This window comes from Oxyura jamaicensis, chromosome 12 (genome assembly GCF_011077185.1).
Source record: "Oxyura jamaicensis isolate SHBP4307 breed ruddy duck chromosome 12, BPBGC_Ojam_1.0, whole genome shotgun sequence".
Taxonomy (NCBI): Eukaryota; Metazoa; Chordata; class Aves; order Anseriformes; family Anatidae; genus Oxyura; species Oxyura jamaicensis.
In genome coordinates, this window is record NC_048904.1 from 3,365,430 (window position 1) to 3,509,608 (window position 144,179).

Below are 144,179 nucleotides of genomic sequence, written 5' to 3' on the forward strand. Positions count from 1 at the left end.
ATCTTCTCAATGCAGTTTTGTCATACTGCCATATGCTGATTGCAATTTCAGAGTTACTACTATATGCAGGATACAGCATTTTTGCATTCAGGATGTGGTAGGCAAGTAAGGTAGGGATTATTTATTTTTTCCTAAGCATCATTTAAAGGTGAGTACCATCGAAAGGTGAGTACCATGCTTGCAATGATTTGGAAGCTGAATAAAACCAACCTCCTATTCGTACTGCTGTGGTAAGCATAGAGCCAAGCAGTAAGAATTCGTCCTTCATACAGCTTACCAAGATGTCACATCCCTTTTTAATTAATTCTATTAACCTTCAGGGAAACAAAAAGTTACTTTGGCAAAATTGTACAGAAGGAAAGGAAAAGTAGATGAGTGCTGGATGGGAAATCCAAGAGATCACCAAAAGTATCATGATCAATGGAAAACCAAAACATGGTCACACCTATTTAAAGTTTAAGATAAAGGTGAGTACATACCAAAAAAAACTTAGGGCCTGCCTCTAGCTGTGGAAGACACAAGCACTGCTAAGTTCAAGGCAAGATTGGGGTAGAACATCACTTGGGATTAGGCCCTTTATTACTGTTTCTGATATGCTTTGCACTTCATAATCAACCAGGGAGTGTAAGAAAGATCATTCCCCGTTGGGTAAAGATAGCACGTGAACTTTCTTCTTCTGCAGAGAAAAGCAGTTTCTAGAATGGAATGTTTCCAATTATTCAACAACTGGCACAGCACACAGTACCGAGACCCTAGACCCAACAGCTTTCTGAACTCAGCAAGCTCCTACAGCTCCTGGCAGAACAGCATATCCAAAATTATTAACTTACTACATCTGGATTTGGTCAGTGTGCTCCCCACGCTATGTTGCGTGTAGGACAAAGTTATATAGTACAGTATGAAAGGTACAAGACATTTGTGTCGCTTCACAGACCACAAAAAAAAGCATGCAGCCAGCACTGAAAAGAACTGCGTACCTCATATGCACAACAGAGAACAGTGATACTGGTGAACAACTTCCTCGGACAGCAGGACAAGGTCAGGGGCAGTTTCAGAACCATTAGGCTTCTCAAGCTGTGAAGACCAGCAAGGAGTAGAAAGAACCAGGGTGCCCAGACAAGTATTATTTACCAAACATACATATTCCCCGCTGCAAACAATAAGCTGACTACCAACTCATGTTCTTAAACTCCGTATTTTATCATGATTATGGCTGACGACAGCATTTATCACAATTTTCCTTTCAAGTCTGGAACTTCAGAATCCAGGATGTTCAAAAACTCAAAAAAAAAAATCTACTGACCTTCAGGTTAAAATAAATTTCTATTATCATGTCATAATGTAATGCTAAGATGTAATCAGTATGAGACTGCTAACAATGCCTAGTGCCTCAAATGCCAGCTCTGCACTGTACCTGGGTTGTAAAAGAAGAGTCAAAAGCTTGGAAGTCAACATACCAACTGTCAAGTCAGATGTATGACAGCATCAACTCTTCAGGTTTTATTAAATACATTTCACTGGTAGACAACTAAGCAGAAACTCATTTCTACATTAACTCTAAGCTATTAGATAAGCTTATTTTTTTCTTCAATAATTTGAGTAAGAATCATTGTCTTATTATGACAGAGGACCTACCAGTCTTTCTTCAAGAGATGTTTTTTGTTAGAAGTTCGGGCATTAGTTCTGAAACACTCCTCCCTTTTATGGGAAGATTTTATAGTTACAACTGCAGTTAAAAAACTACCCCAACACAAAAACAAAACCAAAAAACCCTCCCATTCCTCAACAAAATCTGACTATACAGCATTACCCTAAGTGCCTCATAGCTCTGTGTGTTCCACAAAATTTTTTACCGAAGCTAAAAATTACAATGGTTGTCGATACCTGCAAATGTTTCCATGACAAAATGTTCAGTGCATCTTTGCCTAATGATAACACTACATTAGTTAGGAATCATACAATATCTGAAGTTTAAATTCAACTTAGAAACAGTTTCATCAATTCTTTTTGAGGAACTGTTGACATTTGTCTTGGCATAGCTTCTTAACCTGTGGGAATTCATCTTCTGCTTCTGACAAAAATCCAGTATTACACTAAGTTAAAAATTAAAAAGTATGAATGAGTTGTGTTTGCCAAACGAAACGCAGCCACGACGGTTTTTCAGTTATTTAATGATCATAAGTTTTACATGAGTCTTTGAAAGCTAATAGGTTCTTCTGCAAATATTTAGTTTATAAATCAATAATTTCAGAAGAAAGGCCTAAAAAACTGTTTCAGTCTTAACAGAATCTTAGTTTACAGTTCAACACCTGTAATAAAATAATTACATAGGAGTTATAATATAGGCAATAGAATATAAAGTTGCTTTCTAATTCCAAATTAGCACCTTTTGATGACTTGTTAAAATGTGTTTGGATACAAAACCTCCAAGTTCACTTTTCTGAGGTGAACACATTAACTCAGAAGTCCTGCACTGCTGAGGAACACTGAACTATCCACCCTTAAGACTCACTGCAGTTTTGGCTACGTTTCAATTATGAAAAAAATATACCTTCCTGTCTTTCTAATAGTGTTCCATTCAAAATTTTTGAGAGCAAAAATACGTGCAAAGCGAAGAAAGTCAATCAGCAATATTCAACATGATTTTAATCTCCAATAAGGAATAATAAACATATAAACACAAACACAATGTATTTTGGAAAAGATCATATGGTACTATTACAGGGGTTTAGTTCATAAAAACGTTGCTTATAATTTTATAAAAATGATATGAAAGAATAGCAACATCCTTCAGTAACACAGACAGTATAGAAAAAATAAATCTCAGCATTAGTTGTATGTTGACCACCCATATAGTAAGAAATTTAAAAGTGCCTTTTAATAACAGTGTTGCAACTCAAGATTAGTGCAATATGCCAATTCTGTTTTAAAGCAGATATTTATAGCAAGTGTGCAAGTTCCTACCATTAACAAACCCCATAAATCTAAAAATAACAACTGAGGTAAGTATTCTGATTAGAATTAAACATTCCTTAAATAACTTATATACCAATTCCACTACAAGGAAAATATTGGTGTCCCTTCACAGAAATACAACATTAAACTTGTACTACAAATCAGTGAATACTCAGAAGTTAAAAAAAGCTCTTGCAAAATATACACTGTAGCACATTTAAGACCCAATGCCACAAACAGTACTTAATGCAAAGTATACCAACTTAAATAAAACAATCTTTAGAGTTAATGTACCAAATTTGCTTCTGAATACATTATTTTGCTCTCAAATTACAGTACCTCCTAGAGGCTCTCCTATATAGTTATTAAATTAGCTTAATGTAGAAATTTCACAGTATTTTTATTTCTAAATACAAACAACTTGGTTACTGCAACTGCAGCTACGCAGCTATGGCTACCACTAATCAACTAAAAAACACTAGTTGGGAAAAAAAATCAAAATTTACTCAATTTTTTACACAGGACAAGCACGTGTGATCACATACATGATGTGATAACAAAAGGTATTCTATGTTTCTACATGATGTTTTCTGCTAGAATTCTCAGAACTCTAATATTTGTTTTAATTTTATAGTAGTGTTTTTTTTTTTATCTGATTTACGATGCATAGCAACTACTGCTTTTTATATGCAGGCCTCATTTTAGGAGAGGCAAAAACCAGACTTAACGCTGAGCCCTTACCACTCATTTGCATAAGAAGCCAACGATATTTCACATTCTACTTCTTGATCTGTTTAAAAGTACTATCAAGTCACTACCATCAATAAGAATAAAACAATAATTAATGAGCTTCCATTGTAATAGGCTGTGGCTTAAAAGCCAAGCAACTGAACCGTTTTCCATAGTATTGCACGCTAGTGTTAAATCGACAGTTGAAGACTGTACAGAACACACACACAAAAGCAAGAAATGCAGTATTTAAGAAAAACGCCAATAGGTTTAGTCCAGATTACTCCCACCGCTGTCAGAACCGTATCACGTGAAATAGGTCTGGGACAGTCTTTGGATAACAACTGCATAGTTCTTTCAATATAATAGACTACCTATAACAATAAGAAGCAATTAAAGCTTTCTACAGTAATATTATAAACTGAAATAAGGTCCCCTTGAGTACATGTCTAAATTAGCTCAGAAGGATTTGTTGCCTTTGCTCAAGATAGTTTCAGAAGTTAAACACAGTTAATCTGCAACCGTGTGTTATCTGTGATACATTATTTTAAAGGCAAGCTGAGTCCTTTCTGAATTTCTTATATTAACCTTGATAATGGTGCGAAGACTTTCCTGCTCCTAAAACAGTATTTTTTTGTCCTATAATTTAGTAACTTATTATTACAGTGACAAGTTGGTTAAGTCTGTAACTGAGTCCCTAATCATCTTTTCTACCTTGGGATTTTCAGCTTCACTGGCCACTAATTCCTTGTCAATAAGCCCCAGGTTGTGCAAATTGAGGATAGAATCAGCAATAATCCGTGCTGTCCTCTTCTGGTAGCCTCCAGATGTCACCATCAGGATCGGGATTCTGCGGCTTCTGGCAGCCTTGAATACGACTTCATCTCTCTTCACAATTCCCTGCATGTTTACAACAGTTATAAAAAAAAGTGATACAAATATGGTGTTTTAGTTCTAACAGACAGTCTATTGTTTATAGATTTGCAGTATGGGATGCTTAATCAGCAATTAAGCCCTACAGTTTATATTAGGAACCAAAAAAATAATTTACAAACCCTCTTCGAAACTTCATTTGCAAAATCCTTTGAAAAACAACAAAGGAAAAATCTTTGTCTTGGTTTTAGAGGACACAATAGATAGAAGTTGCCTAGTATAAATTCCTATAAGAATTCCTGCCCAGGAATTATAAATTTTAAAACAATTGCCCACAAACAAATGGAAAATAATATCCAAATGTAGCTGAAAAATATTTTGTAAAACCATGCACCAGTAATAGTTTCTGTATAGTTTGACACAACTCTGCAAAAGAACAGAGTAGGACTAAGGACTAATAACAGAAAATGAAGACAAAGGAAACTGAAGAATTATATTAGGAACAGATCCTTAAAGGAAGTAACAGAATTATAGAACAAGCTATACATCCCCTGGGAACCATCACTGGAATCAGCAAATGCTATCCCACACAAGAACTGGAAGCAGTCACTATTCATGGGAACATTCAAGTGCCTCATTTCTCCTCCAAGATCTCTAGTGGCTGATCCTGGAAAAACTGAGGGAAAAAGACATAGGCTTACTCCCAGCATCTGCTTGTTACAAGAAAATAAATCAACTGAAAATGACAGCCTGCCACACTTGCAATTTACAAAGTTAAGAGGGACTTACCTGCTTCATAGCACGTTTTCTGGCAATAGCTTGGAGGCATACTTTGCGTATAATTAGCACTATAGCAAGACTTTAAAAACACAAACAATATCCACAACTGACGACTGGACTCATGAGCCTTGAAGAGATGAACTTTCAAGGGTCAGTGCCTTCATTTTGGGCATTTCCAATCGACTGGGATTTCAAACGTGGTGAAACAAGTCATCCACTCCCTAAGCCAACAAGATCAGAGAGAAACGAAGGCACCTGATCCAGTGGTTGCAGAGAGAAATGGCACACACTGCCTTTCATCTCTGCTCATGACCAGAAGGATCATTTACCCTTCTTTTCCCTCCTCCCTACATCTTATATCTTTCTTCTTCTGTATGGCATACAACAGGATACAGCAACTCATGGTTCTTGACAATTAACACTGTTCCACCCTGGAAGAAATCTGAAAGGGCAGGTCTAAGTATTTCTTATGTATCACCAGCTTCCATTTCTCTTGATGGCCACTGCTTCCCAAAAAGCTCCGTTCCACCACACGAGATCCTACACCTCAGGCAGTATCCTTTCCATTCTGAAAAACAAGTCCAAACCTCTCAGCTCTTCTTTTCTCATCCAGGGAGGCTTTTATACAGCCACGGAAACAATACCTGGCAATTCCAACCAGTTCCTAAGTTCTTCCACTCCAACCCATCAGGGACTTGGTAAGAAGTCAGAAAGCAAGGACAGGCTGCTCCGTGACAGACAAGAAGAACGAGGAGTTGTATCAGAAAGGCAACAAAAACCAGTATGGAACTAGAGCTCTGTAGAAGAGCGTTTGAGAACTAAAGCATTGCAAAACAGAACAGATCGAATGATGGCCCAATTAGAAAGGATTCTGAGAGTTCACAAATCAATAAAGCATTTTTTTCCTGTATTGAACTAGTAGACAGTAAAAAAAATTCAAATATAAGAACAGGACAGATTTGATAAGCTGTCTGAGGAGGATGAACTTTTTTTTTTTTTTTATAAACAAAAGCGCCTATCTGTCACTATTTCAGGAAGGTGAAAAGGTGAAGACCTCTATGCAGCCACACAGAACGAATACAATCTGAAACTAGGTTGGGGAGTACAGTTAAACTGAACTGAAAAACAGAGTGATACCTGGAGAGAAATGAGTGGTGAAAGAGGAAAAAAACTTCATTTCTTAAGAGCACAGACAGGCTGCACAAACTGCTAGACCTGGAAGACACCAGAAGGACAGTTCAAAACAAACAGGAGTGCCACAGAGGAAGTCACTTGTAAGACACATACTGGGGGCAGGTGACAAAAACGTCAAATGTGCTATATGAGGCGAAAAGAGACAAAGAGAAAGAACCAGATGCAAGAGCAGAACCACAGGAAAAATAAGAGCTAGGTGCACTGTGAAAACATACACCTCTCTGAACACTATCTGCCTGTTCAAAATTGGTATATTTTAGAGAGAACATTTTTGAGAGAAAAATATATCATACTTAACAGGAACATGACAACAGAGATATTTAGAGCCAGAAAGAGACGACTAAAAACATACGGTAAAAGCAACGGAGATGCACCTGTAACAGAAGAACATTTTGGTTTTACTGTGAGGTATGTGTCTTGCTTTCAACTAACAAATTGCCACAAGTAATGTGCTCTCAGGAGTGCCTTCAGTATTTAGTGAAGAGTGAGAGTCTGAATGCATTTTAGTATTATACAAACCTGAGGTGAAATAGCAAGTCCTCCCAATGGATCGCCATCCAGAATGTCAGTCCCAGCGTTATAAACAATGATGTCAGGTTTTAGTTCATTTAACGCTCCTTCCACGTGAGTATGTACCTTCTGAAGATATTCTGTGTCCTCTGTACCCCACTCTAATTCCACCTTGCGTTTTATAGCACCTAAAAAAGTTTCAGTGTTACTGAACTAATAAAGGATTGCTTTGGACAAAAAAAAAAAACAAGACTTAGGTTAAGTGATAAAGACGACATTTCCCGGAATTTTGTAAATACACTACATTTCCACAGAATCTTTAATTAAAGAACATTATTCAACTACTTGTTTTTGCAGCAAATGCAAGTTCGGTGACCTTGAAAAAAATTCCACTGAAGACACAATTCAATGCAGGAAAAAAAAATAACTCTAAAACACAAGTGGAAAATGTTACTGAAAAGTGACCGATATACAAATCCAGTTACCAATGAGCAAAGAAATTATTTAAAAATCATTTAATTAATCTGAATAGAGCATAAGAGAACACTGAATTGTTTTTTTGCAGAGAAACAGCTGGAAAAAAAAAAAAAAACAAGATAAATATCACTAAGACAAATTAAGATGTTTTATTTTTATCTCAACACCGAAAACTTAACAGCAAGGGATCATGAATGTACGTGAACTGCTTTCTGCATAACGACATTTAGCTTTGCCCTAAGCATTTCCAATTTAATGTTCTTACCTTATAATCCTAATAGAAGGAGCAAATACCTATTCTTAATTTAAATCAAATTATTTGCAATGCTTCTAGGAAAACATTAGAAGTAGAAAAGAAGGGTTGAGAAGGCAGAAGAGGAAAGAGGTCCAAGGTTATAAAGCCTAGCTTTCCAAGCCTTTAGGTAGTCTGTGTAACGCTAAATATGAATTAATCAAATTATGTCAAAGGTGTTTCGAGATACAACTCCCAACTCAGCATATCCTATGCCTTGACTTAAAGGATCTGGAGCTCTAAATCCTAAGTGTGGATTCAGAACCCACCAAGTGTGCATGGAGGAGATAAACACACAATGACACTTATTTGTCCCTGTGATTGCTGCGTGGTATTTCCCTGCTTCTTGTTCTACATTAGTAAAGCATTATTTTTCTTCCCATTATTTTTACTGCAAACATTAGTTTCCATAATTTATATAACAATAAGAGAAGAATTCAGGAGAAGTAAGTGTTTATATAAGTCTGCAAAGTTGTGGTCTTCTGACCAGCACCTAGAGCCTCTTCAATGTAAAGATTCTGCTAGCTGAAGAGAACTTTAAGAAGGAGGTAAATGCATTAGACAAGGGAACAAACAAGCGTCATTCCAATAAAACCATAAATTTGAGACAAAAAGGAATAAGATTCCATACTGCTGCAGTTATCTTGACTTCATCTCCAACACAAAAAAACAGAATTACTCTGATTAGCTGTTACCCAGATCAGTGACTACTGATGTACAGTGATGGACCTAGAGGTTAGAACCAACACCTCTTTGCATTTCAAACCCTTTCACTCATTTCTTGCTTATTTGTGAATAAAATTCTGCAGCTTTGAGCACAGGTAAAATGACACCCAAACCACCAGCAAGGCTTTTTGAAGGCCTGAATTTTGAGTTTCAGCTGTCAATCCTCTATGCCCACTCATAGAAATAGTCTTTTTTCACATTTATCTTCTTCCTAAGTTTGTGTAATTCTAAAACTTTTCAGGGAAACAGCACGATGACCCTTAGGGAGATTAAGCAGTGTCGGTCTTTTTTTTTTTCCCCTAATGAAATGGAGAAAAATGTACAGAATAGGCTTCACTAATAAAGGGGGGAGAACACAAGTAAGAGATCCAGAGAGACAGAGCAGTTAAAGGCTTCCGCTAAGGATTCAGACTCTCAGGTCACACCTCTATCTCCCTTCAAAAGGCTCCCTCTCTTATTTTGTTTTCAACCAGCCACCTAGCATGATAATTTTTAAAGGATTTAGTGAATTCTTATTTAGACACCCTTATTCTAACTGCAAGGAATTATGTATTCATGTGCCACAGCTTTCGGCACCTCATGCTTCACCTGCAGAAAGGGAGTGGTAGTACTGCCAGCTTCACAGGAGGGGGCTGAGAACTGAATCAAACCAGGCTCCATTCTAGCAGTACTGCGCCAGGGTAGGCCTGCACCTGGAACAGCTGGAACCTGAGAAGTCCCAGGTTGTCAGGAGAAACACAGAAGAAACATCTGTGCAGCTCAAATATAGAGTATACAGCAACAGGCACAACAGAGACTCTTCAAGCAGTAACTTTTATGACTGTTACAGATGTGGCTCATAACATTTTTTCACCCCCAGGAAAAAAAAAAAAAATCTCCAACAGAATTTGTAGCAGTCCCATCATTTCAGCAGCTTTGAAAGCACAATCTGCCTCAATGATGAGAAGGCCTAACCCCAAAAGCCCTCTGGAGTTTAAGTAGAAAATGATTTCAAGCATACGTAAGAAGGAAACAGTAAATGAATTGCTATGTAGGACCATAAAATGTGCATCTACACTAAAGTGAATTTATTTTGCTACCAATTTTAATGGACACTATGCATAAAAGCAAAGAACACAGAAAAACATATTGAAGGAATAACTGAGAATCAAAGGGCAAACACCAGATTCACACCCCCCCCCCCCCCGGTCCACTAAAATTTGGTATTTCAAAACAAGGGCTTTCTTTGTTTTGGTCTTAATTCATCCATTAGAAATGTTACCATTTGATATGCGAATAAAGGGATGCTTATGCCTTTTTTTTTTGTCCACCCAATGCCCACACCTTGTGTTCCAGAAATTCATCCCAGAAATGAAGGAAGACACTTCATTCTAGAAGTGATGGAAAGCTACAGAATTAACACTATTGGGATATATCAGAAAATCATTGCAAGTGGTATGTTCAATGTGAACTTAAAATCTAGTTAACATACTTGCAAGGAGACTTATTAGTAAATGAAAAAAGTTCAGTAGTACAGTAATTGTTTCACATTCTGGAATACGAATTTTAATTATACTTACGTTTAGCAAATCCATCCCCTGGATAAATATATCTATTGTACGCATCCATAATATACACTTTCTGATCATCCATGAAATCCCTCTCATGGCCATTTCCCTGAAGAAAATTCAGGGTTAGTTCTTTCTACCACACTCACACAGAACTACATAATCTGCAAATTCTAAGGTAATTAAGACTACAAAGGCCAAACATTTAAAACTCCTGTGGCATTTCCTTATTTATAGTCTTCAAGGTTATTTGGAGGTATAGAGCCTTGTGCGCTTTGACAGTATCAGTCTGAAGACTGCAGGTATTATCAAAACCAGCATCCTAGTATCTCTGGGAATGTAACTATAGATCTCATTGCACATACAAGAAAAATAAGTGAAAATTAAAAGCTAATTGTTTTCATCAGCATCTCAAAAGCAACTGTGGCCAGGACTGTAGAACAGATACCTTTCCAATTGTATAAAATGTCACTTTCAGCATTCAGAATGGATTCTGATGCAAGGTTACTTACATCCTAGTACAAGGATAAAACATCAGACTGCAGTTCTTCTGATAACTCACGTGTTGGTGAGATAAGTAGTCATTGGAAAAAATAGAAACACTAAATACCCAATTTAATCGTTCAACATTTTATTGTTTATCATCATAAAATCCCCACAAAAATACTCTATTGGGTGGAAAGCTGGATGCTCAAGAGAAAAGTCAGATTTTGAGTACTTTCCACCATCCCCATCTCTGAATTTAAATAGTATTCTTTTGGCTCTCATTTAGCTTTTTCCAACAAGTACAATATCTCTTCACAGCAATCCTCAAGATAATTTTGTCAAAATCAATGTTTCATATAGGACCCAACCACTACATTATTAGAGTGATTTCATTTAAACTATAGAAACAGAATCCAGACAGATCTTCAGTACTTCAGGCACATCACTTCGTTAATTTTGTAAACCTTCCAGCAAACAGTTAAGCAATACTTCTGCTATGACTTCCTCCCCTGGAAACAACTACAAAATACAGAAACAAAGGGCTAAAGCTAGTCAATGCACATGAAAAGGGGAACTGGAAGCACTAGAATAATCCTTTGCATTTCTTTAGGCTAAGAAACTGCAACTCCTACATATTTCTTCAGCACCTTTAGCACACACAGAAACATTTAGGAAGACAAGAGCTTCCTGGTCAACCATTTTCTTAAGAAAGGTGCAACACTCAAATGCACCAAGAACTAGGACACTCAAAATTTGAGGATGTCTGCCTACTTCAAAAGGATCTGCTGAGCTGCTACTTCACACACCTCTTAATCCCCAAAGAAAGGAAACAATTACAGTAAGGGGTGATTTAGAGTGCCAATCGAGGTCACTAGCATGACGCCTGAAAGCCAGCAAGTATACTAGAAATCTTTTAAAGAACACAGGAAACCAAAACATCTACAACCTGACAGAGGTGCCCAGAGAATCAGAAATGCAAAACATCTTTTTGCTGCATGAGTTATGCCTTTGTTTCCTGGCAATTTTAGATGCCTTATCTTGCAGATAAGAGAAATGACAGAAGATGGAACACTTCCACAGCCCTTAGGCTTCTTCACTGCAATGGAACCACTTCATAAGCTATTTATTTACACATACTAAAATATCTTCAGTGCTTTAGATTGGACAATTTTAGCACATTAACTGCTTTTCTAAAAATGCTATTTCTTTCCTTTTAGGATTTTTTTTTTTTTGAAAATCCTACTAAAGAGGAGGTTTGTTCTCAGTACCCACAGCAAATCACTCTATCAGTTGAAGAGATTTATTTTTTTTTACCTCATTAGCCTGAAGTCAATCTATTAGAACACTGAAGGTAAAATTCATCTCCTGCAAAGGTTGCTGCAATGATCAACTACCTGTAATTCCATTTTAAGAAATTTCAGTTTCTTCTGGGGTACTGAACTACTCTTCAGACTATATGCTACTGATCAGCATGCAACTCAAAAATATATTTACATCTAGCCACATGATGGAGCTACAACTCAGTTTAATTTTTCTGAGCTGGCTCATCAGCCCATTGGAACATAAGATACTTAAACTCAACAGTTAACAGCTTCCATTGTCCATGATTAAATTTGTGTTTTATGAATTGAAATTTTATGCTACTATAAGAAAAGCGGTCTTTAGCACACACCTGAACTTCTAGCAAAACATATGCAGTACTGAACAGAGGTAAGTTACTCACCTGGTGAGCATCCAGATCGATAATTGTGGCTTTGGACACCCCTGGTACTCTCTCAAATAAGAACTGGATATGCGAGCAAAGAAAAGGTGAAGAGATAGTTATAAATGTAGGCGACAGATTAACAGAAGACTTGAAGTTTGCACAGTGTGTTATTGTTTTGGCTTCAATGACATGCATTCCAAATGACTCAAAAAAAATGATTACAGAAGTTCTAATTATTTCACTTTTTTTTGTAATTATATATTAAGAACTATATATTTCCATCGTATGAAATGCATGAACAGCCATCTGCACGGGTATTTACCTGTCTGTAGAAAACGTTGGTGGAGAAAGGGCAGAAAAAGCTTTCTATTTATATCCTCTTTCTCACAAAAGGTATTAGACTCAATGTAGGACCAAGGACATATCCTTCTACAGCATTACACAATATCTTACAAAGCAGGCTCCACATTGGGCTTAAGCTCCACATTGGGCTTAAGCCCAATGGCATCAAATAACTTATCAAAGTCCAGGAAAATAAGGAAATGCTGTGGGATGAAGGAAATGTACGGAAATGTGAAAATGAGGAATAGCTGTGTAGGCCCCCAAATGGCAAGGAGCCATTTTCCTGAGACACAAATGACGGCACCCATGTGGTTTATCAGCTGAAAGGGAGACACTCCATTGTGATGGCATCTGACTGTGTAAAATCCAACATTTAAAAAAAGCCACAGCAGGGACTGTATACATTAAAGTCACTTTTTAAGCTAGTAAAATTCATTTATTTCATGTCTATTAAGAAAAAATAATTCTTTACATCTTAACTTTGCCAAATTCCTATCTTTTAATACAGACGTGGTAAAAAATACAAAGATTTTGTACAAACTGTCGTCCGCTATAATTTCTCAATCTGTATTTTAAGGCTAGAGAAAATAGAACACTGGATTACTTTCTGCAAATTACAGTGTACAGAAATTAGGGTGTTATGTCATTTAGTGTGCTGCAGTCATTAGGGCTTTTTTATGTTTTGATTATTACTGATATTTTATAAATATTCTAGTATACAAATATACCACAGTACGCTTGATAAAAATAAGCTCTAATTGCAGAAAGCTCTTGCTTCAGTCTTTCAACAGCTAAATAGCACATGAATTCATTCACATTCAGTGATTATTTTGGAGAAATCCACGTTTTTATTCATGAATTTGAACTACTCTGAGGGCTGTACAGCGCAACTTGATTCAGAGAGGATTTCTGTCTCTGCAAAGTCTTTATTGTAGTCACTGAAGCTCGTTGAATTTGCACGTTCAACTGCAAGGCTGTAATAATTAACACTGAGGATATTAAAAAATCTGGTTTGAGTGCGTTTTTTTGTTGCTAGTGGTAGGTTTTGTGTATTTTTTTTTCAAGATTATTAATGCAATTGTAGTCATTCATATTTACGTTCAAGATCCTGCAACCCCTGCAATTCTTCCTTCCACTTAACAATAGCTGCATACGCACTGTGTTCTGAAACGTTAGGGATCACACCATTTTCCTGTTCCTATCCATCTCTAGTTTATATTTTCTCTGATTAAGATGTTAGAGAGTTCTCATTAATTTACATGGAGATTTTTTTTCCGTTTGCATTAAAAGTAGTAAATACAACTTTAAGAATATTTCTTACCTTAATAGCCAGAGTGATATCAGCATATGCACAAAACCCTCCACCTTTGTCACTTGAACAGTGATGAAAGCCACCTCCTAAACATATAAACGTGAAGAGGTAAAAAGCTGGATACTCAGGAACATGCATGGTCTTTACAAAGAGACAGATCACATCAGGTATTTTTTCTCCTTTAGAAAAAGTCTCACCTAGAGCTGTCAATCCCCGGCCTAGCACCACAAGACACCTCCTAGGGTTTCTGTACACATCTTGTGGCATCTATCAGGCCACCACACAACGGTTCAGCAGATGCCCAATTTGAAGGCCATTGTCCCTTTCATCTAGCAGGGACTGAGAAATGCACACACCTAACGTAGTGCCCACACAACAAGATGTACTGCTTTGAAGTCAATGAAGATGTACTGCTAATGAAGCCAATTAACATTATGGGCAAATGCAAAGGACACATCGAAAGTTCTTTTCCCATGCTGAATGCTGGGTCAAAAAATACCTAAGAACTATGGCCTTATCAGCATTTGCACATGCCATCATCTATTTATTTACACAGTCAAACCAGAAGGAAACTTTAAGAGCTGATCTTTAAAACAAAGATGTATACTACACATAACAAGAAGTACTTAGTCTTCCTCCTCCCAAAACACATACTTTTACATATTAACCCAGAACATTTTAACCAAGAAACCCACTACAAATATCTAGGCAAAAAAAAAAAAAAATTAACAACCCCCTCTTATATGATATGTCAGGAAATGACAGAATTTTAGTTTTTTTTAAAAAAAAATGTATTTAATTTTTAATATTGGATATTTACTTTGTAGATTACATTTTAAAGTATTATTTGTTACTAAAAGAGGAATAAAAAGGTAGTTTTTTATTAGACACGTTACACAGCAAATCTTCAATTTCAGGACAGAAATTTGCTTTAAAAAACAACAGGAAAGCTGCACAGATGCAGGATTTATTGCCTTCAGAAATATCAAGAATGTGTAAGAAATAATGGAAAATCCCATAACTGATGAGCTGTGTGAAAACAACAAGCTAAGTCCTACATGGCAAAATATTTCAATAGCTTACTACTGATTTTACATTGCTATTTTAATATGAGCAAGAGAGCGGATTTATATTCACTACATTCTTTATAATTTCTTCATTTAAGTCTTTTTCAGCCTAAAATAGGGCTGTACTGGTTAGAGTCAACTCTCGTGCACATCAGCCAATCCCTCGATTTGGTGTTATGTATGTAAATTGGCTGATAACGTCTAGGAGAACTGTTGTATAATTTAATGGAAGGTTTTATTGAAATGTTTACATCTAATCTGGACATCTTTATCATTTTCTTTTCCTCACCACAAGCCAAACACTTTTCCCTACGTAGGTATCATATCTTTACCCAGTTACCTTATTGCTTTCTAAAAGAATTTTCATTTAGTTATAAAATTGCAACATGGGTGATAGTGAATAAGAAAATCCACTAGGACTTTTACCATTTTTCCTTTTAAAGTTGATTTAAAATTAAACACAATCCAGTCACTTTTTGTTACTATAAACAGATACACGTCACACTGAATGAAAGTAATGATTTTAAATGCAGTTTTAGGTATCACTTAATGCATTACATTTGTACTTACCCACATTAATTGCCCAGCCTCTATCAACAGCAAGTTTTCCTGCCTTAAGAAAATTACAGTAAGAACTTGATGAATGAATGAAGCAAACATTTAGCGCCGTCTGCTCCCACCCCAAATGCAGCTCTTGACATGCCCGTTGAGTTTTCAGATGTTTTTACCCATGCAGGCCATTCTGAATCAGAGCTCTGAATACGAACCATACAAAACTATTCTCAGCATAATTAGTTGAAAAAATATTTGATATTGCATCTGCATTTCATTCTCTGGCAAACAGATTTAAAACTAACTGTGCTTTGAGGAGACGAACACTGACCCCTAGCAGACAAACTAAAAAAGTGAAAGTACAAGTATTGGGAGGAGTAAGAGAGAGCCAGAACCTCCTGGTATCCTTCCTGCTCATGTATAAGTAGGAGGAACTTAAGCTCCAAATCCTTAAAATACAGATCAACATAGCTTCAGCTGTGGGTGGGGATACAAAAATGCCACAGTATGAAGTGTCCTGTGGCTATTTCTGTTTTTTAAATAACGTAACAAACACAGTATAGAACATAACCAGTCTTTTGCCTTTCAATACAAAAAAAAAAAAAGTGCCTGTTACACTCCTATAAAGTCAAAGGACATTGAAGGAAGGGAAAGTATTAACAGAGAAAAGATAATCAAGGCTTAAATTACATTTTCAAAAAAAAAAAAAATGACATTCTAGCTAGGAAGACTCAAGGAAGCATTTATCTACAGGTTAAAAATAAGTTAAAAAGAATATATTACTAGCTACTGGCTATAATACAAAATGGAACATCATACTATTCTCTTCCATAATTATGGAAGAAATGTATCGCATATCATGCATGCAAAGAAGTTTGACAGTTGAGAATTATCCATCACTAGTATTTGAACAATTCTAGCTTAGTATTAAGGAAACTACTTGGATGGCAAATATCATTCTACTAAGAACATGCCACCTTAAATCAGATCTTGAGAAAGACTATAGTTTCTGGACCACAATACCAATTAAGTTACAGGGAAAGCACTTCATCTGTTATTTAGCATACTTCCTAGGGATTGCTCATGAACAACCAACCTTCCTATATTGTTTAAAATCATTAAAAAGAACAAAAACAACAGGAATTTTCATGATTAACAGGACCATCGAGCACAGAAGATTGTCTGTACTTCTGACTTGTACCATACAAATTTTATGGTCTTGTGAATCAAAACTGCTTTTTGAGTACATGGGGGTGCTGGTCAACCCTTGCCTGAACGTGCCCCAGGTGGCCAAGAAGGCCAGCGGCACCCTGGCTTGTATCAGGAGTGCAGCCAGCAGGACCAGGGAGGTAATCGTCCCATCCCCCTGTACTCTGCTCTGGTGAGGCTGCACCTTGAGTGCGATGTTCAGCTTTGGGCCCCAGGGCCATCGAGGCCCTGGAGCGGGTCCAGAGAAGGGCTACGAAGCTTGTGAAAGGCCTGGGACACAAGTCCTGTGAGGAGCGGCGGAGGGAGCTGGGGGTGTTTGGTCTGCAGAAGAGGAGGCTCAGGGAGACCTTACTGCTCTCTGCAACTACCTGAAAGGAAGATCCACTTACACACAAATGAGAGACTGTTAATCTCACAAGCCTCACCAAATACTTGGGAAAATTGCTTCATCAAACTTTTAGATTCCGTCGCATCGTTCTCTCACACTGGACTCTAAAACCCAGTATTTTAACTCTTTCTGAATACCATGTTGCATTGTCTTTTATGCAGTAATCATAGAAAAGCTTATTGATGTCTTTAATGAATCCTTGATACATTCAAGAAGGTAAAGAAGGTAAAAAATATGAAACCTCAATTCCAGTGCAGAGTTGGATTACTAAGTACCTATGTTACGGTTGACAGAAACAGGAAGCTACCCAATAGCCTATTTCTGAAAATAATGCTGTTAACTTTATCATTCTATTATAGCTTCCCAGTCTTGCTCACCTTTAATATCTAGTGGTTGCAATAAATTGTGTTCTCCTATCTGGCATAAACATACTCTGAAAGGTTTGCCAACCCACAGAATAATGTTCTTCAGTAACTGGCTTCAAAGAGATACAGGAAAAAGCAATATCTGCTTCTATCCTTTCCACATGCACCCACTAACAGCTGCCTTCAGAAAGGGTAGCTAAAAGGCAGCAAAAATCCATTTGTATCATAATATTATGGATTTCAGATTGGATTATTTGTTCTACATTTATGTAACTGTTACAGCTCAGTACCTGTGAAGAGAGACTGGGACCGTTAACATCTCCTGGCACCATGCTGTACAGTTTCTGAACTCTAGATCTACTCTGACAAGTAATGAATAAAGGGCAGAAAAGATTCCATTAGTTAGAGGTTTAAACTCATTAAGGCATCTTTTCCTCAATATATGGTTAAAATAACTCATTCCTGGTTCCAACTATTAATTGTTTTCATTCTTCGTACTTCTTCAACATCTCTAATGGGAGTTCTCTGGCAAAATTAAGTGTCTGGTGACACTTACACAGCTCTTCTCCCCAGAGCACTCATTTAACTAATCAGAAAACAATTCTGTTAAGGTGCAAACAGGATACATCTCACCCCAGTTCAGCTGAGCTGCTTACAACATTATCTACAACAAAAGAAAGAGCAACTTTCTTCATTAAAAATAGACACTATTTAAAACCAAGCATAATGTGATTAAATGTAAATGCTTACCTAGTACCAACAGTAACCAAACCACAGCCATTAGGTAAGCATGTGCTTTAAAAACACCTTCTACCCGATTATTTTTGAAGCCTCCCATTCCTGGAATTTGAACACAGCTCAAAGCTATTCAATTTCTGTATTTGCCGTAAGCCCTGCCATCTCTGCCATGGCTTGCACAAGCTGCCCCTTACTACTGCCTCTGAACGTCACAGATCATAAAATCAGGTTTGCCCTTCACCTTGGTATTTGCTAACAGGTGCCAAACTTTGCTCACTTTAGGACTGTACACTAACTCGCTTCCCTCTGCCCGACTTCAGGGTTCAAGGCTTTGCGTCATACAAAGTTTTATAACTCACTGGTTTACATAAATATGATAAAACGTGCATCAAGAACACCTTACCATTATTGTTCCTCCTGTCTGGGTTCGCAGAGGTTTCAAAACTTTTCTCTGAACAAGGAAGTTGGGAAGGAAGAGAACCGGTGGAATTTCTGTGATTGTAGCCACAACAAATGACCACTACAAGGTGGAAAAAAAGTTCCAATTAATGCAGCCTGTCTTCACGATGACGTTTAGATATCTCAGCAATTGCTATTTATTAAGTTGTCTACCTACAAATGATAGGATGCAGAATCGTTCAAGTTTAACAGAAGACAATCCTATGACTATTTCAGAGTTTTCTGGTATCCAGAAAAGCTCCTTTGACTTCACAATTATCAATGCTTAAACTACAGAACATTACTTTTTTGAGGTAAGGGGGTGGTATTTCTCAACAGTTCATTTGTAAACTTATTTATAATTATATTTATCATTTATATTATTCAGGTATCATAATATCATCTTTTTGTCAAAGTGCTTTAGTTGCTTTCTAATGATTTGATAAAATACTTTTGCAAGATATTCCAGGTTTAAAACAAGCACAATGTAACAAACCAGATTCAATCCTAGCATTCTAAAATGGAATTGCAAGAGGCCACATTTGGATAAAATGTACATATTTTTTATCACAAATCTGAAAGGTCATCATAAAAGTTCAGCATTTAAACACTTGAATTTAAAAAAATAATCTCAGTGGGAAGAAGCAGAAGCAAGGAAGACTCAAATCAACAACTATCCTCCTGCAGGTTAAGTGATTGCAAGAAAACCACAAATGGTGTCAGTAAGGAATAAACAAATCTTTCTATCCACAGTTGAGGATTTTTACAGCAGCTCCAAGTCCAAAAACATTCACTGCTTTGGACTTCACTGTGTTTATGCAATTCCTGACATATGGGGGAAAAAGAAACATCTGACTGTAAATAAAGTCTGATTCAAGAATACAGCTGTAGACTTCAGTGAAAATGCTTCTCAAGGAACACCATTATAGCATTTAAGAAATGTATTGCCTCAAGCTGTGGGTAGTTTTGCTTTTTTTCTTCTGTGTGCTAATTTTGTTTTCTAACATTTTCTGCAACACATTTGCAGAACAGTTACGTATATGCTTGAAAAAGAACTCAAAAGGAATTGGTGTGATATAATTGCATACTTTTTTCAAGTTGTAAAAATAAGAAATGATTTTGAATAGATGAGGACTATATTAACTATGTTTTCCAGGCTGTCAGTTAGCTGCCACAACGTAAGTCTTCACAGAAATAAAGATTAGCTTCCTTTGATACAGAATAACCCATCAAACAAGAATTTTAAAAATCACTATTTTCTGCATTCAAATGGTATATATTATAGAGAAACATCAGCTACTATTTCTTTTGTTAGATACTTGTTCTCACTGTCATCATCAATTTACTGATTCCCTAATAACATTCTAGTAGATAATAGATTCTAATTCTAATAGATTAAGTAAATCTGTAACTTAACAGATTCCTACTGCTGATCAGAGGATTTAAAAAAATATTTATTTACTTTCCTGTGTTTCAGATAAAACTATGTACACATGTAAGTCTCAATTAAAAATCCACCCTGTTTTCTTAAAAGGAGTAAAGAAGTTGGGTTAACCCTTAGTTGGTATATTTTCCTGCAATATCCCCTCCTCCCAAATTAACTACTAGGCAGTATCATTAAGTTTAGCTAAGTGCAACATCCCCCTCAAGTGTATTACATCCCCCAAAACCCTAAAACTAAAGAGAACCTGAAGAGTTCTCAATTGTCCTTGTTTAAGCCCAGACTCCGTAATATATGCATTTAATGAGCATAGTCTTGCAGGACTTTATAATAAAGTCATAATCACTATCAACTGTTATTCCTTGACTATAACCACCTCCATTCTTAATAAGGATAAACAATTTTTCAAAGTATTTGAATATGTGGTAGTAAGGATGCAAGGACTAAAAATTAAACTGCAAAACTAATATTAGGACGATAAAGCTAAAGTAGTTGCTTCTATGCTGATTATCCTGGACTAATACAAAGAGCACACAAATGACCAAAACCAAACTCTGAAGTATTGCCTTTCATGTTATCCATTCATCGCATTCCAGCATTTTAAAATAGCCAACAACGTGTCAAATTAAAATATATATATAATCTGTAATATCTAAATTTAAACTGTGTTTAAATCTTTGATAAGTTTCTGGAGCAGGTCCCCGCTTTAAGGGAAAATTCATAGACTCAAAAATTCAACACCAAGCTTCTAACACAGTTTTTTATTTAGAAGGTCACTGGGGACAAAGCAATGCTCATCTTCAATAGATAACGGAAGTACATTTTTAACTTGAATTAACATAAAAACAAACAGGAGACTAAGATGCTTGCAATTGTCACAGAAGCTTCCAGGTCAAGGTATGAATGCAATATTATTAATAGTTATTAATAATGCATTCACAAATTACTGAACTGATAAAATCTAATGGTAGCCAGGCGCTACTCCAAAGAAAACCAACCAGCCAAGAACTGCAATTTTTGTGTATCAGCCTCCCAGCTGAAGAGTTACGAATGCTAAAAAGAAACAAATCACTGTTGACCAAACGCTACCTCATCCTTTTGTTTAAGAGGCTTAACAGACACTTTAGTTGCAAAGAATGCTCTACGGCACTCGCACACTAAACACTGAAGTCTGTCAGGTATTTTTCCTTGTAACTGAGTCCTCTTGTTCAGTGTTCTACTCAAATACCGTAATCTTTAAAATAACATTTTTATATTCCTTCACCTGACATGTTAACACTTACACAAAAATTTAAGTGAAAACAAATACATTTATTTAATCTCATGATTTTCTAACTGAATATTTTATAGAAGACAACCACTGGTCTTCACAAAACTCACCGATGAAGTTTGAAAAAACATAACCAAGGACAAAGCATGACATAGGAAACAGAGAATGGGTGACAGCATGAAACTGCATGAACTGAGGACAGGAGCAGGGGAATGGTAAGGACCTGCAACGGTGCTCATTTTATCCAAACCAAAGCCACGTGTTTTCATCAACCATGTCATCTACGGTCAACTACAGCAACGCACGCAGCCCAAATCCATTTTGTGCTGCTTTCTTGAACACCTCAAACAGCCAGAGATATCACAGGCTGAACTGATTGTACAAGGCTGCTTCTACTGCTCTTATGCCCAAGAGCCCTACCATCTTTCCTCTGTGCCTCACATAAATCGCTGATGTGATATATTGATCTCATCCATAACAAGATGTCCACATAGCTTGACTTCTCTTGATTTATGAAACACATCCACTTTTCACTAAACATAAAAATTTAAGTTTCCAAGAAAGTGATTACTTTTTCTTAATATCTACATCATTTGCAAATTATAAAAACACACTAAAATTTGTAAGCTCAACTGATTATCGCCTGACTCAGGTCAGTTCCAGAAAAAGCACATCTCACATTTGACTGACACACAAGCATTACCCATGTTATTCAGATTTCACTATTCACTCACTTATGTTCTCATAAGACTTCTGAGTCAAATTAAAACGTTTCAAGTATAAGACTTACGAAGTGCAAAACTAGGTTACACCTCATTGCCTACCGTCTTCCAGATTTTCAGAATGCCAATATACATGAAATTCATTATTTTCCATAACGCTAGAACAAGACGATGAGAAGAGACAAAGAGACAGCAAGCAAATTATCCAAAGTCCAGTCATTACTTTACAGACCTAAATTCTTCAAAGGAATATCTTGGAGGGGAGAGTCACCTCAACTTAAAACACCAAATTTTGTTCTAAGGAGTGTTCATATTACCTTAAGCAGGCAAACAGGTACACCCCTTCTCCCAAAACAGAACTGATTTACAGTACACTGCTTGATCTACTTTGTGCACAGCATTTTTTTTCCACTACAATCAACCCCAGCCCAAATAAACTACTTTTGAATTATGAAATGCAGAATCATCCTAGGCAGTTGCTTCAGCTTCTGTTTAAGTACCAAACACCATTTTTCTTGCAAGTGCATGGAAGCATACCACTTAATTCATGTTCAAATTTTATATGACATAATGCAAAACTATGCCATTTTTTGGTAGATCTGTACCAGTCTGAATTAAAAAATAGACTATAGTAACACAGAAGATTTCACATAAGGAAGCAGAGAGGATGCCTTGTGCCTTACCATGTCTAGCTATGCTATTTTTCATTTGCAACTAACCACTTTTGTCTTGGCTGCTTGGCAGGAATTCACTGGCATGACCAGTATGACATCTTCCAATTCCCACAACTGTAGGAAATATGCTCTCAAGTAAAAGGGCAACATGAGAAATACAATTGATGACATCTGGAAGCACAAGACAATACTGGTTTTGAACACCAGGACACAGGTTATCAGACAATTCTCTGTGAAGCCACCCTACAGGTACTAAAAATATTATTGTATTTCAAACAGAGCTATGCACATTACATCCTGCTTCAAAGAAGTGACTCAGTAAAAAGAGGTGGGTGGTTCCATGGAGTTAAAAGCTCAATATCAAGAATAGCTGCAATAAGATCAAATCCAATCATGTATGAAAGTGCAAGTAACTTCCTAGCAATGAATGAAGAAGCCTAAAAGAACACAGAAAAGGATTAAAAGTGAGAAAGTCACACAAATAATAGATTTCTTACACAGAAAAACAAAACATTCCAGAAATAGCAATACAAGGACTCTTTCATTGTGGAAGGACAAAGATGACTCAAAGTAACTTCTTTTGAATTATGAAATGCAAGATTCTTTTTAATATAAATCTCTCCCCTTCCCTCCTAGTAAGGAGTTGCCAACAAAAACCAGTGTCACCTGCCAATATCCAATTCCTTCTACAGATGACAATACATTTTCAGAAACAAAGATCTCACATGTTTATGCTTTAAAGTTAAATATAAGTTTAACAAATGTATGTTTCATTTAGAAATACCCAATTCATGCTCTTTTTTTCTTCGTGAATATTTAACCTTGTATGGGCCACTATTGGAAACTTTCACACATAGATAACATACAAGATCATGCTCTTTTGGCTCCTGTATTCCACTGACACAGTCAGTCTCAGAGTATGAAACCACTGCTTCCCCCCTCAACAGACTAATGACAGAATTCCTACTCGGACGCTGAGATTATATAAAACTCAAATCCATAAAGCAATCCTCACATTAAATAGTATGAAATAACATATTCAGTTTCAGGGCTCTTCAATAAAATTTCAACCTCAAAACCAGATTCTACTGGAATAAAACAAAGCAACATTTTAAGACCAAATCCCTGGTACTAAGTAGAATATTAGTTGAATCTCAAACATCATAATTTTCTTTATGTTCATTTAACTTTGCTGAAATATGCCTACGTAAGATGGTAGACCCTCTTCCCATCCATGTTCTGTAATTTGGCTTGCCTAGTATTTCTATGATTTTCTTTCACTATTCTCAAAGACAATGTTCAATTCAAAATGTGAAAAACTGATCTATAATTCGTAAAAAATGATCCTATAATGAATCAAGTAGAATATATGTTACCCTTCACATTATTTCTAGACACTTAGCTTGAAAGACACATTAGTAAGTACAGCACCTTTAGTTTATTAAGGTAGCGCCTCGTGTGAACAACCAGAAGATCTTCATCTGTAGCTTCCCGTGCCTGTACAATCAAGTCATCTCCAATTAGTTTTTCTTCTGAAACAACAGGAGAGAAGTTGTAGTTGTCATTGTATACAATCACTTAACTTCCCATACTCCACATTGCCTAAGAAGCTACTTTGACCTTAATTCCTACATCTGTAACATAAATCAGTGCAACCCTTTGTGTTTCCTCAGGGTTTCTATACTTCCAAATACATAGCCTGTATACATGTAACTATTGTTTACTTATAATATTTTTACAGAAACTTTTCACAGTGTAATCATGGTAATGTCTTGTTTAAACTGAAAGAAAAGACTGGTACTAACAGAGGACGGACAGAAAGAATCACAAGACTCCTTACAGTCTAGGACTAGATACACTTCAGAAATCTTAGTGCTCATACATCAAATATTCCTTTAATATGCTTTAAGAAATTCCATAGTTGATACTAGTATTCAGTTCCCTAAATGAAAGCAGCACCAAAATAATAATAATAATTACTTGAATATTCATGGAAGTCAACATTTACACGTAACTGTGATATCTGTCACACTCCTACCTTCATTTAATTTCATGAAATACCAATGAGCAGCTATTAATTCTTTCCCTTAGAGACCAGAAGATAGTTTATTTAAAACCTGGTTTTAAAAGAGCAAGTTACAAAACATCACTCCAAGACTTCTGTATGTGAATGAAGATAATACAATTGAATGCGTACTTGTCAGAAAGTTCAAGTTTAGGTTGACTTAAAAAAAAAACAAGCTGTTCAGAAAAACATTGTTGCTTTGCATGATTGCTACAAACAACAAATATAAGGCATCATGCTGACCTTCCAGGCTAAATTTAGTATTTGTTACAGGGCTGCAGTTTAAAACTATGCCTTTCCTTCAATTCTAATACTTGGAGTAGAGGAAAATATGAAAGATTTTGTTCATAGTGTTATGCAAGAACAGCACCTGCAACAATATTTACTTTGGCATTATGTTTTTCTGGACTGTGGCTTGAGAAACATTTAATTCATTCATGTCAGACAAAGCCAAAATGCTAAGTTTCACTCTTGAGGAAGGCGAAAGTGAGCATAGAAAGATTTTCACTGGTGATTTTCTAGAAGATAATAGGAACTGTGAGGATCAGCTGTTAACAGGAGTTACTACAGAGCCAGAGAACACCAGGAGTGTTAGAGATGAAGAGGGAAGAGTGGACATTTCATGTAGAAAAGAGAGGAAAAGACTTCACAGAGAGAAGGAGCAGAAAGGCAAAGGTTTTGATTCAGAAGATACTCGTAGAATCCAAGACATGGATAGTTAACTGCTAGAAGGCAGATCCAGCTACTAAATGGAGTGTTAGAATTCATTCAACCTCAGTTAAATGAATACAAGGTAGCCTAAAGCAGGAAGGGCAATACCTCACTGCAAGAGATCATCAGCTGAAGGAGTCATTAGGACCACATAAACTGAACAGGCCTGGCTCTTGGATAACTTTTGTATTGGCAAGAAAACGGTGTTGTTTTTTTTTTTTAAACTCGATGAACAAACTTAAATTTTAGATAAAAACGTCAAGTTTTTATAGGATCTTGTTCTAACCTGTGTTCTTCCATTTTATTTCCTTCAAGTATTTCTGTATTTTCCAATTTATTTAAGCAGCAACAACGAGCACCATCACAAAAAGTTCTGCCTGTCACTAGAGCTCAAAGCTCCTCCCAGACATTATCAGAATATCATGACATTGGTAAAAGAATAGATTTATACAAGTTGCACTGATTCTTTGCACTGAGAAGTGCCATTTGCCTGTCTGCAGTCTCGTGAGTAACTACATTACAGCCCGCAGCAAGCTGGTCATTAACGCTTGTAGTTTCACAAGCCAGATGGAATGTCTCCTTTCTCGTTACACCAGGTACAAAAGCAATGGAAGCACACTGGCTGTACACAGTACTCCCAAACTGCAACGCAGGTCTTGCAAGGCAAACTGTAAACTTGCAGCTACCATAGGAAGGATTTTCCATTCACTGCTACAAAAAAGCCTGCACTCAGTTTTGGATCCAGGTTTAGTCTTCAAAAGAAAGAACTCGAACTACAAATAGCACCTATCTTCAAGGGGAAACTTAAAGGAAATATGTTCTCATACACTAGTCTTGCACTAAAAGAAAATTTAAGAATCATTACAAATCTGTTGAGTATCAAAACACGGCACTGAGCCAGGTACATAAGGCACCTGACTCAGGCTATGGTTGAAGTCAGTATTCTGGCGCTCACTTCAGAGGTGGAAATAGTTCTCATATATCCCACGTGAATTTTTCTCATAATGGCCAAGAAATTAAATTCTGCACAGTTCACGTTTCCCTTTGAATCACAAAGACCCGGAATATTTCAAGATTGTCTAACACATTGCTATACTTATGTTCCTTCCTACTCCTTTTTACTCAGCCTTGTAAAGCTCTGGGTCAGAATGAATTCAACCAAGCTGGTTACTCTGACTAGTATTATTCACACCTCTGGGAAGAGGAAATCTTTTAATGAGCTTGTACTTCCAATCACATTTCACAAGTTTCACTATGTACAGACACCATGACGGAACCAAAAACAAAAACACAGGCTTTATTTAGTAAAGCAGGCAAGAACTTACATTTTCAAAGAACCATGAAATAAACTTTTGTATTCAAAAGCCCTGGTGTAGGATGTTTGTTCTAACAAGACACAATTTCATCTTTTCAGTATTTCATGTGGAAGACCTTCAAGAATGTGTAACACATGACATTCAACCTACCTCACAAATCCTACAACCAATTTAACTTGTTACGATTTAAATCTGCAAATACATCAGAATATTAAAGCACTACAATAGCGACTAAAATGCGTAGCTTAAATCTACAAGAAGTGAAGATGTACAGTCACTAGTAAATTGGCAATTACTAACAGAAGCCTGCGCTAATTATACTTCTTTTAATCAACTTGTACAAATGTTGATCTAAGTGGTATATTCTCTTACTTTACCTTTCAAGAAGTTGATTACCTTTCCCCACTTCCCTGCATCAAAGGGATGCAGTTTCTCCAGTCCCATGAAAGTGATGTTGTAGTCTGGAGAATATACGATAGGCCAGCATACTGATGGAACGTCTTCATACAACTCACTTCTGTGAGGCCTTTAAAAGCAAACACCAACTAGTCATTGCTTCTAGGAACTACATATGCAAGTCAATATTTTTAACGGAATTCCCAAAAGATAAATTCAAGTTCTTATTATTATCAGCTTTTCACTGGGAGTGGTTCCTGGAGATGCTATTTCCCCTGGTTACCAAAAAGAACACCTGCTTGTTGTTTCACAGTTCTTCAGCAGTGGGATCCGGCTGAGTAACATAACTCACTTCCCACCAGCACAGTTTAAACTTTTTAAATAATCAGTAGGGAAGATAAATTAGTGAAGAACATACATTAGTGAATTACACATATGACGTTAATTGCAGAAATGAATTAATGGAAGCATTTGCTCCTCTCCCCTAGTCCCCTTAAGTTCACTAAGCAGTACCTCTGTCTTAGCAGGTGCGCCCAGCTTTATGAGCTGACATAACCTCAAATAAACACATTACCAGGCTCCTTTAGAAACACTCTTTCTGGTCTTTGCCTGAAGCACGCGTGCGCACACTGGCCAGGTCAGGCTGCGCCTAAGAGGCTCCTGCTCGCCCGCTGCACCTGCCCCACCTGCTTGTGTCCCTCCTGGGCCCCAAGCACCCTGACACCTCTCTTGCTCCACAGACTTGAAGTTTGCAAGATGCTTCACGACTTACTAGGCAGACAGAAGGGTTCTTTGTCAGATGAACAATACAAACAAAACCCCCTTATTCCAGCCTAGACACGCTCAAAACCGCCCTTCTAAAGCACACCCCCAACAGGCACCAAAGCACAACGGAGACTTTGAGGCAGCGTCTGCGGCCCCGCTCCCGCAGGGCGCCCACCAGCAGGGCCCCCTCGCCTCACCCTCTAGGACAGGCGGCTTGCCCAGAGCGGGACGCGCCGGCCCGAGCCGGGAACATGCCGCCTGCCCCTGCGAGACGGCCCTCGGGGCTGCGGGAGCCGAGAGCGCAGATGTCCGCTCCCTCCCGGCTCCCCCGGCCTTCCAGGCCGGCCGCTGTCGGCGGCTGGAACCAGCCCAACCGCCCAGGCCGCCCCCAAGAGCTGCCCGCCCCGGCAGGGCCCCACATGGGCCGGCCCAGGCCCCGACCCCGGTACTCACATCCCCGCCGGGCAGGCTGCGGGCCGCCCCGCCGCCCGGCCGCCCGGCCCCGCCAGCCCCGCTCCGGCCCGCCCCGCCGCGGGGCGGAGGCTCGGAGGGCACGGCCCCGGGGCCGGGCCGCGAGGGAAATGGCGGCCCGCTGGGGCGCTACACGGGGGGTATTACAGCAGGTCCGCATCGACAGCCTCTGCGGGCAGGAAAATAGGAGTCTTGTGGTGAAATGAAATGAGTGAGGCGTTAGGAAGCGAGGAGAGACAGCAGCGGGGAGCAGGATGAGGAAAGCTGAGGTGAAATCGTGATACTATCGCGATGAGCAGCTGAACTCCCCCAGGAATACCGCTGCTAAATTTGAGCCGCCATACACAAGTAAAACGAGCCAAGAGCCGATTTCAAGTCAAGAGCCAATTTCTAAGTGTACTTTACTAATCCTCTTTGAACGTACACAAAAAGCAGTTCCTCTCCAATGGTATAGCTTAATCAATACTACCATCATGAGAAATGGCCCTCAATAGCAGCAATGCCTGTCAAGCAGCCTATAAAAATGCAGAAGTACTCTTTCCTCAGGAGGAACAGCACCTCTGTACGAGAGCTCCAGACAAATGCCTTTCCTTGTGAAATATGTTGGCTTGGGCTTGGCATGCAGTTTTGATGGATGCCTGGACCTCACCTTGGTGTTTATTCAGCAGCAGGAGACCAATATCCTGAGAAAACATTCTGTCCCTCTGACATTATCACTTAATTAACATTTCTTTTTGTTCCGGCGCTTCATGCACATGCCTCAGCATTAGTTCAGCATATCTACCTTTTAGTCTGGTGCTAACTGCTTAATGCTTGGTGTTTAATTAGAGCTTCAGCGTTGCTTGGTTAATTAGTTACAAATACAATGATATTTCATTTTCATTTAAATTAACTTCTAATCATAAATTAAAAACATTTGCAGACTAGTTCCCTTATTTGTTGGATTTGGTAAATTGTTTTTCATATGCGTTCTGCCATTTATCATTCATCTCTGAGCTGTCACACCCACACTCCTCAAAATGGAAAGTTGACTTCACCATTAATTTTTTCACCTCAACAAAATCAAATGAATGCATCTTCTCTGTGCTGGCTAGATGTGTCGTTGGTTGCTTTCATTTTCCTCCTGTGCCACCGTAACTCAGACTCTCCTTACCACAGACTGATCCCCAACAGGCCTCTCAGTAACACCTTTTTCTTTCTGCTTCAGTGGCAGAGAGGTGCTTGCTCTCTCGGAGGCACCCTAAGAAAGTGCTCTGCACATTTAGACTAATAACTGTTCACTCTTGCTGAGTTTAAAATAATAGAAATTAGAAAATATTGTTTATAAATCCTCCGCATTACTGGATGCATTTGGGCATTCTGTGATTGCAAGTGCACAGCGCTCGCCCCAGAGGACGAACAACCCACGCGTGGAAACATTTACACCCAGTTTCATTGCTGCAGTGAGTTTCATTGCTGTCAGTTAGACTACTAACAGTTTTTAAACAAATCACATGAGGCATAATGTTGTTGTTTGGTCTTATCTTTTTATATAGGAAGGTGACAACTTCCTCCTGAAGTAGGCCTAAAACATGCTCAACAATGACCAGTACTGGCTGTCGGCCATTCTCAGAGCCTTAGTGTTCTGCCAGCAGAATTTTCGAGGCAGGTGGATTAGGAACCCTTACACCATGTTAAAAAAAAAAAAAAAAAAAAAAAAAAGAGCAAAACCACTAACAACATTATTTCTGGTTCACTCTCAAAAAGTTTAAGAAGATTTGGGTTTCAAGTGATATCACAATATTTAAAAGAAAATTGATTAAAATAAAAGATTGTCTAACCTGAAATTATTTTAAGTATGTGTAAGGGAAATATTTTGATCTAAAAAAAAAAAAAAAGAAATAAACCAACAAACTTTTAAATTAATATATATTGACAAGATGTACTGGAATACCCAAATCCATATTTTTTGCTGAAAGATATTTCCTTTAAAAGTTCTGCTGAGTTCTAATCTTTGCTTTACAATTAAAGAAGCAAGGCAACATATGTAAGTCAGCAGAGACTTGAGAGACTATGCAGAGATTATGAGAATATGACCAAAGTCACTCAATAAAGACACATACCTATAACAAGTAAAAAATAGTTACAGACAGTACAGAACACAGCCTTCCTTTTTTTTTTTTTATTTGAATCCTTCAAAAATTAGGCCCCAAATGCATTGTAAAAGTGAGAAAATAGATTAATTACAGCCCAGCTTGTACAGTGTACTGATGTTATTTTCAGACTGATAGCTCTATTTTCCTAAGACAAAGGAAATGTTTTATCCTTATACAGTTCTCCTTGTGTTGAGACAAAGTGCGACTTGAATGGTTTTCACAACATTATGGATAACACTGGTGTCCTGTGGTAAGGGAGTTTATTAATTGCTGCATACTTGAAAGCACTGGCATATCGTTATAATAAATAACCAGCAGCATATTAACTCTCAAGGTTGGCCTGTTTAATTTGCTCTTTGTCATCCAGGAGATCATGCATTTCATGCTGAAAATCATAAAAAACACCTTTGGGAAGAGAGACTTCCTTTCAAATAGAAATACTTTTTTATAATATGGCTCCAGGTTGAAATTCACTCAGGTAATGACCCTGGCCTTCCACGGAACTCTTTGCAAGCTGTTCACATGATGGGCCTCTTTGAAGTCCAGGGATCCACTTGTGTGGATCCATTTCAAGATGGGTCCCAAGCCCAGCATACTAGCAAAAAACTTATTTCAGCAAACAGAAGAATGTGTCTGAATAGTATTCCATATGAAAAAGACAGGCTGGTTAGGTCTGCCAGTAATTGAATCTGTTTATTACATCTGTTCTTGCAATTTGTTGCACATTCATTCCTTAGTAGAATGACAGAATTTGGCAATCTACCTTGTTTTTTGAAGGGACAGTAAAAGCCCATCATCAACTTCTCAACCTCCCATAGAATAGGAAGTGCCTTTAGTTCTGATGTTTCATTGTGTTGGAATGACTAAAACTTGATGAATGTTGAAACATAAGTTTTGTTTGTTTTTTTTGTTTGTTTGTTTGTTTGTTTTCATGTTAAGAAACTGGAATTAGAGACAACAGTCAGTGATAGCAAATCCATAATAATAAGAAAATTGGGGTTACAGATGCATGTAATGAATCTGCATGTAATTAATCCTTTGGGTCACCGAAGTATGACGCCAAATTAAGAGTCATTGCACCTTAAAGTGTTATTTTAACCTCCTACAAAGTGTCCAGGTCCTGCCTCTAACATTCAGAGTTGGAATAATGCAAGAGCTGGGATAACCTCAGTAGGTTTGGTCCGGGCCCGACTCACACAGGTATGCTCTTCGTCTGCATGGAGGCAACTCAGCCACCTCCAAACTCTCACCTCCATCCTGTCATGGCAGTGCGTAGAAAAAAGCAGTGTGCAAATCACCTCCTTGTGTTGCGGTTGTGAGATGCAACATGTCCTTACTTTAACAGGCAAGACACAGTCAGGACAGAAGTAAGAGCCCTATCACAGATAATTTGCTGTCAAACTATTTTGAGTTTAGGCTTTTGAAACAGTCGGCATAAAGAAATATGCTACAGATAAAATCAGGATGAAACACTTAAAAAGGAATATAAGGAAATTGGACTGTTTTTACATTGGGATGTAATTTTTCTGTATTTTTTATTTTTAAATAAGAACTCAATTAAAATTTCTTTATAAATTCATCTGTTTTCCAATTGGAATTTGGAGAACCTGTGCTTTAATCTCTTTGATCCCAAGGGCTTTGATCTGCCATGTGATGACATGACTGAGATCAGGCATTTACTTCCACGGTGTGTAGAAATTGTGAAATTATTGATTCATATAATCCAGCAGAGCAGGAAAAGGTCTGTGCTTTTTATAGCTCAGAAACTGATAGTTTTCTTTCCTTACTGTTGCTCAAAACAGCTGGAAATGCAAGGCCTGAATGCTCCTTAAAGACATCATTACTCTTCTTGCATTCTTATCTTCACTGGTACTAACCTAAGTCCTTCTCCCTTGCTGAATGAATCTAACTGAAATTCTAGCTTTTAAAACAATAGAGCATGATACCACTAGCCACCACTTTGTACCTTCAGGATCATGTAATTTTCGAAATGAGAGATACAGGCTATCACAACAGAACTCAGATGATACAAATCCCAGCAAGGGCTTATTCCAAGAAGGCTTTAGATTGCCTTCTCAAATTCACCACAGTGACTCAACCTAAAGCTTTAAACCGACTGCTGAAGGAAGCCAGGAGGCTTCATTTACTCTCATGCACTGCAAACATCTGCAAGTCAATATAGAAATGGAGAAAGCTTTGTTTAATACAATAAGGTGCTTTCTAAAGCAACATGTTTTCAATGTTGTAATACATTTGCAGGTCCCTTCAGAGGTGCAACTAGCTACTTAACAGGGTGAACACCAGCACCGGAGAGAAACACAATGAATTTGTGAAGAATGGTTACACATGTGTATTACATATAAATAGAGATGATAGGAGTATTATGGGAACAATGATAGACTAGATACACCCTACTACAGTGTCCGTTTAAGAAATGCCTGTTGGAAATTATCTAAGTCAGGGATCTTTGATAATATCCATACAGAGGAAGAGAAATTCAGAAAAAGATAGGCCTCTTCTGTTTTACTCACCACCTGCCATCTCACTGATGGTCAGAATTAAAGCAAACCCAAACCATGTTTTCTAACTGCCTCAGCAAACAACAAACAAACAAAACTACAACAGCAACAACAAACCCCCCTCTTAGTGTTTAAGGGGGAGCTGACTTCTGACCTTAATTCCACAGGAAGTTACTTTGACAAAGACATGCTGATCACATAACGTGATAGTAATAAACCTCGCTTATTTCTAACACTAATAGGCTGCTCATCAGTTGAAGTATGTCAATGACCAACAATTAGCACCCTTCTCATTTAGCTGCTGTGATTACACCCATCCTTGTATTAGCACTGCATTAATTGCAGTTTATACCATCTTGATTCGTGGTGTGTGGTGATTAAATGTAGCAGTAGGGGGTAGTGACTTATCTGATTTCCTCACCACCATAAAAGCTGGGGAAAACCAGAGCAAAGCAGTGACCAGGGTGATTCAGCTCCCTGGCTGCTGACTTGCTGTAGGCTTCCCATTCTGCTTCCCCACAGCCCTTCTCTCTCATCAGTGAAACTCTTGAGAGTATTTGGTGCTCTCCCTCTGAAGTTTAACTATTAATTTGTTCTTACACAATATAGAATTAATCACAAGGTGAGTTCTGCAAGGTTGTCTGTGTCTCTTCTACTACCTCAGCTGAAGGTCTTGATCTTTGTGAAATCCACATGTCCTTGGGCTACCAAGAGGGAGAGAAATCCCATCTGAATGTGGTGGAGCTCTCAGGATTTGCACTTTCACATCTATGTGGAAAAGCTGTTAGAGCCAAGCACAGTGGATCAAGACATGCAGACAAGTTTGCTGTCTTCCTGGCTGTCCCCGTGTGAGAGTAGAATCAGCCTTGCCTCTGAAACTGAGTCCTTCAGTAGTCGAACCAAAGCCTTTCACAGACGCTCACTGTTAGTGTGCTGCTTGGGGGTGCCTGAGGTTTGCATTCAGTTATAGGATTGGTTATGCATTCAATTAATGAGAGAAAAATCTAAACATATTAAGGTCAGAAATCCCTGAACATGCCCCTGTAACAAGCATTTCAAATGACTGAGACTTGTGAATTGTGCATCAGTGTCTCAATTGTCCATCAGCGTACAAGCCTTATTAACACTGCTACTCCTGTAATTATGCCTACTGCAAGCTCTCTGGCTTGCAGGAACGTTGGGGAGATCAGTTCACTAGTGGTGGCTCTTGGGTGGCTGGATGTGACGGAAAAGGAAATTAATTATCTTTCTCCAGGCCATATTTTGAATCATGGGCAGTAGATAAGGCTCCAGGGCACATACTTCAATAATGAAGAGAGAACAAAACAGCAAAATATCATCTGTTCTGTGCTCCTGAGTAGGGCAGGGGTTCTTCAGAAGGGCCTACGTCCAGATACCAGCACCGCTTAAACAGGTAAGTAAAGGCTAAAAAAAAGTCATACATGGGAAAAAAATAGGCATATTAATTCTGCCCAAATAGCCTGATTTGGGTAATTTGTACCCTTTTTTTTTTTTCCTTTTTTTTTCCTCCTAAGTTTTAAGCATATTTGTATTTGAACTGGTCTGTATGTTTTATGACAGCCTGTTATTGGTTTATGCAAATGTTTGCATGACTAAACAGGGGTGTTTGGGAGGGCAGGAGCAGAACTAAGTTCTGTGTGTTTTTTTTTTTTTTTTCCCCCCAAACCAATTAACCTCCTCACGAAACACAATATTCCCCTCTCCAGTGCAGAAATTACCCAGACTAGAAGCCATCCTCCATGTAAGCCCAGCCGAACTGCTGCAGTGTATCTGATTCTTTTAAACTGTCATGACAGCTAAGCCTTTGCAGAGGCCCCTTCTTTGTACTTTCAGATGTGTGTAACCTGATGGCCAAAGGCACAGCTTCGGTCATCCCCGCTGACTTCTATTCCACTGTAGGTGCTCCAGTCGCATGGCGCAATGTCCGTGTCCTGCAAGGACCACAAAGCCTCGTGGCACGTTTTGGACATGAGGTGAGTTGGCAGACATTTCAAGCTACAGCTAATTAGAAGCAGCCTCCCTAGTGAATAGTGAAGTTCAGAAGGAGAGGATTGTGAGTTACTCTAGCTGGCTGAGAAATAAGCCATACATATTTCCTCAGACTGATGCCCTCTCCTGGCAGTGCAATGTGCTTTGGGTTATCCCTGTTTAATCTTGGCACCTTGCACGCTGATTTGACCTCTCTACAAACCGTTCCTGCTCCCTGCTGTCTGCCTTGGAAGGCCGAACAGTTTACCCATGTTCTTGGACAATCACATTTGCCTGCTGTTTGTATTCACAAGGACAGAAGGGATAGGTAGGAGGAAGGAAAGGAGGAAAGGGGGTGAAGAACAGTTCAATGTGGAGACAAAACTTTGGACACCTGCTTTTCAACATCAGATATATAAGCTGTTGGTTCATTAATCAAAAACCAAATGCACATTACAAAAAGGTTAGTTTCAGCAGTTTGCCAAGTAAATCTGTCTATTTAACTGCATTATTAAAATCAGTATCTAATATCCATTTATAGTGACGTAACTAAAATGTAATTAATGTAATTTATTATTGATGTAAGCTAGCGCGCTGGAGATTTGCTCTGTTATTAGGAAAAAGGGCAACACTAAGAGATGAAGAGTAAATGACAAATTGTAACAAAATACAAACACATAATGTATGTAAATGCATAATCAGCTATAATCAATAGCCAGGTGTATGTTTGGGTCACCAGCCTGAACTCGAAGGCTTACCTGATCCTTATTGCTCCTGCCCCACATGTAGAAAGCTAAGCAAGGCCCAAGCCTGCCCTTAGGTGCTTACTGGGCCCACCTGGCCCTGAACGATGACCTGCAGCTGGGCTAATTTAAAGGTGTAATTGCTAATTAAGTAGTGGTGCCTTGTGCAGCTGGGTTGTCCCCAGGCTGTCTGTGGGGTGTGCTGCCCCCACGATGACAGGCCTGATGGGTTTTGGGAGGGGGTGGCTGCATGCCGGCCCCTTTGGGATGGGCTTGAAGCATTTGGACGAGCTCTCAGACATAGGGTCTGATTTTTGGGTGGTCCTGTGTGGAGCTGGGAGTTGGACTTGATGATCCTTGTGGGTCCTTTCCAGCTCGGGATGTTCTATGATTCTATGACTAATATGTAACGTTTGGGGAGTGATGTGCTGTGTCTGATATGTGTTAAAAGACTGACCTTCAATTTTATTTTTTCATTCCAATATGGGAAATGTTAAAAACATCTTGCTTGTCAATTCATTACAGTCCCTTCTGAAAGAAAAGATTTATCTGGTTGAAAAGATAACTTTTGCCCCTTAGAAAGCTAAGCAAGTTTTTTTTCAGACCTTAGTCTGAACTGCACCAACCCAGTACCAGTGGAACAGAATGCAGTCTGTAGCAGGACTCAGGACAGTATTGCAAAATGCCAAAGTAGCACAAATGACTGCGAATGCAATCAAATGTGAATTTCAGGTCATGTATCTACTTCTGAGATATGCTTATTTCACAGATCTGGATCAATTTATACCAACAGAAGCAATTTAAATACAACAATTCACTGGACTTGCAGTGTACAAAGATAAGTACGTGCATAAATCTGCTGGGGGGCACAGCGCCTGTAGTTATAATGATGCAATTTCTTGAAGAATTTGGGAAGTCGATAAAATAGTTCCTTTACAGATGGTTATTGCACTGAAGGAATATCTTGAGCTCTGTTGAATTGCTTTTAATTAAATTATATCATTTACAAGAAGATCTAGGATTAGGGAAAGGGCACCGTTAAGAGACTGAGATATTGCTTAATATTTGAATTATGAAGCAAGTGTTGTTATTTTTTGCAAATATAGTATTTGCACATGCACGTAGTCCTGCAATATAACTAATCTATTTAGTTCACTATGAGACAAAACTCAGGCATAAATTGGAAGGAAAAAATGGTTATGGAGCCTTCAGTGTATTTTTTTTCAGTAGATTAGTATTACAGTCATTAAAGCTAAGCAGATGCGGAATCAGATATGAAAGAAAACTCCACGAAGGTCAAACAAGATGTGTTCTGAATTCAGTAACACTAAGCCTAGCATTTTACAAAGCTACGTAAAATTATTTTTTATTTGATTTTTAAATTTAAAATATGAGGGCTATTCATTATTTATACAAATGAGAAAAATCTCATTTGTCTCCTGCTTTTCACCAAGTGCTTTTCAATTTGAAAGGATCATTTCACTGTAATTTAGTGAAATGTGAGTGAATAATTTACTACTTTTCTCTGCCCTCCTGTCCTACTAATAGTTAGAGACCAGAAGTTCAAACTTTTAAATAATAACAAATCTTTATTCAAATAATTGGCAATAATCAAAGACTCAAAGCCGTTACAACAGTCACTTACAAACAAAGAAGATTCTCTTAGTGAAATGAAAACTAATAAATGAAAAATATCTTTTTTTTGTCTACTTATGCATTTCTAAAAACCTAAGGCTTCCTCTAACATTCTGCTGGGAATCTATACGTGATTTCATTTGACAAACATGGAGCTAAAATTGGCATCCCTGTAACTAATTTACAATGCTATTGCATAAAAATATGGAGAGAAAAATTCACAAAGAGAAACTGCAAGCTGCAGAGTTGCTTTAAAACTTTTTTTCCTCTAAGAATTATGCCAGATACCTAGTTTTATAAGACAGCATGGCGCTTCTGGGGCTCTTATCTGAGACACTTTAAGGATTTTACAGATTTTAGGTAGAATACCACAATAGTAAAATAAGTTAATATTCACATGCTTCTCTCAAGGTGTTCCATGCCTTTTACATGAGGAATAAGAACAGTGCTGTTCCACAGTTACTAAAATGAGAGCCACAATTTAAAAATGGCATGGAAACCTGTTGCTAAACACTTTTCTGGGGTCTGGGCTGCAATCACTGCTGCTAAGGACTGTCTGGCATTTCCACTGCAGAAAAATTTAAACACTGCAGTATCACCCTGGAGCGGATTTCATCTTACACAAACACGTAGTCTTGTAGGATTACTGTTGCTTATACTGCAGCTAACCTTGGCTCTAACCTTAGCATGTGTAATGCTAATAAATAAGTTAATCTTCCTGGCTCATTATCACCTGATTAGTATGCTTGTTATGCAGACAGCTGATCTGAGACAGCGAGAAGTTGTTCAAAAGGAACCAAAACCAATGAGAAAAGCAAATGGGGGAAAATGGAGAATACAAATATGTCACTGGGACCCCAAGTGACAAACAGTGTCACCAAGGTGCCAGCTATTTAGGAGAAATAAAATGGAAGAGTGCTGATGTGCTCAGGGTGTTCATAAAGGAATAAAAGCTGACTGGTGATATTTGGTAAAAAGCAGATCACTTCCTGAAAAGGCAATAGAAGTCTGTTCGAGAGAGTATCACCAAATGGCACTGAGCTTGATAATCCAAAGCAAAGGAAGGCAAACTCTCTGCCAATGTTACCCAGCTTGTTATAACAATGGGCTTCCAGATTCTTGCATCAGAAACAAAATAGACTTGAAGTTGGATTCAGGAATTATTGAGACATGGTCCTATCTTACCTAGTCTCAGGCGAGATGGAATGACCCTACCTTATTGTGAAGTTTAAAGTAAAACTGGAAACTTTTGTACTGTGTTGTGGAGTTTTATGCTTTTTATTATTATTTTATTTTTGTATTAAAACAACTTATTTAGATTTTGACTGCTGCTGAGCATTGAGAATAATTTTTAAATGGTGCTGGCTGTTCTTTTTCCCTTTGGAGTTAGTGATAAGTTAGAAGAGGGCCATGCACGCAAGCAATTCAGATTTTTCATTCTAATGTGCACTAGCATACATTTGTCAATGTCTGATTGTCATCAACCATTATGCCACCAATTTGTCTAGTTCTGTTTCCATGAAGCTCATCACAGCTTCCTCTTATAAAGACTTATGCTAAATAATTTTGTCATCTGCAAATCCTGCTGACCTCATTTTTTTGTACTACCCCTCATTTCTGCCTTTCCAGATAATTAATGAATATATTAAGTACTAACTACAGCACAGATCCTTGGGACATACTAATATTAACCTCCTGCTGAATTGAAAACTGACAGTCTAATGAATTAAATTCTCCGCATAAGAGCAGTGTTGACAGTAGAAATCAGGATGACTTGTGCTTCGTTCCTAATCTGGAAAAAAAAAATCATAAAAAAACCCTAACTTCTACAAGTACGAGCACCTGCAATTTCTACTGCCTTTTATGGGACTTCTGAAAAAAACAGGCTACTGAGCACACAGAGTTTTAGGGAATTCAATCTAATTGCTATTGCCTAGGTTTAAAGAAGCGGAAAATGTCTTAAGTAAAAACCAAAACTTATATTAAAAAAAAAAAAAAAAAAGCCTGATCTCTGTATACCAGCTTCACGTGCTGTTTAAAGAATCATGAAGCTATCAAAACAGTACCTTAATAGTACCTGTGAAATAGTTAAAAGAGCATTGGCATGACTATCCCTGCAACTCCAAAGCTTGCTTGTGTACTTCATGGAATGATGCAATCATAGTTCCAGAGACAACGACCTATAGAATTTGGAGGTAGTTTGAACCAGATGGTGCAGTCAGACTTTGTACTCGGATCTGCATAGAAGATTTTAATGTGTACATAATGTATTCTGTTGTATATTCCAACAGCTCATGCTTTTTCTTCTACCATTCCATGGCAATAACTTAAATCTCCTTTGGAAGGAGTCACCATCCAATATCAGAAATTATTAGGTTTCTTCAAGGTCAGCAAGATGTCCTCATTTTTTGTACTTACGTGATATTAGAATGGAAAATAAAATTTGTAATTTTACGTTTGAAATGCATTTACGTACTGCTTGTAGATATGGGGAAATAGAGAAGTATCCTGCTGCACAGGGGGCCTGCTGGGGTGTGGCTGTGGGCTCTACCATATGGAAAGGCCAGGAAGGAACCTGAAAGTGACTGGAGCAAGAGCTGGAGGAAGGAAGGGCTGAGGTGTGTGCTGCAAGGGAAGGCTGGGGCAGAGGACAAGAGGCAGCCGGACTGCGCCCTGCAGCTCCCTGAGGAGGGGAAGGGAGCGGGAGGAGCCAGGGGGGATCTGGCTGGGCATGGAGAAATGTTTCTTCACCGCCAGGGTGTGCAGGCACTGGGACAGGCCTGGGAGGGCATGGGTACCCAAGGGACACAGGACAGTGCCCTCATTTCCAGCATGGAGTAAAGGCAAAACTGTTTCGCAGGAGGAGAACAGGGAAATTGGAAAGATTCTGCGGTACAGCAACCAGTCACATGCTGATGTTTAAAGCATAGAAAATAGCAAACCAATTCAGAGCAGTGTTAACATTTAAAGAGAATTACTGTACCTGAATGCCTATTTAAAATTTCTGAGGTGTACACACCGGATTTGAAAGCAAGTAACCTTGAAAAGTTCATAATTCATTCTCCTTAGTACTATTACCTAAGTCATTAAGCATATTCACTTGCCTATCTATATATTATATTAATTATTTTCAAGATTTAAGACCTCTGTGCTTTCCTAAATTTCCCTGATGTATTTAAGGGGAAACAAAGGTTGGCATGTTTGTTTGTTTGTCTCGTCTCTTTCTTGTGAATTCTCATCACTCGCGCTCATTCAGATGTTCAGTGAATACCTCATTAATATGATTTCTATCTCTGTATAAAGGCACACAGCAAAAACACTATTATGTAACACTTTGAAAAGAGCTATGAATAGCCTACTTTAATAACCATGAATTTACATTAGAAAGGTAGAGAAACTCTGAAGTGAAAAACATTTATTTTTATCTGATGTTACTGTTTCATAATCTCAGTGTTATCAGACACATCCTGAATAATTTAGTAAGGTCTTGGGGTTTTGTACCATCCGGGAAAGTCTTGCATATCAAATGGATTTGTACAACAGGAAAAGAGGTTTTGAAAGAACTACATTTTTCTTGTGGGACTCGCTCACGCTTACCTGGTACACATTGAAAAACTACCAGTGACATCCATGGCAGAATAGAGAATGCAAAGAATGACAGATTTGGCTCTTAGTTTACATTTTTGTCGTTTTTTTAAACACAGTGGTTCTTTCTGAATAATTTGAAATAAATCAACTTCACTGGAACTTTAAATTTTCTTTCTTTACTACCATTATTTGGCTGCCTTAATTATAGAAATTTACTGAATTTATGCCTTCCTTTGGCCAAACATCTTCCTGTGATGCATCTTGGAAGGAAAATACTGGGAGGCATAACCAAAGCGTTCGGTTTTATAGTTGCTATCGTTGACTCTGTAGAGAATAGTTGTAAGGCTGAGAGGATATTCTCATAAAATCTGCAATAGGCGTATGAAGACACAGAAAGTCTAATACAGTAAATTGAACGTGATAACTCTACTAGCAGAGAAAGTGATAAAGAAATAATTGAAAAATGAATGTTGTTTTATATACTGTGTCTATGATACCCATTCTGAAGTAATGAAATGTAATGCCCCCTCTTGCAATTCAGTCTCTGCAGGCAGACAGGAGCAGCTGAACGGAGACGTAATGCAGAGGCAGCTACCTCCTGTCAGCAGGACCGATGCCAAATCAATGCGAGATTTGCCAGTCAAGCTTTGCAGCTGTGTGCATTTGTCCGTAGGTAAGATCATCCATATAATTTTTAAATAATGGATTGTTATAACCAAACGCTCAAATACAAGGAACAGCTAATTCCCACCACCCTTCCCATAGTAATGAGGGATACCAGTTGTAATATCTTATTCCTCTGTTGACTGTTTAAGTACCTTCTTGCACGGAGGACTACTTTCCATACTTCCTCGACTGATTTTTTTTGATGGAGATAGTTTACAGGGCTCTGCAGCTGTGAGGAGGGAAGCAGACAGCAAACTAAGCAGGAAGAAAGCACAGCAATGAAAGCCATGGAGCTCGGGAAGGAGCTCCATGGCCAGGAAATACATGTAAAGTACTGGACTTGGAGAACACAGATGAGTAAGACGGACACAGTGGGGGCAGCTCAAGTGTCATCAGATGAGGCCTGATAAGGAGGAAAGAAACTGACTATCTTTCCCAGCTACTTCACAGGACAGAGTTTTATTCTTCAACCTTGAGTACTGCGTGCAGTTCTGGGCACCACAGTACAAAAAGGACATTCAACTGTTGGAGAATATCCAGAGGAGGGTGATGAAGATGGTGAAGGGCCCAGAGGGGATGACGTTTGAAGAGCGGCTGAGGTCACTGGGCCTGTTCAGCCTAGAGAGAGGAGGCTGAGGGGGGACCTCATCGCAGTCTACAGCTTCCTCACGAGGGGGTGTGGAGAGGCGGGTGACCTATTCTCCATAAACACCAGTGATAGGACCCGTGGGAACGGGGTGAAGCTGAGGCAGGGGAAGTTCAGACTAGATATCAGGAGGAGATTTTTTACTGAGAGGGTGGTAGCGCACTGAACAGGCTCCCCAGTGAAGTAGTCACCGCACCAAGCCTGTCTGAATTTAAGAAACGTTTGGACTGTGCACTGAGTCACATGGTCTGAACTTTTGGGTAGACCTGTGCAGTGCAAGGAGTTGGACTTGATGATCCTTGTGGGTCCCTTCCCACTCGGGATATTCTATGATTCTAACCTAAACACTGAGAGCATCAGGAGAAAAGTCCCATCTCCATTATTCTTGCCTCAATTTACTATTAGTTTTCTTTCTCCAAGTCTGTTAGCTGCTTTTTTTTTTTTCCTACTCAGTTTGCTGTAAGCTTCTTGGATTCTCAGCCAGAGCTTCATCCTTAACGAACAGTCCTTTCATTAGGCGTGCTACTATTACCCCTCTCTCTTTAGACTCCAAGTCACGCGATAATTTATTTGGAAGGTCCACGAGGGCGGCAGCACAGAACGTTTTGGTTGCTGCACTGCGTGAGCTCTGGGTCCCCACGTGTAACCGCAGTGCCCGCACGGTTTGATGGCGTGTGGCGTGTTTGCCTGTGGCACAGGGAGCCCGGGGGACACAGCTGGAACGGGTCTAGTAGTTACAGAAAGTATAGCTTATATTGTATATACCTTACATAACTACTACTTACGTAACTGCAATATGCAGTGCACATATGTGTGGGGCACTTTAGAATAACCTTCACACGGCCCTGTTATTTTGCTGGAGTTTATCCTCTTGATGTGCACTTGTTAGGTGTTGGTTTTGTTTGTTTTGGTGAAGGAGCATTTCTGAAGATTTCACCTTATCCAGACGTTTAAAAACGGGGAAAACCTGAAAATAAAGCCAGGTGCTCGTCGGCCAGTTTCGTTTTCCGAGGGCACCCTGGAAGCCGAGCCTTTCTGCGCGGCCAGCGTTTGACACAGCCTCGTGCAGGGCGCCCTCCCCGCGCGGCTCCCGCGGGCACGGCAGGCCCAGAGCTTCGCCCCGGGGCCCGACCCGACCCTTTGGGGCCCGGCCCCTCCGCCCCCGGCCCTGCCCCGCCGCTGACGTCCCTCCGCCCGCGGCTCCCGGCCGCCCTTTCCCGCTCCCCGCCGGCGGCGGTGGCTCCCCGCGGCGGAGCATGGCCCCCCCCGCGCCCCGGGCGCTGCCGCTCCCGCTGCTCCTGCTGCTCCTGCTCGTCCTCCAGCGCCTCGCCGCCTCCCCCAAGCTCAACATCCCCAAGGTGCTGCTGCCCTTCACGCGCGGCACTCACGTCAACTTCACGCTGGAGGCCAGCGAGGGCTGCTACCGGTGGTGAGTGCGGGGAGCCGCCGCGGCCCGGCCGCACCTGCGGGGGGCGAGGGAGGGACGGAGCGAGGCGGGGAGGGAGGCCCCGGGCCTCCCGCGGAGCCCCCCAGGGAGAGGCCGGGCGGAGTGCCGCCCCTTTGGGTGCGCCCTTTGTACCCGCCGCAGGGGGGCTGCGGGCAAAGGATGGGGCCGAAGGGGACCCGCACGAAGCTCCAGTTCCAAACGCGTCCGGGGGGCCCGCCGGTCTTGCTGCCTGTCGGCGCCCCCGGGGGCTGGCACCGTGGTGGCAGTGCCCTGCCGCACCCAGAAAGGGGGCCCGGGGTCAGGGCGCAGCAGGCCACTAGCTGCAGCACAAAGCTGAGGTGGGGCGGTGAGGGGAGGCCGTGTGTCACCTGGGGAAAGCGAGGCTGGGTTTTCCGAGATGAACGGTCCCCTGGTTCCTGGGGGCCTCCAGCATGGCTCTCGCGCTCAGCACCCAGAGCCCTGGCCGGGAGGCCCACGTGGGAGCTGAATCTGGGTTGGGTCGAGCACCACGGGCTGAAGGCAAACGCCTCTGTGTGCACAGGTTTAGAAACTGTGTTGCGGCCTTCACGTTAAGGAAATGTTATCAGCTCCTTATCCTTCCTTTCCTATGCCAGAATTGTACTTTGGATCAGTAATATGCAGGAGGTACCCACCCGAAAAAGCTCTAGCAATCAGGAGATGTTTGGGATGATGCTTCTGTACGTGCAAGATGCTGGTAGCACTTTTTAGTTCTTATTTTGTGGCTGACAGTTACTAAAATACGTTTTCTAGGGGAATTTTTTTTCTCTGTATGAGTTTTTCTGGCGGGCCTATGCTTCTCATCCCTGAGCTAGTTACGGGCCGTTGATCTGTGCAACTTACACACATGAGGATGTTCACGTATACGAGAGCGGTCAGAAGAGTTGTACCAAAGTGGCCTGGGAGCAAGTTACTCGATAGAGCGGCCCACTGTCACGTAATTTAATTTTATGGACCATTTTAGCAACAAACTCTTAAGTACAAGGCTTTGCTTTTTTCTACTGTAAACTGTAAAAACCGAGTCCTTTAAAGAATTTCCTGTATGTAGTAAGGTACATTCTAGAAGGGCAGAAAACTCATCAAAGCACTAGTAAAATCTGCATGGTGCAGATTGTCTTCCCTGTTTTGCCAGTGCCCTGCTGGGGGATGGCTACAGCCATTCATGCATGTGCCAGACGCTGTCTGTCAGAAGTCTGTAGGTGTTTGTAAGTCTCTGGGACCTACAGATGAAAAGAGGTAGGAACGTACTCCAGGGAAATGCCAGACTTGGTGCGCGCGCATCTCAGCTGAGGGTGTTTGTAGCTTCAGAGCATGGTACGCTGGTGCTGTTGACCAGCTATGGGTCACAGCCCTTGTGCAGATGCTCCTCAGTCCGCTTTTCTATCCTCTCTTCTGTGTGCCTTCAGAGATTCCGTTTAGTTGAGAATTAAGGAAACTATACTGCCTTCGTACAGCGTGCCATCGTTTTCTCTGCTGGGGTTGTAAATGTGTGTTTCTTCACTTCTGCTTTGCAGGGGCTGGCAGGATGTGGGTGGTAAAACTCAACATGTGCTTACAAAATGATCGGAGGAAGCAGTAGCTGGGGGAGTTGAGCAGAAGCAGAAATACTCACTGCAGTGCGCCGAGCATGTTTGTTAGGCTGCATCTGGGGCTCTTTCCCCTCTATATCCTTGCCCTTGAAGGCCTTGAACTGTGGGGTATTGGGAGGAACTGTGCTTTGGAGGGGCAAGTTGCTCTGTATTGACTGGCTGACAAGTTCCCTGAACTTTCCTGAAAAAGTCATTGGCAGTAGCTGTTACTGGAAGAAGGCCGTTGAACTGAGCAAGTTCAGAAGGACCAAGTGTAATGACTTCAGAAGTAGTGACTGTATCTGTAAGATGGGGGTGGGTTTGCATGCGTGAAATCAGGAAATTGCAGTGGAAATGATCAGACTGGGGCTGTGTCTGAGGGACTGAGGTGCTGCTGTAGTGTAACAGCTTTCATACGCTGCCTCCTACCCCCCAACCACCCATGTTACACAGCCTATCTGCAAATTATGTCCTTTGAGTTTGTGAAGAACTGCATCAGTCATCCCAAACATTCTAAATTCATACCTAATTTCTTGAAAAATCAGTCTATAACATGTTGTGACTTAATTGCTTTCCAGTTTTCCAGTTTCTCCGGTACTTTGACAGAAACCAAAAGCCACATGCAGTGGTGCTGTTGCAGTAGCTGGCTGGCAAAGGGCATTTTCTAGCTCCTTATCTTGTGTTTCTGGTACTGGTTTGTAGATAGGTCTTATCAGTCCATGGGATGTATGCGATGGCTTACAGTACTCTAAAAAAATGCGTTAGAGTTGCTGACCAAGGTCTGTAACTTTGCATTAAGGCTGGCAATCTAATCTCTGATACTCTGCTTTTTTGTTGTTGTTCCCTGGATGCCTGTTTTACCAGAGGCCTAAAATACGTCTTTGATTCTGACTGAAGAATGTCTAGTGTGAGGTGCTGATTGTCATTTACCATGTTACGAAGTGACTTGTTTTCCAGTGATAGTTACCTCCTGCTGTCCTGCTATTCTTTGGTTCCCAGCTGTGCTGCATTTCCTTTCAGGGCCATGGCAGCAGGTGGCAAAATGCTCCCTTGGTTCGAGGAGGTCCCTGCTTTCCCAGTGTGTCTTCAAGCTCCTGCAGACACCAGCAGGAGCTCGGAATCAGGATGAGATACCTGTGTTGGCTAAGTGACACAGGTCCTGCTGCTGTCCGCATCACCTGTGGCTGGCTCCTGAGGATGTTGGCTTGAAACCGGAACGGGTGGCGTGAGTGTCTGGCATAGATCTTCTGCCAGAGCTGAAGGGGCACAAGAAATAGTTGTGGTTTTTCTCTTAACAAATGTGTCACCCTGCAGCGTAGGTTTACTGTTGGGGAAACAACTTCTGAATCTGATCATATCCTGCCTGGGAAGGAGGGCAGGCAGAGCAGGGACTCTTGTTTCTTAGTTTGGCAGCTTTTGCTGCTGAACACTTAGGAGAAGCTCTTCAGACTTTAGCTCTCTTCAGTTGTGGGTCTCATTTTAGAAATCTAAGCATTGAGGGGGACTACATACGCTAAGGTTTAAACAGACCGGATTATTTGAAATAATGCAAAAATGTGACATCTGTGTTTTGGCATTAAACTGCCGTTTTTCAGTTTATTTTCTAATTTAAAATCAGGCTAAGCTAACGTCAGAACAGCTTGTGCAGACCAACCTTTGTTTATCGCGTTCTCTTAGTTGCGTGTGTGTGTTTTTAAAGCACGACGCTGACTAGCAGCGGGGCAGTGCTGCCGGCTGCTTTCCTTCACGCAGCTAGACAAGGGACAGAGATAAGCACTTAGAGTGGAACGCGTTCGGCCACCTGTTGGCTTGACAAAGCATGCAAGTTACAGCTGGGCGGCTGGGCTGGACTGCAAAAACTATCACCGCTGGCTTAATCTGCTTCCCCTGAAGTTAGCAGGCATGTCAGTTGATCACCATGACAAAATCTCAGGGGCGCTTCATCCTTGGTTCGTTTTGTCGTGTGTGATGTTTCCATTTGCCTTTAAAGAAGAACTAGATTGAGGCTTTTTTGCTGCTTTTTGTTTTCCCATTACAACGTGAAACATCCTAGGAGAGGACTAAGTGAACAACAGAGATAATCTCCTGCTGGGTAGTTGAAAATCCTTAAGATTTGAGGGAACTCTGCCAGGCTCCCTCTGTGCTGCTTTTGGAATGGATTCAGTTCCCATCCTTGGTTCTCTGGGAATCTACTTTTTATCATACAACTACAGCTGCCTGTATGCTGCTCTGCCTCTTGTGTGTGCGTTTTTGTATGCCAGCAGTGTTAGCCCCCAGAGTGACTAGCAGTAAGGCACATGCTGTGTTTGTCAGCCCCGTCTTACTGACCTCTTGAAAACCTTTGCTATGCAGTTTCTCTCTGGTTACACATCTGCCTATGTAATTCTGAAATACTCGGTCAACTGACAGTTGTGGTGCATCTCTCTCTGCAGAGGTGCATTTTGTTCTCATACAGTCAGTTGCTTTCAGTCCGAAGATCTGAAGAAGCAATGCAATGTGCTGAAGCAATAAAAATTAGCAGAGTATTGCTAAATTTAAGGAAAAATATTTGCCGAATCTTTAACCAGCTGATAAACAGATCCAATATAATCCTTGAAGTATTCATAGGTGATAGCGCAGAACAGTCCATGAAAATTACAGGAATAGGGCCGGCTATACCTGTAAATTATAACCTTGGCATGCAGTTCTGCGTCCAAGGGAGGAAAACTCATGAATGAAATTGAAATCAGCAAGAGGGCTGGCTGTCTTTATTGCAAGTTTTGTCAATTCCTCTGCAAGTAGGATTTTATCCAGAAGGAAATAAATACTGGGGCTTCTCTTAGCCCCCCCTTCCACCTGCTCTTTCTTCTAGACGCTGGTATGGGATTGAGAGCTAGTACCAGAAATGCTTCCCATTGCTTGCTTCTCAGGATCTAATTTTGACCTCTGACAAGCTTAGCTTTCAATACCACACCCTGACGTGTTGCTGAAGACCTGCTGTAAGTGGGAGATGATACAATCTGCAGTCTTTGCTGTCATTTTAAAGCAAAAGTTTCTTGTCCATCGAGAACCTGGTAGCGATCCCTTCGTGTGTTACAGCAGAGTAATGCTGCTGCAATACTCAGCCTTTCTGATTAGTGCCTTGTCCTTTGCATACTTGGCCCTGAATTAGACATTGGTTGAAAACATAATGTGTTTTTAATGATGCTGAGTGGTACCGAGGGGTCATCAAATATTTCAGAGGTTACGGTGTTAAAAAAAGAAGGAAAAGAAAGAAAGACCATCACACAGAGCATTTCATGAAATAAATCACAACAGGCCCCGCTTCACCTAACAAGTTCAGGCAGTTGCCTAAGATAAACAGACATCCTATTGGTAATAAAATTAAAAATGTATTTGTATTAGGGGAAAAAAAGTTATAAAATCAGCTGATATTTTACCTCTACCTGGTAGTCCAAACAGTATCTAACCACTCCAGTGTCAGCTGAGAGTTAACCCAGAGCTGGCTGTAAAAGCTTAGAATTGTCTTTATAATTGGCGTTTGCATACGTTTACAGCTAAAATTTAGTACAAACTTCTAGTTTTTCTTTGTTCCTGCCTTTTTCTAGTCTGAAAAATATCCTGTGATTAGGTTTAGTTTCACAACAGTGCTGTTGGTGCTTGCTGTAGCGGCTGTGTGCTGCGTTACGTGATGATATATTAAAAGAACAAACACAAAACACGGCGAAACCCCTGTTGCGTAGTAAACACAATCAATTTCAGAGTACAGAAAAGCAAAATATCAAATTAATCAAGAAATCTCATAGCAGAGATTATTTGAACTAAATAATAATAAAAGCCAATTCCATACATATGTGCTTGTTTAAAAAAATGCCTGCCTGCTAATTAAGGGAGATCTGCACCCTCAGCTTAAAAAGCCTCCAAGCCAAGTACAAAAAAAAAAAAGCTTGCATGCTCATGAATACCAATGTTGTTTAAAGAAACTTGCTAAATGTTGGGAAGCTGCTGCATGCTTGCCTAGGTAGCTATAGAATAACAGGAAAATAACTAATTGGTCATTCTTTAATTAATCACTATGCAGGAAATTCAAATGTACTAATAATACAGAAAGTCATTATTTTAGGAACAGTGTAACCCTGGTATAAAAATGCTCGTATTTGTGTGTTGCTTTTAGGTATCGAGAATATAACAAACAATTTTGAGGTTTGAGCTTTTAATTGGGGTTTAAATTGTCCATTGCTTCCTGCTGCGGGTTGTCATTTCCTTGATCAGATGAAATATTTTGAAATTTCTGGGTGAGCAATTGCTGCTGTTGTTTCAAAACCCTTTAAAACTCTTCTTTCTGTGAGCAAAACGTTGGAAGCACACCAATGGGATGAATTAATAATTCATTGGATTGATGGATCTTGCCCAAGAGAAAAATATGATAATGCTCCGCAGTGCCTAATGAACCTGTACGCCTCCATTAGCACGCACAATTAAAAATGTTCTGACTACTCTGTGCCCTTGGATCACCAGCTTGGGGGCCTCGCTGCGTGGACGGGCGCAGAGTGATACGATCCAGACCCACGCGCAGGGAACCAGAGAGGTGGCCCAAGCCTGTTTGCTTCCTGTGCAGCCCCTGTAAGAAACGCTCTCTTCCTGTCTTAGCGACTGCCTCGAACAAAGCGGGTGGTAGGGTTTTGCTTGACTGGACTCGTGGACCAAGTCGTGCTTTACGTTACTTAAATGTGCAGACCCTGGTTTTACCTTACTGCAGTGATTGCAAGCCAGGTTCCTAGACTGCGGTTGTTAACTCCAGGAAAACTGAGCGTGTTGTGATACCTGATTTTTTTTTGAAATGGGTACGTTTCAACAAGAAACTGGTCTTCCCTGTTTTGTTCCGGTTGGCTATGCCAGTACCAGCAGTGGGTACAGCTGGTGCCTGCAGAGAAGGGCCTCCACGCTGCTGCTGCTGGCTCGAAGCCCCCTGCCAGCTCCCTGCCAACTTAAAAGCTGTTTCCCGTAGCTCCCAGGTAGGTGGTTTTGAACCTCCTCCAAAGACAAGTCTGAATCAAAGCAGCTCTACCACCTTTACCGGGTGCGACCCTGGTAAATGGTTTAGATTGCATTCATCAGAGCTTGGAGTCATGAACCCTGAGCAGCAGCGATGGCTGCCAGGCACCAAGATGCTCCTGGTGGGTGGCATTTCTGTGTCCTGTGTCCCTGTGGCAGCTCCCGCAGGGACAGCACTGACAGATCGGTTCTGCCCTGCTCCTGGGGCACAGGGGTGACCTCCTGGTGACAGCTGTGGTCTGAGCCACTGTCACGGCTGCTTTGAACACTGGCCTCAGCTGTATATTGGTACACTCAAATTTAATTTCAGGAAGCTTAGTGTTCTAATATTTATTTTAATTCCTCCCCCCACCCCGAAGTAAGAGCTGGGCTTCATGTGAGCTTTCCTCGAGTTATTTTCTGGAGCAGTTATCTTCAGAAAAGCCATACAAGTCAGAGCAGGGAGCAATAGATGCATCAATTTTAGGTCAAAATTCCTTCCATATATGCTTAAATTTCACCAAAGATACGACTTGGCATGTTTTACAGCATCACATACGTTAACTAAACAGAGTAAATCAATACTTTTAAATTTCTTAATTAAAATAGTTTTCTCACTTGTTCAGTCACAGCAAACGTGTGTAATTGTGATGCTCTGCCCTCAGGAGCCCCCGGCCCCCTTTTTTTCCAGAAGTGAAAGACAAGCAGTGAATGGAACTTTTCCTATGGCTGTTAGCTAAAACTGTTTTACCTTCTACTTCAGCCTTGTGTGCGTGTGGTTTTGCTCGTTGTTCCACACCTCTGAGCTAATAAACAGCCAGGCCAGAGGTTTTGTAACTCTGGAAGTAGCTGGAGATAGCTCTTAGGCTGAATTGCATTTAGCGGTGAAGTTCCCACAGTAGAGGGAAATGTGCTTTTGCCTGTCTGGGCTCTGGTGGGCCTCTGGTTTGTGCTTTCCTCCTTTTCCAACCCAGGCTCACTTTTGCTGAAGTCCCCGATAAGCTGTTGCTCTCCATCTCCTGTGAAAGCCCAATTCTTACTATGTAGCACATCTAATGTAAATTATTTAGATGGTTTTTAAACCAGCCCTTTGCCTTCTCTCTAGCAGCAGTTTAACTCCTGCTAATGCAACTACATAACCTCGTAGGTCGTCCACCAGGCCAGAGGTTGCAAGCATAGAGCCGGCAGACCAGGGCGAGCGCCAGTGTTCGCGGAAGGCTGTTGTCCAGGCACGGTCCTCGCAGCCCACACGTCTGACAAGTATCATCTTTGCTGAAGATATAAGTAAGTTCTAACTTTTGTAAGCACATCGTGCTTGTTTTTGGACATCCTGGCATCATCTAGAAACAAAGTAGAGATTTAAAAGTGCATGAAACAACAAGTGTCCGTTCAGATGCATAATCATTTTGCACTTTCCATAGGCTGTTTTTTAAAGTTCTGTTTCTTAAAGGCCTGGAATCAGTATTGATGAAGCATCCAGAGGAGCAGGTAATTAAAAAAAAAAAAAGGCAGTGATTGTGGAGGCTGAAAATACTTTGGCCTTTAGAAAGCTGGAAATTGCCTTTGTGTCTATCATACAGTGTGGCTGGTTAGTTCTTACAGTGACAGGTATGCAAAAGCAGATGGCTGAGTAAGTATCTTGCAGTCACTAAATCAAGCAGGGTATAGGGTTTTATGGTGTCTGGGTAGCAGTCATTAAGTTCTCTAGGACACAAGCTGTGTCTGACAGTTGTGCTGTACAAACTCTTAATATGCACTTAAAGTGTCTGTCACTGTTAGCGTAGTTGGAAATCACACTTTTTTAAAAGATTTATTCTGGAGCTCAATGAGGAAGGGAATTGTGAGGAAGCGAACTACTTTTCTTGCTTGTTTAGCCACAGTTACCACTTGACCAAGAGTTTCTTAGTCAAGGTCATGACCTAATTTCACTTCCTTCAATGTCAGCATCTTGTGTCATCAGCTTAAATTTGGGGTGAATTTTGTCTTGCTAGTGCTATTGTTTGGATGATGAGCACTTCCAGTGCTGCTGATTCATGTGACTTTTTTAACATCTCTTCAAGCGACTGGACAAGTTCTTCGTTGTGATGCTATAGTTGATATAATTCATGGCATCCAAATTGTGTCCACAACAAGAGAACTTTATCTCGAAGATTCACCACTAAAGCTAAAAATTCAAGCTTTGGATTCTGAAGGTAAGCAATTGTACTGAAACTCTTCATTGTTTGGTGTGTGCACTGGTTTATTTGCGACACAATTTGAACGTTAAGCCAAGCAGAGCAATTTAAAGGGAGTTCTCTGGATAATGCAATCAGTGACCTATTGTTTTCCTTTAGGTATAAAGCCTACATATCCAACTACCTGAATAGGAAAATCGAATGCTGCTTGATTTCTAACGTCTTTTTCTTGCATTTTTTCCTTACTTGCCCAGGACAACTAACTGGTGCTAAGAGTATTTTTAAAAATCAGGTTTTATAATCATTACAATGAAGATACCAGCTATTAGCAATCCTACCTTCAGGTCGGGAGTAAGAATGTAGTGGAAGAAGACACAACACTTGTTCTGTTGGTGTGTTATGTCAGGATTTAACTAGGCTTTTTTTTTTTCCTTTTGAGCTGAGATGTTCTAATGAATTTTGTGAAAAGACGTTTTGAGTCCAGTCAAGCATACAACAGGATATTCAAAGATGATATTAAGGACCAATCACCTTTTGGTTGGATCAATATTTTTGATTATTATAGAAGCACTTCTTATTGGGAGGTATAGTTTAGATTTAATCCATATCCAGCGCATATGGATCAAATCCATAATTATTTAGTAGGAGCATAAAGCTTCTGCTTTTGATATGGTCTCTTGCATCAAAGGAACTATGGTTCTGGTAAGAATTTCATCCTTTGTTTCAACAAACAATTTTTATGCCCACGTGAACACTCAAATGGACTAAACAATTTTTAGGACAGCTAGTGGAAATGAATGATAAGTAAAACAGCTATAAAAGCTTGAATCGTTCATTTTGGATAGTTAAGGAGCCCATCGTATGTTTGTTTAATTGTAAAACCACAATTGTCAGGTTATGTATGACAATAATATTAATAATGAAAAGTAATTTTGTTTTCCTATGCTACATGTAAGACCAGATTCTTGGTTTGGTGTTTTGACAACCTCTCAAGTGTACTCAATGGACAAATTTGCCTTGGAAGCCATCCCACTTAGAAGTTTGAACACGAGCAGTGGTTTAAAACCCAGGGTGAACTTTTAATCTAAATGATTGAAACAAAATGTTTATTAAAAGCCTTAGGACTAAACATCCCAACATAAATTTAGGGGATTGGAATACATTTGAAAGCTTTGAAAATCAGTTCCTTTTGATCCAAGTAACTTGGGGGTGTGTGCTTCTGAATTCAAGTGTGTTTTGTTTTTTTTTTTTTTAATATTAAGAAATTGGAAAAAGTCAAAATAAAATGTTTATTCAGTTCTATGAAAATCTGGAAAAATCTACTTAGTTTTGCTGAAAACTTGCACACCACACAGACTGAGTACATTGTATTGGTCTGTGTACTATGCAATCTAGGTTAAGAAGTTATGTACCAACTGTGATCTGTTTGGGACAAATGGTGATTATTGCATCTGGTATGTGTTAGATCAAGCATTAATATTGATGCTTCCACTGCTGTGAGTAGTGATACACCTTCAGGAATAGTGGTGTTCCTTACTCTTCCATACATATTTTCCAGTTTTTCTTTTTTTTTTAATAAATATTTTATACTTATAAAAAGATATACAAAAAAGTCATATATATATATATATATATATATTTTACCTGCTGAGCTTTGCTGAAGTTATTTTATTATGAATTAACCAGAGAAGAGTTAAATAAGACAGACAGGTGATTTCATTTTAAGATTTAAATAAGTTTGAAGAATTGGCTGAATAAATTTGAGCTCTTCTATTCAGTTTCTTCAGTGGTACTGTCACATCTCCACATCTAGAAAGACCTGCATAAGCAAGAGTAGTTTAATTCATGTGAATAAACCATTTTAATTATGGGAACCTAAAAAACCCCAAACCTTCTAGTAATCCTTTTAGGTATTTAGAAAGGGTAGAAATCCCTTAACTTGAACAGAGTTTGTCATGCCATAATAACACTCATATGACAGACCTTCAGCTTGTTGAAACAGAGGCCTAACAAAATGATGATTGTCCTGAAATTACAGCTGTCATCGAAGAACGGCAGCTTTGTATTGCCTGCTCATTGTAGCAGTGCGTGGAGATAATACTTCAGGGAGATTTGAATGTTTCCTACTTTTCTGACTTTCTGCAAGTTACATTTTGATTGTATGTCATAGTGAGCTTGTAAAAATGATATTTTTTTTGTTTTACATTTAAAAATTTGAATTTCTATGCTGTACTTGCCCCAATTCTGTATGATGAACTAGCTGTAAAAAATCAGGTGAAAAGGATTTTCTGGAGTAGAAAAAAAAAAATGTTGCTTTTAGTTGACTATAACACAGTTTTAATATGAAAAATCATTTTCTCTACCAATTTAGCTTTATTTATTTATTTATTTATTTTTAAGTATTTTGAGACATCTTCCAAAAGCATCAGGTAGTCTGCTAAAATTATTGTGGATATTTTTTCACTCTGGGAATGACAAGCAAATTTATCATAGGACAGTGGTATTCAGGGAACTGAAATTGAATTAAAATGTGAAGTTACTGCTACGTAACTAGAATGCTTTGCAAACATAATCTTTGTAAAACTGATTCAAGTAGTCTGGCATAGTCTTTGTGAAAGAATTGCTGGGGGCAATTGGGGATCTGAAGTATATTCAGTCTTCGGAGAGATGATACAAAATAATTGTAGTTGTTTGATACTCAGCTTGTTCTAAGAGCCCTGTGATACCACCACTAAAGGTCAGTAGGGCTTTCGTCTATGGGTATCATAAAGTCTCCATGGTTTATCCTTGTTATTCTTACAGGGGTTTGAGGACATTGGGAATACAAGTTAGTTCACTAAAAATGCTAGTTTTCCACATCTAAGCCCATCTGTGAGGCATCTGGTAATCTACAATGTTGTGAACTTTTTTTTCCCCTGATCCCAACTCTTTCATAGCTTTCCAGAGTACCTTACCTAAGCGCAGCTTTGACAGTAGTGACTGCCTTTTTCTTTTTTTCCTTTTTTTCTCTGTTCCTCTTCTTTTTCCCCTGTAGTAATAGTTGAACATCAGGTGGCAATTCCCTCCGTAACTCTTTAGGAAAAATAAAACCCTCCACATGTACAGTCCCCAGTTAGAGAGATCTACCTGTAACTCGTGAGAGCAAATGGATTTTGGGTGGGTCATCAGTGATTCTCCCCTCATCCAAGGTGTACTTGGTCTTCTGTGACTTTAACCCAAGGAGACACAGCAGGTCCTGCCTCTCCGACAAGTCTCCAATCTGCATTCACTGTCTCTGTAACGTGATATAGGAAAGCTTTTTTACACCAGTAGTTGTGTAAAAACTGAATTATTTTCAGAGCACAGGTCTCAGCCAGCCGTGACCTTTGAAGAGTCTGTGAGGGTGATGCGCTGGCTGGCCAGGGCAGCCTGTTTGACACCCTTGTTATCCTGCAGAGGGGCAGGGACGCGCTCAGCACTCATGGCAAGTGCTGCGTTACCTGTCTGCCTCCCTGGTGCTGCCCCTGCTAGGGTTAACCTGTGGCTTGCTGCTGCCATCCTTGCTGTGGAGGTCGCTGGTCCTGTCTTGAAGGAGTAAGACCCTGCATCACCTGAGGAATGCCCACCACAGGTTGTCTTTGATAACCTGAGTTTGCCTTCGTAGTGGGGGACCCCAACAGGAGCCACGGCATCCAGGCCCAATGAATGGCAGTTCCAAGTCTGTAAGGAAGCGTCTGTGCCTGTGATACCATTTTGCTGCAGCATTGGCTGTGTCCAGGCATCACTTCTGCATAGTGCCCTAACTTGCTTTATTTTCAATTGGAGCAAGAAAGAAAAAGTGTAGTACAGCTGTGCAAAGCTAATGCATGTATCATGAAAGAAAGCTAGACTTGACTGTGTGTTAAATAACACAGTACCAATCAATTTTAATTATATTGCTACGTGCATTTTGAGTTTTTTGTTTGTAGTCCTATTTATTTGGGACTCAGAGATGTCTACAATAAGTTGTATACAAATTGGAAAGAGAACATAGGCTGTAAGTTGTGTTGTCCTGTCTTAAAACCTTCTTGCATCTTAGAGATGTAATAAACATAAAAGCATAAGAATTTGAGAATAAATTTGCTTTGATTCTTAGTTTAATGTAAATCTGAATGTCAAAGGGAGGAACACGACTGAAAATGTAGTTTAAAACATAGTCAATACTGGGATTTGTTTGTCCCAGCTGACACTTCAAGACCCATCTTGAAGATGAGATGTGTGTTTTTAATGTTCTTTTTGGAAAATGAAGTGGCATATGGTATTGCAAGCTAGACAGACAAGTGGTTAACAGAATGATATTGAATGTGCACAGGTCAGTAAAGCAAAATTGACTGTGATTTTTGTAATTAGATACTGGTACTTCTCTTACGGATAAGATAAAATTCCTAGGGAAAAAAGCTTGTGTTCCAGGAAGACTTTACGGGTTGTTACTTGTTTTTGTTTCAATTTACTTGCTTGTTTCATAGGAAACACTTTCAGCACATTGGCAGGATTAGTCTTTGACTGGACAATAGTAAAAGACACGGAGGCTGATGGCTTCTCAGATTCCCACAATGCATTGCGGTAAGTTCATTTACGTTGTTCTCCAAAAAAAAGCAAATCTCGTGTCCGTTAGGTTTGCAAAAATTTCCCCACATCTAAGCAGTTAACTAAGCTGACACCTAAAATAATACTTGTGTTGATTGTTTTGTGTTGATGTGTATGTCTTTTTGTTTCCTTTTTTTTTCTTGTACCTACTCAAGTTCCTGGACATTCTCATCCCTTTTTAGTTTAAGAACTGATAGCGTTAATGAGCAGCCCAGGTAGCTCTAATCCAATAATCCAATGGGTAGAGAACATTCTGTGCAAAGATTTAGAAACAAAGGAAAAAACACAACAGAAGGCAACAGAAAGGGGCTTCCATTCCAGAAAGGAGCTCTACCGGCTCATAGAGCTTCAGGTTTCAGTCAACACCCAGTTCTGGCACTGAAATAGCTTTCAGAGTAGCTAACATTTAAATCCGAATTGGCCAAGTGACTGCTTGCAAGCTAGATAGAGCTCCCAAGGCTAGATGGAATAATTCAATGAAAGATATTCAATATAGTTCCTTTCAGACAAGCACTGAACAGAATGCAGTTGCTTGATAAATAAGCCATGGTGGTTGGTTTATTACCAGATCTGACTCAAAGAATAAACTTACTGGAGTTTAGAAGTGCTGTGTTTTATGGAAAGTGCTATCTGAAGACCTTAAAAGTGCTTTTCAGCTCATTAATGAGTTCAGTGTTTTCCAGTGCCCTTGTATAATAGGGGAAATACAGTTTCCTTCTGTTTAATGGAGGTGGAGTTCTTGCTCAGAAGTCAAGGAGCTCATCTGTGGTAGGGGTAGGAAAAGAATCAAAATTGGACGATTTTCTTTGCTCCTACAGATATGTCACCAGACCATCTCTTGCCTCTGTTTTCTTTCTCTGTTTATTCACTGTCTTCTCTATGTCCTTTTATGGTGTTGATTTTGTTGTTCTGGTCTTCAGCTTCAAGTAATTGAACTTCAGTGACTTCAAACAGAAATTTCAGTTTGCATCCTTATTAAACTACTGAAGGCTACTTACCATTATCTTGATGGAATGTTTCTCAAGTTGTACTCTGAGAGTTTTATCTTTACACTGACACCAACATACTCAAAGTAAAGCGGTCGACAACACTGGGATCCTGTTCTCTAGCAGTGTTGTGCTAGTATTCATTGTATTAAATGCCATGCTGAACTTTGACATTGCTCGATGGGAATGCTAGCAAAAATGCATCCCTGACACTCTTGAATCTGACCAGACTGCAAACATGTGAAATGTGGATTTTTCTCACAAAAAAGGTTACAGATGCTTCTCAAGTACAATATTAATCAAAACTTCCTTAACATACATGATCTTGTAAGATTAAATATTCAAACTCATATAGCAGAGGCTTCAGTTACTTCAAAAACAGGTTCCAACAAAACATAGGGAGATTGTAGGGACATAGTAACATAGGAAACTGTCTTCTTTCAAAAAACTTGGCTTTACTCATATGATGCTTGACTATAATGTGGGGAAATCAGCTCTAAGAGAATAAATGACTATGGAAAAAAAATCACAATACCTACTAAATGCATCCAAGCTTCTTCGTATTGGTCAAAGTTGTGTTCCGGTTCATTAAGCTGTTACTTTTATAAACATAAGCTGTTGGTCTTTCTCATCTGCTGTTCCACAATAATCTAGAGAGCTTTTGCAGTCTACACGTAGTGTAAAAACTGGAGGGATCATTGTAGACAACATGTGCAGTTTTCTGATATCTCTTTAAGGCTGACAAACAAGCTTCAAACAAACTTTTATCAGTCACGCAAATTAACTGCGGATATGTACAGGAATGAGTAAAATTTGGGTATCTGGTTCTAGGCAGACATCTTAAATTTGCTTAAGACATGGAAATGGCAGTGAATAGATGGTAGTGGTGTTTCGGTGTGGCTTTACAAAGATTGGTTTAATTTTTTTGCTCACTTCTCTTTTCACCTTTCAGTATACTCAAGTTTTCAGAATCCACTTATATTCCACCCTCTTATATACTGGAGATGGAAAAAGTTGCCAAGCAAGGAGATACCATTTTGGTGTCTGGAATGAAAACAGGGAGCTCTAAATTAAAAGCAACGATACAGGAAAATGTCTATAAGGTAAGAAACTTGCATGTGACGTTCTATATTTTTTAATTTAGTTTTATAGTCCAATGTTATAGGAGTACTGTAAATTTGACCTGCTGTATTGTTCCTTATGACGTCAGTTGCCTCTGGGGATATCAGCGCTGCCTTAGTCTTATTGGATTGACTCTAGAGTCCATATCACAGAAGGTGACAGTACTAATTTTGATCTCCATGGGAGGGTTGGAGTTTGCAGTTGCCCTGATGCAGCTGCCTTACCCAGGACAGTGCATGTCCTAGATGTTCTTTCTAAACCTGACTCTCTGACAGAGGCCCTGAAGCAGAAGAGCACGCTTCACGTGCTTCTGTAAGATTTTATAACTCCTGATAGTCATTCATATTACATATATAATTAGAATCATGCTGGGTAGTGCATTGGCCCTTAAGGTTTGTTTGTTTTTAACTAGAACTCTTTAGTTCTTCTTAGAATGAACAAGTAGCCGAAACAAGGATATCCTGGATATACCTTTGTTTCCTGTTGTGCTTGAAATGAGTGTCATACAAGTACTTGGTTAGTTTCTAATTCTACCTTATTAGGTCCTGGTTTCCCAGGAGGGTCTTTGGAATAAAAATGTCAGTGCTCCAGGATTGCTAAACTGCAGCATTGGCAGTCTTTCTGGTTGTTACATAGAACCGTTCTTACTTTGTACCTTGAAGTGACTGAGTTTTTCAGTTATCTCTGTTAGCAGTATGGCATTTTCTGTAACGGCAGTAACACACGCAACCATCTCAGTTGTTTGTAAATTCTAACTCCAATACTTGGCATTTTGCTAGGATCAGTTCAGTTTCATACCTAAAAATCTCTTCATATAAAACGTTTTTTTTTTTATTTATTTATTTTTTTCCTGAGGTTAATCTCCTATCTGCAGGCTGGTTTTGCAGTTTTGTTTTATTACATGTTGTACTTAATGTTTTTATTTAAACCAGACTTATCTTGGACTATTGAACCTGTACCTGCAAAAAGTGTTCTATGGAAATATTCTAAATCAATGTAACACTAGTAATGTGGCAGAAATGGTAGGAGATGTTCAGAAATGTGTTTTTGTTACAGGTTTAGCCTTGATAAAGAATTCTGATGAATATAGTTACTCTAATATTATACAGTATCAATCTGACTCAATACTTTTTCTTGAGTGCGTGTAGCTTGGTTGGTTTTCTGTTTTAATGTTTTTCTGAATTAGTTTTGAAGGAGCATTGTCAGAGCAATTGAGAAGATATTACTGCGTTTGCATTTTCTTTGCTTGTGGTTAATAGTTCATTTAAATCTTTCATTCTGCCAGACAACACATTTTCAGTGAACATCCCTTGAGCAACCACGGCATACAGTTTAGATTATAAAACTGTATGTTGTCTGTTGTATTCCTAATGTAATAGACCAGTGAGTTTGATACAGATTCCTTAATGAAGTTATAAAGGATCTCTTTTATGGAGCTGCCTTGTTTTACAGTAGGCAAAAAGAATTTCTGGATGCCTAAACAGTCGCCACGTATCTGTCTCAAGTATTCCTGTATTCTTCAGAAAACCAAACTAAAACGATGTCCAACACAGACTTGTTTTTCTTCAGCCTTGCACGATATTACTGAACCATGCGTAGATGGGAATTGCTTCTCCATTTTGGTTGCTGGGGAGACTGGCAGTAAAGAGAGAATAAAATCAAATAAATTTGTCTCTGGAATATGTCCAGAAAACTTTCATTTCACTTTTCCTTTTGAACCATGTCCAGATTATTCCTCCTTTGTCTCCATTTCTCACTTTGAAAATGGGTGGTGATAGTGAGTATTTGAAGTACAAGGCGTGCTTCATTAATGTTTATGCTTCTGAGATCCATAGCTTCTAAATGGTATGGTGATCTAAGTTACCGTCAGGCTCCCCGGTGCTAAAACAAGAGTTAGGAAAAAGAGTGCCTAAAGGAAGTTGTGCTTGAAATTGTGACCGTGGATGAACACAGCTAAGCTACTGCTGCTAAAGCAGCTGCGTGCTGCCATGCAGGGTAGGCTTGCACAGCGGTATTAATGCAGGTGCTGGGGAGATACAGGAGCAGGTTCAATAGCAGCACTGCTGGCTCCCACCAAGCATCTGGTGGGCATCGCTCTGTGCGTACCCTTCTGGGGCTGAGGGAAGATCTCCGGTCCCTTTGAGTGATGGGAAAGCTCTGACAACCTCCTGGAACACAGGATAATCTGACCGAGTTTTGTTGTCTCTTCTGGATTAACTTCTTTTTGGAGTTGATGCATAGAGCAGATCTATACAGTTCATTGTCTTCTGCATTTCCCTGTCTTTGCAAAACTTGAGATGGTAATAAAGAGCTAATTACAGAAAGTAATATCTTTCATTATAGATTCTAAGCTATTGCTGCATGTTATGTTTCAAACAAACAGGTGAATTGCTTTTTCTTTTTTTTTTTTTTTCTCGATCAATAGCATGTACATCCTGCAGAAGTCAGATTGCTTATTTTGGAAAACATCCTTTTAAATCCGGCATATGATGTTTATCTTCTGGTAGGAACGTCAATTCAGTACAGAGTCCAGAAAATAAGACAAGGGAAGATTACAGGTTTGTCCTGTTATTTGTTTGTTTTTAGCAAGTGTGTGAATTTTTCACTGCAGAGAAGTTTTTAATTGGGTTTAGATAAGTTTGTTACTATATAACAAACAACAAAACAATGAAGGTTGTTTTTCTAAATCACAATGATACAGCCATTTAGGATTTCTCTCATAAAATTATGACTATAAAGGATATAATCTCACAAATTTGTTGAGGATGTGAAGGTAAAGGGAACAGAATAGGAGCTAGTGCTGTCATTTTAGATGTAGTAATGTACTTCACATTGATTAAGAAACAGTGTCTGACTTACTAATCTAAATTTAGTTTAAGAATTTTTTTATAACAGGGAATGTTTTATTGACAAATGGATTAACTCCATTTCTACAAGTGTTGGTTAGCTGGCTCTATCTCCACTTAAAGGTGTGGAAGTTTGTCATTACATCCCTTGTTTACAAGGAGCCTGTGCTGTTGATAACTTCCCTTAAACAGAACACAAACAGCTAGATACGATATATTTGACTAGGCCCATCAGCAGCTTGTAGAGAAGAATGAAGCAGCAGAAATGATCAGTAACTTACAGAGAGTAACTTCACCACTTTGGAAGCTGGGAATGAATTGGATGTTAGGTCTGAACAGTGGAATGATACCAGTTGAAAACTGAAGTCTCAAAGAAATGAAAGTTAGGCAAAGTAGCTCATTTTGTGTGCATGTGTGCTGAACACAGAAATGCTGTTTCTGCAAGACATTAAAAATCCTGATTTAATGCATGCACTAGGTATCAATAAAAATTAATCAGCAATAATTAGCAGCATCCAAACACTGACACACTTGCTTTTATTGTTTCATATGTTGTCTTGTTTTATGTGCAGAATTAATGATGCCGTCTGATCAGTATGAGCTGCAGCTCCAGAACAACGTGCTTGGCCCTGAGGGAGATCTGTCTTGGCCGGTTGCCCAGTTGGACCAGGCAACATCAGTTGTAACTGCAGTGCAGCAGGGACAAACTAATCTCGTACTTGAGCACAAGAGTATCCTTCCTAGGTGATGCTTTTCCATCCAGATCCTTGTGGCAGGAGACAAACTTTCCACCCTTGGCAGCACAAAACGATAAAATTACCTACATTTGTACCGATAGCCTTGAAAATCAGGAGCACCTGATGGAGTATAGAGAGCAGCACTGCTATGAATTCAGTCTTAAAAGAGTTGCCTGATACCTTGAAATATTCTAAGAAATTAGGTTGGAAAAGATCAGTTAAATCTTGCCTGTTTTCCTCAGTCACTGTGGGAACGTGAAGGGGCTTTATTTTAATTTTTGTATTCAGAGCAGTATTCTCTGTTGGGATGTCTCCGAAATGCACAGTGTCTTTCAGGAAAATGGGGGTAACATTTATCATTAATGTACAATTAGCTCTAAATACCTCAAGGGGCACAAGGACCCCTAGGAATATGCTGATCTTGATTTCTGTCAAAACTGTTCCTTTACTGATACTTCAGGTATTCGCATGCAAGGGGTTTCCAGGTTACCAAACAGCACTATATATGTTGTAAATCCTGGTTATTTAGGTTGGTACTGGCTTAATTTTCTTGATTGCTTAATAATGTTTCTTGTCGTTGTTCTTTTGTTGGTGTGTTTCTGTGTGTATATATACCCTTTTATTTCTTGTATGACTTACCTTAGAAAACTCATTCATAAAGTTAACTCAGTGTGAAATGGGTTTACTAGTGAATAGTTATTTTCTTTCATCTCTTTAATCAGCAACTTAAAACAATTAAGGGACATCTTAAGAGCGTGGCCACCAGAATTCTAATGTTTGTTTGTTTTTTTTTCCATTACAAAGAGAGGATGTTGGTCTGTGCCATTCAATATTTTCTGTTTTGTAGGGTTTACAGTTCATCCGGGTGACAGATGGGTCCTAGAAACAGGCAGACTTTATGAAATTACAATCGAAGTATATGATAAATCAAGCAATAAGGTGTATTTATCTGAGGTAAGTGAAATGTTGATATGCTTCTGAGTGTCTGTCTCCTAAATCCCATCTGTCTTTTAAATTAGTTGAGCAGTTTGTTTACATAGAGCTATGACTTTCAAAGCTGCTTGTTTTCCTTCCCCTGTGCTTTTTTTTTCTTTTTGTGGTAGTTCATGTGAAAGTGCCCATTAGAGTGTAAATGCTGTAGAAAAACTGGAAGAAGTGTGCTTCAAATATGTAGCGTAGGCCCTGCACTGGAAATTGCAGTTGCAGAGAGGCAGTACTAATGCTGTACTTCATCCACCCCTCCACCTACCTCCCCCTCTATAATTTTGTTACCTGTAGAAGGCAGTCTTTCCTATTGTTAAAGAACAAAGCATGAGATCGGCTTATAAAAATCCTGAGAAGCTGGCTGTTTCCTTTCAGTTGATTATGGGAAAAGCCTAGATGATTTGCTAGCATTAAAACACTTAATAGTTTGGGTAATCAAATAAGGTGAATTTTAGGTATTAGGTACCAAATATATTGTACTCCGTTTCAAAAAAAAAAAAAAAAAGAAATAGTTCATTTGCAAACAGAATAATTATAGTAAATGATTACTGTTCAGAATATTGAATTTCTGTGACTATTAATTTATTTGTACCTGCTTCTTGAGATACAGATTTGAGTTTCAGCCAAATCTTAGAAGAAATGTGTTATTGTGGCAGTATAATCACGTTCTTTCCCTTTTGTGTTTAAGAATTAGAAAAAGTAAGAAATTATTGTAAAATCTGATTTTTAGTGCTATATATATTGCTACTTCTGTGCTAAATTACATATTGCAGTTATCATAAAAAGTACATACTTTCTGTGGAGTTAATGATGTGTCTGAAAAGTATAGTCTTGTTGAAGGATGGAAACTTTCATAGGTAGCAGTTCTTACTCAGTTTCAGATGAGCTTCTTTGAACTTTGTTACTGTAGGATTTTCTCATTGATTTGTTGCTAATGTTTATGGCTGTCTATACAGCATTAATGCTAATTATCTGTGGTGATGTTTATGTAATGTTTTGATTTTAGAATATCAGAATTAATACAAAGCTGTCTGAAGAGTATTTTGAGATCGTGAAGTCGTCTCTGAATGGATCATATCATTATGTGAGAGCAATAAAGAAGGGTCAGACCATTATTGATGCTGCACTGACATCAGTAGTAGATCAGGTATGTCTTTACAGCAAACTGTTCTGCTTTTACCATTAGGCTTAAAAATCATTTACTTGCACAGTAGTGACTGTAGTAGATGGCAGGCCTTGTAATAGGAAAGCTAAGAATTGCATGGATCTAAGCCATCATTGTTTAAAGAGATTAAGTTCCAAATTCTAAAGTCCTTACTTCAGGAAAAATGTCAATTAAGTCAACAGAGGATTTGCTTAAATAATGTCTGTGGGATTTTGCTACTGAGTGTGTGGCAAATACCTATTAAACTAGTGGTGCACAGCACTTATGTTTTTTTTCATGGCAGATACCTTATGTGGGCATGTACCATATCCTTGTGCAGGTGCAAAGGTGGTCTCACATTCTGAGTGAATTTTACAATTTATTGTGGTAGGATCATCAGTGTCATACCCTGGCCTTGTTCTGCATTCAGTTACATTTGGAAAGTTTTCTGTCATTTGGTAAGTGTTGTTAAATGCTGGAATGAAAATCTGCCAAACGTATCAGCCTAAAAATTTCCTCAAATTAATATTCATTAACTTTCTGCTAGTTATGCAGGCTGCTGAACGTATGGCTAACTAGGACACGTGGTGTGAAAGTGACTTGCTTTTGCTTGAAACTTGGAAAGATTCAACACTTGAACCCATTTGCTCCGAAATCTTTTCAGTTATTCTTTGAATAAGATTTGATAGGTCCTTGTGTATGATAAGCCATGCTCATTCTTTGTGTCAGAGAGGTACTCTTGAATGAAGTGAGGTCTGGTGAGAGCTGTTGAAGTTTTCTTTAGTAACACCAGCAAGAAACAGTACATTGTGCAGGAGGGTTGTGGCATTAAAATTACAGCAAAGTTATAAAGGCCGGTGTTCAGGATGGACTGAGAAATGGGGGTTTCAGGCAGAGATTCAGTTTTACCTCCTGCAGAGTAGAATGAGCAAGGAGTAAATGCATTTGTGGAGTTATCAGATTAGTTCTCCAGATGAGAGTGTATTTCCTATTGCTGTTTGCCTTTAAATAAGCATGGACACTTGTATCTCCATAGTAATATTACTCACATAATTGAATAGCACACATCACTGCCATGAGCTTACTATTTGCTCACAAATAATGCTGTTCATAAGGGACGCTTAATTGCTTTCTTTTCTATATGAGATCTTTTCAATAGTTTGTCTATATATGACTAAGCATTATTCCCAGGAAGTACTATGATGTCATTTATAACACTGTACTGTTACTTTTTTGTAGGATGGAGGTGTACACACATTCCCAGTTCCAGTGCGAAACCAGCAAGAAGTTGAAATTTATGTTCCAATAGTTCTTTCACCCAGCATTTTGACATTTCCTTGGCAGCCAAAAGCAGGAGCCTACCAGTACACCATACAGGTATGCCAAAGATGTATCTAAATGCAGAAAGGATCGCTCAAGCGGATGCAGTGAGGCCTGTAACTACTTCAACTACTTACATAGAATTGGCATTGAATAATTCAGGCACAGTGATATCCCAAATTTTATTTGGAGGAATTTTGTTGCATTGTATTTGCAGGAATTCATGTGTAGATAAATAACTAAACAGCCTTTTACCTCTTACCTTTCACCTGCTTCCAATTTCCCTCATGAACCACCTGCATGTGCACACAAAGAGTGGTTTGAAATTAGAGAAAACATCATACGTATGAAATTCCGTACTTATAATTAGAGACTGCCACTTTCTGTAAAGGGATGGAGGTATGAATTGGAATATCAAAAAACTGCAAAAAGGGCATGTCAGGGTGAATGAGCAGCACCCTGCCAACCTTTTCAGTCAGAATCCTTCACTCTTGGCATATCTCATGCTTCTAATAAAAAGTTACAGGAAAGGAAAGATAGTTTCACTGACAGCATTCCCCTTTAAAGGGACTTTGTTACATTTCGTATGCTCTGTCATTGCTCCAGTGTTGTCAATTCTTCCCATAGGCTTTGTAAAGCAAATGACTTATTTTCTAGTATCTTGTGCATGTTCTACTGGAGAGAAGAACCTTGTGCTTTTTGAACTGAGACTCTCACCTCAATGCAGTATGCCCAAGATCCTGTGCTCCATGCACAGTTCTTGCCTCTCCTTTTTAACATGAAGAAGTGCTGAGTTTTGAGTTTATCGTCTACTAGAGAGTATACAAAAACGAGCAGCAAGACACATGGTGTTTAAAGTAAATATATTAATCTTGTAAATATAAATTTGCGTTCTCTAGGGTAAATGTGAAGTTATTTCCATTGAATTTGAAATTGTGATCTGCATTTTTACCTTTTGTGGGGTTAGTTAGAATTCTTTCATGCCATACCCAACCACACCAGCAGAGTGTGGTAAAAATTCTTAGTACAATATGCATTTTCAGTACTTCATCATAATTTCTGCTAGAACCCAGTGAGGAAACGTAAATGTCTTTCTGTTTTCCACCTCCTTTGCAATTCTGTTCTTGTCTCACCTTATCTCATATATATAATCAAATTTCTCATTAGATAACACTTGATCGTGTTACTCAAATAATCTGTATCAATTAACTTCCTTTACTGCTGTTTTTGAATAAAAAAGATCTTTTTTTTGACTCCAAGTATTTAAATTAGCTTGCATTTACTGAAACTGGGAACACTTTCTCAATGCCCAGTCAACAATACTCATGGTTGTTTACAGTGACACACAGCCTGACTATTGTTCCTTCTTGTACATTAATTTTTGCCTTCTACTTGGTAGATTTTGAGTCAGGCTATACTAAATCAGTAAAGAGACCTGCAAATAAGATGAAAGAGGTTTTTGGATCTAGCCAAATTCTCCTTAAAGTAACTCCCTCGCGATGGTATCAGAATGACGTCTAGGTTTTACTTTCTTAGCTATCTTTGTTGGTTCCTTTATTCATGTTTGTGCTAATAAGATGGCTTCTGTTGCAAGCATTTAGTTAAAAATAAATAAACAGGATGAAGATATTTCCTTTCATGCACTAGAGAAGTGAAATGGCGCCTTATGAAGTTAAGTACATGGATTTCAAGCTAGAGGTTATTTTTTCTAGTGAGGGCATCACTTTCAGTGGTAACAGTTTGTGAAGTTCAGCTTTGGATAACGACTAGGCTGAAACAGAATTTGGCTTATTCTCTTGTAGAGAAAAATGTGACTCTATAGTATTATCAAGAATTGGGTATTATTATGTGTTCTGCTCATTTCCCTGTTTTAATTGAAAATACAATTACAAAATGTTCCAAACACTTACATTCCTTAGCAAAACATTTCTTGCTATATCTTATGCATCATCGTAACTATTCGTCCTCTTATCTTTGTTTGGTGCTCTTTGTGTAATCAAATTGTGAATCTGTTCATAGAGAGGAAAAAGGGAAATTACTATCCTTTTGATTTTTCTCGTAGAAGCTATTAGGTAACCTGCAGCATGATTTAGATTTATTTTATACACTGTAATTCTAGTCAAGATTTATCTTGTCCATTTTTACATCAGTTTAATTATGAAACGGGCTAGAGCAAATGCGGAGGAAACTAAAGATATTTTTTTAAAAAAATCATATAAACAGACTTACAATGTTCACCTTAGTTTTCACTCTGAGGCAATTTTGATATTTATTTTGGAGTGTGGCAGTCACGTTTTTTAAAATTGCTTTAAAAATGCATTCTCAGTATACATCGCTGCAGTTTTATTGTCAACAGGCATTTCATCTAGCTCACAATGTTATCTAAAAGCTATATATTTTACAGCATTGTTATGATTTTCTATAGTAACTAGTGTTTAACATCAAGGAATAAAATTCTCAAATGTTTTCTTGGCCCTTGACTGGGGGCCAATTTGCTGTTCCAAACTTGAAACAAGCATTCAAAAGCTTGAGGAAAAGGGGTTTATTGTTTTTTTTTGTGCTTGTTTGTTTTTGCATGTGTGTGTTTTTGTGTGTGTGGTGTGTTTTTTTGTTTTGTTTTGTTTTTTAATGGGAATCTGCATGATAAACCTGAGCATATAAGCTTGGCAGTAACTGACTCTTCCCTTGATGCTTTTGTGGGAGTGTAGCCTGCACATCTCACAGACCCTCACAGTGCTCACCGCAAGCATGGGCAGTTTCTGTACATTTTAGCTGGTTGGTTGCTGGATCAGCGTATTTGTTGAATGGCTGCAGGTAGATGTGCTTATTTTCAGCATAAAATCGAAGAAGTAACGTCAAGAAAATATGTATGTTTGTTTTTTCCCCCTATTGTCCCATTCCCTCCCTGCCGACCCTGCTTCTTTTCTCTTCTCTTCAGGTAACTTAGCAATTCTCATTAGCAGAAGCTAGTCAGTACAGGGTATCAGGTTAGCAGCTCTGAGATCCATCACTGGATCTACACTTTGGCTATCAGTAACTGAAAAATAGTGGGAGTTTTCAGATGTACAATAATCCTGTGTGCCAACTTGTGAAATCATGTGCTGAGTCCAAACACTATCAATTTCTGGGAGTGTCAGATTTCTGCAGCCAAGAGATATATTTGGGTTAGTAGCACCGGTGAGTACATAGGATATGGGCTTGAAGAAACCAGAAATTAAAATGAATGAAGATCTTCTCATTTTGTGCTTGACCTTATTTGATTGTTCTGAGGTGTTATTTTACTTATATCCTCAGTAATAGCAATGTTCTTGGCTTCTCATGCAAAATTTTCAAAGCTTAAATTTTTTCTCTGTATTCTAGGCACATGGTGGAAGTGGAAATTTCAGCTGGTCCTATTCTAACCAGGCAGTTGCTACGGTGACAGTCAAAGGAGTAATGACAACTGGAAGTGATATTGGCATCAGTATTATTCAGGCAATTGATGTCCAGAATCCATTGCATTATGGTGAAATGAAGGTAAAACTTGATTTTCCCTGGCTGCTCTTAAATACATCTTTTGGAAGATAGTAGAAGTTGAGAACCTCATAGGCCTTCCCTTTCCAAGATTTTCCCAAGAGATTTTCCTGCCTGCCCTGGGACAGGTTAAGTGATTGGTTTCAGAGTTCATGCTTCTTCAAAATTAATCTGTCTCTTCTGTATTAGTTGTAGTTCCTTTTATGTCTCCCTCCTGATTTCCTTGGTAAGTCTCTTTTTTTTGTTGAAAGTCCTGAGCGCAATAAGTGAACAGTTGTTCTCTGCTGGTCTAGCTATCTGAGCAGACAAGCCAAACTAAATATATATTGCAGGGTAAGAGGTGAACATTTTCCCTTGGTATAAAATGACAGGTATCATCAAGATGTGCAAGGAAATTCCTGCCTGAAGAAGTGACTGGGATGTTATACAGTTAACAGTCTAGATACTAAAACTGGACAAGGAAAAAATAATCTTTTAGAAGAGTAAGAATGGAAAAACATACCTCCTGAGAGGGTGCGTGCCGTTTCTGTATATATCATACTCTATTCCTAGCATTTTGTCAGGGTGGTAAGTGCGTGATGAAGAATAAAGAAAATACAGGAACAGCATATGTAATAATGCACAGAATCGTGTGTGCAAGGATAGGGGAAGAAGCTGCTCTGTTTACTACTTCCTGTAAAACTACAATCTTAAATACTTTAGCATGTTATTGATTGGGAAATATTTTGTTGCATCCTTTGAATGCAAATCATTTTCATTAATGAAACTGTGTCAATGCTTGTTGTCTGTCAAGCTGTTCCGAGCTGCCAGACACTTAATGTGGTAGAATAAAAACCAAGTACTACTGTGTTTTGTAATTACTACCGTGAAGCAGTACAAAGTTACTTCCACAAATTCAGATGTTTTAATCTGTGCTTTTAATCTATGCCTTTTGCAAAGACCTAAGCATTGGAATGGAAATGTGACTGAGAAGAGGAATTTTGTTCCTTACCTCTTTAAAACTGAGAGCATACTGAGCATGTGTGGCTAACCTGAGATCCAGAAACAATTTGTCTAACTGCATGGTCATAAATGAAATAGGCTTGTTTGTGCCATGCAGATACTATTGAGGCTGGCAAACAACCTCCATCTGGCCAAGGCTTTAAAAAGGTGGTAGTCCTTGTTTCTGAGGGAGCACAACAATTGATTTAGGAGTCATGTCTTGCAAGCCCTGGGCAGTGCACCTTCCTTCCAGTATACATGCATGTAATTTAGCAACTGGTGGGGAACAAGCTGATTGCCTTCAAAATACGTGAATTAGCTCTACAAAATACCTCATAATTTTAAAGTATTGCCATGTGCAGCACTGCTGTAATTGTTAAATTTCACTTCTGTTTTACCAGGGTCCCACCTGACAAAAGTGTTAATATATATATATATGTACAGTTTTTGATCAAGACTCCCAAGTCTGTCCCAGAATGAAGAGAGAGCTATGTAGGCACACATCTCTTTATTCGGATGTGTGTGTTGGAAAAAATATTTCTAACAAAGCTTGGAACTACTGCATCTACCAGTGCTGCTGCTGTTGTGTGTATCTTGTTTTTTTGTTTGTTTCTTTTGGGGGAAATTAGCTTTTTTTTTTTTTTTTTTTTTTTTTTTGCGTGTGTGTGCTCAAATTGACTGTATTGATTCTACAAGATGGATTTGAGATAGGAACTACACTTCATGCTTGGTCTTTAAGTGTCTTTAGTCTTCATGACTGGTCATTAAAACTGTAGAATTTAGTTTATGAACTTGCTCTGAAGTAGCTCCCTGCATAACCAGGTTTCAGCAGTGAGAAACAGTGACAGTTACCAGCAAGAGATGCAAGAATGAGGGCTTTCAGTTAAAATTTCTTGTCCCCAAGCATAAGTCAAAGCCTGGAGACAGAAAAAAAGTACTTCTCTCTATGAGCTTTCAGAGCAGTGCATTGCATAATCCAAATTGGTTATTTTTGAATGCCTTTGTTCTTGTGTTAGGAGTTGCATAGAATATCTTTGAAGGATTCTAGTTCCTGACCTCAGCGAGCACTAGGAATAGTCAGCTGTGTTCCACAAGGGTTACAATAATAACTCTACCATATGCCTCAATAGTCTGTCTTTCAAGCTGTTTGCAGCTGGTTAGGAAACTAAGGTATTGCAAATGAAAAGCTTTGATCATAGTGATAGGAAATATGCAGTCAATCTGTGGTGGTTTCTTTAAGAGTAATAGGAAAAAGTAGCAAATTACAATAATAAATAATATAGCTATGGCTTGTTCATCAACATATTATATACAAGAGCATGCAAGTTCAGTTTGTGCCAGTCTTATTTTAGGAAGTTACCCTTTTAATTTCAAGGTGTCTCTCAGATAAGCATTACTTGTGGAAGCAGAATGTCATAAGATTAGACATTAGAAATCTGGTTACTTATTTTAGATTTCTGACATTGCTGGGGAGACCTTTGAGCCTTGGATGCCTTTGGAAATGTTTTGCCAACTGAAATGCACGCACACACACAAAAAAAAGGCGATTAAATAAGCTCATGTGAGAACAGGCCGTTAGTTCCCCCAGCTTCTGCAGACCCTCTGTGAGAGATCCAGGCTGGAGGCTGGGGACACTTGCTGACTGTGTCAGGTCTAACTCAAATATTTACCTTGTAGAAGTCAAGCTGGCCCAGTTGGTGGCAGTACCTCCTGGAGATACCATGCACCTTAAATCCTCACTTTATGATTCACGCAGCAGAAGGGAGAGTTGTGCAAGTAGCAGTAGAAGGATCCCCAAGCTAATGAGAACTTGAACTCTTAAAGGACAGGAGCACTACCATAGTAGCAAGCTTTCCATGGCCTTTTTTGATACCTTCCTGCGTAAGGTAAACACAAAAGCAAGTTTGAATATGAGAGAGAATACCTTCAGCCATCAAAGGGAATCAGCAACTGGGACATGACTACACGAGGGCTAATTAAAATAAGGAGAGCATAGTGAAGTCTTCCATTTCACCTGGTACCTTTTTGCAGATTTGATGCACCTCTGTCTTGTTTCTTTCCTCCTTCAGGTGTATGTAACTGAACCTAGCGGGATGGAGTTCACACCATGTCAAGTTGAAGCACGTGTTGGCCAAGTATTGGAGCTGCCCCTGAGAATTAATGGCCTAATCAATGTTGAAACAGGCGAGACAGTCCCACTGAGTGACTGCTCACACTTTGATCTGGTTGTGGAAGTAGAAAACCGTGGAGTGTTCGTGCCATTGCAAGGTGATTTAACCCCACCCCTCCCTGTTTTGGAAGTTAAATTAAAATATTACTAAATCACATACCTCCTTTAAACCAGTGTTTCATCTGCTATGTAGAGGATTGCTAGAGATACGCTTTTAACTTAGAAGATGGGGATCAGAGTAGGTATGCAGTTTTATTTTGAGAATGTATTTACTTTTTCATGCAGAACTTCTTTGATATTTTTGATGTTTTGTGGGACTCTGAAAGCATTTGGCAACTAATTTGTTGGAAAAAGTGCAGTCTGTCATGTCTCTGCTGATACAGTATTTTTAATATGCTTCTGTAACAAAGCTGGATGTGTTTGAGGTAGCACTGGAGGATTTGCAACAACACTAAGACTAAGAACTGCTTTGCCCTTTTTGTCCAGCACTGCTTTCTGTTCTATAAGACAGTGTTTGCTTGCAAGAAACTAAGATGATCAGCTGATTAAATTTTGCCAAAGCTCTGTCGTTCTCAAAATCATTGCTTTAAGAGGCATAGCAAGAACATTGAATCTGCATGTTATTTTCAAAGATTGCCATTAGTATTGCTTGGCTAATTGGATATTGAGCAACGTGCTTGCTCCTGAGTCTGCTGAATTTAGTATGTTATTCAGATATACTATTAATTTTTTTCCCCAGTTGCTCTCGTATGGAAGCTCTTTCCTGTGTTACCAAGCCAGTAAAACCAGTCCGCATTGTGCCATCTGTTTGCCTGAGAGGCAGCTATTTTAAATGTCAGTGCATAATTTGCTCTTGTACTGTATTACTTCCTTGTTTTTTGTTTTTTTTTTTTGCAAAAAGAGGGGTGAGGTTAGACCCCCAAACTCCAAAATGTTCTGAGTAAGCAGAAAAGTTGCACAAAAATACCTTAACTTCAGCTAGAGAAAACTGAAACTGTAGGCAATGCAGCATGTTTGTGCAGGAAGGTTCGTCTGAACCATGCGACTTATTTGTGCTTAAATGCGATCCAGTTTCATCTTAAAATAGCGAGATCAAATTATTCTAGTAAGAGAAAGAAAATCATATTACTTTGTACCAGAGAAAAGATGCATGACCTGCTTTGGAGAGGCTGAAAATAAAGAAATTTGAGAGACATGAATTGTTCAATAATTGTTGGGTTTGAGATGAAAGACAGTAGTGAGTGTTTTACTTATTCAGATGGAGAGCCCGTCTCTAGTTACTTCTGGTAGAAATGCTTCTGCTGAGAAAAACTATGTAGAGCTAGCATTCAAGTGTCTAAGCATTTCTCTCCAAATATTTATTTATATGTTTTTAATTTATTTGATAGGAAGGCTTAAGCCAACTGCTGATTTTTGTAGTGGAGTCAAAGTGAAAGCTGAAACTCAAGGATACACAACACTTGTTGTTAGTTATACCCACAGTCATGTCCACCTCAGTGCTAGCATCACCATTGCTGCCTATCTACCATTAAAAGTAAGTGTTTTATTTGTTTGTAAAGCAATCCATACCTCAAAATGCCTTTAAGTGACAAATTACAACTTGATATTATGTAAGTAGTAGGGTTAAAAAAAAAAAAGATGGATGGTTGATTCGCAGGAAAAGTCTTATGCTTTGGTTTGGGTCATTGTGTTTTAATCGTCTGTCTATGGAGCGTGTATATGTAAATGTTATATTTTTTTATTATATATATAAAAATATATAGTGGAGTTTGTCTGCAACCCAGAAGGCTATTCAGCGGTGAAATAACAGATTGAACTAACTTCTGAAGTGGAGAGTGAATTTGAAATCCTTGCCCATTTTTCAGATTTTTGGCAGAAGTCACAAGTGCTGTCATCTGAGGAAATATGCAGGACAGTTAATAAGAATAACCCTCATCTGAGTGAACTGCGGAGGAGTGGATATTTTGAGGGTGGAGGATAGCAAGATTTATAGCACTGAGTTCCTCTTTCTGGTTAGTTTGCAGTTACCTGACTTCTACAAATTACTTTTTCTTTTCTGTTCAAATTTTTTTTTCAATTTATTTTACTTTCATGTTTATCTTCTATTGGATGAGTAGTAAGAAATTTAGGGGTAGGGAGCAATACTGCCAGGTAAATTAAATGCAGAAATTAAGTTGTTAAATAACCCAATCTGAGTATGTAAAATACTGAAAAACAACTTCGTAGTACAACATCCAGACAATTCATTCATGAAACTGAATCCTTCAGAAATTGTGTACCTTTTTTTTTCTAACAGCCTACTTCAATTAGTAAAATAACTGTTCAGCATACTCTAAATGGATTGAAAAGGATGTGAGACAAATCTTTTTTTTTGACTGTTCATTTTAAATAATTAACAATTGGATTAAGAAGGGAATAAAGTTGCAGTTACGATTCTGTGTACATAATAGTAAATAAAAGTAAACCTAGTTTATGATTTCTGCTGTCATAGTTTTTTGTTTTTTTTTTGCAAGAATGGAAAGCTGACATTCATATATGACAGTGAAAAGGAATGCTTTTTCCTACAAATGAGAGAAACGTTGGATGGTTTATTAAAGAAAACAGTAAGGAAAAAAAACTGAGGACAGGGTCAATATTTGGAAATATGAAACAGTGCACTTGCATCTTCAGAGGTCAAGCACAGAATCTGCAAAACTGAAGTTTAATAGATTTGACCATGTTTTTTTTCCAAAATCTGGAATAAATGTTTGTGCAAATCATTCAGACTTGACTGTAATGATTTTACTTCTTAAAGATGCATTTCTGACAAAAATCTTAAATTGCAGCGTATAATTCATTGAAGACGCTGAAACATCCTGAGCAGTGTGTGTAAGCTTTTCTGTTGTTAGCAGGACATGTGAGAGAGACACAGTCTCTTTAATCAGGATTTTTTCATATGTATGCCATCATTCCCGTTTACTAGCAAGCCCCTTAGGGCATTATAACACCATTTTTCATCTATAAAGTAAAATGATTCCAGTGTACTTAGCAGAGCCAAAATACACTGTCAGGGAGAGTAGATTAAGTACACTTTTAAAAAATCTTTGCTTAGGTATTCTGTGCTTAAAGAATAGAGATCATTTTTAAATTTGTGCTAAGATAAGCTTCACAGAGTGAAGAATTTTTCTTCAAAGTGTAGGATGGTGATTTCCATGTTCGTTTCCTTCTTTTCTGTAGACTGAAATATTTATGATGCCCCAAAATGGGGGATGCATGCATTTTTCTGTCAGATGTCTATCATAAAACAATTTATAGTATAAAAAGTGAGGAAAAATAAACAGGAGTCAAAGGGCAGGCAGACACTCAAAACTAAATCTCTTGTTTTTCCCATTGGGCTTTTACCTTTTATATTACAAATATAACCAAGGAGTAACTGGGAGGAAAGAGGAACGTTTATGCCAACTCTTCCCATGCCTCCTCTCTCTTCCTACCTAAAGGCACCTGTGGGAAGAACCATCTCTTGTTAGCTGTTATTTCTTTCTTACTAAAGTGTAAGTCAAATGGTAGTGTGTGTTCCACAGTCCAAGTGGTTATTGTGTTTTAATATGTCAGGTTAATTTCTGTGATGATAAACAGCACAGTCTATCCCAGTGATGCACATCAATCTGAAGTTTCTTGTAGAGGTTTGAAGTAAAACTTGTGTAGAAAAAAATAATGAGCACAGAACTGTGCTGGAGAGAGCTCTCTAAAATGAAAGGATTTTTGAGGAGTAAAACTGGATATTATTTCATTCATTCAAGTGCTGTAAATTTGAAAAAATGTATTATCTCTCTGTGCTCAGGAGAGTATATTCAGAGTCATTCTCTTGTGGTAGCTCTTCATGAAAGAGATGTGATTAGAACATAATTAACTTTTCTCTGCATCCTTGGACTCTACTGAACAGAATCTGACTAGGTTGCCTTGCCGTAGGTGATGCTTATCATTTTGGTACAACTCAGTTCTTAAAAAATCAGATTTACAAACCAGTGTAAGTAAAAGCCATAGACTAATCAAAACAACAAATAGGATCTTCTAGGAAGTTTCTTTTGCAAAGAACAAAGTATTTGCGAATAAAATCATTAATCCCTAACTGTCATTTATTCCAGACTGTTGATCCTCCATCTGTTGCTTTAGTGACTCTGGGTTCCTCTAAAGATATGTTATTTGAGGGAGGACCTAGACCGTGGGTACAAGAGCCTTCCAAGTTCTTCAGGAACATCACTGCTGAGGATGAAGAAAGTATTGGCCTGTCTTTATTTGGACTTCCTACATCTCGGAATAACATCCAGCATTGGGTTAGAGTATCTTGCAAAAGCCTGGGAGAGCAAGTAAGTGCCGGAAGGTGTATGTATTGTCCTCCATCAAACGCTGAGCGAAGGCTATTGAGAACAGGCTTCAGACAGATTTATGATACCATATACCTTTTAAATAATGAGTGGTTTTTATAATAAGCCAGTAAAGATCTCACATTAAGTACATTGTTTATGTATTTTCTTCATTGTGATGCTAGTACAGGTTTTAGAGAGTTTTTTCATAATGTTATGTTATAAAGTGGTTTATGATGCGTTTATTGCAGTATAAAGCCAAGTCACAGTAACCTTATGTTGTAGAATGCGTTAGAACAGATAGATCTGAATAACTGCAGCTTGCTTCAGCTTACATAAACAGGAACGTAGCAGAAGGTTACTGCGCTAGACTGACTCTTCAGTATGACCTGCTCTCTGAACCAAGTTATCTGCCAGTGTAATTGTGTTTATTCAAACAAGTAACAGTTGTGTGGATGGCTGTAGTCATGTTCCACCTGGTCTTCTTTTCTCCAATGTGCAGAAGTGATTTGTCCGGCTTTACTTACCTTGGCCAGTTTATGAAGCATTTAGCTTTGATTTCATTGTTTTTTTTTTTCTCCTGTAATTTTGTGAGGCCTAAGCGTTTCAGTGTGGCTGCCAAGTTGGTTAACTGGCTTCCTCAGCAGACACTGTACAAAGTATGTTTTTTTTATTGCCCAAAGAAGGGCAACAAAGCCAGTGAAAGGTCCAGAAAATAATTTTTAAGAGTTGCTGAGGGAACTGGGGTTGTTTAGCTTGGAGAAAAGGAGGCTTGGAGAGACCTTATCGCACTCTACAATTACCATAAAGGAGGCTATAGTGAGAAGGGGTCAGGCTCTTCTCCCATGCACAAAGTAATAAGGGGAAGTGTCCTCATGTTGCACCAGGGGAATTTTAGATTGGGTATCAAGAGAATTTTTTTACTGAAAGAGTTGTGCAGCATAGGAATAGGCTGCTGTGGGAAGTGGTTCAGTCACCATCCCTGGAGGTTTTCAAGAAAAGTATAGGTTTAGAACTTAGTAATGTGGTTTAGTGGTGGACTTTAGTCCTAGGTTACAGGTTGGACTAGATGATCTTTAGTGGTCTTATCCAACCTGAATGTTTCGATGATTCTATTTCTGTAACTGAAGGTTGAGAAAGGACCAAATATATTTTTGTTGCCTGTGACTGTGGATGCATTGGCTGACTCTCCTCAGTGTTGACCAGAAGAGATAGCATCTGTGTGTCTTTGGCTGCATAAGGCAGATAACCAGATCCGCCTCAGCCTGCTGGGATAACCTTCTCTGTGTTTATGTCCAACTTGTTTTGTTGAGGGCTAAAGAGGGCATGTAAAATAAAGCTCAAGATGTTTTGAACATCCTCAGCTGGCTATAAATATTGTCTTTGAGCGGTTCTATTCTCACTTTGACAAGAAAAAAAGACCAGCCTGTTAGCTTTTTAAGTTATGAAAGGTTCGTTTGTGTCAAGCTATATGGTAGTAAACATGAATACCTAGAGGAAGTTTCCAGGAATAGTGCTTTGATAATGGCATAGAACTTTTCTTGAAATGTGTGTCCTTTTAAATCTTGTGTCTTCAATGGTGCTATAAGTCCACAAGAAACATGTTTTGCTTGTTTCTTCTGACAGCAGAGTATAATTGAGATGTGTGAAATAGAATGTGCCTGAACCAAATAGTCTTTTTCTCCCTCCTCACTTTGCTGTTTTCATAATTTTATAGGTTATTGCCTTAACAGTTGGAAACAATCCCACGGTGACCAACCCTTTTCCAGCAGTTGAGCCTGCTGTGGTGAAGCTCATCTGTGCTGTCCCTTCACGACTCACTTTGACTCCTGTTTATGGAAGTCCTCAGCTTGATCTCTCCTGCCCTTTGCTGCAACAAAACAAGCAAGTGGTAAGGCTGAGAAAAGAAACAGAAAAAAGTGTTCTTTTAACATATAAATCAGCCTTTGGACCTCTACATATGAAACAAAACAGTTGATTTGAAGATTGCGAGGGTAGCAGTAACTACAGGATTGTGGGCGGCACTTGTATCATTAACTGCTTTTGCAGAGAATAGTCTAAATGTGAGTTTCCTGCAGTGGCCGTATGAATACATTTATAAAGACATGTTATCAGAAAACAGGAGTATATGCAAAAGCACACATACTGTGTCTTCTCACAAAAGAATCACTGTGAGGGTTCAGGGAACCTGGGTTGTCTCAAAACTGGGGCTAAGCAGAAGGGGAGAAGCGAATGAAAGCAAGTTGAACTTTTACAACAACAACAACAAAAGGGGGGGGTATATATGTTTCCAGTGGTTGTTTTTAAGGATTATCTTATTCCCTGTACCATTTCAGTCTAATCGAAATACTCCATTGAGTATATATAGATATATTTTACTGTGCATTATTATTACATTATTATTACAAGTGTACATTTGCATGTGCAGTGTGTATTGTTCAGTGACATCAGGTTTATTCAGTTTTGCAAATATGGGTGGTAGTGCATGGACAAATTTGTATGTGTAGATTACCAGGCATTAAAACTTTCTTCTGTATCCAAATGAATGCTGTCATACCTTGTCTGCCAAGTAAACTGTTTTGTTTTGTTCATATTGCTTAAGGGTATTTGCAAGTCATCCTAGTTTCATAAAACTGCAATACATACGGGGTTGAGGAATCTTTTAAATGTTATTTCTTTTACATAACAATAAGATGAGAAGTTTTTGCATATTGTAAGTCATTTTAGACTTCACCTATTTTTCTAGGTCTCTATTTTTTAAGAGTTGGACCATATCAGTGCGCTGTTTTTGCTAGTACATTACACGAGATGAACATTAAAATCTTGTGCTATAACTTCTGTCTAATAGCAACATTTTTTTATTTCTTTGAATTCCAAATACGATATACCTGAGCAGTGTAGTTTGCATTTGATTTAGAGTAATTTACTGGTTTAAGACTAAGCAAAACAAACAGCAAAAACCCCTTGCAGTTGAAGTACAACTTAATGACTTTGCATTGATGGCTTATTTTAATGAATATGACTCACGTAATGAATGATACAATAAGTGTTACAGAACTCAGAATACTTTTTTTTTCTTTTTGTGATTAAAAATCCCCTTGTTTCTTTTCAGTTCAAAGTATTTATTCTTTTTCAGGTTCCTGTTTCAAATTATCGCAATCCAGTATTGGATTTGGCTGCTTATGACCAACAGGGAAGTAAATTTGATAACTTCAGTTCCCTGAGTGTTATCTGGGAATCAACAAAAATGTCTTTAGCTAATATTGAGCCTAATATGCCAATGGAACTGATTCTGAAAGAAGATGGAAGCAGTCAAAAGAAAATGCATGGTAAAAATTAGTTTAAATGAGAATTTCATTATTTGAAGAGTACAGGATTAAATCTATATGGTAGTGTCTGATCTTGATTAAGAAAGTAATGTAATCTGCAGTCATATTTCAGCTTGTCCTAAACTTGCATTTTAAGCCTGCATTATTAAAGAAAAATAAACATAAAGCCTTTAGTGAGGAAAATAATTGTCGTCTTAGAATAACAATGGAAGAGGTGAACAGTTTATCTTTTTCTGCCCCGTAATCAGATTTATTTTGCTTTTTGTTTGGTTCCAGGCTTACAAACTGTTCTAGTTCATCACAAGTCTGGTACAACTGCTATTTCTGCAACTGCAACAGGATACCAACAGTCTCATCTCAAGGCAGCTAAAGTAAAAATCCCGGTAATCAGAACTCTTTTTTTTGTTGTTTTTTATTTTGGGGGGGGAGAGGCCAGGGTTTGGGTGGGCAGGGCAGGACACAGAATTATTTCCCTGTGATGCTTAACGTGTAGTATTTGTATATATTTATTTCCCCAGTGCATAGTAATCTAAAAATAAGGCAACTCCATAACCAGTTCTTAAGACAGATTCATACCACTAGATTTTTTTAATGTTTATGGCTTTCATTTTTTCTTCATCGTTATTTTCTGCTATCCTTATCAAATATTTCCTTTTCCCTTTACATCTTTCATTTAGTTTTCTTTCAATGCAGACTTTTTTAATGAACTGGTGAAGCTCTGCTACTTATCCTTCACCAAAGAAACCATGTGCTTAATGCAGTTTTTACACGGGAAGGCAAACGTATTATTTCCACTTGCAAAACAGGGTGGGGATGTTATAGGTGAGCAAAGCAAAAGCTGGCTGATACTGTCATATGAACCGTATGTAAAATCTGTGCTCTGACTAATGAGCTGGTCTTTTGAATCTGGTTCTTCGATCTCCATTGGTCATAAAGAAGGGAGAGGATACTCATTTATATGGTGCCAGCCATGTAAATGAGTTGTAACTATAGAAGTCAATAGCCATTCCTTACAATACTTAAATCTGTAGACATTTAACACATGGAAGAACAGCAGTGGAAAAGAGTGATGATGAGCAAAGAAGGCAGATGTAAACGGTAGTTGCTTTTCTGTCATTGGTGGTGGTGATGTTTTATTTTAACTAAATATAAGGGCAAATTTCAGCCTGTGGAGCACCCTGACATGCGTAGTAACTTAAAATATCATGCTTCTCTAAATTGAGATTCTGTTTCAATTTTGTTGATCAAGATTTAAATAGGTCCTTGACTATATACAGCTCTGAATCATGTACCATGAATATAGAATTGAGACAGTAACATATGGGCTAGTGGTTACAGTATTTTTAATCCAAAGTGGGTCACAAATAGACATTCATAATGGGAAGTATCCTATGTCCCAGTTTTCTGTCAGTCAAATTCTGCCAAATCTTGGACTGACTATTACTTCAAGTTACTAGATTAGAGGGATGGTACTGTGCCACATGAGATACTTGGTTCTGTGTCTTTTTCTCTTGAGAAAATTGAGTTGTAATCAGGGTACCTGGTGTTCTTCAGTCATTCTGTAATTTTATGTGCTCTACTTTATTGCATCTATATTCAATATTCTTTCTCACATCTAGACATAAAAAGAAGAGTGAATTCTCTAAACTTTCTCTCAAGTTGATAGAAGTTTGTATTATTTCAGTATGGGATATATACATGTATAATGGTACTGAAGTTCTCATGTAGTTGTAGTCTTTGTGTTTGGGAGAAAGCTTTTCTGGTCAAAGTGTAATTATAGGCATCACTTCTGTTAGTTACATGGATTTATGTGTTGCTTGTGTAAATCAGATGATTTGCTTTTTTTTTTTTTTTCAAATGCATTAGAAGAAGTCTGCTATATTCTGCTTTCAAAATTGTCCGTACTTATTTTTTTCTGACAGACAAATAAAAATCTAATAGATGGTATATTAAGATGTCTTGATCACTGTTCCCTGTTTAAGTGGAACAGTCATTATGTCGTTAGGGAAAGATGACATCCTTTCTACATCAAGGAAATCACTCTACTAATTAGGTGAAATGGGTACATAATACTAACTTCCTCTAAAAACCATTTTCCCTTTTTAAGCTAATGTTGTTATGAATGAATGATTAGACTTGCATCTGGTCCAGTGTTTATGTACTTAAATTTCAGGAAAAATTTCTTGTGGTGGCCTGCTAGGAAGAATCCTAAAAAGATCTTGAAATAGAAGAAAATATTCTCTCTCCACCTGCTTGTTCTGTGTGAACTTAAAGCAGGTCTCTGAGTTAATATCCTATCAGTGTATGTCAGACATGGTTAATTGATCCTGTGAAGTCTGGAATGCATAGGCCTTTGTTCTTTAGCTTGGACAAAGATGCAGAATATGATAGCATGTCCTGTATCTAACCTTACATGAAGAAGAAGGCTAGCAGCTGAGAAGAACGCTAGCAGCTGAAACAATTGCTTGATCTTGTGGATGTTCTATTAATGGAAACTTCTCCAGATCTGGCTCTTTGTTCATTTGCTTTAAAAATCCTTTCCTGCATATAAAAGAGACTTGTACTGTTTTCTAACATTTAGTGTTTGCTGTCACACCTGGTAAATGGAATTGTTTCTTTCAGTATGAACCTCTTTTACCTGTGTCTGCTGCTATTGAGCTGATTCTAGTGGAAGATGTAAAAGTCAGCCCTGCCGATGTCTCCATTTACAATCACCCTGACATACAGGTAATGCATTATTCTGCTGATTATTCTAGAATATCAAGAATTATGATATGGGTAAGGATGCCGGTTTCAGCAAAGTACAAGCAAGATGCAATTTAATTTGGGGTATTTTTTTGTTTTTGCAGTCAGAACTGTTCATCAAAGAAGGTTCTGGATACTTTTTCATTAATACCAGTGTTGCAAACATTGTCACTGTGAGTCATGAGGAAACTCAAGGTGTTGCTTTGGTGAGTGAAGTAACATAATTTTGTCTGTTTGGCAATCTGAATGTGATTTTGTGTGTGTGCGTTCCAAGGGGATTGGTATTGGATGGGATGACTTTGTTCTAAATTCCGTCTCACACTTTCAGAGTGTGCAACCTCTAACCCATAACAAAAAGGTTACAGGCATTGTGAACAGGATTACACATCTTCTAGAAAGCTAACAAAGCCTATCTGACACTTGCAGTAATATACTGGTTTCATTCTTTCATATTTACACTATTTTATTTTTATTATTCTTTTAGTGGAGATGTAAGAAATCCCTTTCACACTTAAGGAGAGGATGCATTATGTATTTGTTTTTTTATGTCTCCAATTTTTCTTAAGGGGAAAATATAATTAACTACAGTAAAATACTACAGTGGTGCAGTTGTGTTCTCTAGAGCAGAAGGAAGGCTTGGGTAAGAAATGAACTAAAATACGTCCTCACACAATTAGCTTTTATCACAGCAATAAAGCTAGCTGTACGATAGCCTTGCTGTGTTTCAGTGCGCTGGCAACCTACATAATCTTTCAAAGCTATCGGTCCAGATCAGCTGTCCTTGCTGCTCTGTAAGCATATAAAATAAAATTTGTGTGTCACACCTGCTTCTCCACTTTGCTTGGATGCATGTTAATATACGCCCCCAGTGTGTGCATCAGCAACTTGCCTTGGGAATGGCTGCTGTTCTGACAGCTGATATTTATTAAGACTTCGTATTTCTTTTAGTTTTGAGGCAAAAATAAGAAGGGTGCCCTCAAACAACAAAATGACAGCCATTCCAACTCCTCTTACTGGTTATTTCTGTAGTGCTGCCAAGTTATGCTATGAATTTTATTAAGTTCCTTTGAACTGGGAGGCCTGGTTGTTGGTCTTCCCTTGTTTCAGAGAATTCTTTTCCATAAGTACGTAAGAGTAGGACAGCAAACATCTGTGCTGTCTCTGGCCAAAGCAAAGGTTCCTGTGGTGGAAAGAGTAGTCAGGATTGTCCCTGGGGTGTGTAGCAAGGTCAGGCAAAACTGCAAGAGAACTGCAGAGGTAATGCGGGCAAAGGATGGAAGTGTGACCTTGAGGATGTGTATGGAGAGAGGACTTTAGGATGGGTGCCTAGCTGTGAGAGCTTTTGCTTGTGAGCAAAGCTCCGTTTCTTTATCACTTGATTCTTGCTGTATGCTGGTGAGTGTAATGGAACTTATTTGTTTAAAAATAAAGAAAAAATTTATCCAAGAAATACCTGACTCGTCAGTTGTACTTGGAAAGATCTTCCACCAGCAATAACAGCCATGTTACGACTTTAATTTTGCTCCAGTGGAAGAATTATCAGTGTCTAAGGCTTGGAGACTTCTGTATCCAACTACTGCCCAAAAGGGAAACAAATTTTATGCCGTGAATGACAGACAAATGAAAATAAGAAGTGCTATAATAGAATTTTCTTTTGGCATTGTAGGTGCATCCTCTGCTTCCAGGATCAGTGACCGTAATGATTCATGACTTGTGTTTGGCTTTCCCTGCACCAGCTAAAGCTGAAATTCATGTATCTGATATACAGGAACTGTACGTCCGAGTTGTTGACAAGGTTAGTAGCTTTGAACCAGTGTTAATAGCTGATCCAGATTGTCCTGATACCTTGTGCTTATCATAAGCCTAAACCTAAGACATGTACAGGGTGGTACTTTGTAGTGGTTAGGGCCCTCTGCTACAGCTGTATCACCTTAGAGAAACAGTTTTATCTCCCTGTACCAGTTTCTCCCTCCCAAATTTATGTTAGGTTCTTAATCATTCAGAATATCAAGTGTCTCCTACTTGATATTCAGTGCAGCAGCAATCACAACTTTTGTATTTACACATCAATATTAATTCATAATTTATATGAACACACTAATTTACATTTCCTGTAGTTTGAAGTGCTTGATTCTTTTAGGAGTATGTTTTGCCCCATGGTCATTTTCCGTATGTTATGCTTTAAAAATGAACACAAAAAAACGTCCACCTCACTTTACTTGCCAGCTTCAGTAAGTCTTATACAAAATAAGTGTTGATATTCCTGGATGTTTTAATTATGCCCTTGCCAGCTGAAAGTCCTGAATTCACTTATTTAATTTGATACTAACTATAGCTGGCAGGGATTATTCTTTAAAAGCAGTGCTAATCTATGCTTTGGGCCTTATCTCTAATACTCTACGAAAAGTGTAATATAAAATAAAGGAAAACATGTATGTCAATAAATAAGAATTATTTTTAAAATAGTTGAAAATGAAAAATGACTGGATTTGACTATTTCAGGTGGAGATTGGAAAAACAGTTAAGGCTTATGTCAGAGTTTTGGATGACTCTAAGAAACCTTTTCTGGCTAAATACTTTACTGTCATGGATCTAAAACTAAGGGCAGCATCTCCGATTGTTTCACTTGTGTAAGTTCATGGATTCATTTTTTTTATTAATCTGCAAATGTTTATAGGCAGAATAAGCAAAAATGAATAAAGAGCCTCGCTTGGAGGCACAGTGGTATACAATGAATTGTCTTTTGATTTTACTTCATTTACTTCAAAAGTTGTGTTTCTAAAGTAGAGCTTCAGAGTTTTGATTACCTGTTAAATGTCCTCAAAATTTGCTTAACTTAACCCTCTAAGTCTCGTTGGCTGATTAATGAAACTTTTCATATGCTATAACATTTCACGGGGCCATCAGCATCTTGGAAGCCATGACTTTGCAAATAATATGAGGTGAAAAAATGTATTTGTGGAGACATGTTATTGAGCTCATTCTGTCTGCTTTTTATAAACAGGTAGGTTAAATCCTCGTATTGTCTAGAAATTTTTTATTTTCCAAGCTCTAGTCACAATGATTAAAATCAGAGGTAAAAAACTTTTTTGGACTGATTTTTAGTGTTGAGACAATGAATAATAAAAGCATTCGGCTTTGTATGGAGAAGTATGTGTTCGTTTGTGCATACACCATGCAGTACTGTCTGGCTGTATCTATCCCACTCCATTAATTCGTGTTAAGGTGTGTACTTGAGGCCTGTCCCACTATTGCCTATACCTGTGAAATTGTTACTGGATTCCCTGGCAGACTTGTGGCCTGCACCAGCTAGCTCTTTTGTTCCTATTTCATTTTAAAATGAAATACAGGCTACAAAGAGGCATTTCATTGTGTTTCATGTTGAGCTGTGATATTTAGTAGTTCTTAAGATGAAAACGGTATGTACTAAATAAGTCTGTTGCAGTTGTTATTCATGTACTTTATTCAATGAACTTATGTATTTTAATGTATTCCCTCACTACAGCCCTCTTGCTGAAGCTCTTGATGACCATACTGCTGCATTTTCAGTGCATGGGGTGGCCTTAGGTCAGACTAGTCTTATGGCAACTGTTACGGACAGAAGAGGACAAAGAATCAATTCTGCTCCACAACAGATTGAAGTAAATCATTTCAGATTAAATATGTGTGTAAACAAAATCTTTTACGATAGCACAGGAATAGTATATTTTTGTTAATTTATAATATAATAATCTGCCAGAATAATCTGTTTACTTTTTCTGTTCAGAACTTACCCAAATGCTAGTCTGTTTCAGATTTCAGTGTTTTTCAAGTGCAAATGATGAGTTTAGTTTCTGCATGCTCAATTTACTGTAATTAAGCAAATAAAGACCCAGTTTTACACTTGTACGTAATATATCTTGACATAATTTGTGTGATTAAAATAGCATGAACACAAGTATTCATATTTCCATTTTTAGGTCTTTCCCCCATTTAGACTACTGCCAAGGAAAGTGACCCTGATTATAGGGGCCATGATCCAGGTAAGGCATTTTCTGACATATTTTCTTTCTTTTGTCATTTCTCTTTTAACATAAATGTGCACACCTTATTTTTTAGGAATAAATTTTCCACGTTAGCTGTGTTCTCACTGAATGTTCTCCCCATCAAGAGAGCAGTTTCATTCTTGAGCCACCCTACATTTGATTGTATTGCTGGATCAAAGGTTTTGTGTTTGTATGGCCTTAAAGGGAGCATAAGCTTTTCCAGTGTCAAATACCAGGATAGCATTAATAAATCTGCCACCTGCATGAAGTTAAGCATAGTGAACTAGTTATACAAACAGTAATGCAGAGCTATACCATGTGTGGTAAAGAGAAATTGAGGTAATTATTTTTTATCTTAAACTGTCTGGCCTAGACATAGCACCAACTGTCATAATGTACACAGCACACAGTACATTTCTGTGCTGGTTTAATGTACTTCTCAGTCCAGCATCATGGATGGACTGGCATGCAGGCAAAATAAGTTCTGAGACGGTCTGGAAAGGCTCAGACAGCTTTTTCGTACTGACTACGTTGTGGTGCTGAACAGGGAAAGGTGTACACTGTGACATTAACCAGAACAAATATCTGATGAATAAATTTAGTTGTCCGGTTTGTTACTAATTACAGATCACTTCAGAAGGAGGCCCTCAACCTCAATCCAACATCATTTTCTCCATCAGCGAGGAAAAGATTGCATCAGTCAACAGCGCTGGACTCATCAGAGGAGTGGCAGTTGGGAATGGGACAGTAACAGGACTGGTGCAAGCTGTTGATGCAGAGACAGGGAAGGTTGTTGTGGTGTCCCAGGTGATGTATTTATGCCACTGTTTGGGCCTGACAGTCTCTAACAACTCAGGATTGGGATCAAATAGTCTTTTTGCATTAATATTGCCATCTTGTGTAATTTACTGATTTTTTTTATCTCCTTAAAGAAAGCAGGGGTTTTTACTCCCTGGCATGTGATCTCATGCGTTTGCTGACAAAGGAGATACCTTCAGCAGATAGTTAATTGCTAAATCTTGCTGTATCTTAACACTAAGCTCTACTGATAACCCAAGGAGACTTTATGAACAGTCTGATGCCTTTCAACTTGATTTTTAAATCTGGAAAAGCCTGTTTAAAGAAGCCTTTCTAAAACAGCAGAAGGTTAAGGCAACACAAGGAAGAACAATACAGTTTAGCAGCATCTTATTTCAGTAGATATCAGAAGGTAACTTGCCTAAGCAACCTGTTGTCTCTTAAGCTATAGGCAGGCCGTGGAGAACAACATTGTCTTGTGCTGTGGTTTAAACCAGTCTATGGAGTTCAAGCAATGAATCCCTGAATTCCACTCAAGTCTGTGTCCATGTAACTTGCTTCTAGCAGAGTGTGTGGGAGCTGTTGAGCAGGTCTATAGGGAACAGGTTCCTGGGACTTGCATGATGTTCAGAGCAACATGTGCTGGGCTAGAGCTTATGGCTCTTCATTTGAGGTCAAGGGAGGAAGGCTGGTGCATACCTCAGAGTGCTGCTGCCTGAAAGATGTCACTACAGTTCAAGAAGAAACTAAGTAACTTAAAAAAAAAAGTGTCTGTCTATATATACCTATACACGGGCATACACTCTGTAATGAGGGAGCAGCAGCATGCCCTGATGTTTGCCGGGAAGCAGAATGAACTTAAAAGTAATACTGCTGCCCAGTGAGGGCCAGATCTGACATTTCCTCTGCGATATACAATAGAAATAAAAATCTGTCAGGAATATAAGGATATTGTGAAGAGAAGACACCCGAGTATCACATATATCGTCCTTTTATTCTTGATTATCACCTTTTGTGTTTACTGTTTTCATTTCCTTCTAAATTCTTTCAATGTGTTTGTTGTTGTTTGTTAACTTCTGGGATTATTCATCTGTCTCCCAGCGACTCTTATGATCTAGTCACATGCTGTCTGTCACCTCTCAGCTCCATCATTCATCACGTCAATAATCTTGTGCAGAGTGTGTGTTTTAATTTAGATGGCATCCTTAAATGCCTGTCAATTTACCAAAAAGGTAGTTCATTTGTAATCTCTTAGTCTAATACTGATTTATACCCATCTGTATTCTTCTGTAGTAAGTCACATGCAAATCACATGTCATTATCTAATCTCTGTTGTCAAAATAGTGAATGGATCCCAAAAGTGAAATACAGTTCACACTTAACAGATGTTTACAATGCCTGACCTTCTTCGTTTTTAGGACAAAGTGGAAGTTGAAGTTGTACAGCTGACAGCTGTTAGAATTCATGCACCAATTACACGAATGAAAACCGGTACCCAGGTCAGTTGATTTATGATTAGCTTTTATTGCCTTAAATTTTTGACCTGCAAGTTGTGATCATTCCTACTAGAAAATCTAATAATACCACCCCAGCCCTGAGTGGCCTCCTGTTCTGAGGGTTACCATTGCAGGAATTTATGTGCTTTCAATGGCAAAGCTCCAGAGCTGAATGTGTTAAAGAAAACAAAATGGGACAAGTTTACCTTGTACACGACTGATTTTCAGAAATCCAGGCCCTGCTGAAGAAGCATTATTTAATCAGTTAATCTGAGGAAGGGTTCTTTCATCTTCATTCTGGTTGTAGTGGAGGCTTTCTTCCTTTGTATATTAAAAATCTGCAGTATATCTGCTGATATATTGCACAGGTACTGTTCAAATTGTTTCTAAGTACAACTTATTAAACTCTGTATTTCTCCCAGAAGTTACTTATCCAAGAATAGCCAGAGATTTTAGGTCGTTTTGGTGATTTAAAAAAAAAATAAATAAATCCCTGTTTTGTGATTGCTGTCTTAATTTGGGGATATGGAAGAAGGTTGTTGTCCTGAGCAAACTTTTAATCAGAGAGAACATCTAGGCAAAGATGTAGAAAGCATGAGCATATGACTTAACTAAGATGAAGTGATTTGATGCTACAAGTGGAACAAATTAATTAATGAATTAATCTTTTCTGTTGGAAAACTGGTACTTGTTATTCTTTGTAGATCATGTAGCAAATGAGAGAGAATCAAAATGTACTTCGTTACAAGATGGTGTGGTTTGGTGGTTGTGGTTTTTGGGTTTTTATGGAGTCTTCTGCGTGGTGCCCCCTTGCAATGTATACAGCAGCCAAACTGTTTCCTTTGTAATAAGTAGCATCTCTTGATCAATGAATGTTAAGTTTGTTTGCTGTGTGCAGGTTTAGTTATCATCCTTGAATTCCCTAAGACAGTGGTTTCTCTATTTCTAGATGCCAGTTTATGTAATGGGCATCACCAGTAGTCAGACACCTTTTTCGTTTGGCAATGCGGTGCCGGGGTTAACATTCCACTGGTCTGTCACAAAGAGAGATACTCTGGACATAAAGACAAGACACAACGAGGTAACACGTGTGTGTGCGTGCTTGTATGTATGTGTATCTTGGGAAAAGGAAACTGCCATGTAATGGGAATTAAGAAAATACTGTTGCTTCCACTTGCTCAAAATCAAGGAGCCATTGTCAGTGTTGGGTGTGGCCCTTCCTCTATATCAGTATCAACTCTTTCCATGTGTAAAACTGTGATTGCTTTCTTCTGTCCAAGGCTTCTTTTCAGCTTCCTGCGAAATACAACTTTGCAATGGATGTTTATGGCAGAGTAAAGGGAAGAACAGGCCTGAAAGTTGTTGTGAAGGTCCTTGATCCTGCAGCTAACCAGTTTTACAACATGGCAAGAGAACTGTCTGATGAAATCCAAATTCAGGTAGGGCGATGTTGTGTAATTTTCTAATATTTCAGAGCTGAATTTAAGCCCGTGTTTGAAGTCGGGAATTTTAAATGCAAAAATGTTGTTCTGACCTTGGCTCATCTTTGAGCCCTTACCGTTGTTGTATAACGTTCCTGTATTTGGAAACCTGCAAGTTCCAGCTGTTGGCAAGTTTTTGCACTGAATAGCTACACACTGGTGTAATGCCTGAATTAAATTCAGAAGTTTCGATTCTGGTGTAGACCACCTGAAATTGAGGTGACTTTTACTTTTTGCAGGAAAGCAATGTTGGAGTTTATGGAAACCTTGGTTCTGTAGTACCTCCTTGCATACTAATACTTCTTGTATATAGTGCTTATCTTGTATGTCTATGCAAATGTGGCAGCTTGGATCAGGAATTAACTTTGGAAATGAATCTCCCATTGTTCCCACTTACCACACTTTGAAGAGCAGTTTCAAAGTATGTGAGCTGGATTCCTTTATGTGGAACAAAAACTGGAAGATGTGTTTGAGGAATGCACCTCTGTGGACGTTCCATCCGTGGGATCACACTAGGGGTTGTCTAAAATAATCTGGGACAAGGTGGGGTCTCCAATACTGCTTCACTTGACAAATCTGCTTCTTTGTTCAAACTGCTTGGTAGTGTCAATATAGCCATAGGAATGAATGCTCTTCAGAATAATTTTTAAAAGATGGTGTGTACCACATTCTCAAATATTCATGTTTACTTTTCTGGCTTTTGACTTATATATAACATTTTATCTTACATAAGATAAAATGTGGTGTGTTTTTTTTTTTCTTCTTTTTGTTTTGTTATTTTGAAGATGAAATAAATGGCTTGCTGTGCACAGCAGTAGGCTAAAGTGCCTTTTATTTTCCAGGTATATGAAAAGCTTCATCTAGTCACTCCAGAAGTTGAAACAGAACAGATCTTAATGTCACCAAACTCCTTTATTAAACTTCAGACAAACAGGTTAGAGACCATTTTTTCATACTCTGATTTGTGTCAACAGTTTATCAAAACTGTAAAGCAATTTTGTGTAAGGTAATTTTTACTGTTTCAATCTTTTAAAAAGGGTATTATAATACATCCATATAATACACAACTTATCTGGTGATGACTATATCTTATCTCTACTCTTGGTTTCTTTCAAATCTTGTGTTGGTTAGATAGTAGCTTGATAATTCATTTGGTATTTGGAACTTTCAGATCCTTATTTTTGAAAGATGCAGAGCCAGTTAAAGCAGTTGCATGCTTCCATCAGAGGTTTTTATAGGCAATGAAAGCTTTATAGAAAATAGTTCTCTGCATTTCTCACACAGAGGCTATAGCTAGATTTTGAGATTAAAATGTCCTTCCCAAATGAGATAACATTTTTGTAGTCTGTTTGCAGGCTTGTTTCAGGCTTGATATTTGATTGCTCTTCTAAGCAATTTGTTCTGATTAATTAGTGATTAATTTGCTATATAGCAGTTTGTAAACTTTTTTCCCAGCATCTTCACTATCTACTATTGCAGCCCCTATGTCTGAACTCTACCACCAAAAAAATTGCATTGTTGCCAGGAAAAGGGCAGCTAAAATACAGCTTGAATACTAGGCTGCTTAGGATAAAGTAGGCTATTTCTATCTGGATGGAGAAGCTATAGGAGGAAAAGAAAAACAATTATTACAGTATTTCGGAAGTTGTGGTAAGTGGTACTTAAAAGCAGCTAATGTCTGAGAATGCCAACTAATGAGTTTATGTATTTGCTCACTTTATTAATATGCAAATACCGTGGTGAGAGTTACTCCAAAAATTAACCTTGTCTACAAAACCATTTCCTGGAAACTGATGAGATCCACTTAATCATGTCCCTGACTTTGTCTCTAATACCAGCATTGACCCTGGCAGAGTGTGTGCCTCTAAATATCACTTAGAGAAAATGACTACAGAAGCTGCATGTAGTAGTAGCCTTTGCTATTATTGTTTGGAACCAAGTTTGCATCAAGAAATGATAACACTGATTGGTAATGGGCAACAACTAGGTTTTAGTAAATGCATAAACCCAGATGAGACTTTGTCTAAGTAAGCTTGAAACAGAACTGGATCTTTTCTTTTGTAGGTTAGAGCACATTCTTCTCAGTTTATATTGCAAAGATATAGAAAAATGTATACCAGATTAGGACCATTCTATGATTCGATGTCTTAGATTTGCATAATATATTGGTATAAATATGGTTTTACTTATTTACATGAGTTCCCTGTTTTTTCTTTCTGTTTGTTTTTTTTTGTGTGTGTGTATGTGCGGCTTTGTTTGTTTTTTCTTTAAGGGACCGAGTGGCTTCCCTGAGTTGCCGTGTCCTGGATGGACCAGATAAAGTTCCTGTTGTAAAAATTGATGAAAGAGGTGTCCTTAATTCTGGGTCTTTGATAGGGTTATCAACAATTGAAGTAATTTCACAAGAATCATTTGGGATAAACCAGACCATTGTAGCTGCTGTTAAGGTAATATTTTTCTCCTTCTCTTTAGCGGGAGTTATAACTGACGTAGTTTACTGTTAGTAGGATATTTTTATTACTGCATCAGAGTCAGTTAAATGCACGTTATGAATTTCCTTTCTGAAAAATGTATAGGAATTAATTACTTTGGGCTTTGAAGAAAAGTTCAGTATACAAGATAGAGATTAAATCCCACCAAATTCTTAAATATGGTACATCTTATAAAAAGTCTTTGGGTGCACATACCTTTAAAGAAATCCTAAAAATTCTACAGAAGTTCAAATAAACAATAAAAAAAGATACTACTGTTATAAGCATGCATTTGACAATAAGTGAAAGAAGTAAACATTATGTGCAGTAACGAAAATAAATACCTTACTAGAGATGCTGTGAGATACCTAGATTTTCTAGATACCAGTAGTAACTGTGGATGGAGGCCCCCGGATTTAATTTTCTGTGCTGTTTCCCAGCCACTTAGCTTTTATGTAGTGAGAGCCTCTGCATGAGAAGACATAGCAGAAGCAGTAAGTTCCCTGTGTTTGGTGAGCTGGCATGGAGCATGTCCAAGGCTGCTGTGTTCCTGAACTACACTGAAATATGGATTCTTTAAGGAAATACAAATCTGTAGCAAAACTTGACAGTTTGGTTTCAGGCCAACAAGATGTCTTTCTTTCCCAAAATGTCATCTGTTAAACTAAATGCTGTTATATGAAGTATAATACATCTTACTTATTGGATGCTTAGGGTGCTTCATTTCTGTTCAGAAGTCCTTGTCCCAAGAACTTTCTTCATCTGCCAACATGAGCTTTGAGATACCCACTGCTCCACCTCCTCTAATCCCTTTTTACTCTGTCAGCATGTTTCCAGTATGTCCCAGCTGAAAGAGAAACATATTTAATTCAAGTGCTGACTTTAAATTATTTGTAGGTTTAATTATTGTAATCACTGTGAAATGGCTTGTTTTTTTTTTTTTTTTTTTTTTTTTTTTTTCCTTCCTTTTTTTTTTTTACTGTAACATTCAGTTTTGTCTCCTGGGAAGAGAATGAAAAAAGAGATTGTGGCGTAGTTTCACTAATGCCACTCCTGCTGCGAGGTGGTAGCAAGTAAATTCATACAGCTCTGTTATAGATGACCTTGTTTCCTCCCTTCACTGCTGGATCTAGCTAGTGAAAGACATCTAATGACTTTGGAGCTGGCTCAAATGACATTTAGTCAGCATATAGCGGTACTGAAGTTAAATTCTCCCTTTGTGCATTCTTTCCGTACACAGTTACAATATCGCAGAATTGTGGAGTCAGTGCACTGGTTTTAAGTCTGTGAAAGCTTTGTAGGAGGAACTGTCTCTGTTGAGAATCTCATACAACAGATTTATTTTTCTGTACTTAATAAAACTATACTACTTTTATGGAAATAACATTTTTAACTTCACAATAACCCCATGAGTTCAGAGCATTCTTTTGTCTTCTGTTTATGGATGAAGAACAGAGAGGACTTGAGTGGTTTTGCTGAAGGTCACATGCAAAAACTTGCAATGGAACAGCAGATGAGCTTTAATCTTGTTGTGTCATTGTAAGGCAGAGTATTCTCCTTCACGGCATCCTTCCTTTCATAAGTTCTTGTTTTGTCTATTTACAACTGTGCGCAATTAAGAACCAAGCTGCAGCAGCATTCCTTAAAGCTTAGACCTTCAACTTTGCTCAAAAAAAGACTTATCTTATTTAAGTCAAGGAGGACAGTGGAAGTAAGGAGTGATAGCAGTATGCCAAAGCTTAGCGTGGAAGCAAGCTAAGCACAGCCTTACTGGATGTACTCAAATATATATATTTTAAAAATAACAAATACTTTAAAAACAGAGATGCTTTAACAGTAAGTACAATTTTTCTCAATATTAAATTTAGCAGCTGTCCATGTGGGCCAGCTTTAAATGAAATTTTAAAGTAAAGCAAGTCTGAAGATCTTTAAAGGAAATGTCATTTTTGCTAACTTGTTGCCTCAGCTAGTTGGGCAAAATGACTGTGCAGTCTATCAGCTTGTGGAGTAGCCAGTTACATGTACTGTTTTTTAGCCACTCTTTTTTTTTCCAGACACACCAAAGATGCAATTTGCTTGAGGCCAAATTTGTTCTTTCCTTTTTATGTTTTGACATGTACATTTTCAGATTGCAGAGTTTTACATTTCAGCTGAGCCTTTTAGGTCAGAAAAAAGGGAATTTCCTACAAGATAAGCTTGAGGGCTTCTTTTAAAATAGTTTTCTATATATGTTTGAAGGTTTTTTGCTTTCTCTCCCCTTCCATTATTTATTTTTCAAAAGCTGTAACAGAGCAGATTTTTATTGGGTAATTTTGCTAGTTAACCTAGGTAAGTTAAGCAAGAACAGTAATTTTTATTTTATTTTATTTTTTAAAGTTGTGAAATCTTTGAGTCAAACTTCCTTCAGAGAAGCGATAATAGGAAACTTTGGGGGTGTGAACATGTGGACAGTCTGGCAGATTTCTCTAAAGAATTTGGAGCAGAATTCCATAACTTCTGTCTTAGTTGAGGAGGAGCATTAAGGCAGTGAAATGTAGCCTGCTGACCGCTAAGAGCTGACAGGTGCCAGACCTGAGTGCTTTTGTCTCTTTGCACTTAACTTCTATCAGCCCAAGCCTCGGAGGACGGCCTGGCTGTTGTAGCATCTTACAACCAGCAAGGTCAAGGCAAGTGTGCCCAGGTCAGAAAAAACATAGCAGCACAGAACTCCAGCAGGGAAGATGGTGAGTGGGTGGTGTTCGTCGCCGCCTTGGAAGCCCTGTTAGACCAATGCAGGCCTGTTTGAGGGGCAGCAGTTTGTAGTCTCTACAGCGTTATTTCGCTGGGTTTACCAGGGAATGCCTTTGCAGCTACTGTTCACATTTCCTCCAATGCGCAAACCTTCTCCCAGAGCCGAGGCTGTTAGAACCTGCCCATATCTAACCTTTCTCAGTGTAAGGGAACTGGGGGAACAGCAACCATTTCATCCCCTTACGCTCACAGTCACTGCAAGTTACTCCTGTTCTGGTAAAGTGGGAACAAATTGCATTATTTCACTTGAGGAATTACTGGGAGGGAAGTCTAGGAAAAACTTGTTCTCTTGCATATCCAGGAAGGCTCACCACTTTTACCTTGCATGACGAGAATGTAGTTTCTGAGGTGTGTGATGTGGGTTTCTACATTGCTTCAGTTCAGAGTGCTTTTAGAGAAAAATATGAAGAAATATTTGGTGGGAGGATGGGAAGAAGACAAAGCTAGATTCTTCTCAGTGGTGGGCAGTGTCAGGGCAAGAGGGAATGCACACAAATTGAAACGTGAAATTCTGTGTGACTGTAGCAAGGCACTGTGAGGGTGGCTGAGCAATGGCACAGGCTGCCCAGAGAGATTGTAGAGTCTGTCTTGGAGATGCTCGAAACCTGGCTGCACGTGGTTCTGGGTGTCTGGTTGTAGGTAGCCCAGCCTGAGCAGGGTGGCTGGCCTGGGCTACATCCAGAGGCCCCTTTCAGCCACAGCTGTTCTGTGATCTGTAAAATAGGATTATTATGTGGATAATAAAAGCTCCATGTCTCTGTACTGTTATGCTATATGGCTAAACTTACTGTAAGTGATTTGTCAAGGAAACTTTGTATATTTGCATATTAAGACCCCTTTTTAGATGATTTACAGAGGCAAAAAAAAAGGCTATTTTGAATTTTTCACTCCTGATGTTTTACAGGTGTATCCCATCTCCTACCTCAGGATCTCCATGAGTCCTATTCTGCACACGCAAAACAAAGAGGCATTACTGGCTCTACCTCTGGGTGTGACACTGACATTTACAGTACATTTTCACGATAACTCTGGAGATGCTTTCCATTCACATAATTCTGTGCTTAGCTTTGCAACAAACAGGTAGGTACCTAACGCAGGTGTTAATTACGGAGACCAAAAAGGCCAAGTACAGGCCAGTTACAGCAAGGAACAAATACTGTCCCAAAGATATCAGTTGAAGATATAGCTTGGACTGGAATTAAAAAAGAGAGGATTTTATCTCTGAGACTTTCAGAGGTGCAGTGGCAGAAAGAAGAGTTCCAGTTAGTAATCAATATTCTCTAGCAAATGGAAAGTTGCTCAGATAAGCACGATCCCTAGTGGGGCCTGCTGGGGTACGTTTCTGCTTTACGTGACTCTGAATCATCTGATTGCGTACATCAGTGGCCTATATAAACAATTGATCTTATTAGCATTTGCCTCGTCTTGCCTCTCCTTTTCTCCTAGTGCTTTGTTACACTGACTCAGTTACGTCTTATGTAAGATGGTGAACTTTCAGGATCGGAGGCTGTCTCTTCAGATATGCATGTATAGCCTTTGTACAGCAGAGCCAAACCTCAAAAGGACTTCTGCTCTCTGCTTCAAAGAATAATAAATATGACAAAACAACCCTCTTCAGTCATTAGTAAACAATCTTTAATTCCATTACTACAACAGTGTGTTTTCTGCAGAGCACTTTACAGTTACAGCTTACTCATAATGATTAAAATGGGGGGGGGGGGGGGGAGAGGAGGAAGGTTGAATGCACGATTTTCTGTCTTTCTCCTACCTAAACGATCTACAGAAATTGCTGTAGCATACAGAGGTCCCTGAGATAACACTATCATGGCTTCCAAGCTAGACATGGCATAGCTGCATCAGCATAGGGGTGATAATTAGCCCCAGACACAGAAGCACTGCTCATTAACCTCAGGTGCAGCACTCTACTGCCAGCTGTACCTACCCAGCTCTACTGCTGTCAAGACTTTGCTGTCTTTGTGGGGTTGTGGCAGGATGGCAGTCTCTGTGCTGGGTGCGCTCTGTGTGTTAGTGCACTTGGGAATGCTAAATTTTGGTAAATACCAGAACTTGTAATCAAATGTGATTTAGCTTTGTAAAGCTAGGGCTGGAAAGCTGCATGTTGTTTTAATTTATTCTTAGCTCTCAGAGAAGAAGAAAAAGAAACAAATTATCTAATTTTTGAAATTCTGCATTTCTTAGAATTAGGAAATATTCTCATACATCATTATGACCTCAGTATTTTTTCAGCATAACCATATAAAAACTAAAATTTGGCTCAGTAACACCTAAACCATGTTCTTTTTCCTATTTTGTCATTCTTCATTAGAAAGTAGCCATCACAGAAAACAAGAAGCCAAACATCTAAAGCCAGAGTTTGTACCTACTATTTATTGTAGAGAGGGAGACATTAGCAAACTTGGATTACTTCAAAAGCCTATCTTTTTATCTGTAGAGATGACTTTGTACAAATTGGGAAAGGACCCACCAACAACACATTTGTTATCCGGACTGTGAATGTAGGCTTGACCTTGCTTAAAGTTTGGGATGCCGAACACGGTGGAATTGCAGACTACGTCCCCCTTCCCGTGCAACATGCCATTTTTCCTGAACTCATAGATGTGGTGGTAGGTGATGTCCTCTGCCTGAGTTCTTCACTGATAAACCAAGACGGTAAGCGGCACTTCAGTGACTGCTTATGCAGCCATATAATTTGACATCAGCCTGCCTTTCTCATTCTCAGGAAAACTAAATGCATAATTTATGATGTTTGTTCAGAATCAAATGTCACTGTTCTTGTTAATGATAAAAATAGGTTTGATCAACTCCTCTAATTTTAATCTTACCATGCAATATGTTGCTTGTATGGAATTCACGAGTATCAAGCCTCAGATGTTCCCATTCTCTACGCTTGAAAGGGCAGTTTTTTGTTTGGTTGTTGTTGGTTTTGTGGGAGTGGTGCGAAAAAATAGTCAGGATGGCCTGACTTCACTCTCTGTTTTTAACTCTTAGTATTAATGTGTTTTTGTCAGAGTAACTGCAAGTCGGTGTGTGTGCATGACAGAAGTAAAACCCTGCTGTCCATACAATGGGCAAATAAAAAAAGACACCAGTGTGCAGAACGAACTGCCTCAGCTACATGAATTTGCTGCACAATGTACAACTGATGTATCTTTACAGGCCTGCCAGGCATATGGAGCTCCTCGTTAAGTAGTGTCCTTCAAGTTGACTCCAAGACAGGTGTAGCTGTGGCAAGGGATTCTGGTGTTGCCACTGTCTATTATGAAATTCCTGGATTGCTGAAAACATACAGAGAGGTGAGGCACTGATAAATCCTACTGGAACTGCTGAAGTTTGTTTGCTTCAGCAAAAGTATATCCTATGAGATTTTTAGTTAGAAATACTTAGACCCAAGTGTACATATATTTAAATAGTTTGCTTATTTACGTTAAATATAAATATACAAATGTAAGTATAAGCACAGAAAGATAAATATAGGCACTCCTTGTTAAAGGAGAAAGTATTCAAATGTATAAGGATGTTCCTGCCTAATGGTTGGAAGGTGTGCGATATGCGTCCAAACATGTCATGTTTGGTTTTTGTTTTTAATTGTTTGTGTTGAAGAGTGTAATTGAGACTAATGGTTTGTGCCTTTAGCCCATATGATTCCTACATTGTACATTTGGTTGCTTGGCTAAGGTGTTTCCAGGTGCTAGATAATTTTTGAGTAAGGCTGCTTTTATGAATGAAGTTTCACTGCAGGATGAAATGCCGAGAAGTGTAAGTGTAGTACCATATTACTATGCATCGGTGATCAGAACTACTCTTTTTTTTTTTTTTCTACGTTGCAGTTGTACTGTTGATGTAATTCACTGTTCAGCCTGACATAAGAACCAGACTATTTTTTTTAATTAAATTTAGTCTTAGAGCTCTATGTGAGGTGAGTAGAAAGAAAATGTCTTAGGCAGATAATAAAAGTAGAGAAACATAAGATTTCTTACGAAGAGCAACACAAACTCTTGGGGGTCTTATCTGTTATACATATAAAGATATATACATGGCAGTCAATCCAATCTGGTTTGGCCTCAGTTTTTGTAATTTTTATACAGATTTTGGTAACTGTGTACTTCATCCTTTATTCAGATAATTATTAATACACCTCAGAGGACTACAGCAATGCATGTAAGTGGAGTGAAAACCAGCTTAGAAGGAGTTGCAGCCTCAAAAGTAATAGTTTTGATTGGAGAAGGAAATAAAAATTTGAAAGGTATGATGAAAAAATTGTTTACGCTATATACTTATTGCTTAATATGTTTGTATATTCACAACAGGTGCTTCTTTGAATGGTCTGTGTAGCCAGTGTAGCAAGGTCTCCATGATCCCCTAGTGCCTCCTCAGAGTCTTAGGAGCTCTACGGAGAGCTCCGTAGGACATGTTCCGAGACTATTCAGGTTCACAACGAATAAAATAACTAGATAATTGAAGTGCTGCTTTTGGTCACATCAAAAAAACAGCTAATAGGAATCAGCTGAACACCGGTTTTTATAGTTAATTGCACTTGCCTTCTCAGTAAGTTAAGCAAGCTCAGTAAGAAAAAAACATTGAAGTGGTTGCCATCCTTAATTTTTTTTACAGAAACTTTCATCAATTAGGAAGATGTAATAACAGAGATAAAACATCATCTTGTGTCTGTTAATTAGTAAGCTGTATTTTGCTTGATTATGGTCCCTTTTTGTTATTACCTCAATACTTAACATTTATTGAAATAATATTTTATTGTACCTTATATAAATTACTAGTTGACTAAAAAAATTCCTGCCAGAAACTAAAATATAAATCTAGACTCCCAGGATCATATAAGGTATTCAGCAGACATATCTGAGCTGACAATTCTTTCTAGTTCATTCTTTTCTGTAAATAACTAATTCCTGTCAAAAAAAAAAATAAATCCTTTATTGTCTCTTTGGCATTAGATTTGAGATAGGCCTGCTGTCTGTTATTCCCAGCAATTTCAAGATTATCATAACCTTGTGCAACTATTTTGGGAGATAGTAGAATAACTTGATATCTCAAGCCATGGTTTTGTTTCACAGGGGAGCCCTGTAATTCTTTTTTTTCCTTCCCCTCAGGAGAGTGCTTGCCTGCTCAGATTGAAGCCATTGCTGAATTACAACCACAGTCCATTATCAGTTGCCATCTAAATTTTAATGGTGATACATTTGACTTTCCAGCACATGATATTTTCATAGCAGAACCTGGATTTGATGCAGTTTCAGGTAAGATGAGAGAAGATGCCGTGATGCAGGCAGACCCTTTGAATTCTGCTGTGGTTTAGTCTGAATGCCCAGACGGATTTTCTGCTGAAGCCTCTGAGCTGTGCTGTGTAGGTTCTCAGGCTTCAGTGAATGGCTAATGTGTCCTCGTTTTAGTCAATGGTTTTCTGTAGTGATGTTTGCTTGTTAATGGAGAAATCTAGAAATCAGTGGCAGCCCATCCCATATCTTTCTTCCTGACATACTACTGTAACTCTGAAAAACTCTGCCCTATACAATACTGAAGTAGCTTTTTTTTTTTTTTTTTTCCTGCTGTGGCGGGTGGGAGCAAACTTCAATATGCTTTTTAATTACAGTGACCATAGATTAGGTTGTAATTTTGCAAACTACTCCACGTGTATTTGTAGTTACATCAACAGTCCAATCATAGCTTGATACTGAAGCAATGTTATTGCAGAACATAGACATAATATATGGGCTTGACACACTTTACAAAGCTAGCAGCTGTCCAATTTTTACTCCAACTCAGAGGTTAAAAAAAAAAACACAACAAAAATAAAAAAACCTACCTTGTGTATGATGTGACATACAAATACAGGGCCTGACATTATTTTCTTAAACTATGGAACCAAAACATTTCCTTCTTCACCTGCTACAAATGAGCACTTGGGTGACAAATATTCCAGAACTGGAAACATTTTCAAGAATAAACAGCCAGTAGCTAAACATATTTAGATGTTTTTTTGCTAGATATCAGTGCCTTTGTCATATACTTAAATGCAGTAGAAGTTAAGACTAGGGATAAAAGGAAAGAATCGTGAATTTTAACATCTGGATAATAAGGATCATTAAATTCCACATAATTATCTGCTGCAGAGTCAAATAGTCTTTGTGCTGGATGTTGGCCTTTTAAAAGCCGTGGCACCATAGTTACTGCAGTAAAACTAGCCTTTACGATTAAAATGAGGGAAGTAGCTTAAATGAGAAAATCCGTAATATATTTTGAATTCTCTGGGTTCTACAGTTTAAGCATTTCTGGAATTTATCAAACTTTCAAATTTCTCTTTGCAACCTGAGTGCTGTATTTTTTATTTTATTTTTTTAATGAAAGCTAGAATTCCTACATACTCCCAAAACAACACAAACTGGGACTTGAAAGGAGGGAAAATTACCAGATACTGTAGGAATTGAAATAAAATTGTGAAGGTTGTCTGCAACGTGTATTAGTGTTTCATAACCATAACATGACTTTAAAAAGAACCAAAATGCCATGAATTACATGGAAATAACATGAGTCATCTGCTGGGTTAGTCCCTGTACCTACTGTGTAAAACTGCTACACCTTGCGTAATAGTAGCTGCCTCTGGTACTTTGTTAGGAAAAGAAAGTAAGGGGAAAACATGTATGTAGCCAAATTCTGCTTATTACTTACGCTTTGTATCATCCATACTGTAGGAGGGTTTTTTTCCCACTATATTGCTAATTGTAGACTAAGAGGTTCCATACAAGATTAGAAACATAGTGAATACCTAACTTTTAACGAAGATCTTATAAATAATTAACCATGCTTTCATAGAACTGATGATGGTGATGGTCAGTGACCATTGGTCATTTTAACATGAAAGCATGATATATCATACTACGTGACAGTGAAATTAGCATAAATGAACATTCAAAGTGGAATTGAATCTCACTGCAGCTGGAATGAAATCTCACGGACTGAAAATTGTCACTTTAGGCTTTGTGTTGGATGGGTTTCTTTTTCTTGGTTGGTTGGTTTTGGTTTTTGTTGTTGTTAAATCATGATGCCTAGTTTGGGACAAGAATTCTTTTGCTTTAGTAATGGGATTGTGATGCTTGAACGAGCTGATGCACTGTGTCCAATTTGTCATTTACCCACCCACCCCTGAATTTGCTGTTCTGGATTTTAGTTTTTTTTTGTTCTTCTCTAAAGATGTCACAGGGATCTCATTCTGCATGGAGGGAAAAACAACAACAATTAACAGTGAAAATCCTCTTGTTTTTGTAGGACATTACACCTGTTCCATCACAATGCACAGGCTCACTGACAAGCAGCTGAAGCATCTCACCATGAGTAAAACTGTGCTCAGGGTTACAGCTTCAATCCAAGGCAGCCACATCTCCACAGAGCAGATTGGCACTGAGGTGCCATTCAATCCCGGGTTTTATGCTGACCAAACAGAAATGCTTTTAAGTAACCATTACACGAGCTCTGATGTGAAAATTTTTGGCGCCACTGAAATACTTGATACCCTGGAGGTAAGTGTATTGCTGGAAAGCATTAAAGCACGGTTAAAAAGCATTTTGAGCTGTTACATGCAGCTTTCTAACCAAACGGACTCTGTGCTGCCTTTCCCATCTCAAGATTGAAATGGTTTGGAAATGCTCATCTTCAAAGTATTACTCCCCAGTTTTTACTCTTGCTTCAAGGTAGAAGAAATGTGTTAGGCTCACCTGTGTGCTAGCTGGGATGTGTAAACCAGCACACGTGTGAGAGCAGAAAAACCTGCATGATCCCTAGTGGGTATTTGCCCACTTACTTGTTTGCCCACAGTCCACATAGTCCAGAAGGGAAAGCTTTCATTTTATTCCCCTGTGGGTCTGGGCCAAGCCCATACAGAAGTAGTGGTTAATAGGGCAACTTGAATAAGGGATGAAGTGCTGAAGGTGTCAGGGTAAAGCTACAAGCAAGTTCAGCTCTTGCTGAGGGATGAGTTGGTCTAGGTTTGTGTGGAATATTATTTCTGAAGCATGGCCTGCGAGGTGGATGTGTGTCTTGCTTTTCAAACAATCTATTTCAGGATGTTGTTTTTCTTTCTTTTTTCTTTTACTCTGGCAGGTGAAATGCGGGTCACCAATGGTGAAGGCATTAGAGAAGGAGAAATCCTATGGGCTGCCTAGTTATGTAGTCTACACCGTCAGTCTGTCTGATCCCAGGGTTTCAAGCCAGGGAACCTTATCAACTACTCTAACTGTCTCTAGTCCTATGACTGACCAGTCTATCACTATCCCAGTAACAGTGATTTACTTGACTGACAGAACCAGTGCACCAGTGAGGCGTAAGTTGATCTCTAGACTCTGTATATACCAGAATAAACCCATTATTTACATTAATGATTAAAGTTATAAAATCTGATGCGTTAAAATCTGAGCTGGCAGTTCACATTATCACTGACATTTAAGCTACTCACTATGACCAGAAGGCTTAAATACTCATAATTGGTCGTAATTGCTCTTTATGACTGAAGTTGAACATACTTTTCCTTTTGGGCCAGCCCAAAATACTCTGCTGAAGTATCTAAATATCTCTGTGCTAAAGTGTCCAACAGTCTTTTTTAGCTTTGCTTTTATTTACTCTCAAGTCTTGTTTTTTATGAAAATTGGTAAGCAGATTGGGGCAGAAGAAAATAAAGAACACGGCATATTAATATCTTAAGATGCTCTTGGCAGATTTTGAAGATTGCATTGGAAATAGTGATTAGGATTGAAATCACACTATCTAAGTTGATTAAATTTATTTAGTATAAATACTCAAATAGAAATAGCCAAAAAAAGGTAAAGAATAACTCCAACAGCAAATTGGAGGGATAAGGTGCTCTTCTAACTTAATGTTAAAAATGTCTCTTAATGTCTCTTTTTAATCTGTTAATGTCTCTTTTTAATCTGTTCTACAGATGGAGCAAGTCTATTCCAACACTTCCTTGATTCCTATCAAGTAATGTTCTTCACGCTTTTCGCACTATTAGCGGGGACAGCTGTTATGATCATGGGTAAGAAAACGAAAGACTGCAGTCATATTTTTTCAGTAACTTCATACATACTATACATTAGTTGTGAGATATAAAGGAATGATTTCCAGGCTAATTTTTTGTTTTGTTTTGTTTTTACAATGTCTTGCAGCCTATCATGCAGTGTTCTCACCAAAAGAACAGCACACTCATCCAGCATTTACCCCAAGGACAACTCCTCAATGCAGCCCTAACAGTAAGCAGCTGTTGCCCAGTTATGAATGAATGAATTGATTAGTCTAGATACCGCATTTGAATTCAATTTAGGGATGCACCTCCATTAGCCTATATACTGACTTAAATGATGACGAGCATTGTGCCAGTTTCTAGAAAATTTGTTGTGTGTCTCTCCTCCCCATCCCCCAACGTTATATTTCCACATCACTAGTTCTTTAGAAAATCTTGGCCATCTTCGGCAACACTGGAAATAGGGAGCATGTTAAAAGTCTGAGAATTCATGGAAATCATGAGCTACATAGAGGGGGGGAGAGATTCACAACTTTGCTTCTACCAAGGACAACTGAAGCAGAACTCCATTGCTGATACAGTGTGCTTTGCAGCAGCTGGCTGGTTGTTCAATTCACATGATATCAGATTAGCTGCAGCATGTGCTGCATTTCTTGTGCAGTTGGCGTGCTGTGAGGTACTGGGATCTGGATCATAAGACAGGGAAGGGCAAATGTTAGGGGCACAAAGGACACAAATCAGTTGCTTGACTGCTTTGATCCTGCAGTCATGGTTTGCCCGCATTGTTTGGCGTGGTATTTACTTCCTATTTTACTTTATTTGCAGTGTTGCAGAATCAAACTCTTTTTAAAAGTATGCAAAAAACACCTATTAATTGTAAGGTCTGTAATAAACTGTGGCAATGAAAATTCGCATTGCTACAGATGTAGTTAACATACTGGTGGGCTTCTCTTCTGTTGGTAAATACGTGCCTGATACTTCAGATAAAATAAACTCAACCTGAAAGTTTCTTGCTAAAGTGAAATGTATTGTGCTCCTCTTGGAGGAGTTAATTCTTTAATTCAAGTCCTTAATGAGAAGTCGTGTAAAACTTTTATACTTACAGGATGCCTCCTCAATAGGCAATAAGCTAAAGGAAGGTTATTTCACTCTGAATGGATTATTAGACTTGCTTACTGGGTGTTCCAACAAATGATCAGTGGCAGTTAGTTTTTTCCTTTTACCTCCACCATTCCTGAGTATGATTGTTTTTCTGATTTTCCCTGTGTTTTAGGTTTCCCTGCATCACCTGTGCTTTCCTTCAGTCCTCAGTCCTCAGGCAGGAGAACAAGCCCATCATCCCCGCTCTGGAGCACCAGTTATGGTTCCCGTTAGAGAAAACAGGACTCATCGTGCACTAGGACTAAGGAAAAAAAAAAAAGCAGTGCCTTTAACGATAAATTTCAGAACTGTTGCAGTTTTGATGCAATTCAAGTCATCTCTTGAATATAATTTCATAATTTTTCATGATGATTTTAAAATTTAGAGCTCTTTTGCATTTTTTTATGTCATTGCTTCAGTGCTCCAGAACTTATTTTATCTGCTGTTTTATGCTCAGTTGACAAGGTTGAATGGACAAAAAGCAGTGTTCATGCTAAGCTAGCTTTCTTGCGCTTCAAGCAGGTAGAAGTCTGAGTGATAGTGATCAAAGTTTTTATTTACTTTTTCTAAAAATTAACTTTCTTTTTAATGAACTTTTTTTAAAAGGGAAATAGAGAAACAGGTCAGATATGAGCCAAAAATATGAAGGATTGTATATTTCAAATTAGTTTTTTATTTTGAGTTAGACTCAGGAATGTACTGCACTGATAAGTATTCTTATGTTTAGCCTTACAATGTGATCAATGTGATTCATCAACATGATTTGCTGTTTAAACATTGGGAATGCTGGAACAACTGTGAATAGATTTAAAGTTTTTTTTTTTTTTTTTTTTTTTTAATCAAAAGTAAAACTGTCTTTAAAGTGTGGCTTCCTTTGGGTACAGCTGCAGTATTCCCTTCTTGTTATTGTGTAAGCACTTTTTTTGGACTGTGAATGTGAAAGCATGTGCCTTCTAAGAGGATCTTTCTTCTGATAGTAAATGTTTTTAATTGAAGGCAGTTATCTTACCTGTGTTCTGATCACAAATATAATACGTTTTATGTATAGAAATACCTCAGTAGGAACTGAGCCTCCTTTTATTACCACTGGTCACCTGATGCACTGGAAAGTAAGTGGCTTATTTCATAGTTACAGTGAGTGACTTTTTCAGTTGGTTCAGTGTTGCTAACCTCTGGTGTACTTGTGTACATACTAATGCAGCCACACCCAGAATTTTGATCTAACCTATACAGTAAGATATTACTGGTATGACCAGATTTGGAATACTTGTACTGTAATATCCTACTACTAAGTGCTTGTTTGTTGATCTGTTAAATACAATGTAGCATTTCACTGCATATGTATTACTGATTTTTTTGGTTGATTTGTGACTTTTTTTTTCCCCTGAGGAGCTAGCATGAAGATATAAAATACAGAATTCAGAGTATGTTAGAAAGTATTCTGCTAAATCAGGCAGTTGATCACTATGTATGCTCAGATGTATTTTGCTTTCTAAAAAACATGGCGGTGAGGTATGCTGACTTGAACTTCTTTCTAAATAAATTTTATTTTAAACGTTGGGGAAGACACTGGTTACCATAGTTGGTAATACTTCCCTGAGGATGGAAAATGCCAATGGCATACAGTTTTTATTTCATGCAGTAGTGCAAAAAAGCAAAATTGATGCATATTATTCTAAGTTTTGTATAATTTATTTGCCTGTTTTGGAAAAATGTGTGCCTTACATGCTACTACTAAAAGCTGACAATTCAGGTGTAAATAAATAATCATTTCTACCTGTATTATTTAATAAAGCTTTGTAAGATTCCTTTAGTATACTGTTAATGAACTTTCTTGGGATTTGGCTTTAGATTGTATTATTTGTACTTCACCTCCTACACTTCATGTCCCAACTTTTGTGAGTATACCTCACTTTCCACACCACCCCTGCCACAATAAGCCATTTTGTTGTGAAAGCATTCTTGATTCTGATTCTAGTTGGCTGAATCTTAAAATACATTCTTCCACTCATTCCGGTAGTGGAAAAGCCTTTTAGCTGTGAACTCCAACTGCAAACAGTTGAAAGGGAAATGATGGGGGCAAAATCAGGTGAGATAGCATAAGGTCATCTTTTTGCATTAGCTTGGAATCACTAAAAGTGTGTTTTTTACTGTTGTGTTAATACACTAATTGTGCTAATTAGCAAAATAGTAGTATTGTTAATATGCATTATTGTGACTGTCATACAAACAGTAAAGGTAAAATGCTTTGTATAGAACATAGCTGGAGAATGAATGAAGCAAAGCTTTTGAACACATTTCCTTATGGAAAAGAAAGGTGAGTGGAAGCTAGTTGTCTTTTTTTAATATGGTATGATGTTATATATATTGTATTAGACATTTAATATATAAGTGTGTGTTTATATATATATCTAAAATACTCTTAGGAAGTGGCTGAGAACATTGTCTGAAGTAGGCATCCATGGTATATCAGATACATTATATCCTTATACATGCCCTCAGTATTTGCAATCATGATTTTACATTTATTAATAATACAATTTATTTTAAAATATTTTGACATTTTTTCATCTACTGTTTATTGTCAGAAGTTTTTCCCAGTCTTCACTAAGTGTCATCAGCTCCTACTGAAGTCAGTGGTGGCTGAAGAGGCAGATCTCCTGGCATGTGTCTTGATGAATTCTGATTCGCCACAGACTCTAGTGTTAGAGGGGAGTTTTGAAAAGTAGGGGAAAAAAAGTGTGAAATGGAGAGCTGGAATAGTTCAGAAGCCAACCTGCTGCAAGAAGTAATTTTTTTTTTTTTTGCCTTTAGACCATTCAAGTCAGTCTGTTGGGCAAATCCTGTGGGTGGGATTTGGGGATATAGAACTCTCTGACTAAAATGTGATTTAAGTGTGTGGTTTTTTTTGTGTATTTGTTTGGAGGGGGGGGGGGGGGTATTTTTCATCTAATGCTGAGTTTCTCCTCTATTCACTTACTGCCTACATCCAAGTGTTTGCTTGCCTGACTGGAAGAAGGGCTGCTGGAAATGTGTATATTTTAAGTTAAATGTCTTAGATGAGTTGACTTGTTGTCTTGAGCTCATCAGTTAACAAAAAATCATGCTGCACTCAAAGAAAAATCATGGTCCCTTCCCAGGAGTTCTGTCTACACTTTTGGTAGGAGTGGGATTTAGTATATGCCAGCAGTTCCATGCACATATTCATCCCATGATGTTGGTTCTCAGGCCAAGTATTTCTTCTTAATGGGTTGAATAGAGTTTAATTAATGATGAAAAAAGCAGGTCCAACCTGTGAGCAGTGAAATTGCAAAGCAAATGACTCAGACTGCCCTTGAGGCCTTTCTGTCTTTGCATACCCAGCCCACAGGGCTCTGTGGCAGACATGTCTACTGAAGCTGTGTTAGATTGATACCACAGGGAACCGGTTTTGACTTCCCAATTGCAAATATGTATGTTGAAAGTCCCATTCTAAGACATTTACCTCAGAAAATGGAAGCAAACAGTGGTAATGATGGTGTACTCTGCAGTGTTCACATGGCACAGCTGCTCCTGCTGCAGAGGGCGGGGGCGCAGAGGCCTTGGGCCTACTGTGGAAGTGGTACCTTTACTCCACGTGGGGCTGCATAGCTTTACTTTAGTTTATTATTTGCTAATAATTCATAACAAAATTTAGCCTTCATCTATGCAAAGGTATTTCTGATAATGCTATAGATTATACTTGGCTTGCATCTTCTTCAGGTGACTGGGGCGCAGTGGCTCAGCGCCCTCTGTAGCAGTGCCCGAGGCCCTGAGGGCATGCTGAGGCCTTGTCCTGCCCTGCCCGTGCAGATCGACTTGCAGAGTCGATCCTGGTATTTTAGATATTCCCTCTCCGCTGGGAGCCATTTTGCAGACAGGTGTGTGCCTGTGGTAGGCAAAGTAGCATTAATTGTATAGAAACTCCCTGTCACTCCCATTTCAATTCTTTTATTTTTCTAAAAAAAGCTCTAATGAGGGGAGGAGAGGAGGGCTTTCCACGTACTTTATTTTTTTTTAAATCCAAACTTGGCATGCGGCAAACTTGAATGAGAAAGGTCATCTAAAAGGTGACATGGTTGTGTCTGGTGATTAACATCCACAAGGATTAGGAAAGGGAGGAGCAAATTTTGATTGAAAGCAATTATCATGAAATCCCAGTCAAGTTGTGGTATCTCCGTTGAGGGAATTCATTCCTGAAGGGGAAGAAAATGTCATGCTAACAAAACAGACGCTGTTCACCGAAATACGTTTGGCAGATGTTCAAGTACTCAGGAGGGAAGTTTTAGGAAAACATTCTAAATAATACGAGGATCATACCGAAATGCAACAAAAAAATAATAGTACTCAGAGTACAATTACTGTTTCTGAAATACCTTTCTCTACTAATCAAAGTTAGCCCCAGGTCTCCCGTGCCTCTCTGAGGCAGAAATGCAGAGTGAAGGCCTACCACTCTGATGGTTTTTTGTAAAGTGGCTTATATTGCTCTCCTAGATACTGTAACCAGATCACAATTATTGGAAGATGTTTGCTTGTGACAGCAGATATAAAGCCCTCACAAAAAAGAAAAAGTGATTGGTAATAAATCATGTAATTCCCTCGTATGGTTCCACCCCATATGTGGGAGGGGGGCCGCATGACACAGTGTAATGGCATTGTGTTTTGTTGAATAAGTGTTTTGTTGAATCAGTCTCCAGAATCAGCAGGCATATGTCTGCATGCATTCCTGTACAGAAGCTGAGTACTGCCACAAAACAAGTCACTGAGGTACCTCAAATGGGCGAGGCTATTTTCAGTTCAAAGTTCATCCAGAAAATTCCTGCCCATTGAACAGCTATGCTGCAAAGAATTGTTCAATTATCAGTTTAATCAGTATCTCCCCCTTTCCCGCCTTAAGGAGCACAGCCAGATAATAAAATGTAGAACCAACCTTTTCTGCTGAAATTCTTCCTGGTAAGGAGTCAGGATTATTGTGTGGAACTTCAGGAGAAGGGTTTTTTTAGCAGCATGTTTGTTGACTTTTGTTCTTTATGTGAAGCTACATTAATTTTGTACAAGAAACAAGATGCCCCCTCCTTCCAGTTCCCCCAGTTAGAGATAGAGCTGGAGTAGAGCAGGGACCAGCTGGGGCATGTTCTTCTAGCTGTCATCTCTGGCAGAGGGTCTCCTAATGAGAAGCAGTCAGGTAATATCCCTTGAAACCATCTTCAGTGCTCTAGACAGAATCAGTGTGTACCAATCACTTTGGCATTTTCCCTAGCTAGCTTTTTTAATGTATATACATGTTTGTCGGGAAACTGGCCTAACATTGTCTTGCAGCAAGCTGAGTGTAGGTGGAGTTCTTGAATGAATGCAAGGGGAAGTCTTTAGGAGAAAAAACAAACAAACAAAAACTAAATCTTGAAGGCAAAGTGTTGTTTTTTGTGTGGTTCTGAGGAAGCACTAACAGGAGCACAGGGGCCCTTCTATTCCACAAATGCAACAGCCAGGTACTTGTAGCTACTCAGAGGTACTTACAACATCTAGGAACTTAATCCTTAGTTGTAACAGTAAGTGCACAGGTTGAACAAATGTATGTTGGTATTAGGTCTTTCAATGAGGAAGATAATGCTCATGTACTTACTTGAAAGCCAGTGGCCCCTGGGTCTAGGCTTAGATCTGCATGAATGTGGTACACAAATACTGCCTGCAGCTTGCACTGCCAGGGGGTACCAGGCAGTTCACTTCTGTGTAAGCAGAAAGAGGTGTGTACCAGAACACATGTTCCCCTAGTTTTCCTAAACACCTCGGCCTTGCCTTGCAGGATGTATCCAGTGATCCTCTGCCAGCAATACGCTTTCTGTATAGCTACCTCCTCAAGAGACTTTGAAACTCTGCTGTTCACAGTCATCTTTCCTGGCCTTTCCTGCAACATGCCCCTGTTACTCTGCGTCTCATCATTTCACTGTAATTGTACAGAAACAACTTGATGTAGCAACTGCACATGAAGAAGTCCTAGAGATAGCATTTGGTTGACAGGCAAGGTACGTGAATTCAAATTAATTCAATTCTTTAAAGTGTTTTTCCTGGTAAGGCAACTAGACGTTCTATTCATATTTTTATTTAGCTATGTTAGTCTTTTTAGCTATGTAGTCTGTTTATTACCCCCGCTTCAAAAACTTGAGACTCATTTTTAGTTTGAATGAATCTGGGTTCACTTTTCAGCTGTTAACTTTAATGGGAAAACTACTTGGTGTAACTGGGCGCAAGATTTGGAGATACAGTTTCTAAGGTTCTCCTCCTGAAGCATGCAAAATTAAAACAAGAATGGGAAACTAATTTTTCTCCTTGATTCATATTTATTTTCGCTGTATTTGAGCTGTGAATTTACCAACAGTAAGCTTAGTACCATTTTCTGTATTTTTCCTCGTACCACTTGTCCTTTCTATCTTCGGATCTATTTTTATCACAGGTACTGTGTTTACCACTGCAGGTGGCCGGCTCCAGAGCTTTTTGTATTAATAAACCATTTCCTGCAATGTATAATGTCTTCACAATTCAGCACAGCATCTTGTTTCTTTGTTTAGTGTGCTAAACTCTCTCTATTTCAAAGCTTCAGGGTCTGTTTTACCATAATTACTAAATGGATTGCAAGATGCAGTTGTTATTTTCCATTTACAGCCATTGTGTACATGTTTATAATTCACCCAATCATCTGCTTTTGAGTTCCCTTCTTAGTTACTATGTCATATTTAAAGTGCTCTTTCCATTTTGCCTAGTCCAAAGGACTATCTTGTACCTCTCACTTTTGCATTTATCTGTAATAAGTTCATTTTCAAGCTGTTGTGTTTACAGATGTCACTGTTGTGACATTTTATTTTTCTTCAATTTGTCATAAGGGAGTGGTTTCTTACAGAGTAAATTTGAGGTAAGGCAAATAAATACTAAGATTTGAAGTTGTAGCTGCAAACATGCATCCTTTGTGTTAGAACTCTAGTTATTCTAGGAGTTATTCTCATTGCTGTTCAGGTAAGAAAACAATTTTCCATTTAAGCAATGAAAAAATGTTAAGCATCTTAATGTTACACAGCTTTATTTCTAAAGATAGACTACGCTGATCCAGATGGTGTAGTAGATAGGGTAGTTGCACAGTACTTACACATATTTACATTTAGAACTATTTAATGGCAAACTTCCACACAGAGTTAAAAAGATCCTGATTTGCTTTTGGTTGTCTTTTCCTGGCAAAGCCTCCAGGTAAGTGATGCTTCACATGTACCAGATAACTTGATACCATCCTAAACAAAGGTGTAGGATTTGTACTGGGATTACTGTACCATCTCTCACAAAGGAAGAGACCTCAACAGAGATAATGTGGGGTTTTTTGATTTGTGATACTGAGTTCACATAACCCATGTAGTTCAGCAGGTGATCAGCTTCTGCTACAGTGTCATCAGACTGAGTCAAATTTGAAACCTGACCTGTAATATCTAAATGTGAAGTGGGATTGGAGACAGCACTATGAATGTTAATGGCCCTGTTAATGAGCAGTGCTTTGGATTTTTTAGGGAAAATGGCAGAAGGAACGAAGGAAAAATCAAATAGTTCTAAAGTAGCATAAACAGAATATAGAAAACAAATCTCTACATAAAAATTAGTACACCTGCTTGAATTCTGACAGTTATTTCTGTTTCCATTGAGGCTGAATTTTGACCTAGGAAGGGGCAAAAAAAACCCCAACAAACAAAAACATAAAAGCATGTAAAGGGAAAATGTAATGAAAAATCAAGTGATGGAATTGACTCTATCAGAGGCTGTAAGTTTGATGGATTTAAAGAGAAAAGGCTTTAAAGCAGGGGTTATGATGAAAGAAGCAGAAAGAACAGCTCTCTGAATGTTGCTTTTGGCACAGAATCCATGTGAGAAAAGACAGCATGTGGCCTAGACACAGAATTCAGTTATGAAGTCTAAACTGCAGCAATTTCAAAAGGAACATTCCAGTGCGGGATATTTTTGAGCCAAGGAGCTGTTTATTTCCTTCCTAAAGCCCCTGATAGATGTCTAGATGGCAATATTGGGTCAACTGATAATGTCTAAAAAAATGTGGCAATGTGTCCTACTAGGGTCTATTTTATCCAAGAAAGGGCAGGATAACTCGATCTGCATTTATGAAGACCACAGAATAAGAATGATGCTGACTTGCATCTTTTCTTCTCTCAGAAGGTAAGTGGCTGTTCGTTTGTGAGACATGCACAGAGTCAGAATCTAAGAAGAACAGGAAGTATTAACCTGAGTTGCAAACACCGTTCTTTAGTATTAGGGAATCCATATGTAGGCATCTTCTGGATCTTGTCATGGATGTTGTTACATGTAAGGACAACGATGCATAAGAAAGAGCTTCCAGAGAGTTTTCTTGTGCAACTGTTATCACTCTTAACAGCAAATAACTAGTGACGATGTCATCCAGTGGGATCCACTAAGGGAGCAAGGGGTGGCAGGGGCAGGGCTAAAGGGGGGAATATCATTTAATGAAAGAGTGGTTCAGTGATGATCTGAATACCAAACTTAAATGGGCACTAGGCAGACAATACTGGGCCTCATTTGGGATAGTAACTGGAGAAATCATCAGAGTGCAACAGCTTTCTCTCATCAAAGTCAGCTTGACTTTCAGGACTTACAGCATCAGCAAGCATATCTGCAATAAGAGAATAATGTAACGTTACTACAGTTTGCATGGTAGTACAGGAATTATTTAGATCCTTAGTTCTTTAGATAGTTATTTAGATCAATGTTGTTGATTTTATCATGGAAAAAAATGAAGTCCAGAGGTGGAAGGGAAAAAAAAAGATCTGAAGGACTGTCTGAGCTATCAGGAAACAAAAAGCTTCGCAGTGTTTTCTGACCCAGGAAATATTCCATTCCCTATTGTGCAAGCTAATTCCCATACGAGAACATCCTTTTTGCGTTTGGTGTTGAAAGCATGATATAACCACAGAGGCAGACCAGTAATCACTGCAAACGGGATTTGAGAGTTTGGCTGTAATGATGGTATCCATAGTAATTTTAAACCAATGTGTGTTAACACCTTTAAAGGAAGAAGCAGAATTGTCTAGATAAAATCACTGAAAAACAGCTTGCTGATAAACAACCTCTGAAGAACCTCTGGAAATAGTTTTAAATAATTCTTTTTTTTTTTTTTTTCACTCAAAGATGAATATATCTTTGAAAGAGACAAGAGGTGGGAGATACTTCTGTCTTTTGTGGCATATGTTTTACTTAGAAAATAGAATTCTGAGAACCTGTTAAGTAAGAAACTGCCCTTAGTAACAAAATAGTGAAAATTGTCATATTTTACCCAAAAGAAAAGGAAAAAAACTAATTTTCTAAAGTAATAGCTTGTAATTTGACAGCATGAGTCATTTGTGTTATTATGAGTGAGTCATAAATAGAAGAGGCACTAAAAAAGTTATTTTTCAAAGTGTATCAAGGTAACAAAGAAACTACCTCAAAAATGTTGCAAGTAAGATAACGATCAATTGGGTAGTCTAAGTCAAAGCTTATTTTAATGTTTAATGAAATTTACTCATTACAAATGCTATTTTTATGAACTTTTATTATTTTCAAAATGAGTGGTAAAAGTCAGTTTCACTTATTTGTTTTCTTGGAAGAGACAATTAAATGGCCCTTAATGGAAGTTGGATCCTATTTATAATAAAAATAGGAAGAAGCCTTGACTTTCAGTATTATGATCGGTCTTCTACCAATGGAGATGAAGACTCGAACTCTTCTGCCACATAGACTTTTAATTCAAGTCACCGTGAGCATTACCGGATCTACTAACAATAATTTGGGTTCATTTTCATGATATTTTCTTTGTACATTTGAGCTTTACCCAGATGTAGAGAGAGATAAATTGGCCTGGGGGAGGACGGAATAAGGAACTTCAGAATAATAGTAGGGATATTTTTAGCCTGGATTTCTGAAGAAAGGAGGCATTTTCAGCCACACTGTCCCTGTGTCTGTTTGCTGTAATTAAAACTTACTGTTTTAATTTTTAACCTGATTCCAACCAAATTAGATAATAGAATGGGCATCTAAATGATAATTAAGTCCTCATGAATTTTGCAGAACTTAATCCCAATGTAAAGGAAACTTTATATCTCTATTTTTAGTGCTGTGAGCCCATCCTTTGCTAGCTTCTAGACAACCCACAAAGACGCAGACCTTTACAATTTTAGTGAGAGTTCGCAATCCTCCATGAGGATCAAATCTGTAAGAAACCAGGCATCAACAGAATTTCTTTTCATCCCGAACAGAGAATATAGGATTTGATTATAAGGAAGAAGTGCTATATAATCGAATTTTCTTAATGTTTGTGAACAGAAAATACACCGTGGAATAAAGCAGCAATATCCAGTGCAACAGCTAATTATGCAACATATAAATAGAATCAGTTGTGGAAAGCTGAAGATTTAATGTGAAAAAGAAAGCTTCATGAATGGTACAAGTTAAACCAACAAAGAATCAAGTCAGTAATTTACATCTTACAATTGCTCTGCATCACTGAATGGAATTCATTGTTACTTTGAGTGTTTACTCATTGTTAATAATAAAATCTGCAACAATGGCAGGCACAAAACCACTATCAAGTGGGAAAGAATGAACTTGAATAAAAAAGGAGAACAAAAGGAAAAAGTAAGCTGAAAGCAAGTTTGAGCTAGAGGGGAAAAAAAAAAATATTTCTGGAAGTAAACATGATGTTATTACACAGAAAAAATCATTTGAATTAGTCTTGCTATTTAGTAGTGAATAATGCAAGATAGCACCTATCCTGCATTTCTGACGTTGGGAGTTCTTAGCTGTGTAGATTTTTCTATGTCCTTTCTCAAGCATGCACATTTTTTTCAATGGAATTCCCTTGTTTTTTGGACAACTAAAACCAGTAAATGAGCACACTCCCCTTGACTTCACTCAGAAGGCATTTGCAAACTTCTCTTTCCTAAGGATGTGGCACAGTAGAAGCAGCATGGCTGTAATTGACGAACTCGTTAAGGTACCAAAAGATTTGAGTACTATTTCAAGCATTATTACAGATTCGCAGGCTGAAGTATGCATCACCATGCAATTGTTTGCCCTCCTTTATTTAGCCTATGATTTGCTTGATGTGATTCCCATTTCTGTATTTGTACACTGCCTAGCAATGTGGAAGGCAGGAGGAGGACTGAGCTGGCATTTCCCATGGTACCAGTAGCCTTAGCATTTCCTTGGTTGCTTCTGAGTGTTCTTCAGAATTCACGTGTGGACTAATCTAAAGTCCACGTAATTGTGGGGTTGTTGTTGTTTTATCTTCCAAAAGTTTTTTGAAATAATTAAATTGGGATATGTTTTAGTTTTTTATCCATTCTCTCTTTATATTGCATGCATGTAGAAAATTAATCAAAGATAGCAGAGAAGTCATACAATTCTCTGAATTTTTGTTTGGTATTATACACTGTGCAGAGACATCAGATTGGCCTTAATGTATGAAGTAATTACCTACAAGCTACGTGACTACAGATATGGTCTGATGACCTTTATATCCAGCTATCTTGGCAGAATCTGGGGAACTATCACAAGTAGACCATGTGTGGTTTTTCTGTTCTTTGCATTCTGGTTGATAGAAGAAAAATTGGAAACTGCTGTCAGCTCCCTTAAACAAAGGAATTAAAATGTTAATCTGATCACAGTGAGGTAACACTCAACAGCTTAAGCTGTGACTATCTAGATAAACTCCATAACAATTACTAGCTATTGTAATTGTAGTTATATATTTACATAAATATATAAAACACATAAAAATCCTTACCTTTCAGCCTGCAAAAAAGACTGCAGTCTACCTGTAGTACTAGAATTCACAATGTAATTTGAGTGACTGAATGCATTTTATTCTCTATATAATTTTCTCTTTGTTCTCTACATAAATTCTCTCATACATTTCTCTCATACATTTTCATACATTTCCTCTTTATACCTCTCTGCCTTTCATCATCGCTCAATAGTCATCTTTGGATTTGAAGTTCATGACCAGGACCTGGTAAAATTGGGAGTTTCATTCATTTGCTAGATTAATTTTTCATTTTATGCTGGTTTAATATTTACCTGTGGAAATAAATGGCCTTGATTCTAGCATAGTAAGTATGGGATAAGGGAGAAAAAAAAAAATGTTGTCCTGAGCATCTGACCTCAGCTGGTTCTTTCTCACTGCCAACTGTTTCTTTCATGAGAGGAAAACGAATAAAGCTACCAAACAAAAAATATTTTCAGCAAGTATCCAAACATTTAAGGCTAAACATCCTGCTTGGACTGCCATTCCTAATCAGAAACTGAACTGAAGGATTATTTTGGAAGGATTGTAGAAATACTGATTTAATAGGGGTGTTTACAGGTTACCTGGAGTGGTTTTTATGGTTGTTGAATATTTTTTTTTTTTTTTGCCACTGACTACTTAGTTCTGCATGATGCTTTCTATCATGCTGGAGCTCATATTGTGTGTGTTAACGTCAATTATTAGCATTGTTATGGTTCCTATATTATACTTCTTCTTTACTGCAAAATTTGGATGTGGGTAGTTTTCTTGACCTCACTGATACGAAATTCTTCTGCAGGAAGAGATAGATAAATGAGATATCATAGAATCCTAGAATGGCTTGGGTTGGAAGGAACCTTAAAGATCATGTAACTCCAGCCCCCCTAGCATAGGCAGGGACGCCACCCACTAGATCAGGCTGGCCAAGGCTCCATCCAGCCTGGTCTTGAACACCTCCAGGGATGGGGCATCCACAACTTTCTCTTGGCAACCTGTCCCAGTGCCTCACTACCCTTGCAGTGAAGAATTTCCTCCCAATGTCTAGTCTAAATCTATCCTATTTTAGTTTAAAACCATTCCCCCTTCTATCATTATCTACCTGAGTAAAGAGTCCCTCTACAGCCCCCTTTAAGTATCGAAAGGCTGCAGCGAGGTCTCCCCCAGAGCCTTCTCTTCTCCAGGCTGAACATTTTGTCTTTCCTCCTGCCATTTCACACTTAGCATCTCTGAAAGAGCTGTTCTCTCTCCATTTTAACAGTGATGGGCAGTGAGCTTTGATGCTGGGTGTTTATTTTTTCTGTCAAGTAATTGATACTGCATGTCATTAACAGTACAGGTTTGATCCTTTCCTGCAGATAGTTCCTTCAGTTTGTTTGAAACTGTGTATGGTGAAACAGAAAGCTCAGGCTCTCCGAAGACAGAAAGTTTGTGGGGCATTTGTTTATAGAATCATAGAATGGTTTGGGTTGGAAGTAGAATCTCAGTTCCATCAGTGAGTCACACTAGTAGTATATATAGAAAGCACTGGACAGAGAAATTTTTCTCCTAAATATGAGGGCTGTGAAGGAAGGCAGAGTGTTTTTTTATTTAGAAAATTGCACTAAGCCATAAGCTTAACTGTGACTTTAGAACATCAGAGATTTGCAATCTGTGGACTTCAGATACGTACCTGTAGATGAAAATTGTGCTATTTTGGGAAGCCTTTAAAGAGAAGTATTCTCCTTCAAAACTCAAATGCTGTTTTTCTGTATCTGTTACACCTATGTCTGGCCTCCTACCTGAAGACAACATCTTCGTATATGCAAATGTGCATCCTTTGTTTACTGCTCTTAATATGTCTGTCAGCAGCACTTTTTCCTCTGACTTAACTTGTGGATTGATCTAATGATATACAAGTACCAGATTCCCAACCCTGTAAATTCAGGGTTTCCTGGCAAATAACATTTAATTTGGGTAATAATACTCTTACAGACCAAGAGTGATGGCTTCACGTTCTTTAGACCTATTCAAATACTCAGCAACCTTGTTCAACAACCACATCTTGTCATTTAGACACCAATGAATGAACATAACATTTTGTCAAAAGATGTGTTCTGTATGATTTGGCTGTTGTCTTTCTGCTGATTCACCCAGTATGTTTAAGTGTCACTATTTTGATATAGTTGGACTGTGTACTGTGAGTACACGTATTTTCAGAAAATCTGTCAAATGTCATTTTCAAGTCATTAAATTTGCTCTGCAACAAAGGAGGCAGAATTACAGAGTGGTATTGCTTTCCAGAAGACTATTGTAAATGTGTCAGAATTCATTCTGGCTTTTGCATGTAGGCTTATCTTTGAACAGCATCCTGCTGTTATGATTAGTGATTGCTATCGTGAAAAAAATCTCTTTGGTTTCAGCAATAAAATAAACCAGTTTATATATAGAAGCTACTGTTGAATAGGACCTTAAATATTTATTTCCTGCACTTCTTGTGAAATGATCTTCAAGGTGAAGCCTTTCATCTGATGAAACAATTCCAGCAGTAAAGCCCAGGTTTTCAGACAGTTACGGTTTTACAAATGAAAGTTGGTAGCAGAAAGCAAGCTGTTAATGTTGCTTGTCTAATTAAAAATTTGCTGCAATTCTGTGAGCTTAAAATTGTAAAACTGTGTCTTCCTATGATGAGCTTTGTGGTGATCCCAATGACAACCATTTCAGGCTACTTGGAGAAACCTTGTGGGAAATAGCTTGACACCATGTGTTACAAATGTACCACCTTCTGTGCTTGCACATAAGTCTTTGGATTTTAAAAAGAGTTGTCTTGAGTTTGAAGTTTTGGTATTGGTGGACCAATAGTTTCTTCATAGTATTTCACAGAATCACAGAATAGTTTAGGTTGGAAGAGACCTACAAGATCACCGAGTCCAATCTCCTACCTAACGCTAACAAATCTTCCACTAAACCATATCCCTAAGCTCTACATCTAAACATCTTTTAAAGACCTCCAGGGATGGGGACTCAACCACTTCCCTGGGCAGCCAATTCCAGTGACTAACAACCCGCTCAGTACGGAAGTTCTTCCTAATATCCAACCTAAACCTCCCCTGGTGCAACTTTAGCCCATTCCCCCTCGTCCTGTCACCAGGCACGTGGGAGAACAGGCCAACCCCCACCTCGCTACAGCCTCCTTTCAGGTACCTGTAGAGTGCAATAAGGTCGCCCCTGAGCCTCCTCTTCTCCAGGCTGAACAAGCCCAGCTCCCTCAGCCGCTCCTCATAAGACTTGTTCTCCAGACCCTTCACCAGCTTCGTAGCCCTTCTCTGGACTCACTCAAGTACCTCCATGTCCTTGTAGCGAGGGGCCCAAAACTGAACACAGCACTTGAGGTGTGGCCTCACCAGAGCTGAGTACAGGGGGACAATCACTTCCCTGGACCTACTGGCCACGCTGTTTCTTATACAGGCCAGGATGCTGCTGGCCTTCTTGGCCACCTGAGCACACTGCTGGCTCATATTCAGCCGACTGTCAACCACTACTCCCAGGTCCTTCTCTGCCAGGCAGCTTTCTAACCACACATCTCCCAGCCTGTAGTGCTGTTTGGGGTTGTTGTGCCCCAGGTGCAGGACCCGGCACTTGGCCTTGTTGAACTTCATGCAGTTGACCTCGGCCCATCGGTCCAGCCTATCCAGATCCTCCTGCAGAGCCTTCCTACCCTCAAGCAGATTGACACACGCACCTAACTTGGTGTCGTCAGCAAACTTGCTGAGGGTGCACTCGATCCTCTCGTCCAGATCATCGATGAAGATGTTAAAGAGAACTGGTCCCAGTACCGAGCCCTGGGTGACTCCACTAGTGACCGGCCTCCAACTGGATTTGACTCCATTCACCACAACCCTCTGGGCTCGGCCATCCAGCCAGCTCTTAACCCAATGAAGTGTGCGCCAGTCCAAGTCATGAGCAGCCAGTTTCCTGAGGAGAATGCTGTGGGGAACGGTGTCAAATGCCTTACTGAAGTCAAGGTAGACCACATCCACAGCCTTTCCCTCATCCACCCAGCGTGTCACCTTGTCATAGAAGGAGATGAGAGATAAGAGATTTGAGAAACCATTATATAAAACATGAAGGTCTCTAGTTGTACAGCTCAGTTTTACAAGTGGAAGTCGGCATTGTTGTACCTCTGAAAAGTAAAACACATGAACAGCTTCTCGGAAGTAGCCTCATAAGCACAAAAGAGGAGGTGTTGAACAAGGTATTGAAAGCAAATACAGAGAGGTAGGAGATGGCTTTTACTTTCTAGGTAGGTTTATAGAACAGCATGAGACTAGTGAAGGAAATAAGATTAACAGTCTTCATCTCATTTTTATGAGAGCCTGGATATATGGAATAAAACTCAGGAGAAGAGAGCAAGGAGGGAGAGAAGGCTTCCTCTAAGTAGTTAAACATAGAAATTGTGTTTTTTTAATTCTGGGTCATCGTCCTTTCAGGTTAACTTGGCATAACTTTGTGTGAGCAAAGAACATTTGCTTTGCTGCTGCATTTTGGACATAAAGTTTCTTTGACACCAAGTCTCATGTACTGCACTATTCAATTGTGATTTAGGACTTGTATTAAGTTACTATTATAAATTTCTCTTACGCTATATGCATGAGTAGATGAGACTATAGTGAGTCTGCTGTTAATGTTTTAGGTTGTTTCATTCCAGGTGGCTAAAATATTTGAAATGAGTATTTTTCCACTACCTGCAGCTACTCAGAAACAACACAGTGTATGTAGCTGAATTAAAGCAATCAGAACTTCTAACATAAAATATTTCAGGGCCACTGAGCTTTAGAAATTTTGTTCTCTGAGGTCAGATAATTTCTAAGTCGCTATTCGTTGCATACTAAATGTTCTGTAATTTTGTACCCAGAGGTTCAGACAATACTTTTAATGTAAAACACGGATGGTTTATTTTTTTAAAAACAAACAAAAATTATTGTATTTTCAGATAACTTTGGAATTTCTCAACAATGACTCCTCAGATCTGCTCTTAGAATGAAACTAGAAGAGTCCTAGATTGCTGGCGCATTCAGCATATATTCAGAATATATTCAGAATATAATTCTGTATAGTTTACTCTGTGATTAAATCTGAAAATAAATGATAGAATCATAAAATATCTCTAGTTGAGACCCACAAAAATTGATCTTCTGGCTCTGTACAGGACTACCCCAAAATCAGACCCTATGTCTGAGAGCACTGTCCAAATGTTTCTTGAACTTCAGCAGCTCGGTGCTGTGACCACTGCCCTGGGCAGCCTGTCCCAGTGCCTGACCACCCTCTTGGTAAAGAACCTTTCCCTAACACCCAGCCTGGCCCTCCCCTGTCCCAGCTCCATGCCGTCCCCTCGGGTCCTGTTGCTGTCCCCAGAGAGCAGAGTTCAGCGCCTGCCCCTCCGCTCCCCTTGTGAGGGAGCTGCAGGCCGCCATGAGGCCTCCCCTCGGCCTGCTCTGCTCTGGGCTGAGCAAACCCAGGGACCTCAGCTGCTCCTCACACGTCTTCCGCTCCAGAACCTTTTGCCATTTTGTGTAGCCCTCCTTTGGAAGCTCTATAAAAGTTTTATTTCCATCTTGTATTGTGGTGCCCCAAAAAGCACACAGTACCTGAGGTGAAACCACAGCAGTGCAGAGTAGATTGGGACAATTGTTTCCCTCAGCCAGCTAGCAATGCTGTGCTTGGTGCACCCCAGAAAGATATTCTAGCTGTCTGCCAAGATAGTTGATTACTTTGCTTAAATCTCTTACGCTTTGTAATAGTACCAACTTCTGTCCTAGAGTAATGAAAGAAGTTCAGAGTTTTCTCATCCAAGGAAACATTCAAGATGAATTGATGCATTTCTTTAAAAAGTGTGTGTGTGGGGAGGGGTTGTTTCTTACAGGCAGATAATGGTGTGAATTACACAGTCTACTTGTGGACTTTTCTCCTGTTCTGAGATAAACTTCCAATGTAGTTATGCTGCTATGCAATTTCACTTTACATCCTTAGAAGAGAGCAAGAGCTCAGAACTTGTGTCTTTCTGGTTTTGTTTTGTTGGTAAAGAATAATCTGATTTAGGCATGAACCAATAAGTACAGGCACCCCTCGAACAGCAGAAGTAGTTTCATCTTGACTGTTTTCCTGTATGTGAATCTGACTTGCTGAGTTTCTTTTTCCTCAGCATCTCTGTTTAGTTTCTTAGCAGTAGCATTTTAATTTATCCTCACTGAGAAGATCCACAACAGCTGGAAGTTACACTATTTTACCAGACTTTTCTGGAGCTGACGGAAAACGACAAGTTATCAACCACCTTAGTGGGCATAGAAAGTCCATAAAATGAATTTAAAAGGGGAAGGAATAAAAAGTAAAGCTCCCTTCCATAATGTGTAATTTTGGGTATGCCTGGAACATTTCTGGGACACTGGGAACTGTTTTTGAGAACAGTTCTTTTCTGGGAACTGTTCTTGAGAATATTTAATTACGAAAATTTCAGTGTTTCAAGGTAACCCGTTCCTAAGCTCATTTCTAGTTTTCCTGCCTTCCAGCCTTCCAACATGGTACCTAACCCCAAATCTATCATGTAGCAAATTACGATTTATTTATTTATTTATTTATTAATGTCCAACCCTTGGAGCAGAATCTCTGTGCTTTATCACTCTTTGACATGCTGAAAGCTTATTTCTCTCACTCTTATTTTCCTCTCCTTGTCTCTTTCCAGGATCAAACATGATTTCTTTTTTCATGACTTTGCTTTTTCTAATATATACTGTTTTGAATAATTATTAATTGAATCTTATCTTCTTCTGGATACAATTTCCTTAGGTCTGTTTGTTTGCCACAGAATACCACTGTAAGGAAGATTATTGTCCTTCTAGTAAAAGATTGGGAATTAAGTCATGTGCATGAGCTGCTGCAAATTCAAAGAGCAAATTTGTAGTAGACCAAGAAAGAGAGCTGAAATCTCCTGAGTCTCAGCACAACGCTCTAACTGGATTACATACGTTACTGCATTCTAAACAGTTTCCTCAGAATAATATGAAGTTCTCAAGTAGCTTTCTTTGAGCTGTCTATTCAGAAATCCAATTCATTTCCTGAGATGCTGAGCCCAAGACAAATTGAAGTGTACAATTCCAAAACTCTCCTACTTCAAACAAAGCTCCAGTCTCTTTTGAGAACTTTCCTAAATTAGAACTAAATGTCACTGCAGGTTAGTTAACTATTTTTCTCTCACCCATTCTTCCCTAAAGTGGCAGTATGACTTGTGAAGTACTTTTTGCATGTGACTAAACAACCACCCATTTACATGAATTAATTTGTCTGTCTGCTTGATTCATCCACTGCTCAGGTTTCTAATTCAGAATATCTTTCAGTTGCCTTAATATCTGTAAATTTGGATAAGCTTTTAGCATGGTAATGTTGCACCTATATTGCTCAGTCACTTCTTGCTGTTCAAAACTTTTAGCAGCAGTTTCCCAGTGGTTTTTGGGCTGAGTTGGAGCTCCACTGTTACAGTCCAAAACTGTTGTTCAAAGCACATCTAGATATCTGTACTTTCTTTGTGTGTGATGGAATTATGGGAAGTTCCATATCGAAAGTAGCTAGTAAACTTGTGGCTCCAACACAAGTGGAGAGGCCCCTCCCACAGATACTACATCCTGTAATTTTCTGTCTCTACAAATGCTCATATACAAACACTTGTGAATAACCATTTTAGTCATTTTTATCAGCATGTCTTAATTAGTATGACTATGCAAATCGGTGGATACCCTTTTGGTGAATACGTTTCATTATACGGATTTGCATGTGCAAAAAGACAATCTTGTTCCTGGCATAGTGGTGCCTTGATTGCCTGCAGCTGCTGAATTTGCATGCGCCTTGGCTTGTGGTCATTTGTAAAAATGCAGAAGCATTTTTTCGAAGTTCGTAAATAGCTTCCAGTTATCCATTTAATGGAAAATGATTAGAACATGAAACTGTGAGAATTCATGTGACAAGAGTCTCTAAAGTGAGCTAAGATCTACTTCTTAGGCATTAAAGTATGCTTCCCTTGTCTACATTACAACATGGCTCTTGATATCCCTTCACTTGGCTCACCAAGCTTCTAAGGCCATATTAATGCAGTATTCCCTTTGATTAAGTTAGCAGTAAGGTGTCCCCAAGGAGGAGATGAACTCGGTTTACCTCATGATCTGTCAGGGAACTGTTTTTTTTCTCCTTCTCTTACCACTATGTTGCATGTTATAGGTCACCATTTCATTAATGTTTTCTACTATTATTTGCCCTCTGCTTAATGTAAATTTTAACATTTTTATATCCTTTATGAAACACACCTATAAGACTCTTCAACTGAGGGTTGTTTTTTTTGGATTTTTGTGTGAAGGATAAGAGAAAGAAGGGAAATAACTGTTGTGTCCAGAGCCCAAGGCACCAATTTAGTGCTTGATATAGAACTGTAAGGTATTCGATTGCTGAGAATCCAAGTGTGATGTAAATCAGAATCGTTAACCTCATCTCATCATTGGGAAAGATGAAGTAAACAGAGCTGACTTGCCCAAGGACCCTCTGAAGCCAGTGGCAAGGCCTGTGTTTGTGCTGAGTTCTTTGCTCAGTCTATGACCCTGTCACTCTGAAGAGAAAGAGTGAATGGGAAATGCTAACGTACAAACAGCGATGTAGTCCGAGTGACATGTAGCTCGTCAGTTCCCAGGTGTACATTGCTAGAAATAAGATACGTTAGCTTTCTGTAGAAATTGGCTTACCTACACGCTGAAAGACTAGTTTGCTCCAAGTCAGTGGTCAGTAAACCAGTGCTTGTTCTCAATAGCAAAATAATGACAACTTTTAGTTTTTAGCACATCTGAACTTTGAGTACATTTCAAAGAATCAGCCCATAGTCCCTTAACTAATGATTATGTGAGAAGTGCAATGTAAGGCTCAGAAAAGAGGGGAAACGTGCTGGCTTTTTTTTGACAATCTGCTTTGAAAAGAGTGTGAACATCTCTCTGCTAAGAATCTTGCAGATCAAGAACTGTTTAATGCAGCTAAGCCAGGCATACTTAGTAGGGCAATACTATAAGTCCAATTCTGAAGTTACCAAAAGCGACTTTTTGGAGTTAAGGGTGGGAAACTGATGTTTTGAAAGAGATATTTTTATTTGCATATAATTTAGAAGTATTTTGCCGTTAATACAGTTAATTACTCGCATAAGGGGAGATCTTAGCCCATTATTGCGCACATCACACCAGCATTACATGCTTCAGATGAAAATATTTCTTTCATAAACTGGCATATGACAGTCTTGCCCAATGATATTTAAGTACTGAGCTATTTAAGTACCATAATTTGTTATCTGGGGTGAGTCTGGGATAAATTCCTGGTACATGCATTTTCTTTCTGCTTTTTTCTTCCCCATTTCTTTAGATGTTTCTAGTGAAAAAAAACAAAACAAAACAAAACAAAACAAAGCAAATGTTGTGCCTGATTCATCAAAGTGCTTAAATACATAACTAAAATCATGCCTTGTTAATCAGTTCCATTTAAGACTGTTCTACTCAAAGTCATAAACTTTTTAGCATACTAATGTTATATACTAGATCAGGGCCTTGAGCAGAGAAAGAGATACATATGGAATTTGTTTAACTGCATAAAAGTTCAGGTTGTAATTCAAAAGTCTCTTACTGTGTTCAAAGACAAACAACCAAACTCTTTAAAATAACTGGATGGTATTTACATACTCCTGCAGGACTTTAAGATGTTTAATCCTGCAGGAAAATTGCTGTTCAGTGGACAATGGTGAAAAAGCATGACAAATTTGTACTGTTATTATTCTTAATAACGTTGGCAATTAGAACTAGACAAGAATAAAGCAACATAGTTAACTAATGGCAGAATCGGATCTACCCTCTGACTTGCACTAGTGTGTAGCTGGTACAGGTGTCAGTACCTAAAACACAGTATTCTTCCTCTTAGATTTAGGCAGTAAAAGAATTATTTAAATAGTCATCACCTAATTTTTAATGTATTCGTACTGTAAATCGTTGCTGAAGTGGAATCACTTGATTATGAGGCAGTGGGCAAGTTTGTCAGATTGGCAGGGATCTGTAAAGTGGGGCTGTAGCGGTTTCCTGAACTTGCTCAGTATGTGCAGGAGTCTGCTGCTAGTGCTGTTTCTCTGCCTGGGAAGATATCACCTAGAAGGTTCTAGCACAGACTCTGGGAGGGAATACTGCTAACTAACAAGTACATATGCTTGGTTGTACCATAATGCTTTCAGGCTGTCTGTGTGCGTACGCGTGCATCAGGAGAGTGAGGGAGCCTTCCAGATGGAGATTACTTCAGGCCACTGCATGGCCCAGAAAATCAAAACAAGCACTGCAGTTACGTAACAGGTCTTTGACCTAACATTATTTTATTGTTGCAGTCATCTAGAAAGGATGAGGCGTGTGGATTTTTGTTTTGTTTGTGGATTTTTGCCCCTGTTTGGATGAAAGGACAACAAAATAGTATTAATAATTAATGTGTGTGTGTGTATATATATAAATCTAGGATCATTGCATCTAGGAATATAACATAAAGATTTCAGGAGCACAGTCAGCAGAATGAAGTATCTGCCTAGAGTAGGGAAAAAGACTTAAAATGAATCCAAAGTGTCATGTGGGCTAGGTTTAATTCCACTATCACATTTATTAAGGATGTAATTGGAGAGTTCCCCCAGTGTGATTGATTAAAAAAGGAGATGCAGGTAAAGTATTTACAGCTAGTTAAAATGCAGTAGTCAGGGTAACTACAGGTTTTCTCACATGTGAAGTGCAGCCTGATGCTGGAAGTGCCCAGGTTTCCCTTCACAATGAAGGTGACAGTGGGAAAGAGTAAGAGAAAGGGTTATAGAAATTTCCCTCTGAATATACTCTGAGAAAGACATTGCTTACATTGTATAGGGATTCCGTGTTAGCTGCCCTTGAGTAAAATTCTTGTGGAGGTTAATCTGGTTATAGAGCTTAAATGGAAATGCAACATTCTTCCCAGAATGGGGCAAACACCTGTAGCCTTGTTCCCAATTTTTCAGTATTGGTTATTCATGTTCTACCTGAACTACCTGCCAAAAGATAAATAGGAGCTGCTTGGTTAGATGTCATGCCATGAGTGGGAAACCTACCTATGTGTCTGTGGGACACTTGGTTCTGATCCATAAAATCGTATCATGGAAGCTCCTGTAGTTCTCACATATCCTGAACAGAAATCTGTCGGATTGCATAGCTCACATGCATCAAGTGTGATGCCAGGTGACTCTTTGGACTTCTCGTTATCCTCCCCACACTTATAAATGTCTCATAAAAAGCAATCTGCAGGCAGCAGAAGATATTGTGGAAACATATGAGCAAAACCATGAGTTCTAAAGAAGGATTTTCCCCTACAGATACCGTGAGCAGTTCTTACCTGAAATTGTTGCATTTCTGTTAACCTTGAAAACAATTCCAGCAGTGGGAGAACTGTTCAAAAAGACCCTGACAGAAGTGATTGGCTTCCAACATGGAAGTTGTAGATACACACGCATAGATAATGTGGCTTTAAATGAAGGGTAAAATTCTAGCTTATGGTAAATCAGTAATAAAAATTACAAGTTGAAATCTTGCAAAATAAGCCTTTGAGCATTGTATAAAAATGATGCTAAATGATGCTATGGAGACAACTTAAAACATACAATTTCTGGGGCTGTTAATGGGAAGCATTGCAAAAGAAATTCCACAACCTTGAGATAAGAATGTTAAATATCTGATTTAAATTGTTAAATTGTTTTTAGAATGAAATTTTGCAGTGTAGGAATATAGGCCTGTCCTGTGTTCTAGGAGGTGTAACATTGTGGTGTGTTGGATTTGGCAAATGGGTGAGGTGTAAGACTGTGTGATAGCAATTAAAGAATTTAGTCAATGTACACATCAATGTAGATACTGCAGGCTTAGGCCGTAAAGCGAAGGTATCTTATGAATCTATCCTGTTTCCCCATACAATGATAGGGTACCTGAGGTCCTCATTGCAAATACTGCTAGAGATATCTTTTCTTCAGGCAGCATGACCTTTTTGCAATCCACAGGAAGATTTTTTCCCCTTATTCAATTCTGTTAACAAGACAGCAAACAAGTTAATAGTTTGTAAATAAATAATACTACCTGTGGAGTTGTTGAACTGCAATTAAACTTTGCCTTTTTTATTTTTTTTTTTTTATTTTTTTTTTTTTCCCTCTGCTTGCAAATTTATGAGCCCTCTGGGTATAACTTGCCTTAGCTTTTTGGTAAGTTTTTTGTGACAAGGACATTTCCTGCAATGCCATTCAAAGACACAATGCATAAGGAAGCGTTCATTATTGCTATGGTATGGCCCATGGCAATAAAATCCGGTGCTTGGGTTAATCAGCTTTGCGTATTACGCAGAAAGTATCCCCTGCCTCTTCCTGATTAGAGTTCAGATCTGCCATATAAACATGCAAGGAACAAATCATCCTAATTACAAGGTATTTAGAAAGCTAGGGAGATGGATTGGTATTTGTTTTTCTTTGACTTTAAAATTACTCTGATAATCAGTATATTGTGCCTTTTTTATTTTTATTTTTTAAGGTTAGAGAAAGTTCAGACTCTGCAAATGCATCTGGAGAGCAAATATCTAGCCCACAGAGTGCCAACAACCTTAGCGAGACTTGAGGTGACTCTACTAAATTCTTTGAAACCTGGTGAAGAGCACTATAAAAGAGCCAGGAGTTGTTTATTGCATGAGGATTCTATTTATATATCTTTTCATTACATTTGAGGAAGTGCTTGTGTCCTCTTCAGAATGTTAAAGCCAAAGTATGTCAGCACATAGTGTGAGGACATGCTATGTCCTCACAGTGCAGCTACATCACGGTCTCATTTTGAAGGCTTTTCCTCTGCTTATCTAGAATTAGTATAATATAACCTTCATTATTTTTCCTACTTAACTTGTATTTATCTCCCTTTTCATGAATGATGAATTTCTGCAAGGGGTTCCAAAATCATAATTATAGATAAACTAGATTAGATTATGTATAAAACTTAGACTAGTTTGAAGGGTGGCTCCCAGATATTGCTTCACAAGCAGTGCTCCTGCTTGCTCACATGTGTAGCACACTGTGTAATGCATGCTGGGTGCCCATATGGGCAGCTGCACATACCGTGCTGCAGGTTTCCCTAAATCCTTGATGTGTCCCTAGCTCTGCATACGTCATGGTTAGACAGGTGGGGGAAGAGTGGTGTTCTCTGGTTTGGGAGGTTTGGTTGCCATTTAACTTGCATTTTCCTACAGTTTCAAGCTGACATACTGTATTCTCCTCAGCTGCAATGTAGAACAATCAATATTGTCTTTTCTATAATGCTTGGAAAACTTTCTTTCTTGTTCTCCTCTTTTTCATAAACAAATATATTTCCTTTAGTTAAGATTCTAAGTGGTGATTTTTTTTCTACCATATTTATCTCTAATCTTTCAAAGCATTCAGTCCAGAACTAGATGTAGTACTCCAAATGACATCTGTCCTCTGCAAAGTAAACATGGAACAATTCCTTCCTATTTCTTGTTGAATGACGCCATCCTTCAATGCCAGATATTCTATTATTCCGTGAAAGAGTTTGGCCACTGGGCACCAAGCACTCCTGCTGCATGGGGCTCTGTCTCATGCAAGATAAAGATGGTGAGCCAGGCTGCTTTCATCGTCTATAAAATGCTGAAGTAGGTTGTGCATCCTTAGTGTCGTCCTCTCACATGTCGTCCTCATCAGCCTGTCATTTCCTTTAGCTTGTAAGAGTCTACACGTGCTCAATATTACCATTTTTTATTCTACCAATCTCATTTCACTTAAATGTTCAGAAGCTTGTTCATTTGCACTACATTTGCACTAAATTATTTTTCACCTTTTGATTTTTCAAATGTTTTTTTCTTTTTCCTGAATTAGGAGAATCCATGGCACCAACTCATCCTGCTGGAATAAAGTCAGTGTTTTAGCAACTTCTGAGTAATAATTTGGGGTTTTAGGCCCAGATGGATATGTTCTGTTTGTCTTCTTTGCCTTGGTGTCTGTCAGGCTGCATGAGTGGAAACATAACCCTACCATTCCCTTTAACACTGGAAGACGTGTTTTTTTCTGCCTTTTTCAATTATTTTTAACTGAAGCAGTCATCAGAGAAAGTTAATGTGTTCGTTTCATATTTTTCAGTTATGATTCTAAGCCAGCCTCTCATAGATTAATGCAAAATAATGAGATTAACACACAGTGTCTTCAGGAGTGTTGTTTCTGGCTGGAGCAAACTCAAGCTGGTTTGCTGGTTTATATCCTTTTAGGAAGTTAACTTTGTAGCCATAAAACATGGAGGATTTTTTTGTGTTTGTTTTAAATATAAGCTTAGATTTCAGGCTACTTTTTATCAGCAGCGTTAAAGGGAGGGGCATTTACGCAGCTATATAATCACATTACACTAGACACTGATCTTAAGATAATGTATCTTTAAAACAAAATTGGCAATTATTACTTTAAGACTATAATTCATCTTCAAGTCCAACATCTGATACTGCTACTACAGGAAGCTGATTTTCATGTTCTAAAGGCTTGTCCTTGCAAAACTGTTCTGAATTAAAGCTGATTTTTCTTCTCACTTAAAGGAGAAAAATGAAATCTATGGAGAACCTAGAAGATGTGTTTTATGATAAATGTGGAGTAAACTGAGAGTTAAATCCCAGTTCTGCTTCTTTTTTCCATGAACTTCCACACTGATATGTGGAAAGCTACAAAATGGTTAAGATGTTTGCCAGTATTTAGAATAGGAATTAAGATTTCCAGTTGCACTTTTTCTCTTTTCTTTTTGAAATTTGTTAAGAGTAAATGGTGTCTTCATAACAGTGAGAAAACCAACAAGCATTGAGTCCTGAATTGCTTTACTTAATACCCAGTTATTGATGTTAATGCTTTTTCCAAACTTCTATTGGTTTGATTTCTTTTTTTTTTTTTTTTCTTACTGTCTTATTGTGCATCCCAACTGTTTTCAGTTGCTAATGAATCTTTTTGTTCATGGTTCCAGAGTTCATCCTTCAGAAACCATCTTCACATTATAATTTTATTGTGATTTTGTAATTAATAACAGCACATTGCTGACATTTCCTTAACAGCAATGTCTTGACTTGTCACATAAAAAAAACAATGACTGTGTGAAAATCCTGGATGCCATGTTCTTTCAGGTACAATAAACATAAACACTGGTCATGCACTGAGGCGTTTAATTTAAATTATTAAAATGTCATCTTTCTTACCTTTCTGTTTTGAGAGCATAATATTTGTGAGCTTTGGAACCAAGAGCCTAGAATTTTTTATTATTTTTTTTTACAGTTTAGACTTTGAAAATGAGAGCCCCACTTTTTCTCAGCGTTCCCCCTTGGAGCGTGTTGCTGGCTGCAGACTGAATCAAGCCATGGCTTTTCCAAAAGTGGAAAAAGAGAGCATCGCAGCCAAGAGTAATGAGAGGGAGTGACCTGGTTCACAAACTGCCAACTTCTGCTCTCTGAATTGTCCTCAGCATCTCTTATATCCCCACCTCTGGCCACATGCCCACTTCTGTTTACTGACTCAAATTGCAATTCCGTGCACTGACTTGAATTTTCTGCTCCTACAAGTTTGATGGCTGCTGTTCTAGATTAGTAGACCAATACTAAGAAATCAACTGTCAAGGTCCTTGCTGAGCCTTTACTGAGGACTTGGAATACACCACATTTCTGGAGATGTATCCTGGCAATAAAATCAGTGCCATCAGCCAGGTAATTAAGCCCCTTCTTAATTTAAAACCTATGAAGCAATTCCAGTGAAATGAGACCTCATTCAATTCTTTCAACTCTTTTCTAGTACTTGGTCAGAGTAGAATAAAAGTTTTTCTGAGCTGGAAGTGGGTTTCATGTTCTTGTATGTACTCTGATATTGAATATATAAACCTCAATGTTGTACTGGGTCTGGCTGGGATGTTAACTTTCCCTGCAGCAGCCCATACAGTGCTGCGCTCTGCACTTGTAGCTAGAACAGCAGTGGGATCACACCAGTGTTGTGTCTGCTGCTGAGAAGTGCTGGCACAGCATCAGGACTCTCTCTGACCCTCCTAGGGGGTGGGCAAAAAGTGAGAAAGAAACATCAGCAGGGCAGCTGACCTAAACCAACCAAAGGGATATTCCATACCATATGATGTTACACTCAGCAATAAAAGGTGGAAAAAGGAAGAAGAGGGGAGGGGTGGGCTCTGGTTTTGAAAACGTCTGTCCTCCTCCCGAACACCAGCTACGTGCGTTGAGGCCCTGCTTCAAGGACGTGGTCAAGCATCTCTCCTTTGGGGGAAGTAGAGAGTAATTTCTTTCCTCTGCACTTCCACATAACCTTTACTTGTTTTGTTTAGTTATTCCCTTTCCCCCCTCCCTTTTCCCCTTTCCCTTTTTTCCCTTTAGTTGAATTGTTTAATTAATAATAATATTTCCTTAATTATATATATATATATATTTTTCCCCTTTTTAATTAAATCATCCTTATCTCAACCCGTGAGTTGTTCTTTCCTTTACTTCTTCCCCTCCTCATCTGAGGAGGGGGAGTGAGAGAGCGGTTGTGGTGTTCAACTGCCTAGCACGGTAAAACCACCACAAATGTTAATAATATACATGTAATACATAATTCTGTGTGCTTCAGCACTGGGCATTAACCCATTGGCCTGAATTACCTGTACTCCTGCTCAAGGTTGCTGCAGTTCTAATCCAGTTCTCACTGAAATAAATGAAAAAGTATTCACTGATTCAGAATTAGTTATTCTGAATACAAGTGTAATTCCTTCCATGCTACTTTGCAGATATTTATGCAGACATTTCCTTGATACACTTTTCTGGAGAGTCTTATAATACCTGTGTTTTGTTTTGGGGTATAGATGTTATTTGGTTTTGATCATTTTTTTGTGTGCCAGAAGTGGAAATTTCTTGCTAATCTCATCTTCCTAATGATAAACATCGGAAGGAGCCCAAAACAACACCATATCTTTTGAATTGTATTACTTGTCTTGATAGCTGTGTACCAGAGAATGTAAAGAATATTAAAAATTGCCACAACACTGTTCTTTTGCAAGTCAAACTAGTTACTGGGAAATAAATAGCCAAAAGGAATTTAAATAAAATTCTTCAATGTGGCAGTTAAGACAGAAAATATTGAGAGGAAGGGAAATCCATTCTGACTGGTAAAATCCTCCTTAATGAAAATTGCTGATTCACATTCAGTGAGCAGACATCTGTGAAGATTTAAGACATGAAATCCCAGCCGCTGTTAATCACTCTTCAGCTGGCACTCATTGCCTGTGGAGTAGAGTTGGCACCATGCAGTATATGCCTAGGCTTCAGAGACTCACAGGCCAACTTTCTAAATCAAATCCACTGTTGTCAGTGGTTTGAATGAATATTCAGTACTGAAATAAGTATAACTTTCAGTCTTTTGGGAGTGATCAGCACTAGGAAAAGAGCAAGGCAGATAGGCAGGGCTCACTAGTCTCTTAAAGTGTGTGGCAGGATTAGTTAAACCTTTTTTTCTCCAATGGCTTTATTTTATTTATTATTTTTTTAAGAAAGTGACTACTTCTAAACTGGGGAACCTGAGGCTGCATCCCAAGACTGGCAGTGTTCCTCTGCCAGATCCCCACTGTAGTGTTGGCAATACTACCCGAGTACACGTTATTTTTCACTTCTATTCTTGCACTCCTGCTGTAAATAGGGAAGAACACAATTTGGGATGCCAAAATGGAACTTCTTTGTTCTCCAGCTGTTTGATTTGTTTTGGGCTTAAAATTCCACACAAACACTGCAGAGAGACTTTTACGTATTGCCTTTTTATTTGTTCCCCCGATTCTTAGTTTTCTTTAGAAGCAAAAGTAGGTGTAAAAGGGTCATTTTGAGTATTGAATCTCCAGTGAGAATCAGTCATACATTGAAGAAGACAATAAAATGATCAAGTAGTGTTTCAAAAGCAAGGACCAAAATACTCAGCTGTCGCAAACTCTTGTACTTCATTCAGTCTTTTTCAATGAAGCTATGCCTCTTGCTAGCTGATCATCTGTTTCCTTTCACAGCATGGTGACTTCACTTACAGGGTGAGCTTAATGTTCCCGCTAATTAGCAAACCATACTAGTAAATGGCCATAATATTTGTTTTGCATCCTTCCTAAATTCAGTGAGACATTATATAGCCCTATAGTATAAAAAGAAGACAGGCTTTTCAAAAGCACCAGCCACGACTGTGAGCCAAAGGTCAGTTTTTCCAATATGACTTACTGATATTATAAATAACCAAATCTAAAGAGGAAGCATCAGTCAGTGGAGGGTCATGAGACTGAAAACGTGGTGGCAAGCAGCATTCCTTCTAACTACTGTGAGCAGAAATAGTATAACTAAGAAAGGTGCTAAGTTGTTCTGTCTTCAAATGAGAGTTTGGTGGAAGTTTTAATAGAACAAGTTTACCATGAGACGTTCAAGTTCTTTAGGAACTGAATCTTCAAGAAGAAATTTGAGAAAAGATTCCTGTTACAAAAGAGGATATACAGAGGAAGCTGTATCAGAGAGAAGTTGAGGATATAGCCTTTCTGACCTGCTCTGTTGTCCTGCTAACATCAGAAGGTCTGAGGATACTTGAAAATGATGGTATATGCTATAAATACACTACCTGATTCACTGAGTGTCCTTCTAAAATTGTAGTTCCTGTCCTGGGCTGCTCATTTGCTAGTTGCTTCAGAGAATTGGAGGCAGCAGCAACCACCAGTCATTTGCCAGAAAGCGTCTTGAGTGGGGTAGGGACAACTTGTAAAAATGAGGACAAAATAGGGAGCTACATTTTGATAAACATTGTCTCTGTGTGTGTGTGTGTATGACTATGAAACCTGGTTTGCAGTTTGGGAACTTTGCTGTGATGGAAAAAGTCTGCCCATAATGAGGAAGAGAGGAAGAGTTCAGAGTTTTTCTTTTTTGTTTGTTTGTTTGTTTTGGTTTGGTTTGGTTTGTTTGTTTGTTTGTTTTGTTTGTTTGTTTGTTGGTTTTTTTGTTTGTTTGTTTCTTTTTCTCTGAGAGAACTGGCATCTGGCCCCACTGCTCTCTTACTGTAAAGAACCAAGACAGAAAGCTGAAGCTGTGCCAGTTCTGTTTTTCCTTTGTGTGTGTGTGTTGTTTTTTTTTTTCCCTTTGCAAGTGCTGTGCTAAGCTTACTGCGAGCTATCTTAGGTACTGCATTAAAAATATGCCAGAGTTATGGAGATTATCCTGAACACCTGCTTCTGAACACCAGCTTTGAATATAGTTACGTTTAATGTAAAAAGATCCAAAACATTTTACAAAGTGGGAACCTTTCCCCTACCCCGCAATCACAGGAGCACTGGCTGTGGAACTTGTCCTCTCCATTCCCTGAGACTTGCTTTGTGTTGCAGCTGGGGCAAGTCTTACTTGAAAGGAATCACTTCAGACAAGCCCAACAAAAACTATCTACAGTGCAGCAAAAAGCCTGTCTGTGCTGCAGGCTAGCTCCTGATGCTGTGAATATGACAGAGGAAGGAGGTTAAGGTGGGCTGCAGTTTATGTTTGTATTCAATGAGAACAAACATATGTTCATGTCAGATGCACTTGTACCCTATAAGAAAAAGAAAAAATATTTAAAATGTGCCATTTTCATGCTCCTTGGCTTGCTTCGAAGTGAGACTTTCAGCTAGGGAGTGATTCAGTCATTTCTTACTGTTGTAGGCCAAGTAGAAAACCCTGTTACAGAGGGTTTGGCCCTGTCTTATTTGTGCTCCTTCTATGAAAACAGCACTGGTCTGTTTTCAGACAGCTGAACACGCAGGTACTAGCTCAGATTTGAGGTAAATATTGAAGTACTGTAGATGTAAATACGTTTTGTATACATAAGTTATGTATTGGTCCTTTGAGGAAGTTGTGGCAAGGTTAACAGAGACTTAATATTTCTGAGCATCAAACTGCAGAAGTTTTTCTGAGCTTCGCTGGGAATTGCTTCTACAATCATTACTGCCTTAAATTTTTTTTAGAAATGTTCGTACTTTTGAGGTAGTATTCCATCAAAGGGTTACAGAAGTGGAAGGTCTAGAATACGGACTTTGAATGTTATTTCATCTTTCAAATCTAGATGCTTGCAGAGCTTACAATGCCTATAAGCGGTCTCCCTTGCTCTTATGTGATGGTGAGCTTTGATAGAGTGGTGTTAGGGGAAAAATATTTTTAAAAAGACTGTAAATGACAACGGGAGCTACAAATGGATCCAGGCATTGTGGTACTCAAAGTTGCACTGTCAAATTCCTAGTTATTTGGCTCCACAAACCAAAATGTTGGCTTTCTGTTTCAGGTACGTGGAGAGCTGTGTCTTGCAGTAGAGAGGGAAATGCAGTAGAGAGGGAAAAGCTGTGTCTTGCAGGTGAGAGGGAAATATCTTAGCTAAACATCAGGATATGGCAACGATGTTAAATCCTGCCTGTCACTAGAATTTAGTGTCAGATTCTTCTGTGTCCATCCAGGTTTCACAGACTTTCCCCTCTCAAAAAGAAAGAGGCCTGCTTATAACACAATAGGCTGTTGGCAGGTAAGAATTAGGTAGGAAAAATTAGGATGGAAAGAGCCTCAGCAGGTCTCCTACTCCAAGACAGAGAAAGCACAAACTTTCTGGACAATTTCATCTCAATCCTTGAATGTCTTCATTTCTTTTTCTTATGAGAGTCTTTCTGTGAATCTCATTGTTGCTGATGTCCAGTGCTTCTTGTTTTCCCGTGGTGTACTGCTCCATTCTCTCAATAACCTCCCGGTATGTATCAGAAAGCTGCTCCTAAGCTCCCCGCAGCCATCTCTTCTTCAGGCTGGCCAAGTCCAGTTCCCTCAGCCTCCCCTCACAAGGGGGAAGTGATTCAGCTCTCTCACATTTTGAATGTCTTTCCTGAATTGTGGAACCTCAAATGCATTCTTCTAAATGTGGTCTAACAAGTGGTGAGTAGAGGGAAATAATCACCTCCTTCAATCTACTGGCTTTGATCCTGCCATCACAGCCTGCGATGCTGCCAGCCTGCTTTGGTGCCTGGGCACGCTGCTGGCGCCAGCTCAGCTTGCTGTCTGCACAGAGCCCCAGGGCCTCTTCAGCACAGCTGCTCCCCAGCCAGTTGGTCCCTAGCCTGTATATTTCAGTGCCTTTTTCTTTTCCTGATGCAGAACTTCACATCTTTGCTTATTGAATTTCACAAGTTTCCTGAAGCCAAGTCATTCAGCCTGCCTAAGTCCTTCTGACTGATAATTCTGCTCTCGAGCACATCAGCAGGCTTCCACCATTTGGTGTCACCTGAAAACCTGATGAGAGCACAACTCGTCACCTCTCCCATGTCTTGAAAAAGATCTTAAACAAGACAGGTCTTAACACAGAACACTAAGAAACTCCACTTGTAATATGCCTCCAGGTAAAATCTGAGCAGGTGACCACTGTCCTACTAGCCTGATCATCCAAATAGGTTTTTATTCATCTGGTTGGCTGTCCATCCAGTCCTTATTGTCCCAGCTTGGATATAAGAATATTGTGGGTGACAGTGTTGAAAGCCTTGCTAAAGTCTAGGTAAATGACAGCTACTGCTGTTCTCTTGTCCATTAAACGCATTATTTGAGTAAACAAGCTTCTAAGGATTTTGCAGAATTGCAACTTTACTGTTTATAATTACAAAGATTTTAATGAAACTCTGACAGCTCCTGACAGGCAGTTTTTGGGTACGCTTGTCAGTGGACACTGAACAAGGAAAGGAAGAAAATGATCAAAAAAGAATAAAATAAAAAAAAATAGAGACAGTTGTTTCATAGATGATTGTTCAGTGTATTATGAATGAGAGCATGAATAATACTGGCACAAAGCTCACACTGAATCTGAGACATGCTAAGAGGCAGGAAGGTCCAAAACTGTGCATGACTCCTATGTTAGAGACTATTTGGAGATAAACTTTTAGCTCTATCATCTCTTCATAGAAATGCCACTCTTCCATAAAGGAATTCAAGTTCAATGAGATGAAAAAGAGGACAATACTGAATCACTGGTGTAGGGATCAGGCCAGTAGCTTGTTTTCTGGTCCCTAGTTTGGGGACTGACTAAACAGCCGTTGAATATAATGGGATGCTCAGTTTTTGTTTGCTGTGCAACAGACGTTTGAGTTTTACAGTACTGTCATACTGGGATATTTCTGGGTCTGCAGTGGAAGCAGAATTTTAGCCGACGAAGGAACGTTACTGTCAAAAAGCAAAAGAATAGTTGCCTGCGTGAGACAGAATATGAGGATCATGTTCCTGGAATTATGCATTTAAATTGAACCTAAATTCTTTTTTCAGCCTAGAGCAAAGGCTTCGAGTCAAAGTTAATTCCAGAAACCATCATCCCCTTGGATTTTACCCACAAATGGGAACAAGCAGAACTTTGACAAGAAATTACATTGAGGAACCTGGATGTACAGAAGCAGTATAATTGCGTATTGTTTTGTGGACCCTACAGAAAGTTAAGCCATATAAAGAGAATATAGAGAGAAACTCTGTTGTCATGTGTTTTGACTCAGTATGGAGAAGGAAAGACAGTAAGATGGAAATGAGAGACCAAAGACCTTTGCTTGACACTCACTTTGGCTTTCCACACAGCTGTCAGAACGTTGACCTGAAGCACACCTCTGGGTACTGTTATCTATTTTCTTTTTCCACACTGAGTTTTGATGGCATAGCAACTCTGCTTGCTTTGTCTACCAAAATACAATACAAACAGAAAGCAAGCTGCCTTGCCATGGAGCCTTATGGTTACTTTTAAATGTTAATAATTACTGAATTTCTTTTCCTTCCTAATTTTAACAGAATCTTCACACTAATGTGTAAAACCCTCTGTCTATCCTTTTCTCTGATAGCTACTCCACAGTTCTTAAGTAATTAACTGTGAAACAGAGAACACAAGTAGACTCTCAGAAACTTGTCAATTCATCCACCACAGCAAGCTATTGTAATTCGATAGCAAAATGTGTTCAGGATCTTTATTTTAAGAGCATAGGAGTCAGTCAGCATTCAGGATGTATAAGCACAAATAAATTCATTCAGTATCAGTGATTATATAGGAAGTGGAGGATAGCTCAACTATTTTAAAATTCAGGATGTTGTTAAATAGAGGAAATGGAAAGTTCCCTCCTCTCTTTGGAATCTGTATTTTCTAAGGTGGGAGGACAACAGGTTTGATTTACACAGTATTTCTACTCAAGTGCTTTATGTTCAACTTGCATTTAGTAGCTTCAGGTATATAGAGAAATTTAAAATTTAAATGATAAATTAATTTAATAGGCCTTCACTGTCTAGGGCCATAAAAAGTGCAGAGGTTAATGGTATGAGAAACAAAGGTCTTCACATCCTGATTAAACCAAATCCTCTGTTTCCTGTTCCCCATGGAGCATCATCACTTTTACTGTGATCTGCCAAGGTTACATACTTTGTTTCTTATTGTGCGTTTGGATAAAAATATTCTTGTATATGCAGACCTTCCATTAAATTGGTACACAAGGAGTGGAGAATTAAGGTTGCAGTCCTAGAAGTCACAGGTAGTGACACCTTGCTAGCATTTTTACCAGAGGAAATTGGCTGATGTGTTACTATTGCCTTTACGAACGATCACGCATGCTATTGTCATAATCCATTATAAAAATCTTCAGAAATAGAGGTGTTCTGACTAATTTTGCCAAAATGAATCTCAAAATATGATGAATCTGTGTGCCTTTCCTGATTCCAGTTAGTGGGAGATTAATTTTTTTTGCTGTGTCCAGTTAGACTTCAAACTGTAACTTTTGAATAACAGAGGCAGTTTCTAGCCCATCTCTCCTCACACCAGCACAATCTGAATAGAACTGATAATACGATCTGCTTGTGTATCTTCCACTATTGCTTATGTTCAAGTCCTAATTTAGTTGTTCACTGCACCCTTTTAAAATCCAAAATATCTGAGGCATAATGTGTAGTGGTCTCATACCACAAACATAATAAGTTGCTAACAGCAGGCTAGGCACACGGGAAATTTCAAACATTTTTCTTTTTAATTAACATGATGAACTTATTTTATTGTCTTTGAGGAGACTCTTCTTGACCACAGAAGCAGGGAAATTAGCCTACATGGTAAGGGAAAGACTTACTTAAGGATACCCATTAATTACTTTATTGGCATTCTTACATGAATGAAGAGTGGATAACATAAGTAAGTGGTGGTAAAAATATATTCTGAGCCAGCTTCTTCGTTTCTGCTACAATGCATTAAATAAATGTGAATATCTGAAGGCATCTCCTTTGTATTTTAAGAATGAATATCTACCAAACTCAATTCAGACAGTGGTGGAAACTACGGGTACTTTTATGAAGTAATAGATAGCATTTGTCGAGCACTTTCCATCAAAGAATTTGCAATTCCACGAGGAATTGAGTCAGAATTCTCAAGCATTAAATGAGAAATTCAAAGCATCCATTAGCACATAGTAGATAAGCGTACAACTAAAGATGATTGTTAATACACTGATAAGTCGTTAAAATGATCTTTTAACTATTACAGTTCATTATTCAAACATATTTCATTAATGCTTTATAAACCGGGTATGAAATGCATCCTTCTTTAGTATTTCTTCAAGGAAAGAGTCCCAGTCCTTTAAAGTATCCTTGGATTTCTGAAGTGCCCATCACTGTTATTGGTAATTCTTTCACCTACCTCAGAGAAGGTCTGAATGCTGATAAGGGTTTATGCGCTGAGAGCCACGGGTATTGGGAGGTTTGGTATCGCTCAGAATAAAGGGGCGAAGGTTTGTCCTTTTGAAAGCCGTTCTAAATTAGTTTCCAACGCAGTGATGAATGAACTGAGGCAAGAACGCACTCTTAGTGCTTTTCTACATAGAAAATCAGTTGTCAGTTTTTCATGATTTTATGTATGAAGTATAGACACATATACAAAACACAGCATATTGTTTCCACAAGATTACAGGCAGACAAAGAGAGTTACTTATTGGATCAAAGCATCCTCAGTGTCTGAAGTTACTTGACCCAAAAGAAAGGATTTGAGAAAACTTTGCTACCCCTCCTCCCCCTTAGGTTTGCATCTCTCTTTAACTGTGTCTTTCTGGATGTTGCAATTCTATTCTCTGCCAGATTTCGTTCTAGAAGTCATCGCTCTGTCTCTGTAGTTTTATTTAAGCTCACTGCAGTTCTCCATGACAGACAGTTTTCATTTTGTACTGCTTGTACAGCACAATGCACAATGGCATCTGGTCTGCAGGCTGGATTCATAGGCACATGGTGATACAAATAAGGAAAAATAACTGGTAGTAATGCTGTCTGTATTGAATAAAGATAGCTGACACTGCCCAGCTACTGGTCTCTTTGCCAGTAGCCTGGGATAAGACCTAAGGAATGCTACATTATTATTATTGCTGTTGTTATTTTACCACCTAACAGTAGTGAAAACAATGGCTTTTGACCAATTCTACACGTCAAAACTCTTGGAAGGAGGAATAGTTCCCTACCGAGGGATTCACTGAA

The 144,179-nt window shown here is 38.7% G+C and overlaps 2 protein-coding genes across 4 annotated transcripts; one reads left to right on the forward strand and one right to left on the reverse strand.

Annotated features, from left to right (window-relative positions):
• Positions 1–2,624: 2,624 nt before the first annotated feature.
• Positions 2,625–28,660, reverse strand: HDAC11 (histone deacetylase 11). Of its 3 annotated transcripts, none has more exons than XM_035337495.1 (10): positions 28,499–28,660; positions 27,262–27,410; positions 24,224–24,324; positions 18,651–18,767; positions 15,566–15,608; positions 13,938–14,014; positions 12,293–12,355; positions 10,096–10,192; positions 7,051–7,229; positions 2,625–4,584 (listed from the first exon to the last, which is right to left on the reverse strand). In XM_035337495.1, coding segments are annotated over exons 1-10 (1,068 nt in total). In that variant the 5' UTR covers positions 28,501–28,660; the 3' UTR covers positions 2,625–4,344. The 3 variants fall into 3 exon arrangements, with proteins under 3 accessions (XP_035193386.1, XP_035193388.1, XP_035193389.1); XM_035337497.1 differs by lacking the exon at positions 28,499–28,660 and adding an exon at positions 28,101–28,212 and having other exon boundaries at positions 27,262–27,412; XM_035337498.1 differs by lacking the exon at positions 2,625–4,584 and adding an exon at positions 4,808–5,224.
• A 14,977-nt stretch (positions 28,661–43,637) lies between these two features.
• On the forward strand, positions 43,638–108,542 carry NUP210 (nucleoporin 210). The gene is made up of 40 exons (XM_035337785.1): positions 43,638–43,866; positions 51,631–51,767; positions 52,544–52,675; positions 57,142–57,238; positions 59,201–59,351; positions 61,796–61,928; positions 62,789–62,947; positions 63,414–63,482; positions 63,801–63,907; positions 64,944–65,084; positions 66,321–66,458; positions 69,762–69,917; positions 72,965–73,163; positions 74,454–74,599; positions 77,190–77,411; positions 79,126–79,299; positions 80,545–80,737; positions 81,014–81,120; positions 83,360–83,464; positions 83,587–83,688; positions 85,149–85,277; positions 85,985–86,112; positions 86,988–87,123; positions 87,442–87,504; positions 88,135–88,314; positions 89,724–89,804; positions 90,751–90,882; positions 91,082–91,240; positions 92,125–92,216; positions 93,555–93,729; positions 97,448–97,623; positions 98,996–99,213; positions 99,721–99,857; positions 100,684–100,807; positions 101,670–101,816; positions 103,843–104,093; positions 104,674–104,893; positions 105,509–105,604; positions 105,735–105,818; positions 106,863–108,542. The coding sequence occupies exons 1-40, from the start codon at positions 43,694–43,696 to the stop codon at positions 106,961–106,963; spliced, it is 5,670 nt and encodes a 1,889-aa protein (XP_035193676.1). The 5' UTR covers positions 43,638–43,693; the 3' UTR covers positions 106,964–108,542.
• The last annotated feature ends 35,637 nt before the right edge of the window (positions 108,543–144,179 follow it).

Bases quoted from the DNA above. Each gene is read 5' to 3' on its own strand.
- HDAC11 (XM_035337495.1), bottom strand. The intron at 24,325-27,261 runs GTAAAGTAAGAG...CTGTTGTTTCAG, and splicing joins GGTAATCAACTTCTTGAAAG to AAGAAAAACTAATTGGAGAT. The intron at 18,768-24,223 runs GTGCTGTACTTA...TCCACCTTGTAG, and splicing joins GCTACCTTAATAAACTAAAG to TGGTCATTTGTTGTGGCTAC.
- NUP210 (XM_035337785.1), top strand. From the start codon at position 43,694: ATGGCCCCCCCCGCGCCCCGGGCGCTGCCGCTCCCGCTGCTCCTGCTG. The intron at 87,505-88,134 runs GTAAGGCATTTT...TACTAATTACAG, and splicing joins TTATAGGGGCCATGATCCAG to ATCACTTCAGAAGGAGGCCC. The intron at 105,819-106,862 runs GTAAGCAGCTGT...CCTGTGTTTTAG, and splicing joins TCCTCAATGCAGCCCTAACA to GTTTCCCTGCATCACCTGTG.